Here is a 144,179-nt window from a genome sequence, read left to right as displayed (position 1 = left end):
AGCCTGCGCTACCTGCTCATGCAAAACGGCGGTCCCTTTTGGACCCGCTCGTGCCCTGTCCTGGACATACCATTTCCATTTTATAATGCTGGCTTCTTGCGCATGTCCAATTCTATGAGTTTTTGGGGAACTCATCACCCACTGCATGATGGGAATTTCAGGCCTTAAAATCACATTGTGTCCCAGTGTAATTTGCTCAGTATCAACCAGGGCCCAATAGCAGGCCAGCAGCTGCTTCTCAAAGGGAGTATACCGCTCTCCTGCCTCAGGTAACTTCTTTGTCCAAAATCCCAGGGGCACCCTCTTTCTTCCTTGTTTTTGCCATAAACTCCAATTGGCATACTGCCCCTGGACTGTCACATTCAACTCAATGTCTCCCTCTCGAATCGGCCACAAATCCAAAGCATGCTGTATGGCGTCTTTCGCCAATTTAAACGCGCGCTGCTCCTGCTCTCCCCATTCAAACGCATTTTTCTTTCGTGTAACTTTGTACAATGGGGCCAAAATCTGAGACAAATGGGGTATATGTTGTCTCCAATACCCGAATAGTCCAATAAAACTCTGGGCTTCCTTCCGATTTCGCGGTACTGCGAATTCCTTAATCTTTTGTTTCACTTTTGGCAACACTTCTCTGTGTCCCTGATTCCACTGAATGCCCAAAAATGTCACGCTCTGAGACGGTCCCTGCACTTTCTCGGGGTTAATCTCCCACCCTTGATTCTGCAAATGTTCCACCACCCTGTCTAGCTGAATTTGCACCTGTTCTTGCGTCTCTCCCTGCATCATCACGTCATCTATATAGTGGGAAATTTGCACTCCAGGAACCACTGGTACTTCATCCAAATGCTCTGCCACCAGCCGGTGGCAGATAGTGGGGCTATGTAAATACCCCATGGGTAATCTACAGAAGGTGTACTGACGCCCCGCCCATTGGAATGCCAGCTGAGGCTGGCTCTCAGTAGCTATTGGTATCGTAAAGAAGGCATTGGCAATGTCAATGGTTGCTTACCAAGTCCCACTGTGTTTCTGTATGTTCTCAATCAAGGTAATGGTGTCTGGGACCGCTGCAGTCAGAGGAGGTGTATGTTTATTCAATTGGCGATAATCAATGCAAATCCTCCAACTGTTATCACTTTTACGAACAGGCCAGAGGGCATTATTCCACGCAGTGGTGATGGGAACTATTACCCCGGCCTCTAGTAAATCATGTATAGTCTGGCTAATCTCCTCATGTCCTCCCGGTATTCTGTACTGTTTCATTTGAATCACCTTAGTAGCTTGGGGAAGTGTTACCGGAGGAATCTTCGACAGCCCCACCCTTGCGGCGGCTATTGATATAAATCTTTTGGAACCAAATTGATAACATCCATCTTCCAAATGTAGGGTCATCCCTTTTAAAATGTCAATTCCAATAATGTATTCGGGAATGGGCACAATCAGGACAGTGTATTCTTTCTTTGGAAGTGCCCCTATTTTCATGGGAACCACTATCTGCACTGCCGGGGTTTCTTTTCCGCCCAATCCCGTAATGGTGAAGTACTGTCCCCTGAATTTTCTTGGATTGCCATAAATCAAAGTGGCCTCCGCTCCGGTGTCAACGAGGGCTCGAACTTTTTGAACATTTCCACGTTTCCAATAAATTTCTACTTTGACATGAGGTCTGTTATCTTTGCGAGCCCATCCCTGCACCGGAGTTTGGCCTTTTTCCTAATCTATTTTCACTCTGCGCACATCAGAGTCTGCCCAAGTTAAATCTGGATACAGTTTGTGGTAATTCTCAGGGAACTCCTCCTCCCTGTCTCTGCTTCGCAACCTCTCTGAGCTTACCAGCTCCCTCTCCCACTCTCTTCCTCGAGTTTTCCCAGACCCTGTCAGTTCCCGGTCTCTCTCTCTGCTCCGGGTTCCCTCTGCGCTTCGGTGCTCTTCCTCCCAATTTCCGTCCTCTGGGGATCTCTCTCTACTATGGGGTTTTCTCCCTCTCTCCCCCTTTTCACTCTCACGCTCCTCCCCTCCTGCCTTTCTCTGGTTCACCACTTTGTTATCCTTCTTGTTCCCTTTCCTACTACCCTCCTTTTTATCCAAACCGCGTTTGCGGTACATTTCCCACATGTCCTTGGTGCTTATCCCATCAATTTCATTCCTGGTCACCCCATCTCGCATCAAGGCCTGAAACATGTCTCGCCTTGTCACCCTGTTGTTATCAGTACGATTCTCAGACCGTGAATTCCTCTCTGGCTTAGCCCATTCTCCTAAATCACTTAACTCACGCACCGCTTCTACCACCTGAGACAATGGGTTACCTGTCTGATTAATTAACAAAGTCATGATGACATGCTTATATGCAGGAGGAGCGGCCCTAATCAGCCGGTTTCGCACAGACACACTTAAAATTCCATTCATCAAATCATGGGCATTACCCATAAAGATAGCTGTTTTCATCCCTTCTTCCTTCAATCTCTGTACTGCATCTCTCAAAGTATACCAAGGTTTATCATTAGGCGGCCAGTCTGACTCTGTCGGATACTTCTGAGCACACCCTTGCGCAGCTAGCTCTAACAAATTGGTCATGGGACCATTCCCTGGATAGGTTCTAAACTCATTTTGAATAACCGGGTCTGTACTTAACATACAAAGCCTCGGGGCGTCGCCGTGATCCAATTGGACCCCCTGGCCCCCCATATCGTGCACCCGCACCAACCACGTAAGCAATGTTTCCCCAGACCTCTGTCGAAATCTGTCTATCACATCACTTAGTTCTTGCTGTGTATAATCCTCCAGGGCATCCAACATCACCCCTCCAGGATTAGCTGGGCTATGCTGTAACTTTCGCCGATATATGGGCTGCGCACGGACAACATTCCTGCGCTCTGTCTTCTCCTGTCTAACATCTTGGCAGTCATCGCCCCCGGACCCATCTGAAAAATCAGATGTATCCCAGATGTTTCCATCCCAAAATTCAGGGTCAAAGGCTAATCCTGCCTGAGAGATAGCTAAATGCACCTTCTTTTTATTAACTTTCCCTCTTCGTTTCTTGTGTTTATATTTAGCTACGCTAACAGCCGTTCTCTCTGCAACCAGTTGGTACATTTCCAACTTATCACTTAATAATTTATTTTGACAAGCTAGCATGGTAGAGGAATTTCGGGCTTCCACTAACTCCTTCTCCAGCTGCTCGTGGTCTTTTTGTAACTGTAAACATTTTTCATACAACTTTCGGTACGCAGAAAGCAAGATCCAGCCTCGCCTCCCCAACGCACAAACCTCCCTTCCCTTGTCAATTGAAACTTTCCGTAAACAAATAAGAAGATCTTCAGGTTCCACATTTAACATACACGCATTCCATTTTTCACACAAACCAGCACAACGTGACCATTCCTGAGCTAAAAGTTTATATGGGGCGGTTTCCCACCCCGGTATCTCTATGTCTGGATTTGCTACATGAGAACCTGCTTTTGAGCTCGCTTTGATCTTATTAAGCATTTTCCCTTTTGTTTTTTTTTTTCGAATCCTGCCGACTACGCCAATTTGTGCTGCTTTACTCTTCAGAATATCAAAACTATGCACTTCAGGATATTTTAAGGCACAATGTAAAGCAATCACTCTCAAACACCTTCGTAAGTAGAATAATCAAGTTTATTTAAGGGGCAAGTTCTCAGCTAGCAAAACTAAACCACACTAATATATATATATATACATCAGGAGAATAACATGAGAATAATGATAAAGATATAAGCACTCTGTGAATAATTGCAAGAGTAAGTGCATATAATACAAGCACACACAATATACCTCAATGCTCAATAGCATGAAAATAACTGCAAGAATAAGTGCATATTACGCGCGCACACACAATATACTTCAATGCTCAATAGCATGAAAATGACTGCAAGAATAACTACACATTATGCGCGCACACACAATACACTTAATAAATTGAAAAGCTTCACCGAAAAGAGCGTCTGCATCCCTCTGCCGTACACAAAGCTGGGGAACCCAAATCAGCTGACACAGGGAGCCTCTGTTCGGGACAATCAGTCCTCCTGGCGTTGCGTCCAACCCAGAAGAGAGTTCCTAAACCAGCCCATCCAGGCCCCCAACTTTTATAGTATTTACTAACGCCCAGGAGTCTTTTCTAGAAAAAGACCCCCTCCTTTACAAATTGTGCAATCGGCGGTACCTTGTTCACCCTTCGAGACGTCTCCTCAGAACGGGCCAAGTTCCCAGGAGAGGACTCCAAGGTGAAGCTTGCATTCCTCCTTGTGTACAGGCGCATCCCCCTGTTGTTCTAACTGATAGCTCGTGGAATGTAAATAGCGCCCTTCGTACCAGGCAGATGGAGCGAAGTTGAGCAGAAAAACACCCCACCCTTCAGCTTGCCGAAGCTTGTGGAAAAACACAGAACAGTGCCTTACGCACCGAACCAGACTCGACAAAATGGAGTCGTGAACCAAAATGGAAGCGAAGGCCAATGAAAGCAGAGGCCAATGGTCCACACTCTGCACCACTGTTTACCTTGCACGTAGTGCTGCCGCATGCACGTAGTGTATGTAGCAATACATTTCGTAGTGCTGCCGCATGCACGTAGTGTATGTAGCAATACACCCAGTGACCTGGGACACACCAGATTACAGTCCACAGCCAACATACTATCCTGTATTTTTACCAACCACAGAGGGTAACCCTAATTATCCCGAAGGGGTTTGGGTCTATCTAATTACAAAAAAAAGACAAAAAAAAACAACACCCTTCGGCAGAGAAACTACTATAAACCTCTTCAACATACACATCATTACCCTTCAATTATCTCAAACAACAATTTATTTAAATTCAATACATAAATATCATCATTTAAATACAATACATAGCCCCCCATCCTATCATAAAAAGAGAGAGAAAACCAGTGTAAAAGATTTAAGTGCTTGTGTGCTTACAGTAAAGAATAAGAAATTATCCCTCAAACCATTCCAAAGATAACTCTTAAGAATATACGCTTAAAAGAAAAAGCCTGTTGGTTCAACTTTTCACCACATTTAAATCATCATAAGTGATCTGATTTTGGTACAGACACTGTTGCCCTCATTTCGTGGGCCCACATGTTAGTAGGTGTCTTTTTCACGTTTGTCATATAATGTATACTGCTGCTTCCTACATGGTCTACCTGTCTTCACGTGATGATGTCTGATTCCATCACGTATGTGTGGTAGGAGTGGTACTCTCACTTTGAAGTTACCTAAATAAAAGTAATCAGGCTCTCTGGGGGGAATGGAGAACAGCTTTGAATACTGTAGCTTTGAATGCACAGCAAATGTGAGGAGATAAAACGTTTAGCCCTGTTTACAGAAACTGAAGTGGGAGCAGTGATGAGGGCGTTTAGTATAGCCTGATTTACAGACCTGTTTACTGAAACAGCATTGCAGCAAAGCTAAGCTGGGAGCAAGAATGCTCTGCACAAGAAAAGGGAAGCTTCGCCGAACCCAAGCAGGAAACCAAGAAAAGAAAAGTCCCCCAACGAACAGATAACATGACAAAGCATACATATACAGTAGTTATTCTCTGCTCCCAAAGAGAAAAAGGAGGAACAAAGATGCATGACTGAACACTAGCAAGCAAGGATTTTTAAATGACACTGAAACAAACAAATGAAATGGCTTTAAGCCAACAGAAGATGTATACTAAAGTATACAAGAGGTCGTACGCGTATGCTTGACCTAAAAGGGACAGTGATGTACTTTCCCATTAGGCAACATGCCTTCTACAGGTAATGGAGATTCCTTGAGCCTCTATGGACTACTGGCTTTTACTCATGCAATGTTGGAAGGGTGTTCTCAGCAGTACGAACCAGGACAGGTGATTTCCCTGGGGCTAGCAGATTCATTGTGCTATGGATATTTGTCAATAAGTCTACAATACATTTTGCAATACTGGTCTCCAGTGTACTTCTCTGTACAAGCAGTGTTATCTTTCAGAGCAACTTTGGTACAACTTCCATGAGACTATTTAGACAATGGTCATGTTTAGTAGTTTCCATTGTGATGTTTTGACAGTGTGACATGGATGTATCTATGCCACCTTCATATTTGTCCATCAACTCATCACAATGTGGTTTTGGGGATATGAAGTTTTACTGGGTGCATGACCTGGTTTGGGATGTGTGAAAATGAACTTGGCATTGCCATACTATTTGATGACAACGGGTTACTGAGAGGTGCAACAAGAGCCAAGCCATTCAGGGTGACAAGGTATCCTACTTGATCCATGGATTTGGTGATTGGGCAGCTACACTCATAACATTTTAGATGTCTGTGATTCTGATTCTCCTTTGGCAACAGTTTATAGTTCATTTAGCATGCATGCATTGGTGTTGAAAATGTTGCCACTGTGGTGGAGCTTGTGGCTGGAAGGTACTTTAAATTAAAGTACTGGTTGTTGACCACAGCTGTTGTTCAAGTGTGATCAGGCACATGGACTGACCTTATTTGTAATTTCAGCATCATCACAGCCAAGAGAGGAGATAGGGCAGAGACCAGTAGGGAAGCATCTGGCCACGGTACCTTCATCAAGATACATCCCACATGGAGGGACCCAGTGGCCCAGAGGGAGAGGGGAGTACCACGGAGGAGACAGGATCTACCTCTCCATCTTCAGATTCGCTCTCCAGTAGCCACTCCCTACTGGCGGTGGAAGAGTCAGGACCTGCAGCTGTACCATGCTTGCCTGCCACCCCCAAGTCCATCTTCACCCTCTCTGTTGCTCCCCACACAGTTGGTCGTGCCCACTTTACCCCTGCTGCCCTCAGTGAGGAGGCTATTAACCTCCTGAGAAGTATCTCTGTGGGTCACACTGTCATGCTGAATGGCATCCAGGTGCAGAGCAACCAACTTCAACAGATGGTTGTGTATCTGGAAGGCATTCGTAGTGCCATGTCTGGCCTACAGAGATCTCTTCAGGCTCTGGCCTCCACACTTATGGCAGCCTTCCACCCGCCACCTACCTACCCCCAACTACCTCCCTCTTCCCTTTCTAATTTACCTGTTCCCATAGTTCTTTCCAAGCACACAGACACATCTGCGTGCACCCACCTCAACAAACACAACAAGCACCTACAAACACAAATACCACAGAACACACCAGCATGCAAGCATTCAACAGCCACACCCAACATTCCACCAAACACCACCCGCACTGATGCAGACCCCCAAACACAACCCATACCCCCAGATACCACCCCAACAGACACATCCACCACAGACACCATCCCATCCCCTCAACTTCACTACCCCCCCCAAGAAACACAAACGCACACAATCACACACCCAGCAGACATCCCCCAAACTCAAACATACATCGGACATCCACACACCAGCACCATCAACAGACCCAGACACAGCCACTCTCTCAACCTCAACAACCTCTACCTCCTGCTGATGTCCCTACCCATTTTCCCGAAGAGAGAGTTTGCTGTTTTCCCTTGCCCTTACCCCCTGCAAAAACCACCTCCTCCTAAGACAAAGAACACCCCACACAAATCCCAAGCTATCCCTACCACCTCCAAGCCTTTCCGTCATTCCTGCCTCCACCACCCCTGAACTCAGCCATGCCCCACCCATACCCAAGAAGAAGCCCACTCCTCCTAAAGAGAAGACTATCCCTCTCCATTCTAACCCCCCCCCACCCATGCTGTTGCTGTTATATTTGCTTTCTTGACTTGCACTTCCACATTTGGCAGATGGACATGGCATTTGTTAGTACTATTGGTTATCCCTGAGATACATTAGGCTCCAGTACCAGTGCAAATAGTGTTTATGAGTCATGTGCATAGTGACATGTATCTCAGGGCAGCATCCTTCCTGGGTTTCCCCTGGTGCCACCATCTTTATTCTGCATGTCTTCACCAAATTGTGTGTTTTGGATATTGGTCTCACCAAAGATTGTGCAATTTATTTAGTTAAGATACTCCTGCAATGTGTGTGATACGTGTGACTCCATTAGAGGTATGTTTCAGAGAACGAGGTGTTTGGGTTTAATGACACATCCATACATACATATCTTCATTATCACAAGAGGCCATGCCATGTGATGACTGTGCGGGTGCCACTTTTTTTTGTATTTGTGATGTGAATTTGCTGTTGTGTGAGAGAATGTTATGTACCCATCACTGTCCCTGCAACTGGGATGTGCAGACATGTCTGGTTTTGACAAAGGTGCTGGTGCAGTTTGAGTGATGTGACCAAAGGGGTCGGTATGGGGCTGGGATTGTGTCATAGGGGGCGGGATAGGGCTGGAATTGTGTCATACGTTGTGTACACATCCGAGCCACGACACACATGATATACTTGGTCCATGGAGCACAGTCCCCAGAGCTTATGAATGATGGACCGGCAAATTTCTGTGGAGTTTGTGGTGACAGGTAGGTATGTTGTCTTACCGCTGGTTGTATCCACAGCAGCATGGATTTTGGGCACCATTGATAACCAAGAACAGCAGCAGGACATGAATGATCGGCTTCATGGCGGCACAGGATGTGCGAAGCTGCCTATGGGTGGAATCCGCCTTCATATCCCTCCCTTCCCGGGGGCTGAGACATGGGGCTGGGATGTGGTGGTTGGACAACCACAGACACATAAGCGGAAAGCATCATCGTAATCTGACCAACGGGGAATAGTAGATATGCATCCTCCAACATGCGCATTGTGCTATTCGGCCACCACGGTGGTCTGCCCTGCCTGGCGGTGCCAGCAGGACAGCAGCGGTCTTTGGTCTATGGAACCCCATGCATTGTAATACAGTGGTCCAACCGCCGCGCCACCATGGGGGTCCACAGACCATCAAAGTCGTAATCAGGCCCTTAATCTTTTCTTGCACCAGTTCTTTAAGCTTTTACACAGCTACAATGTCTGTAGCTTAAATGCCATCTAGGTTCCATATCAAAGATACATTTTTGGTTCACTGGTATTTGCATTTGTGGGTGCGTTTGTGGGACTGAAAGAATAGTTTTGAATCAATAATGTAGGAAATCTGCCTTTTCTGCCTAGTCACTCCAGTAACAAAGTCCCCGTTCTCCCCCTTTCAACATGGTTGAATTGGTATATTCCTAATTGGCATATCTAACTTGCTTATAGGTTCCTAATATATGGTAGAAAGTACACCCAGAGCCTGGAATTTAAATGCCAACAGTGGACTGCAGCACCTAGTGCAAATATGGCCTGAGGCCTCTCTTGTGTAGCCTGGTGCAGTAGCAGTGTAAAAACTGCAATTCAACCTGCCATAAGAAACCATTATGGATAGCTAACAAACCTCCCTTTTACACATTAATAAGTCACCTCTCTGTATGCCTTATGACCCACAAGGCAGGGTGCTTGCTATTTAATAGAAGACATATAGACATTCAAAACTTTACTTAGTCCTTACAGCATCTAGCATCCATAAGCTGTTTTTCACTGTAGCAGGCTTAGCTGTCCTATGCAGAAAACCAGAGTATAGATTAAAATCCTAATACTGTATCTCGGGACTAGGACTAGCTAGAAAAATAATTAAACAACTATTTGTATTAGTTATTAAAAAGCCAATTCAGTGGTGAAGCCAGGTTTTTAAAAAGCAGTAAGGAAAATAAACTTTTAGAAAGTTAAATTTTCCGTACCTGAGGTTCCTGGAAGCTAGTTTGCATTTGCTCCTCAACTTCTGCCAGACAGCAATTAGTATTTGAATAGACGTGAAAAAGATGAGAATTGCCTCCTAAGAGCATAAATGTGGCATTACCAGGCACACATTTAAGAACTTTCCTGCACCCGAGGAAGATCAGGCAAGGACTGGGCCTGCTGTCTGTGACCCGAGAAGAGAACTGAAAGAACTGGACCTTCTCTCTCATGTACCCAGGACAAAGAAATGGACTCAAAGGGTAAGACTGACCTTCAGTTAAAACTACTAGGGCACAACAAGCTACAAGAGACCTTTTCCTGCAACTATCTAGCTGACCAGGACCAACTAGCCCTATTATTTGGCCTTTTCCTGAGACTATGAGTCTGTAAGTGCCTCTCCTAAGATCCTGGGAGGTTCTAGAAGTGTACTCCTGTGAGAAGTGTACTCCTGTGGTGGATCTCAACTTAGAGGACTATAGTCAGAATGTAAAATCTTTGACCAAGATGAATCTGGTTGGTGTATCTGACCATGCTCCATCATGGTCAGCGTCAAATTGCACCTAGGTCCCAGTCTACAGTGACCATTAACTACCAGTTGCACTTTAAGCTTTTTGGCACTACTCCTACTCAAAACTTTAAAAATTCATGTCTCCAGTTTATTGGATTTTTGTAATTTTGGTGTAATGTGTTTATTAAATTTTACCCTATTTTTTGGGAGTTTTATTGTTTTGAATTTCAATGTTATTATTGTTTTGGTGATGCATAAATACTTTACACATTGCCTTAGTTAAGCTTGTCTGTTGTACGCCATAACTACCAGGGGATTGACAAGGGTTGTGATTATTCCTTAAGGTGGGTAGTCACCAAGCAAATTATTATTTAAAAAAAAAATCTTTTTATTGCAAACAGAGCTCAGCATACACGTGGAACCCGTATCAATTACATAGTAATAGTAGCTCAGACAAGGTACACAATATTATCCGGCAATCAACCAACATTACACAACCACTGTACCTAGACCATCTCTTATTCCCTGCCCTACCACTCCTGCCTCCCCTAATGGGGGTCCAAGTGATAACCACTCCTTCCAGGCTATTCTGTTGTGTCTCTGCATATAACCCATTTTGACCATATTTTGTTCAGATTTCTTCTCGCATCCCCTACTTTTGTATATTACTTGTTCCGCCCTTTTGCACCAATTTAAGTCCCTCTCCCACTCTTCGAGCGGCGGAGGGTCCCTCGCGCCCCATCCTCATGGAATATTTCACTTAGCCACGCCAGCTGCCAATTGTAACTAAATCTTCAAGTGTCTGGACCACCCCTCGTCTCCCATAATGCCATTTCCGAAATCCCTAGGGTTTCCCCACCTCCTGCAGCAGTGCAGTGGAACATAGTGGGGTTCTGTTGGTGAGTTTCCCTTCCCAACCCCAAAATCTATTGGCCGCTCTCCAAGCTCTAACCACCGATTGCGTATGGACAGGGAGACGACCCAACCGCCCGCCCCCATAGAGAACCATCTGAACGCCCTGGGGTCCCATTGCCTCTCTGTACAACCTAAATTCCGGGTCCTCTCCTGCCCCAAACACCCTGTCATTGAAAATGCACAATTTTGCCACCCAGTAGTATGTACATATGTCTGGGACCGCCAGTTCCCCCTCAAATACTCCCTTCTGGAATTTAGTCAGGGAGATGCGTGAGCTACCCCCATCCCAGATGACCTTCCTTAGTTCACTATTTATATTTTGAACCAAGCAAATTAATAATCCAATTTCTTACACTCTGCTTTTACAGACAAGCTGGGTGTGGATCACAAAGTGGGCACAGGTGCAGGGATCTGAAGGGTGAGCCTGCACATGGGGGAGTGAAAACACATGGACTCCCATGGAGTGCCAAGAGAAAAACAAAAAAGTAGCTCCCTGATGTGAGCTGTGAAAGGCTACAAGTCATCCAATCAAAAGGATGCTAAAGAAGATATGCTCTGTGGTGAACAAACACTAGAAGAGGAAGGAAAGCAATTGAATGCAAAACAGGGAAATGAGATTGACAAGAAAGACAAGCAGTGAAAAGCAATGTGCTGACCCAAAGCCCACTCTACTTTTTTGTATTGTCATTAATATGACAACTTCAACAAAAGGAGTGCTAAAAGCTGTCTGTTGGTGAGACCTAATTAATGAATTATTATCATTATTTCATGCCCAAACAACTTTTTTTAACTTGTTTAATTCTGACAACGACAAGAAACCTCTGCCTTCCAACATTCCATGCCTCAAAATGGAACCACTGTGACAACAGAAAGGAAAAAAGGTTCCAAGTTGAAGAGTTTTGTGCACTGTGGATTTTAACATAAAGAAAGAAATAACAAAGCTTGAAGCGCTCAAGGCTATGAGTGCTTTATACCTGTCTTGTCTCTATCGATAAACAGATTATTAAAGCAGTAAGTTTGCTAAAATGTGGTCTTTAGGGGTGAAAATAAGAGAGCTTTTTGTGTTGAGCGACTAACCAGAATTTTCTTTTACTACTTACAGACAATTTGTGAGGTTATGGTTTTCAAATTATTTTGGCTTTCATGGAAGCTGGACATTAAACGACTGTGGAAAGTGTAGGGCAGGTTGTATGGTACATTAAAAGTATAACGGGGACCTGAGATTTCATTATGCCACTGATACAGGGATATTTATTGAGTGCTGTTCTATCTTAATTTGAACTCTTCACAAAAAGAACAACATGGTGTGTTTCTTTGATTTTTGGATGTATGTAGTTAACGTTATAATAAATGATAGATAAATGTTTTTGTGTTCTTGTCTGTTTTGTGGTTGGATCACACCTATTTTGCCTAATGTGTATTCTCCTGTAAAATCAGACAGTTCTGCCATGTGATTTGCAAATATTGCAAGTCAGCATTATTGAACAGTAATAATTTACCTCTTGCAAAACAATTATATACAAATTAGTGGTTTATCCTATAAAACTACAGAAATAATGTGATAATATCTGTGCCTGAATTAGGGTTTCCACTTGGCTGACACAAATCCCATGTGCTCCCAGGCAAGCCATTTTATCTCACTTTGACTGATTTTCCTTAACTGCAAAATTTGGGAACATCCGGAGGTTCTCCACTTCAGTGTGCTATGTAGTACAAACCTGATCTAATACACCATATGTGGCTCCATATGTAAGAATATTAGGGATCATTTAGATAGTGCACGCTAAAACTAGAATTGTCTCTAGATCATTCTTGTAAACATTATCAGGTCATTCTGCATTCAATGTTTCTAGGTTTGTCTTTAGAAATTCTGAAGTTTAATAACTGTTTCTAAGTGATGCACTAAAAATTATATATAAATGCTTGTACTTCACCTCTTAGAGCCAAGCCAGATTCCTGGTTCAGCTCTGCTTTTCCTGTGATTTTATTAGCTCTTTCACTTATTACTGTAATGTATTTGAGGTGCGAGAGGTAAGCCATCTGACTCTCCACCTGTTCCAGCCTTTAAAGAGACCAAACAAGATTTGGCACATGTTAATCAATAATCTTGATGTCACAATGTGGAAACACTTAGAGGTATTTCAGTCCAGTTTACAATGTGTGCTTTAATGCTCCATGTAATATATTGAAGACTACAATCCCTGTCTAAAATCCCATCTATAATGTATTTTTTATAGTTGTGTTGTAAAATCTCTTGTGACCTTTAATAAAGAAATTATGTAGCTGCTCAACTTGTAATAAGTTATTACTGTTGAGTTATGACATCATAATTCATGATACCAGAGCCAGCAGCCAAGCTGAAACGCAGGTCTCGGAGGATAACCATAGCTGCAGACTAAGCCAAGAAAATGAGAACTTGCTCTTCATTCGTCTGACTTGTTTTCCTCAAATGAACAGTTATAAACACAAAGGCAATATTTATGGCAACATGTTTATATATTTCTACAGGTCATTACAGGAAAGGAAGAATCGCTCTGCATGTTTCTACACATTCTGAACAACTCCATTTTTTTTTAGATCTGACTTACATTTAACTGAATTTAATTTCTTTTTTGCAACAAACTTCTAAATGCTTTCTGCAGTGCTTAATTTTCCACAACATATTCTGCTTTTATTCTTCATGTCTGCAGCCATGCTGTCTCTTTCATGTGAAAAAGACACCAAGGCTTTAAGTGGTTTGTGAGGGTGATAGCATGACCATGTGTTGTAAAGAATACAATAGCTTCAACAGCTATTGCAAGTAACCTATACGTTCCATGACTTTATCAAAGAACTCATGCTTCAGCCTTGACTTACAATATCCTTGCAATATGCAGCAGGGGTACTTTATCCCATACATATTCCTCTATACATATTGCTACAAGTTCATTATAAGATGTTGTTATCTATGGTTAGGTATTTTCTGACTGAGAATACATTCTTAATTGACCACGTCTGAGATAGATAGCTGACCAGGACTGTGATGGGCAAATGCTTCACCCCCCCTTTTGTAAATTTGTTAATGGGCTGGTAGGAGGAGCAGGTGGTCTGGGCATATTGCAATGAGGAATACACCAAGCACATTATCACCTGGGCCAGATATTTTGAGGATTTGGTTCTGATTTGGGATGGGCACATAGAAAAGGTCACATTTTTTATTAAAATCATCAATCATAATCAATATAATCTGAGATTTTTCTCAAAGATTAGTTCAGCACAAATTGAGTTTCTGATGTGAGGATTATGATTGAGAGGAGCACTGCGGTCACTAGTCTCCACTGAAAGGAGATGGCAGGCAATAGCATGTTACACTTAAGCAGCCACCACCTTAGGAATCTGATTAACAGCACCTCTTATGGAGCAATGTTATGGGCCAAACCCATTTGCAACACTACTGCTATACATGACAAGGCAAGGTCACACACTGTGTGAAGATTGAAAAGGATAGGCCATTTCAACAAAGTTCTCAAGGTGGCAAGTTTGAAAGCAGCCACAGTAGTCAGGAATCTCTTACTGTTCCTCAACCAAAGAATGAATGACAGTAATGGGACCAGATAGAATAATGGCATAAGGCTAATTACTACTTTCAAAAAAGAATCTCCGAAGATCAGATCTCTATTGGACAAACTTTGAAATATTATTAGAAAGAATAATATTGTAGGGATTAAACCACCTATAGCATATAGGAAGTGGAGTTTATTAGAATACATTCTGATGCACATTTACTTTTCAATCAACTCAATCAGAACCGCCTCACCATGTTAAAGGGCTTCAACAAATGTGGGAGATTCAAGGCATGTAAACATCCCACCAATGTAAAGGAATATACTTTACCTACAGGTAGAAATAGGGTTATTGATACATTTCTTACCTGTATTACAGACTATTGTACCTATGTCATCCTTATTCCTTGTGAACTTAAATACGTGGATTGCCCCATCTTCCTGATCAAAAAATGTAGTTAGTAGCACTTAGGAGCCCTCACACATGCAGTGTTTACTTATCCTGTGGATAGACATTTTGCTCTCAGGATACCTTTAAGCTACGATTAAGTGGTATACTCCTAGCCGCAATTTAAAATCTGCATGCCTCCGGAGGGTGTTGGTATCCCGTTGCAAGAAAACTAGATGGGGCGACCGCCATCTCAGTGGCTGCGGCAAAGCTTTGGAATGCACTCCCAGGATACATTAGTGGTCTGGACGCTTCTGTACCTTTCTGTAAGCAACTTAAAACTTGTCTTTTTCACAGTAGCTTGCTGTATTGTCTTCCGCCCTCTACTTACACCACTTCTAGCACTTCAATGCCTATGGTCTGAATGCGCTTTATAAATATACCAAATTCAAAATAAAAAAATTCAAACATCAGAGGGATATTTCTAAACTAATATTCTTTCAAATTGACAGAGTCTGGAAGAACATATGGGGTGGTAGCTGATTAAGAACAATGCAACAACTGGAGTCAAAGTTCATTGTTTACTTACAGACCAAACATCCAACTTGCCTCAATAAGGATGAAGAGCTAGAAGTGCATGTAGGATGAACTGATGCGCTGGGTAAGTCATGTCACTAAACTCTGTCATTTGTTATATATGTCTGCTTAAATAATATGTGCATCTCATTTTGTTCCATAATCCAGTAATACTTGAGTTGCTTCAAGGATCCATTTGTTTTATGTAATGACTGAGTTCAAAAGGAATAAGAATTAGGAGCCAAGAGTACATTTAGGAAGATGTGACTAGATGGTGATGTCCTTTCACACAAATGAATTCTGTCACACATGTATATATATGTTAGCATAATTTATTATGTGTGCCCATCACCGTTCTAAAATAGTTGAATCTGTTTCATTAATGACTTGGCCTCATAAAACATAGTTGTTTCAATCAGACACATAGGGCCTCATTACGAGTCTGGAAGTCACTGGACCGCCAGACTCATGGATGTCAGTCAGACTGCAGCCAATGTGACTGTCCGACCGCTACATTACAAGACTGGCGGTCGGGCTTCCAGGGACCCGCCAGCTCTGGCAGGATTGGAGCGGTCTGGCGGCATCAGTGGTCCTAATCCACCAGTGCAGTGCTGCAAGCAGCGCTGGCCTGGGATTTACGACCCCCTTCTCCGCCAGCAGTTTCATGTCGGTACCACTGCCGATATACTGGTGAAGAACAGGTGCAGGGGGCCCCACGAGGGCCCCTGAAGTGCCCATGCATGGGCAGTGCAGGGCCCCCTCTAGCCAGCACCCTCGCAATGCTCACTGTCTGCTTTGCAGACAATAAACATTGCGAGGGTGCTGGTGCACCCTGCACTCTCCAGCATTGCCGCCTGCTCGATTACGACGTGGAGAAAATGCTGTAGGCTGTTTCCCACTAGGCCAGCGGACGGAAACTCAGGTTTCCGCACGCTGACCTAGCGGGAAACTCTTAATGGGGCCGGCGCGGAGGTAGCCACTATGGCGGCAACCTCCCTGTCAGAAGTTCGGAGGACGTTGAACTCATAATCAGCCCCATAGAGTCATAGTAATGCTAGTAGAATGGGCCCTGTTATTTAGGAGTTTCCCAATATTGTAAAAATTCACAATGTGACACATCTTTGGATGAACTGACTAGATGGTGATGACCTTTCACATGAATCAGTTCTGTCATTCTGTGTATTGAGTGTATGTTTACGTCAATTAGTTAGTGTGTCTATCGTTGTTCTAGAATATCTGAATCTGTTCTATGAATTCAACGGCCTCCTGAAACATAGTTGTTGTAATAAGACTTAGAGGGCTTGATTCACAAAAGTAAATGTCCACTTTTGTGTAGGATTACTCTTTTTTGGTATTCACAAACTACGATTTATTAGTAACTTACAACTACAAAGATTCTACAGACAGGGCGAAGAACTCCACACATCAAACGATAGGACAGGTCTGTCTTTTTATGTGCAGAGTTCTCTGCCCCGACTGCTGAGTATCTGCTGTCATAAAGTTACTATCAAATCATAGTTTGTGAATACTGAAAGAGAGTAAACTTACACAAAAGTGTAAGTTTACCATTGGGAATCAGGCCCATAGAGTATATCCTTGCTTTTACTTATATGTGACTCTGGCATAGCCCACTTGGGCTACTATATTTATAATTGCATATATTACCTTCCACGATGAGGTATCAAATTCATCGACATTCTTTCATTGGCTCAGCCACTGTGCTATATGGCTGAAAGTAAAGAAATAAGAGCTATGACACAGTAAACACTGGCCGCATTATAGTGCTTTTCTTTTTACTTACAGCTATATTGTACTGCAGCTGCTGTGCACCATGTCTCAAAGCTATTTTGAAAAAGCACTATGATTCATCCGCACTCCATGTCAGAGTGTTTTTTAACTTTCAATCATGTTGCAAAGCAGTTGCTGTACAACATGCCTGAAAGTTAAACAACTCACTATGACTCAGGCAGCTAGATCTCGTCATAACTCTTTTATTTTCTTTAATTTCAGCATGTTTCACAGTGGTGGCGCTGTTGTGCTGCATGGCTAAAAAAAACATTGAGAAAGCCAATAGATCTCTCTTAGGCGATACCTATTGGCTTTGTCGATATTTCGTTTTTTTTTTATTCCACTCATGTTACGTTAATTTTGAGCTACAGTGTTGAATCAATAATAGCAATAGAGCAATACATTAAATACATTAAACATTTGTATTTTCAATGTATAATGTCTAGCTATATTATAACTGCTTTTATTTTTCTAATAACATTTTTTAAAAATTAAAAAGGACTTTGTGTCAAGGCATTCACTACAAAACAGCATGTGCACAGCAACGTTTAGGTTTCAGGAGCATTTACAAGACCTTATCTGTTGCCCAGATAGAATGCAAGCCTTTCAGATTGCAAATTAAAGTGATCCTAGAGGTTCCAAGGAAAGCACGAAGGCGCTTAGTGGAGTGGTGTGCCATAGAGTTCATTCACCATCGACAGCTGCTGATGGTGCTTAATACTGAATGCAACTATTACCTTTGACATAACCTCTTAGTTCTAAAACAGGTTATCCCTAAAGCTCCACAAGTGCATGAAAGCCTACTGCTCCTGATGCATGGCTGAAACTTTGGGGAAAAAAAAGCAATATGACGCACCCATCGCTGCTCGCATCACAGCACTTTTGTTAGGGTCAACCACGCAAAGTTCTCTGTTCCTGGTGTAATCTCTCTGTGGGCTTTTAACCACACCCATGTCATGCCCATCAGTTTGGTCGGTTTGTGGGCTTGCCTTTTAAAATTTGCTTGTTTTAATTAGTGAAAGGCATGCGTACATCATGGCTTTTCTGGTGTTTAGGCCGCCTTGAGCGCACCGGCCAATTACTGAAAACATACAAGGCTCCATGTTTTCCGTATGGTTTCTGGACTACTTTTTCTCTTTATATGGTAGGCAGCACGATCTCGCTGGGCAGTAGTCGAGCGCTTTGCATGACATTGACTCTGTTACATGGATAATTGCGCTTTTGCTGATACGTTTCTGTAGCGATACTGGAGGGCATTAAGGACGCAGGAGTCGGTCATCAGGTATAAAAGTGGTATTTATTGGTTATAAATGGTAAGTATGCTCTTGTGGTTAGTGTGTTCTCCTCTTTGTTTCTTCTGGATTTTATTTGTTGGTGTTATGCAGGTTCCTGGACCTCACTCTTCTTCTTGTTCCCTCCGTCTCATAGGTTTCCCGGGAAGCACATGTGGAGAGAAACAGAGAGATATCAGTAAGTGATTTTTAATTCACTCGTTTTTTTATTTCCCTTTTCTATCTCCTCCTGACTTTCCTTCTTCTTGTTTCGTTCTTTTCTTTCCTGCTGTCTTTTCCTTTCTTTTCCTATGTTTTCCTTGGACTGCAGGGTTTTCTCTTTTCTTCCTTTTCTGCCAGCGAGTCTCGTCTTAGTCCTTTCCTGTCTTTACTCTTTCTTTTCTCTCATTTGCTTCTGCGCTATATCCTCTAAGGGTGTGCTTTCCCTATTGTTTTACTCGTGACCTTGTCACTTCTCTTTTACAATATAGGCTATTTCCTTATGCGGTGCCTTGTTACTTCTTTTGGGTAATGAGTGCTTTTCCTTACGCAGTGCCTTGTTATTGTGCAAATAAGTGCTCTTTCCCTTATGCCATCCCACCTCTCCCCGTGATGATATCGTGCCTCCCCTTTTATGTAGTCTTGCTCCCCCCGTCCTCCCGACCCTCAGGGCCGTTTCCCCACACACCTGGAAATGCCACGCTTCTTCAGAAGCGTGGCGGGATTCATCATTCCGTCTTCCCGGTCTACCGCGGTGTTGGACCTCCGTCAGCCGCAGGGTTGATCACTTCCCGTCGGTTGGGAAGGAACCACTCTCCCGGAATCCAACGTCTCTTGTCTCGATGGGTCTCCTCCTCCTCCGTCCGTTCGCCTTCTCGTACTTCATTCCACCAGTCTTCTCTTGCGCCGTCTTCCTCTCTCTCTGCCTCTGCTGACGCTGACCCCTTCAACCGTCCTCCTTCCCGCGGTGCGTCGAAAGCCGGTCGCTCATTGGTGGTAAGGCCGGGCTGTTCCGGTGCAGCCCCGGCAGTGTTAGCACAAGTCAGGCTCATGTGCGGGCTAGATATGGCCAGCCCGTCACATACACTTCCCCTGGAGAGCGGCTGTTCGAGATGCTCGGTCGCTGGATATTCTGACAGGAAATCTGTGTTCGTCATACGGGAACCCGGGGAGTGTTGAATCTGAAAGGAGAAAGTTTGTAAGAAAAGGAACCACCGCAGGATACGAGAATTGGTGTCCTTGTTGTGAGCGAGCCAGGTGAGGGGAGCATGATCGGTAACCAGAGTGAAGGACCTGCCGGAGAGATAGTAGCGGAGTGATTCTACAGCCCATTTTATCGCCAAGCATTCTTTCTCAATTGTGGGATAGTGTTTTTCCCTCGGTAGGAGCTTCCTGCTGATATAGAGGATGGGATGTTGTGATCCATCACCTTGTGTCTGGGAGAGTACCGCCCCAAGACCCACATCGGAGGCGTCTGTTTGCAGAATGAAGGGCTTCTGAAAATCTGTGCAACATAATACTGGCCCGAAGTTAGGGTGGCTTTCAGTTGGTCAAAGCTTTGTTGTTATGAATCAGTAGGAGGGGCGAGAGTGTTGGGACACGACTTCTGTAACAAGTTAGTAAGAGGTTCCGCTAAAGTGGAAAACTAGGGAATGAAACGTCTGTAATAGCCTACCAAACCCAAGAAGGCTCTAAAGTCTTTTTTTTTCCTGGGAAAAGGTATGTTCATGATGGCCTCTATTTTCTCTACTTGTGGTCTGACCTGGCCTTCTCCCAAGACATAGCCCAAATATTTGATACTGGTTTGTCCCAACCAACATTTCTCCGGATTAGCAGTTAACTGAACTGTTCTCAATGCCTGTAAAACGTTGTTTAAATGTTTCATATGGTCTCCCCATGTCCTACTGTAAATGACAATGTCATCATGATATGCTGCAGCATATTGATGATATGGTCGTAGGATTCTATCCATAAGTCTTTGGAAAGTGGCTGGTGCCCCATGAAGCCCAAAGGGAAGGACAGTGAATTGGTAGAGTCCTGAAGGGGTTGCAAAGGCAGTTTTTTCTTTGTCTTCTGGTTCCATGGGCATTTGCCAATACCCTTTTGTTAGGTCAAGGGTGGACAAATACTGGGCTTGGCCTAGTTTCTCAATCAGTTCATCAATACCTGGCATGGGGTATGCATCAAAGTGGTTCAATTCGTTAACCCGTCTGTAATCTACACAGAAACGGGTGCTTCCGTCCGGCTTGGGTACTAGTACAACTGGGGAACACCAGGGACTAGTTGACGGCTCAATAATGCCGGCCTCTAACATGGACTGGACTTCCTGTTCTATTATCACCTTCTTGGCTTCTGGGATACGATAAAGTCGCTGCCGGGATACTTTATCTGTCTTAAGCCAAATGGGGTGTTGCACTAGGACTGTTCTACCTGGACACTTAGAGAAGACGTCTGCGTTCTTATCTATCAGTTGTGTGAGTTGGCTACAACAGGATTCTGTGAGTATGGGGTTTATCCATGGGGCCTGAGTACCTTAGGTGTTTCTGGAGGGGAAGGAGGGATAGGGGATCTCCTCTGTGGTATCGTGCGTAATGTACCTGACGGGTTGTTCACACGAGGGCTCTTGCCATTTCTTAAGGAGATTAATATGGTAGATCTGCTCCCTTCCGGTTCCTTGTGGGATTGCTAGTTTATAGGTAGTGGGGTTGATTTGTTCAATCACCTCATAAGGCCCCTGCCACCTGGCCAACATTTTGTTTTCGCTATTAGGGAGTAGGACTAACGCCTCGTCTCCTACCTTTAAACTACGAAACACACTTTGAGCGTAGTACACCTGTTTCTGTTTTGTCTGGGTATCTCGTAACGTGGTGTGGGCTTCTTCCCACACCGTATGGAGGCTTTCTCTTAAGTCACGTGTATACGTTAAGAGGTCTTTTACTTCTTCTGTTTCTTCCGACTGTTCAGCCAACATTTCGAGCAGGGTACGGGGCTGTCTACCAAACAACAACTCAAAGGGAGTATGTCCCAGGGAGGTCTGAACATGGGTACGAATGGCGTATAATACAAGAGGTAGTTTTTTTCCCAATCTTTTCCCGCCTCGGAAATGCTTTTTCTGAGGAGGGGCTTAACTGTCCTATTGTACCTCTGCACTAACCCATCTGTTTGAGGGTGATAAACAGATGTTCTGATTTGTTTCACCCCGAGTGTTCTGCTCTCCTCTGTCATGAGTCTGGATATGAAGGGGGTCCCTTGGTCGGTAAGTATTTCTTTAGGAAACCCTACCCTGGAGAAGAATTCTATTGTCGCTTGTGCAATGGCTTTCGTGTGCATGCTGGGAATGGGGATAGCTTCTGGATACCGGTGGCATAGTCCACAAATACCAACACATATTCTTCACCTGATGGAAGGTGTGAGGGCCCGATAATATCCATCCCCACCCAGAAAAAAGGGATGTCTATGATAGGAAGGGGCTGAAGGGGAACTGGTCGGTGTGGAGATGGGTTATAGAGCTGGCATTTTGGACACTCTGAGCAATGCTTACGGATCTCCCCAAACACTCCCGGCCAGTAGAAGCGTCGTAGTACTGCTTCTTCCGTCTTCTCCCTGCCTAGATGCCCTTCCCTGTTATCCCCATGAGCCAGGTGTAACACCTGTTGTCAATGGCATCTGGGCACAACTATTTGTAAGTCTTTCCCTCCCGTGGTAGTGGGCCTCCTATACAGTAGGTTGTTTTGTATTAGGAACCTGGGACCTACCACCTGATCATCCGGAGATAATGCCTGCTGCCATGCATGTTTGAAGGAGGGATCTTCGCATTGATTCTGCTGAAAATCTCCTGTAATGATACAAACACTACTGGCTGTTTCGGGAATACCATGTTTCAGGGCTTTCTGTATATGATTGTGACGCTGTTCCCTTTTCTGTTTTCTACTGAGGATAACACTGGGTTCTTTATACTCCTCCACACCAGCTTCAATAGGTTCCTCCTCCCACCAGGTTCTAAGGATATGTTCCTGTCCTGCTTTGGTTAAGAGAGAGGGGAAATCTTCATAGTCCGTTCCGAGGATGATATCCTCGCCCAAATGGGAAAGTATACCCACCCGTATGGACTCATTCTTATTTCTCCAATTTAATCGTATGGTGGACACTGGATAATACCTTTGGTCTCCATGTACGCATGCTATTAAGACCTGGGCCTTTGGGTCCTCTTGACCTGGTAATACTAGCGTCTGTCTGATTACACTCTGACTACACCCTGAGTCTATTAAGGCTGTTCTTTCCACATCATTGATTAAGACAGACAGGGTGTACTTTAGTTTCTCCCCTCCGGACCAGAACACCCGCCCTCTTGTCAACCCAATCTCCATGGGTTCCTCAGTATCCCTTTTTTGTGGGCAGTGTCTAGCGATATAACCCCATTCCGAGCAGTGGTAGCACTGGGGACCTGTGACCGGATAGCTGGGAGTCGCCGTTGCTGCCGGTTGGGTACGTTCTGGGCCATGTATCAGCATAGGTCAATGGGTGGTGCTTTTTGCTATGGTAGGTCTGACAGGGGAGGGAAGTGGAGGTCTGCTAGCTGTAGTACGGATGTCTGGGCCTCTACGATATGCACATGCAAGGTCTACGGCTGTCTCGTCAGGCCTGGATGTTGTCGGACCCAGTTGCGTGTTGTGGAAGGCAAGGCATTCAGATACTGTTCAAGGACTATAGTATCAAACATTTCTTCCCTGTTTTTTTTTTGTCGGGTGTAGCCATCTCCCTGCTGCATGCTGGACTCTGTAGTATAAGGTGCAAGGGTTCTCCTGATGCTGCCACTTAACTTGGCGGAATCTAGTGCGGTAGCTTTCACTGTCCAGCCCGACATGTTCCAAGATGGTTTTCTTTATATCTCTGTAAGGTAGAGTGCTACTGGGGTTGATAGCTTGATAAGTGGCCTGTAAATGCCCTGTGAGTAGTGGCGCTATATACTGGCCCCACTTATCCTCTGGCCAATTGGCTGTGCTGGCAACTCTTTCAAAATTCGTGAAGAAAGAGTCCGGATCTTCTTGTTCCTGATATCGCTGTAGTACACTACTTAGTACATTTGGATGAACCTTTGTATGTGCGATGGTGTCTGGAAGCTTCCCCAGGGCTGTCTCGTGCACCAGCTGGTTATTTGCTATGATTGTCGCCTGACTTTTAAGTGCTGTCTGTAAAACCTCACGTTCTTCTGTGGCTTCTTTCATCTGTTGCTCCCATACAAGTTGTAGGTGATGCTGCCCCTCAGCCAACTGGGCTATTATATCTACCATGGTTGGTCTCTCCATTGTTTTGGCGTGTTCCTCTAGATCCCACTTCTGACACCACTTGTAGCGATACTGAAGGGCATTAAGCACGCAGGAGTCGGTCGTCAGGTATATAAGTGGTATTTATTGGTTATAAAAAGCATGCAGGAGTCGGTCGTCAGGTATATAAGTGGTATTTATTGGTTATAAATGGTAAATATGCTCTTGTGGTTAGTGTGTTCTCCTCTTTGTTTCTTCTGGATTTTATTTGTTGGTGTTATGCAGGTTCCTGGACCTCACTCATCTTCTTGTTCCCTCCGTCTTATAGGTTTCCCAGGAAGCACATGTGTAGAGAAACAGAGAGATATTGGTAAGTGATTTTTAATTCACTCGTTTTTTTATTTCCCTTTTCTATCTCCTCCTGACTTTCCTTCTTCTTGTTTCGTTCTTTTCTTTCCTGCTGTCTTTTCCTTTCTTTTCCTATGTTTTCCTTGGATTGCAGGGTTTTCTCTTTTCTTCCTTTTCTGCCAGCGAGTCTTGTCTTAGTCCTTTCCTGTCTTTACTCTTTCTTTTCTCTCTTTTGCTTCTGCGCTATATCCTCTAAGGGTGTGTTTTCCCTATTGTTTTGCTCGTGACCTTGTCACTTCCCTTTTACAATATAGGCTCTTTCCTTACGCGGTGCCTTATTACTTCTTTTGGGTAATGAGTGCTTTTCCTTATGCAGTGCCTTGTTATTGTGCAAATAAGTGCTCTTTTCCTTATGCCATCCCACCTCTCCCCGTGATAATATCGTGCCTCCCCTTTTATGTAGTCTTGCTCCCTCCCGTCCTCCCGACCCTCAGGGCCGTTTCCCCAAAACACCTGGAAATGCCACGCTTCTCCAGAAGCGTGGCGGGATTCAGCATTCCGTCTTCCCGGTCTACTGCGGTGTTGGACCTCCATCAGCCGCAGGGTTGATCACTTCCCGTCGGTTGGGAAGGAACCGCTCTCCCGGAATCCAACTTCTCTTGTCTCGATGGGTCTCCTCCTCCTCCGTCCGTTCGCCTTCTCGTACTTCGTTCCACCAGTCTTCTCTTGCACCGTCTTCCGACGCCGACCCCTTTAACTGTCCTCCTTCCCGCGATGCGTTGAAAGCCAGTCGCTCATTGGTGGTAAGGCTGGGCTGTTCCGGTGCAGCCCCGGCAGTGTCAGCAGAAGTCAGGCTCATGTGCGGGCGAAATATGGCCAGCCCTTCACAGTTTCACTGCAGGCAAACTTCTGTTTCCCTTTGTGTGTCTGCTTCGTGCTCATGGGGGCCGTTGGCTAGGAGTTTACAACGCTAACAGTGCTAACTCAAGCAAACGTGAGACCCATTGCATTGCAAATGCTTGTTTATTGCTGGCAGGATGACCAGGGTAACAGAGAGGAAGGGAGGGTGTGTGTAGAGGTGCAAATACTGACAAACAAGGAATGGGAAAGGAAGGGGAGCTAGAAGAGGAAGACAAAATAGTACCTCAATCATAGCGTGAACAGTGGGCAGCCACTAATTAGGATGACTTAATCTGTGCTTGGTCCATTCACCGCAAAAGGGAAAAGAAGTAACGCTTGCCTTGTGCTGGCCGATTAGGAGACACCAAAGAAGAGTGACAAAGGAGCCAACAAATGGGAATCAATGGGCAGGCTGCAACCCCCTTCATTGTACACAATAGTCTTGTTCTGTCGCAAACGAAACCTAAAAAAGGCCACAGACTGCTTCATCTTGAAAGGCAGTCAGAATGTTTTTTTTAAGAGCTGGGTCCTTAAATAGGTGATAGATGTCATCACCTCCAACTATGTCACAATGTGCTCCAACTTAACAAGCTGTCAAGGGAAACAAAGATACACACTGCCCAGAAGTTCCCAATAAAAGGGTCCAATTATTTTTAAAGAAGATGTGTTTAATTATATCAGAAGGAGGATAGAGAGCAACAACTGTTTGCTGCAAAATAGGTTGCATCTTGTTTTCAATAAAAGTATGGAAAAGAACATGTTCAACGCACAAGATATGTATAGCTCTGTATGTCATGTATATGCAGGTATTTGTGTGTAGTTATGCTAACAATTATCATTTATATAGTTCACAATATGTATGAAATTATTGTTGGTACTTCATTCATATTAATAACTACCCAGTTTAATGTATTAAGGTGGTCAATACAACCCTGGCAAACGGTGTTAAAGCGGCGGTAAAACCGCCAACAGGCCGGCGGTAAAAATAGTGCAATTACGACCGTGGCGGAAACCGCCAACAAAGACAGCCACTTTAACACTCCGATCGCCACGGCGGTACAAACAAACAGTGCGGCGGTCACCTCCAACAGACAGGCGGGAGACAATGTACCGCCCACACTATTATGACAGGCCAATCCGCCACCTTTTCCGGGGTGGATTCACCGCGGATAAAAACACGGCGGAAACAGGAATTTCGAAGGGAAAACGCTCACCTCTACACACCCCACGAGGAACGAGGACTCCATGGACCCGGAACTCCATATTCTCCCTGCGATAGTCTTCCTGCTCCTCTACCAGGAGCACGAACGCCGGCGGCGAAGACCACGGTGAGTACTGCACCTACGACACAGGGGAGGGGGGAGGGAAAAAACAGGGACGCACACACGCAACACCCCCACCCTCACCCACTACAACACACACAAATGCATATCAATACATCACAGTAAAACCCCCCGGAAGAATGCAAAGACAATAGAAAATTATTGTAACCATTGTAATATATTAAAAACAAGTAGGCAGAAATATATATATATATACACCATGTACAAAATAAATACCAAGCATAGTAGTCCAGGTAGTGCACTAAGATAGTCTGTGGAACACTGGGACCACACGGTATGGGCAAGGCCCACAGAAGATCCCCGACGATGACGGAGAGAACACTGCAGGGGCATCAGATACCAAGAAAACAGGCACCTCAGGGGGAGGGAAAGGGGAGGCACCTCAGCCGCTTGAGTGCACGACGCTAAATCCACGAGGGGGCCACATGCCCACTGTTACATCCTGGGGAGTGCAAAGCCACAGTCTCTCAAGTCTCTACAGTGGGTGGTCTGCCCACTGTTCAATCCTGGGGAGTGCAAAGCCATAGTCTCTCAAGTCTCTACAGTGGGTGGTCTGCCCACTGTTCAATCCTGGGGAGTGCAAAGCCACAGTCTCTCAAGTGGGTGTCAGTCTCCACTGGTTCTGGAGGGGGCATGGTGCCCAGAGTGCTTCATCCTGTTAAGGACAGAGGTAGTGGATGTCAGTCTCCACTGGTTCTGGAGGGGCCATGTTGCCCAGAGTGCTTCATCCTGTTAAGGACAGAGGTAGTGGATGACAGTCTCCACTGGTTCTGGAGGGGGCATGGTGCCCAGAGTGCATCATTCACCCCGTGACGGACTCAGTTGCGTCAGTGCCCCTGCCGCTCATGGGCTAGCGGTGCTTCAGATGGCAGTGCCCTCTTCAGCGGTGCTTCAGATGGCAGTGCCCTGTTCAGCGGTGCTTGAGATGGTGGTGCCCTGTTCAGCGGTGCTTCAGATGGCTGTCTCCATTGCAGGATCTCAGCTGCTGGCGGTCCTTCATGGCCCAACAGGCCTTTTGCTGGCGGTCCTTCATGGCCCAGTGGGCCTTTTGCTGGCGGTCCTTCATGGCCCAGCTGGGCTTGTGCTGGCGGTGGCCTCCTGGGCAGCTGGGCTTGTGCTGGCAGTGGCCTCCTGGGCAGCTGAGCTGGTGCTGGCGGTGGCTTCCTGGGCAGCTGGGCTTGTGCTGGCGGTGGCCTCCTGGGCAGCTGGGCTGGTGCTGTGCTGGTGTTTCCAGAGGGTGGAAGGTCTGTAGTGGCCTGTGACTGGGTGATGGGAACCGACTGTCCCAAGGTCCATGATGGGCTGGGATGGTCATCTAGATCCAGTTGGACAGGGGTGCTGTCATCACTGTGGGCCTCTTCTGTTGGTGGTGTGGACATGTGTGGACCCTCCTGTCCGGTGACGTTGGGTAGGGGTCCTGCAGGGGTATAAAATGATGGTTATTACCTCTGTGTGTGTCATGGTGTGCAATGGGTGGGTGACCGTGTACCCTAGTGCTTGCATTCCTGTGTGAGACCTTGTGTGAGGATGGTTTAGGGGGTTGTATGGGTATGTGCAGTGGCCATGTGTTAGAAATGGGGTTTTTGGTTGGCAGTCAGGTTACCCTCTGTCCAAGCAAGAACCCTCACTCTAGTCAGGGTAAGTCACACACAATCCAAAATTATCCTGTGCCCACCCTCTGGTAGCTTGGCACGAGCAGTCAGGCTTAACTTAGAATGCAATGTGTAAAGTATTTGTGCAATAAATCATACAATAACACAATATAGCACCACAAAAATACACCACACAGCGTTTAGAAAAATATGTAATATTTATCTGGATAATTGCAGGTCAAAATGAATAAAGATGCAATGTGAAATTGTAGAGATATCACTGAAAAGTGATATAAAGTTTCTTAAGTCTTTAAAAAGCAAACAAAGTCTCTTTTAAGCACAAAGTACCTGGTTTAAAGTGGAAAATCTCCACAAAGGGCCGCAGAAGAAGAGATACGTGGAAAAATGGTGTGTGTGTCGATTTCTCCCCTGCACACACGGACTTGCGTCGTTAGTGTTCACGCGGGGAAGTCGTGCGTCGTTTTCCGGCGCGCGGACAGTCACTTTCTGTGGTTCGCGGGATTACCAGATGTCCCGGGGTCTGTGCGTGGATTCTTCGGCTTGTTTTCCGGCTGCGCATCGTTCCGGGAGGCTGTGCGTGGAATTCTCGTTCTCACAGCAGGCGTCGCGGCGATTTCCCCTCTGGAAGTCGGGCGGCGTTGTCCTTGCGAGGCTGTACGTCGAAGTTCCGATCGCCCCGAAGGTGTCACGTCGATCAGCGTCGGTGTGCAGTGATTTTCTCGCCACAGAGCAAACTGTGCGTCAAACGTTTCGGCGCACGAAGAGACCAAATGAAAAAGAGAAGTATTTTTGGTCCTGAGACTTCAGGGAACAGGAGGTAAGCTCTATCCAAGCCCTTGGAGAGCACTTTTACAGCCAGACAAGAGTTCAGCAAGGCAGCAGGGCAACAGCAAGGCAGCAGTCCTTTGTAGAAAGCAGTCAGGTGAGTCCTTTAGGCAGCCAGGCACTTCTTCTTGGCAGGATGCAAGTTCTGGTTCAGGTTTCTTCTTGAGGCAAGTGTATGAGGTGGTAGGGCAGAGGCCCTGTTTTATACCCAAATGTGCCTTTGACGTGGGGGAGACTTCAAAGAGTTGCTTAGAAGTGCACCAGGTCCCCTTTCAGTACAATCCTATCTGCCAGGGTCCCAGTAGGGGATGTGGCAGTCCTTTGTGTGAGAGCAGGCCCTCCACCCTCCCAGCCCAGGAAGACCCATTCAAAATGCAGATGTATGCAAGTGAGGTTGAGTACCCTGTGTTTGGGGTGTGTCTGAGTGAATGCACAAGGAGCTGTCAACTAAACCTAGCCAGACATGGATTGTCAGGCACAGAAAGATTTAAGTGCAAAGAAATGCTCACTTTCTAAAAGTGGCATTTCTAGAATAGTAATATTAAATCCTACTTCACCAGTCAGCAGGATTTTGTATTACCATTCTGGCCATACTAAATATGACCTTGCTGCTCCTTTCATATCAGCAGCTGCCACTTCAACAATGTATGAGGGCAGCCCCAAAGTTAGCCTATGAAGGGAGCAGGCCTCACAGTAGTGTAAAAACGAATTTAGGAGTTTTACACTAACAGGACATATAAACTACACAGGTACATGTCCTGCCTTTTACCCACACAGCACCCTGCTCTAGGGGTTACCTAGGGCACACATTAGGGGTGACTTATATGTAGAAAAAGGGGAGTTTTAGGCTTGGCAAGTACTTTTAAATGCCAAGTCGAGGTGGCAGTGAAACTGCACACACAGGCCTTGCAATGGCACGCCTAAGACAAGGTTAAGGGGCTACTTAAGTGGGTGGCACAACCAGTGCTGCAGGCCCACTAGTAGCATTTAATCTACAGGCCCTAGGCACATACAGTGCACATTACTAGGGACTTAAAGGTAAATTAAATAGTCCAATTGGGTATGATCCAATGTTACCATGTTTAAAGGGAGAGAGCATGTGCACTTTAGCACTGGTTAGCGGTGGTAAAGTGCGTAGAGTCTAAAAACCAGCAAAAATGAGGTCAGAAAAAGAGAAGGAGGAAGGCAAAAAGTCTGGGGATAACCCTGCAGAAGGGCCATTTCCAACACCATGCTTTAGTGATGGGTGACAATGCTTTGTTGTTGCATGCAGGGCTTGGTGTTGGGATGGGTGGTTTGTGATATTGGGACATATGTGAGGAGCTGGGGTGCTGGGGGTGAGGGTGAGGGTGGGGGTATGTGATAGCATGCAGGTAGGGTAGGGGTTTTTAATAGTTAAGATTTGACTTACCAGAGTCCATTCCTCCACCTACTCCTGAAAGGCCCTCAGGATGCAGAATCTCCAAGACCTTCTCCTCCCATGTTGTTAGTTGTGGGGGAGGAGGTGAGGGTCCGCCGCCAGTCCGCTGAACCGCCAGGTGTTGTCTTGAGACCACAGAACGCACCTTCCCCCGTAGGTCGTTCCACCTCTTCCTGATGTCCTCCCGATTTCTTGGGTGCTGTCCCACTGCGTTGACCCTGTCCACTATTCTTCGCCATAGCTCCATCTTCCTTGCAATGGAGGTGTGCTGCACCTGTGATCCGAATAGCTGTGGCTCTACCCGGATGATTTCCTCCACCATGACCCTGAGCGCCTCCTCTGAGAACCTGGGGTGTCTTTGCCGTGCCATGGGGTGGTGTAGGTGATGTGTGGGGTGGAGTGTGTGGGGATATGTGTGCTGATATGTAGTGGTGTGTTGTGTGAGGTGCGTGGAAGTTCTGTGGGTGATGGTGTTGTGTGCCTGTGGTTGCTGTTGTTCTTGCTGGTGCTCTCTCTCTGGCCTTCTTTTGGAATTTTTTGTCTTGGGGGTTTGTGGGTGTTGTGGGTGTGTGTTTTATATTGTATTGGGTGTGTGGGAGTGGTGTGTGTATCAGGTGTGTGTATTTGGAATTCTCCAATGTGGTAGTGTTTTGTAAATGTGTGTGTATTTTGAGCGTGGCGGTTTGTACCGCCAATGGAATACCGCGGTTGAAAGACCGCCGCGTGGATTAGTGTGTCGTGATAGTGTGGGCGTATTTCTGTTGGCGTAACGGTGGAGGTTTTGTTTTCGCCAGTTTATCACTGACCTTTGGTGTGGCGGACTTGTGTGGGTGTCTGAATTTTGGCAGATTCCGAACTGTGGGTCGTAATAGCTGTGGCGGAATTCCGCGGTGGTGTGTTGGCGGTCTTCTGCACGGCGGTAAGCGGCTTTTACCGCCAATGTTGTAATGACCGCCTAAGTCATGTTATTGACCTCATAAGATTAAGGGCCTCATTACGAGTTTGGCGGGTGGCCTCTGCCCCCGCCAAACTCATTAGTTCGGAAGACTGCCAGTTTGGTTTCCCACCCGCTGCCCCTATTATAAGTTTCCCGCTGGCCCAGCGGGAAACTACCCATAAACTTTATGCCGGCTCGTAATTGAGCTGATGGCAATGTTGCGCCTTTCATTGCCTGTAATTCAGGCAGTGAAAAGCGCAACAGGGCTGCTCATGGGGCCCCTGGGGCCCCAGCACCCTGTCTTTGCCAGCCTTTGCATGGTGGTGGAACCGCCATGCAAAAGCTGGCAGACATGGGAGTTGTAATCCCCAGGGGATTAAGACTGCCAGCCATCAAAAATGTGGCAGTGCCGGTGGTTGGGCCATGGCACTTTCGCCACGGTCATAATGTGGCTGTTGGACCGCCGCATTGGTGGCAGTCCGACCGCCACCGCGAGTCTGGCAGTGCTAGGACCGCCAGACTCGTAATGAGGGCCTAAATGTGTGAGTTATCCCTCAAAAGATTTATACTATCACTTTTGTGATTAAATGCAGATGTGAGTACTAAGCGCACAGCATACAGAGCAATATACAGATTCCAGGCTACATCTCTATCGCTACAGCATGTCCCTTAATCCTAAAAGCCACTTTTCCAGCAGATAAATTTGGGCAGCAGATACAGTAGGTAATCTAGCTCTAGTCCACAATGCTTTTTAAGAGTGGTGAGACCTAAACATAAGGCCTACAGCTCTCCTGCACAGTACTATACAAAGTGCTCGGTAACCAATGGCAAGCCCCGGATCCCATTTACTGTGTCATTAACAGCGCAGTTATTCCAATCAAGTCCTGTGTGTTCAATCACACTGCAAGTGTGGTGCAGGGCCTGCTAATGAATGGGAGCGGACAGCTACATCTTGGGAGCCGGCCAAGATGGTAGTATAAAAGAAAATCTTGGATGCACAGTGTGTGTGCGTTTGCCTACAAATATGTAATTTGTGTGGGTTGTTTCTGTGAGGGTGAGGCACTCACTGCCAATATTTCATAAACTGCTCATAGAGTAAGGCTGGCAATATTTGGTATATTGTGCTGCAAAATGATAATCTTTGTTTTTGCAAATTCATATAACAGTTGTAAACCAAAAAAATCTTTTATAGTAAAGTTTTTGCAGTTTTATGCACTAAAAAGCGGATGGTATGAGGACAAAACAATTGCATTTACAAATATACATCTAAAACTAATATTTGAGAGCTAAGCAGTGTTATTATCTGAGACCCAGGGATGTATGATTGGTATAATCTGTATGCTCTCCAAACCTTTAAATCTGCATAACCTTATCAAAAACACTGATGTGTGAGCATGTAAAATATGTATAGTTTTGTTTCAAATGGCCTTAGGTTTGCGATTTTTCTACTCTGCTCTTCGTATGTGTTTCTCAGTGATAATAGGACTGAAAAATCTACTTCGAAGGTTTGCAAAAGATTGGAAAAATTAAAGAAAATAAAAATGAAGTGAAGACAGATGTTATGAGAATGATAGACTGTGTGAAATAGCACTTTCTGAAATACGTGAATCACTTACAAATATTTTGACATTTTGGGGATGGGTGGGTGAACACTGCTGGAAAATGCCCAAATGCCACCCTTTTCACAATGTGTTCTTCAGGCTGGTGAAATGTCATATTTTTTAAGGAGAATCTTTTTTCCCCTGACACACAGTCATGGAATATATTTTGTCAGAACCCCTTCAAATACTATGATCTTTTTGCAAATGTATGTGAAAATAGTCCTGTAAATGAATACCCCTCAAACCACATTATTTTGAGGATGGCTTACTCCTTGTTCTCGTCCAATCGATTTCAATAGGCTTGTCTGCCAAAGGCTCTTGCTGTCGCTCTCCTTAGAGGTGCAAATGGTTGAAGAATATTTGAATGTCCTTTTTAGCACCATAGTTCAGTTTATTTCTATCTTTTCAATATATTTTTTATCAGCCAGACCACTCTCCCCTTCTTCCACCTTGGGCCCCCTGCAGGAAATCAGACACGGTAGAGTTCAGGACACTGCTTTGAAAAATCACCAGCCAGTGCTGGCAACAAGAATGTTACAGATTTGAATTTTTCTGTAGGCAACTCTGTTTTTTCGGTCTTCATAGGTGTATAAAATAAGCACAACTCAACTACGTAATGGTACGTACTTTTCAATATTGCTACCATTGCTACAGAACTGCAGTACTTTGGTAGTAAGTGGCATGTAAGAAAACACAAAAGTATGTGAATGCGCCTACATTTGTTTAGAACAAGGCATTGGTAAAGGCAATAGTTCTGGGCTTAGCAAGCTAAAGCAATGGTTACTATTAATTTTTATTGCAAGCATATGCCTCAAAAACAAACCATAAGCGAGAAAACAAACATGCCTGAACATAGCCATGTGTCGCAATACAAATGTATTTGTTTTTTTTATTAACTTTTGCCTACAATTTTAAGTAACACTACAGGGCCTTCCTAGCAAATAGAAGTACCTAGAACAGGCAGAGAAACCCTTTTAGTTCTACTCCACATTACAGGAAAATATGATTCTTATTGGCACCAAAATGCTGCTATTGACTGCGAATTACTGCAACATGAAAATATAGCTTAACAATACAAGAAAGACAAAAACCTTAAAGAATAGAAAGAGAAAAGCAGTAGCAAAGGACAGAATTGCCCCAACTTCCCTAGCACTGAACTGCAATTCTTTTTAGGTGCACAAGTTTAGGTAAAAATCCTTCAGGCTGAAACAGACTGACCAACTACCCTGTGTTGTATGAGGTAAGCGCCTGATGCCTATTTTAACTTGCAGCTCAAATGGTCCATGGATGGTTTATACTAAGACAGGTAAATCAAAAAAAGCCAAACAATCAACAACTCCTATGAAAGACTGAGAGAACTCTCCAGAAAGTATATGGGTGATGACTCCATCAATGATGTGAAAGCCAAAATCACCTTTGGTTGCAGGTCAGCTGTACAGCGTCATTTAATATTCAGTGAGCTATGAATGATGCTTGACACTATTTGAAATGTTCCTTGAATATTTTCTGCATCTATTTCTCTAATTTTGTTAAGTCCTTCTATAGAAGTGTTATGTGTCATTGCCATAACATGAAGTGCAATCAGGTCATGTCATTCTTTTCTATTGTTTTAGACCTTTAAGAAGAGCATAAATATTTGCTTTGTCATGCAGTCTCTAATGAAAAAGTATTTACCCAGCCTTGATAGAGATTGCCTATACTGTAAGTGTGGATATGCACTGTGTTATCTAGGGGTTGCTCTATTTGCCAGTGCCCCTGCTATTCCTTTACCAAATCTCTTCTAACACTATTTTGTTTGAGAACTCCAAACACATGTTCTCCCAGATTTATAAGACCTATTTTTAAAGTACCATTAGCCAAATGTAATTTTATGTCAAGACCGGAGGCTCCTATTATGCGTTTCTTTTCTTACTTTATTTTATAGAAGCAGTCAAGAAAAACTAGAAATCCCATGAGGCTAACCATGAACAGCCAATGGGATTCAAAACATAGTTCCAAACATAACAACCAATAGGGGTACACATGTAGCATTATGATGTCACTTGACGGCGAGCAGCCTTCTTTTCTTGCTGCTGCAGTCAAGATAAATACCTATATAACGTTTCTCTTCACATTTTATTGATTATGTTATTGTTATGGTCATATACAGCTTGATATTAGCGTGTTTTCAGCCCATACTCACTTTATACAGTGCTCGTTTTTCCGTTTATTATCAGTCGGCAAGTTGCTGCATTCTTAAAATACCAGCGCTCTCCCTCGCGCGCTGTGCTACAACGTTCATTTTTTCCCACGCCTCAGACAGCAACCGTCATTTGCGTTGCGTCTGAGGCAAGGGAATCACCAAGGAGAACGCGCTCACCGTAAATTCTTCATTTCCTCGTCTTTTGTGCCTCACTCGATGACGACGCTTGGCCGGCTCCTTTCTTTGTGCCAGCACGGTGCTTCTCATTAAATCTCCGCCCAGGGGAGGAGTTTTGGTACTCTGTCCTTCCCCTCAGGGTTTTAACCCTTTGTTGCCTGGTTTTCAGGTTACAAAGCTTATAGCTTTGTTTTTTCATCTATAATTATGGAGACAGACGCCTCTTCAATGGAACAGGGTGTTCCTAGTGATTTGGAAGATATCAGACATGAGCTTTGCACATTTATTAGGAGTTCTGTGCATCAAGCCGTGTCTTCTTCTATTCAAAAGATATCAAAAAACCTAGAAACATCTTTTTCAAATCTTATATCCAGATCTTCGGCCCAAACTGCGGGGCAATGCAGTCAGCGCCTATCACCCAAAAAGTCCCTTAATTTGGCGCAAAAGGATAGTGAGCTTGCCTCACACATGACAGAGGACGCGGTTCCTCATAAGGCTTCTGCCAAGGAGTATAATAATATGAGTTCTTCCAAGCCATCTTTAAAGCGTAAGTCCAAGTCACATAATGTCATTCCGCCTGTCGCAGTCTCTTCCATCCCTGATACGGATGACGACATGCCTGATGTGGACTCAGATTGTTATTTTTCGGACAAGGATGATGGTGATTTGTTATCTGTCCCACCTGTAAAGAAACCCAAAGTTTCCTTTGTTGTTTCCCCCCTTTTTGATGTGGATGGTTTTCCCATGTTTGATCCTGGACATATTCTTCATACCAACTCAACTGAATGGTCCCCGCAGACCATGTGGGTCGATATGTGCCCGGCTCTTCCTCATAAGGCTACCATCACTCCCTCCAGTGATCAGCCTTTGTGGACTTTTTTCACTAAACTGGGCAAAGACCCTCATAAGGGGGTTGATAAGGCTTGGTCGTCCTGTCAGGACAAACTTTTGGATGTCATTGGTCTGCTCAAGCGGATTTTTAACCTGGTCGAGTCGGCCAGGTTAGAGGGTACTTTTATCGACCCGGAAGAATTGTCATTGTGGGTCCAACGCTGTTTTTGCCTCTTGGGGAATTCTAATTCTGCTCTCATTCATGAGCGAAGGAAAGGTCTCCTTCTCAAACTCGACCCGAAGTTAATCAACCTGGCAACCATTCACCCTCATACAAAAACTACTTTTTGGTGATTCTTTTAGTAAGGACTTAAGTAAATATGTTGCCTCATTCACTTCCTTGGACAAGGCTCAGCAGTCCATGAAGAAAATGTTTAGCTAACGTGTTTTTGCCAGGGCCAGTAGAGGCAGGGACCACTTTACCGGCCGCGGATTCGTTAGTCAAGGCTCCGGGGATACTACAACGCTTCCTACCAGGAATTCAGACCACAATTTTATCCCCAGCGGGGTAGAGGCACCCGCTCCAGGTCCTTCAGAAATTCAAGAACCTCCAATCCAACAGGTAAGCCCTCATGTCGGATCCTTTCCGATAGAAGGTCATATTTGCCATTTTCTTTCAAATTGGTTAGCAATTACCTCGGATCCTTGGGTTCTAGACACTGTTCAGGGCTACAGAATAGACCTCTACTCAACCCCTGTCCAAGTAGATACTCTTCCTTCCCCTCACTTTTCCTCAGAAATTATCCAGCTCATTTCTCCCAAAGTAAACTCTCTCATTCAAAAACAAGCGATATCGCTTACCCATCCTCATCCGTTAGGCTTTACCAGTCCAATTTTCTTAGTACAAAAGAAAAACAAAAAGATGAAACCAGTTATCAATCTCAAACACTTCAATCGGTTTGTGGTGTACTGCCATTTCAAAATGGAGACCATCCTTCACCTCAGGGATACCCTTCTCCAAGGCGACTGGATGGTCGGTCTGGATCTCCAAGATGCATATTTAGTGGTCCCAATCCATCCAAATTTCAGAAAATTTCTTCAGTTTTGATGGTTGGACCAAATATTTCACTTTACCTCTCTTCTCTTCGGACTATCATCAGCTCCTTGGTGCTTCACCAAGCTCATGAAACCAGTAGTAGCTTACATGAGAGCGCAAGGGATAAGACTTCTAATTTACCTAGACGATATCCTCATCTTAAGTCAGTCTTCTCAGAGTCTTCTCACACATTTAAAGATTACCTGTTCTCTTTTAGCAGACTTAAGTTTCATAGTAAACAGAGAAAAATCCCTTCTAATTCCCACTCAACTCATAGAATTCTTAGGATTCCAAATCAATTCTCTTTCGGCTACTCTTCTCCTCCCAGCTGCAAAGATCAAATCCATAAAGTCAGAAATTCTCCAAATCCTACGCAGCTCCCTCATATCTCTCAGGTCATTAGCTTGAATAGTAGGTCTTCTATCCTCCTCTATCTAAGCAATTTTTCCAGGTCCCCTTCATTATCGTTCTCTTCAAAGACTGAAGATTCAACACTTGAGAAAGGGGCTGTCGTATTCAGATACCATCCCTCTAGATCTTCAGTCTCGTACAGAGCTTCAATGGTGGATAGACCATTTAGATGCTTGGAACGGAAAAAGTATCTTTGCATCAGCCCCAGATCTTGTGTTAGAATCAGATGCAAGTCGTCTGGGCTGGGGGGCCCGTTGTGGTACCATCTCGACTGGAGGTACTTGGTCATCAGATTGCACATCAATTGTTTAGAGATGCTTGCCGGCTCCTTTGCAAACAGAAGCTTGGCAAAACACAAAGTTCACTGTGTGATCCTTCTCAGGATGGACAATATCTCAGCGGTCAGGTATATAAATCACCTTGGGGGCACAAAATCCAAACCCCTAGCGGATTTAGCCAAGAGCTTCTGGGAATTTTGCCTTTCAAACCATCTTTCGGTTCATGCAGAATATCTGCCAAGTGCTCTCAATTCAGTAGCGGATTGGCATTCCCGTCATCTTCGAGATGCCAGCGATTGGAAGCTCCATCCATCAATTTTTCAGAAAATTCTGTCTTTATGGGGTCCTCTTTCTATAGACCTGTTTGCATCCCGTCTAAACTCTCAACTTGCTCAATTTTACAGTTGGCGCCCAGATCCCTTAGCCTTGGCATCAGATGCCTTCTTACAGGATTGGTCTCTTTCCCTCAATTACGCCTTTCCTCCTTTCATCATGATCAGCAGGGTTCTAGCACAGCTCAGACGCCAACTTGCCACTATAATTCTGATAGCCCCCTTTTGGCAGTCCCAAATCTGGTTCCCTACTCTCTTGGAACCTTCTGTGGACTTTCCCCTGCTCCTTCCGTCCTTCCCAGATCTATTGTTGGACCCTCTTCAACGTCCCCACCCCCTTATTATGGACAACCTTCTCAACCTATCCACCTGGAAAATCTCAGGACTTCACAACCCGCCCCTCTCATTTCATCAGAAGCTTCACAATACATCTCAAATTCCTGGGCCCCTGGCACCAAGAAGGCTTACAAATCAGCCTGGTCTTTATGGCACAGCTGGTGTTTGGGAAAACATATCGATCCCTTTTCAGCAGACATGATATTTATAGTTAATTTTCTCACCGCAGAAGCCAGTAAAGGTAAGGCCTTCTGAACTATCAACCTTTACAGGTCATCCATATCCTCTAATCATATCCATGTCAATGGGAAACTGGTAGGAGAACATCCGTTAGTCTGCCGACTTTTGAAGGGAGTAAAATTTTCCAAACCTCCTTTACCTAAATACAGTCAGTTGTGGGACGTTAATGTTGTTTTGAAGTTCCTGGTGTCATTACCTGATAATTCTGTTCTATCCTTCAAAGTGTTATCTGCTAAATTAACAATGTTATTATGCCTGATCTCCATCAAACGACTGTCTGACGTCAAAGCTTTAGACATCTCCAACCGTCAATTCACTCCTTCGGGAGTGTTATTTTCTGTGGTACGACGAACTAAGACTAACCTAACGTCAGTTTTCTATCCCTATTTTCCACAACATCCAAAATTATGTGTGGGTCAATGTTTTAAGGTTTATGAACAAAAGACTGCAGATTTGAGAACATCCTCTGTTTCCCAACTCCTTATCTCCTTTAGGAAACCCTATAACCCTGTTTCTGCCACTACTTTAGCCCGCTGGGTTAGATGGATTATGTCCTTAGCGGGTATTGACACTTCCATGTTTGGAGCTCATTCTTCCAGAGGATCTATGGCTTCCAAAGCCTTTTGGGCTGGTTCCCGCCTGGAGGATATTCTGAAATCTGCAGATTGGTCTAATGATAATATATTTAAAGTTTTTTATTGCAAACCTGTTGATAGTGTTTCAGTCAAGGTAATTAATATGCTTTAAACTCGCATAATAGGAGCCTCCGGTCTTGACATAAAATGTAGATTTTCCTAGTCTATGACGGAAAGTCTTAATTTTATTAAAGACACAGAGGTGAGTATTATCCCACATCTGGTATAAATATTTTTTTCTCCCTCCCTTTCTTCCAGCGCCAGTTTCCACCAATCAACCGGCTTCCTAGCTGTCCGTCCTGCTCCAACGCTATATTTCAGCTGAACTCTTCGATCCCTTCAAGTTCTGGAATATCATCATCTGGATTTTCGGAGCATACTTACCTCAATGGATTTTTGGACTACTGTTCTAATGTGTTAGCCTTTGTTATGGCTCTGTTTATTCTTTGTTCCTCATTCCCTTTATTTACTTCTGATTGACTTATTTCGCAAGAAAAGAGGGCTGCTCGCAGTCAAGTGACATCATAATGCTACATGTGTAACCCTATTGGTTGTTATGTTTGGAACTACGTTTTGAATCCCATTGGCTGTTCATGGTTAGCCTCATGGGATTTGTAGTTTTTCTTGACTGCTGCTATCGAATAAAGTAAGAAAAGAAACGCATAATACTCACCTTCGTGTCTTTAAAAAATTAAGACTTTCCGTCATAGACTAGGAAAATCTACATTGCATTTCATTATTACTCAACACTTTCTTCAATTTCCATCTAGAAAGGTTAGAATAATTCTATTTCAGTACTAAATGTATTAGCACTTCATTAACAAAATGGGCACACTTTATTTGCTGAATTGTATCACTAATAAATTCAAAATATTGTTAAAAATCACAAGCAGTGAGTCTGGGAGAGATTTAAGGAGGGAGCCTGCCTATAGGCTGAGATCTCACACAAAATGACCCTCTTGAATATCTGGGGAGCGGGGAATCCTGGCAAGTACCCCAGGTTACTGACCATCCTTGGATGTGTAGTGGCTAAGCAAAATATTGTTCGCATGTGGGGGGAGGAGGGCTCTGATCCACCAAGCGTTGAGGGGTGGAAATCTGACATGGATTGGTGCAGGGCGGCAGAGCAACATGTCTATGAAGTTTGAGGGTGCCCCAGCAAGTGGGAGAAAGTATGGAGTCTTAGGGGTTCCTATTGGGACCTTTTGGATGGACCATTGGGACAGGAATAGTATCCCACTAGGGAAAGGGTTCATGTATGACAAGTGCCTTGCTGGTAGGAGGGGCTCAGGTTTGGAAGGGTCAATGCAGGGAAAGCAATTGAAAAATGTGATATGCTATCCTGCGAGATACTTTGTGCAGCCATGGGTGTTTTGGGTTGTGTTTTTGCTACCAAATAAAAATTGTTTTTTAGTAAAACAAATAACAAGATGTAAATGTTCAGTTCCAATTTTACTAGTATGGTCTTATTCTATATTGCATAACCTTTTTAGCATAGTCATCTAAAAAAATCACATTAACAGAACACTTTTTGCCTGGAAATAAACACACAACTGAGGTTTATTGCATTCTGGTTATAAGACTATGCTTCTGCATCATGTTCATATTTCAATGGAGACTTGAAATAAGGGAATTTAGTTTCAAATGTTGCATTTTTTGCAGTTCTTGAAACTGGCCAGTGTTTCCCTGTTGATGTCTATTTACTGTTCGAGACGCATCTGATATATGTAGATACAAGTCTGTATACAGGTTGTAGGACAATGTTTGTTCGTGGTTTCCTGCGGTGAAATGAGAGTCAGTCTTGTACACTGAAGAATAGACTTGTAATTGTATGAGCAAATTCTTCCCAGTAGTTCTGCCCCATTCACCTGTATGAGCTTTTGGAAGCATGATATCATATAAATCAAGTCGAAAAGTGTGTGGCACTTGTACATTCTCTGTTGGCCCTGGGGTTTTATTTTCTAATTCGTGTCAGTAGAATCCATCTTACTGTGGGGTGGCTGCTATTTTCTCTCAAGACATTTCTCTAGTACCTCCATACATTTAATTTTGCTTATTTAACTTTTTAAGTGTTGACACTGGATTTTCTATCTCTTGAACATATTATCCATGCATCATTCTTACAAGGACTACCAATATTATGAGGCAAATGGTCAGTAAAATTAATGTTAATGTGAGCCAGTCATAAGTCCAAGGTTGTTTAATATACTCTTTCATACTATCTATAACTTCCTTCCATTTCCTTCGCAAAGGATTTTCCTTATTGACTTGTTGTCTCTGACTAGAGAGACTATGCAGTATCAAAATATTTAATGGAAACATTTCAAATTACAACAAATCTCTTTTTTAACTGTGGAAGAGACGAACACTGGAATTCAGAATTTTCATCTGACTCACTTTCAAATTGGAGGGGTAGTGTAGTTGATAATATTATATATTATCAGCAGTTTCTTGGGGCTTTCCAATTGCTGATCTGTGCTTTGAATTGATTGCTCGCTATTGCTGTGAGGGAAATCAGATTGGAACACATGCTGCAACAGAGGGGTCAGTGGCTCTGTCAGCAGTAGTTTTTTGCACTGGGCTGCTGTACAGGATGGACCACGAGATATGATTTCGCTGTGTTTACTGAAACCAATTTCATCCTCTTCCTTTCGGTAAGAGTAGCAGTATCACTGTTCTTGTTCCTTTCATCCCAGTACAGCATATTAATAGGGAGGATTAAACTCTTCCTTCAATCCTAATACTTCTACGAAGAGCTCCCCAAACTTTGGTCACCAACCAGTCACTGGATATGGCATTGAAGTTGTAGTCTGGCGTGGACCATCCTGGGCATGCTGCAACTTGCTGCAAGAAAGTGAAGCATGATTGATCACTCTGATTTCGCCATCCTGGAAGGTCTGGTACAAACATTTTGACTCTGAAGTACATCTTAAACAGAGAACACTTAGATAGTAAGCATCTTGGCATGTTGTTTGAACCTCTCTGTGCACTAAGCAGGTTTTGAAACCAGGCTTGACATTATCTAGGACCCTTGCAATCAAGGTTTGTTTTAGCATGGAGTTTGCTCTCTCAATGACTCTATTTAAACTGGGCCTAAAGAGTATGAGACTTGAAGACTTACCACCATTTTATCAAGGGTTTCTGCAAATGCATATGAGGAAAAGGATAGCCGTTGGTCAGATAGAAATGTATGAACTCCACCCACTGCTATTAAGCCTAAGAATTATTTTATGTGCTATCTATGATCTGGCGCAGGGGCCACACCCACATAAATTGAATGCACGAGTCTATAGATCCTTAATAAAATTTGTATTTATCTATTGGCTTGAATGGACCGGCATGGTCTATGTAGACTATTCGGAAGGAATGACCTGCTGAAAATTGCAGGGAACTAATAATTATACAATATTGTATTTTGATTCACACTGTAATATGTATTGTTTAATTTATTTTGGCATTAATGGCCAACAGTGACATTTCTGTAGGAGGCGTAGCTTTAAAGACACCCCAGCATGCGCCAAGCCTATTTCTTAATGTGCAGCTTTTATTAGATTTAATCAGTTAGGCTCTTTTGGTATGTAGGTTTGCCCTATTTTAGGCATGCTAACTATAGAAAGACCATCTTGTTCCACAAGGTGATTTTACCCTGGAAAGCCAGGAGGTAGGACTTTTTATATATGATGATTCCACTGCTGAGTGTATATTTGAGTCAGTACTGGTTTACAACAGTGTTGTTGCCCGTTCTTGGCAGACTTTGCCGTCTAATCAGTTGTATAAATGCAGATCCACATCCCAGCCAACCAATCGCCCCCAAACCTGTGTCACAAGGACTACTCAATCAATTGTAGTACAGGGACCTGATTCAAACCTTGACACCCAAGACAATGATGGTCCTGCTACCACTGGCAGTGGGCACACCGTGCAAGGGGCACAGGCACCTAGGGGTAGGGTGCATGGGACAGAAGCAGTGGGACAGAGGATGGGGCCTCAAAGGGACTCCACTGACCAGGAAACCATCTCCCAAGTCCTTGGAGCATACCAATCTTCCCAGGACAGGAATGGACCAAATAATTACCATGCTGGGGGGAAATCAAAGCCTGCAGAGGGACTACCACCAAGGAGTCATGCAGCAGTGGCAGGCACATAATGCCCCCATGGCTTCCATTGCAGGGGTGCTGAGGGACATCAACACCACCCTCATTGGTATCTCCAGGCAGCATCATGCCCATACCACTAGCACCCTAACATCTGGCTCATCTAAGTCTGCGGCAGCTAGTGGCATGAAGGCCCTGCCAGGGGAACCACAGCCCTCAGACACCCCTCCCTCTGAAGAACCCCCCTTCAAACGTGGCCATCCATCCAGACATCCGGATGAGGCAGATGCCAGGACCAAACCCACTGCCAGGAATTGAACCTCTCCTGATTTTTCTCCCTTGTGTGCCACTGATACACCCTGTTGACTCTTCTGACTCATTACTCCATTTTTCCATGGACACTGGACCTGTGCAACCAACTGCTGTAGCATCTACTAATATGAATCCACCTACCAGGACCCCATTCATCACCTTTTTGTGAATCTATGCACCGCTAATTTGACTATCACTATTATTATATGCACAATAAATCACCATTGAACACAGATACTGTATATGTGTGTTTAATACATCACCAATTGTCATGCTTGCAAACTGTGGACTGGGCCTGGGCCCCTGCATCAAACAGCCAGTGTAATGGACATCAGAAGGAGACACACTCAGCAGGACACTCAGTACTACTGAAATGTCACATGTAAGCGAGTGTGAAATCCAACGTTAACACCGCGGTATAGTAAGCATTCCCATCTGCAAATAGAGCATGACAGAGAGTACCATCAGGATGGAAAGCATGGTGGCATACAAAGCACACTTACAGGTAAAAAAAAAAAGTAATGGCCATGGTTGACTATTTACCAAGCAGGATCCCCCTGATAGGAACTATACATCGCCAGGTACAGGATATTCACATTACCATACCACAGCTAAATATGCACTTAGCCCAAGGAACACACAAAGAACATAACTGAGGAACACAGTATTAAACCAATACACTAATATAGATCCCATAACTGTATGGTTTCACTCACCTTCGTCAGTATACAGTGACCTGCAACCTGGACAACATACGTCAGTATAGAAACACAGGTAGGTTCCAAAGTCATCACTAGGTACCCCACCCATTGTGAAGCCACAGGGCATGAGGCTAACAGCACACATGGGCCATTAGCTACAACTTACACATAATACACCAATGTACATCCCTCCGCCCCAACTGTTACTAGGAAGGGATGAACCAGTCACAACCACACTTGTATGAAGGAAGTACGAATAAGATACATCACACTGTACCTATTTGCATATTATGAGCTACCTGGCTGCTTCTACTCTCATGTCTGTCAGCAAATACCAGTTCCTATTGACAATGAATTAAATACTAGTGAGTGTATCGTGGGCAGTAGCGGGAAAGCCCCCCTGGGAATTATTGACGATCAGCATTATCACTTTTAATACACACCCAACAATGCAGTGTAGCTAGACTGAAAGTTTCCTATTATGCAGTTGTTGCCAACCTCTATCTGGGGAAAGGGAAAGTATACTGTATAGGATGTATATAATACTTAAACAAGCCTTTGACCCAATACTTATTAGCCAATGGTCTGTTGTTTATCATTCACGTTACTTCCACCCTAGATAATAGAGAATGAGACACTGCCCAGAAGTCCCTATTCAACAAAAGTGTGGTTTCTGGTACCAACATTCATGCTAAAGTGGCAGGTTTCTATGAAAACGACTCATACCAGTGTTCAAATCTTGATTAGTGTTTCCCAGTGTTTTAATTTTCAAATAAGTCCAGTAACATATCAACGTGTATTCAATACTGTTAATGTATTATACATACCAAATAACATAACCTATTTTGAACTGTAGTCATGTTACACGTCTATTTCCTTACTTAATATAATATTGTGTGACTTGTGTGCATAAAACTGACCCATTTTCCTCAATTTTTGTCCTGAATTTTGACTCTTTGTCCTGAATTTTTACACCCACTGCCCAGAATTTGCCTTCATAGCAGGTGGTCAGCCGACATACACTTCCAGTTGAAACAAACGCTACCTGGTGATACAATTGTCTGTAATACCTCACTGCCTGTAAGATCTGATGAAAGACGGACGGGCGCAGAGAAGAAACTTCTTTTGAGGAGTTTATTTTCTGAGAATTCAGGAGCCACGGAGAATCGCTGTTTACCAGGCGAAGTGCAGGAACTAACTGCCTTTACCTGGCAACCAGGATTCTACATGCGAACAATGCAAACATCACAGAGGCACGTAACATTCTATAAAATAGAAATGGAAAATGAAATACTAAAAGACAGAGTAGATCCTACACTGCCGCTCCGTTTCCACGTTTTGTTTTACGCAGACCCTTGAAAAATCCCCGATGAGTAAGAATAATATTTGCATTTGTATAGGGGTCATACACGATTGTACGGCGCCAAATCGTATAATCGAAGATATCTCATCATGTGAGAATGCTTACGGACTGGCGTCGTCCTTGCTGAGTGTAATGATACTTGTGTAAGAAGAGCGGCGCGGGTATTCAGCAGCTTGTGAAACGGCTAAAACAAAAAAATGAAACCGAAGCATTTTGCGTTGAACTTTGCACGTGAGCAGCAACGCTACTTTAACGTGTTTCCATCTAACGCAGGGCTTCCGAAGCTGAAACCACACGCTTAGGTATGGCCAGACCCATTTATGTTTTAGGCGAAAGCGGAAGTGACGCGCTGCGTCGTTGCTTGTTGTGTTTGTGCGTCTGTGATCACGTGATTATCCCCGTTGCTGCAAACTCCAGAAGCAAGATGTCTGCGTCCCTAGCTGCTGGTATCTCTCGTGGGTTTTTACGGAGGCTCTCAGCTCCAGACGTCTGGGTGCCGACCGCGGCTTACCACAAGAAGGTATTGCTGGGGTGGATTTACATTGTCTAGGGAAACGTAAAGGGGAGTTAGTTTCTCAGTCTCACGTTGCCCTTGACAGTAGGCTGTGGCGCAGGTCCAGCTCTGGAAACTCCCATCTGTGGCGCAGGATGCGTGTAAAGTTACAACACATCGGCGCTGACTCCCAATGGCCAACAAACGGATAGCATTCCGATTCGCCACCTGTCTGCTCGTTGTCTGTGAGCTGAGTAGCTTACGTTGCAGCCTGCAGGACCCGTAGATGTAAAGTGCGTATGCCGGGCGTTTAAAAGTTACTTACTACGAGGCCCGACGCTGTCGGTTATATCGTAGAGCTTCTTCTCGGGGTCGCCCACTTAAGCCTTTGCTTGCTATATATCATAGTTTTGTAGTCGTTTTTTGGTTCGTCGCGGTATGATATTCGTTTCACAAAAAGCATACTTTAAGACATTTTACAAAATTACACTTTGGGCACGTAAATTGTTCCATTTCATTGGCCAGCCGAGTCTGTATCTATTAACTTAAGGCTGAACTGTCTCGGCAGCAAACATTAGCGGTTCTGCTCTGAGTGTGAGTTATGATTCAGAATGTTAGTTTCTTGAACTTCCCATGTTTGGCCAACAGGAAGTCACTGAAATATTTGTTCTTTATCCATCTGTGCCATGTTTTATCCACTCTCCTGTGACTGCAAAGTATCTGTCGTTGTGTTCTGTAAGTTTGACAGACCGTTAACGTGATGGTGTGTGATACCACAAAACAAGGATTGCCACTGCCTAAACTGAGGTTTGTCAGTCGAATCCTTAACCACCAGTAAAACCAAAAGCAGTACGTACCGAAGCCTGTGCAAGCGTCCCCCCTCCTCTTACTTATAAACCAAGAACATCTTAAGTTATTGTTTTTTTCCCCACTTTTTTTTTTATGAACTCCTATATATACTTTCAGCATTCCCTACTTTTTTTTTAATCCCTAGCCAGCAGTTTACTGATACAAAGGTTATAACTTGAGCAGCCCAGAGAAGATTTGCTTAGCTACTGGCTTTACATAGGATACTGTTTGCGGTATTGTGACAATGATACACTTTTTTTTAAATAAAAGTTAAACGATGATTATTGTTCAATCAAAACTGACTATATGCAAGGCAAACAGTTACAACTTCGGTAACTGATATAGAAAGTAAAAGGTTATACTGGTACATTACAGCATACATTAACGTCCAAGAAACTGGAATAATTAATAGGCAGCGCTAAGAGTGACATATGTAACATTATCTGTTGACCGAATCATCTGTTATCTTAACCAGTTTAATAACTGTCTTAAAGTATTTCACTGCTCTTGTTGTGGAGAGGGAGTATTCAGACAGACGTTTACTTCTAATGATATTGTGTGGACCACCAAAGCCACACATTTAGCTTTCAGCAATTAACTCTAAGCAAGATGCGTCTTTACGTTAAAAAAGTTGGACACAAAGAAAGAAAATATGACAAGTCATCTTTGGGGCCTTTGCACGTATGGCAGTTGGCCACCGAGTTTTGTAACTAAATTCAAGTAGAGGTATAAACAAAATGCTGATGCAAAACATTTTAAGTTTTAGAAGAGGAGCTAATAAATAATTCCTAGATTTACAAACAGATCAACTCAGTCTTCTAAGGTGCACTTTCTAAGGTGTAGAATAATATTGATTTTCAAAAAGAATGCCATGGGAATGTGACAGTGCTCGTAAATGTTGCTTGACAGTAAATTTGAACACTGGATGGTTTTTCCCATTTAGCCTAATATTCTGCAAGTCCAGAGATTTTAGCAAGTTAGCTAAATGGGACCCCTATATGTTTGGACAATCCTGACTGATCGAATCCTGGATTGTTTTCCATACTAGACATGTGATAACTAGGGAATGGTCTTGCTCTAAAGCAAAATTTAAAGACCTGGGTCTTGTGGTCATTAGTTGACAAAGTGGTCTAAATTCTAATCGGAAATGACAATATTCAATAGAACTTGGAAGTAAAAGTATTGTTCTAAATAACAAGCACTGAAATATTCCAACCACTTAGCCAATCAATCACAAAATGTTTTTTTTTTTTTATGTTTCGCCTGCTTACGCGCATGCTTGCAAAATCTTTTGTTAGTGAAAAAACTTAAAAGGAGCTTGGAACCAGCCCTTTACTTACTTGAACTTACCATTGTCTTACTCCAGCGTCGCTCCTATTTACCTGCTTTGGGTTGGCCAGCATGTTGTCTTCACATCACATCCTTTCATCTTCTTGCCGTGGAGTTGCCTGTAGACCAAGTACTCCTTCCGGTCACTTCCTATTGGACACTGTGAGTGTCCTTCCTCTGGCTCTGATGCAGAAGTTACTTCTTTTTTCTTCCAGCATGCCATCTTTTTACTTTGCTGCCATCTTCTTTCTTCAATGCCTTTTTCTGTCTTCTTTCTTTGTTGCCGTCTGTCTTATTTTTAGGGTCGAGCCTGCGTTGCATGCGTATCGCAGCGAGACGCTTTAGTGTTTAGAAAAGGGCTCGGAGCCCTGTCGACGTCAAGTCAGTGTTTTTAATTGGTTTGTGGGCTTGCCTAATAAAATCTGCTTGCTTTCATTAGTCGAAGGCATGCATAAGTCATGCCTTTTCCGGTGGCTAGCCCTCCTCGAGCGCATCGACCAAGTACAGAAAACATGCGAGGCTCGCTGTTTTCTGTCCGGCTCCTGGACTACTTTTTTTCTCTAATTTACTAGCGCGATTTCGCTTCTTAAAATTTGTTGTGCCTCCGTGAGTGATCACCTCAAACCTATGCAAACGTTTTCAACAATTCCACCCCACCCCCCATCAGTGCTTTCCTGTAGCCCTCATTAGACCTCTCTCGCTTCGCCCTGACTCTCTGCAGCTGCACTCCCATGGGGGTAATTTCAAGCCGTGCAGCAGGGGTAGCAGCAGCACCAGGACACCGAGCACTGACCCTAATTAACGCTTCATTTTAAATTTTAAACAGGACCCACCGGGCCTAGTTAGGTTTGGTGATTTGGTGAAGTGGAAGAGAGTTGCTGGGACGGCTGCTCTTCTGTGGGTGTGCTGGTTCACCGGCGTCTTGACGGGTGGTTTACTTGCATTTTGACACACTGTGGCTTACACAGTCCTGGTGCTTATACACAAGGTAGAGACGTGTGGTGGTCTTTTCCCTAGAAGTCTAACCAAGGTGATACGTCCCCATCCTAGCGCCTAAGAGCAGCAGAAAGCTCTCGGAAGCAGACCTTAGCAGCTGCTTTGTACGAACAGCTGAGAGCAAGGCACCCCTCTCACGCCCGCAGGAGTCCTCAGTGGAACAAACCAACATTCGGAGTGCTTCTCATGGTACTGCTGTTTTGCCGCAAAAACATATTTTTATATTCTTTTTTCATCACTGTTACCTATGCTATCAATCCTTCATCAACAGGGTGTTTTCATAATTTACCATAAATATTTATTCATATTTTTACGTTTTACGTTTTCTTCTTAAAGCACCCTGCTAGTGTTTTTCTTTGTTTCTAAATTGTAACATAAGGTAAGTTACTGTTGGTATATATTGGTTTTGTTTGAGTTTCACGCACTGTCTAAATCTATTAAACAAAGCTGCCTCTGTTACAAAAGTTGTGAACACTCTTTCATATTGTGATTTAACACCTTCCATTCCAACCCTAAAGAACAAACAGATCCTGGTGTGCGTTTACATGCATCTTTTGTCACCTCAGAATTTACTTCAGCAGTTACCAATTCACGGTCAATGCACTTTAATATCTTAGCAAATGTTTGACATCTGTCTAGTTTCTGTCAAAGTCCATTCTAATTTTGCTTCTCCTCCAGGGCGTTTTATTCACCTCCCCGTTTGGAAGCACCCTTAACTCTCCATTTATTTCACATGATCATCACATTTCTCTTATACTCCAGCAATTGGTTGCAGGCACACTTGTATTTTCCATAGACATATTGCCTTTTTTTGTTAGTGATTTCCACTTTTTTTCTGTTCTGTGTGCACCTCTTATGTCACAATTGAATGAAGTTCTCGTTTCCTCAGAGGCAGTAAAATGGGATCCTGGTCACTTAAGTACTGTTTACCTTATGGTCCGCTGCTAAACCACAGCTCTATACTGAGGAGGGGGTTTGGCATAGCTGAGGCACTTTGTCATCTTTCAGGATTAAACTGACTCTTCGAAGATGAATCCCCGGTCAGTATTTCCATAATTATGATGTTAAGCTCCACATGGTTATCATGCATTGATACAGAGATATCATTGGAGAAATTTGGAAATGCTCTTTTACGTTCTGGTTCATTAGGGGGTTGCCAGCATAGAACTTGTTGGGTATTATCTGTACAGTAAGAAAAGCACAAGCTGTGAAGTCTAATAAGATTAATTAACGGGCTCAAATAGATATTAAAGAGATTGGAGACTTCAGCCCTAACTGGATGGAAGGATGAGTGAACAGTGGGGACAGGCAGAAAGTGTTCTTGATCAATAAGACAGGATCCATTCCTGCACTGCCTCGTTGCCCAATTCCATTTAAGCGAGCTAGAAGAATATGGCGAGAGATGGCAGGAAAATCTGCTGAGAGATCAAGGAGGATCAGAGCAGACTCGCTTCCCGAATCTGAACAAAAAGGGACAGATATTTCTGCAGAGCAGTTATTACAGATTCTGTCCCAAGACCAAAACAACAACTGGCTTCAAATGGCTTGAGGAGCAACTCCGATTTAAAAAAAAAAAAAAAAAAACACACAAAGACGACAGTTGTGTTCTAACGGCAGAGTCGGATTTTGGAGATAAGCAAAAAGATTGGTCAGTAGTTTTTAGGCTGGACCAAAGTCTTTTTCAGGAATTGAAGACCCTCACTGAGAGGAATGATGCTGTCACTGACCAGATTTGGGAATGTTTTTGGACAGTGAGCTAAAGGGGAGTCTTCTAAGCTTGAATGAAGTTTTAAATAGGAGACCTACTCCCTAAGTAAAGGGTGTGACAAGGTTTCTGTACTGGACATGGTGGAAGTGATCCGTAAAGACACACATTGGAGGGATTAAAAAATCATTGTTTATAAAATCAAACTTTGATGAATTCAGTGAAGGAAAAAAATGCCAATTTTGTTTACGTCAAGTCCTGGAGGTATAGGTTTGGAAATAAGCAGGCTTGAGAGTTCCTTTACTAGCTTCAGTACTTCTCCAGTGGAAGCAGAAAGAATGTGATTTTAAAGGAATTCAGAACACTGTTTAAAAATGTTAGTTTTATTGGTGTTATGCGTTTAAATGTAAATATGCCTTCAAATGGGGCTAGATTCTTTAGTCCTTCTGCTTGCCTGCATTTTAACTCTGCTGTAAGTCTGAGTTGAATCATTCAAGACGGGGACACATTTTTACTGAAGTAACTTTGCACAAAAGAATGATATACAATGCAGACGAAACTCAAATAGAGGATGGGTCTGCACTCTTAAGGTATGTTGTAGGAGGCTGATTGAAAGCTAACTTTAACTTCTTCTATTTCAGTTTAACGATAGAGCCATACAAGGTGGCTACTCTGCAGACTACCATCAAGGGAAACTAAAAGGCTAACATACAAAATCAAGACATTTTATTTAGCTGTGTGCGAGATATCCGCTGATGTACCTTGAGTTGGGCAAAGGTTTTGAGCAGGTTAGAAGTTTCCCGGAGAAGCCTGCTGAAGTGTTAGATTCCTGAGCAGAATAAATAAGAGGCTTTCAGAACAAAAGACACAAACTCTATTCACGCAAAGCCAAAATTAATAGAAAACTAGGAGGATGATAAAATAGACTAAAATGAATTGTTCAGAAGGATTTATCAGAGCCAGCCAATTTGCAGCATGAGAAGCAGAGAAGCAAATAGATGAGTATTTCTAAACATAGCAGCTCCTCCTTGGCAGAGGCTTGATCCACTGTGAAGATGTTGTATATCCTTCAGGATTTGTGCTAGCGCATTAGCAACAGTGGCATCCTATGGCCGGGACATCTGATGCTTGTTATAGAATAAGTTGAGAGGTTTTTGTGTTTAAGATTGTTCAAAAGACCACATCTAAAAGTAGTTTTTGACAGACTGGAGGAGTGCTTTTGAATTTGTGAGGAAGGTGAGATAGTAGTATAAGCAGGAAAGTCTAAATACCTACTGTGAGGTAACTTACCATAATGATTAGCCATGAGCTCAGAGTAGCAGATGCAGTGGAGTGGAAAAATGGTGTTGCTTGGACAGCATGGTATGCTTGGACAATGCACAGGTGGATCCAGACAGAATTGCGTTATTGTGTGCAGCCATGCCCCCAAATGTCTTGAGTAGACAGTTGAACTTAAAAGGAAGACTGCAGGGGTGGTCATTGCCATACAGCTACTCATAGAGGCAATACCTAACTGAAGATAAGCTTGGGATTGGGGGGGGGGGACTTTAAAAGTGGTAAAAGAAAATAAGTCTTCCCCATTGCTGCACCCATTGTGAAAGAAAGGAGGCGAACAAAACTAAAACACAAATCAGGAAAAAATAAAATTAAAATAAGCATGGGGTTGCCAGAATGAAAACCCCAAGTTAAAACAGGGTTTAGGAAGATGAGTCAGGCATTCATGTATTCAAGGAAAATAATTATAGGGCCAACAAAAATATAAAAGATATTACAAACTTAATGTGCGGCATCAAATTAAGCTCTTAACTGGCTTACCAGCTTGCCCTTTCTACTGGCCTAACAAAACCCGCAGAACAGATTCATTTTTATTACATTGTTTAAGTAGTATTGCAGACTTGAATCCTAGCCAAGTCTTTTTTTATTTTTTATTTTGCTGTTCTCATCAAAGCATATAAAGTCTGACAAGCTTCATGAGGAATTCACATGTGGCTCTTCAGGGTTGCCCCGTTCTGCCTTGACTGAACAGCTTATGTCCCACTGTGGCAACAATACAAATGGAGTGATTGCTAACCTTTTTCAGGTGGTATTTTATAAAGCACATAGAAACAACAAGCATTTGCAATGCAATAGGTGTCGCATTTGCTTGAGTTAGTTATTGGCATTGTAAATTCATAACTGGACTTTTCTTGCCACATTAATTGGCCAACCCTGCCTCATAATTTTGTCTTTTCATTCTATATAATTCGAGTGGCTTTGTATTTAACTAAAGCACTTCAGTTTACCTTTTTCCTCTGCCTACAGCAAAAAGTGAAAATGTTGCCATTTAGCATCCTAATTTAAATCTGCCATGCCAATTCCAATAGAATACCACTTTCACCGCCCACCACCAGAGCTGCTGGCTGGCTAACACAAGTCCCCCAAAAAAGACACAAGACAGCCACTTAAGAGTAACAAGAGAAATAAGCTAGAAGGGTCACCCAAGCATATCAAGAGTGTTCCAATAGTCATAGTGTAATAAGGATGTTAAGTTGGCCTGAATTATGGTCATAATTGTAATAAAGAGGAATTATGAAAACATATACAATTATCATACTTTTTCAGAAAAAACATTTGGCATTAGTCTGTAATGCTCCAAAACAGCCCCTAGAGGGCACCATAACAAAAATAACATTTGTAAGAAACATGGTCATGTAACCATATTCTTTGCCCCAAGAGGGGCTAACCCCATGAAAATATACAGGAGAAAGAAATGCAGTGTAACTACATACTTAGCTCTTGGAGGGCAGTTTTTGAAGTGGAAGCCATAAGAAAGCTTAAGACAGTGAATGGTGGGAGGGGCTGTTATTTTGGGGTCCCCACTAACCTAGTGCGAGGACCCAGAGATTATGTATACAAAAAGTGTTTTGAAGGTGGTGCCATTGGCCTAGGACCACCAACGTTTGAGTTATGAGCAAAAATGTTTTATTTTCAAGGCTAGCAGAACTGTTACAAAGATATTACAAACCAGGCCCGTAAAACATAACTTCTCTCAGCTGTAAAACAGTTATAGCCAAGAGATAATGTATGGTGGTAGGGGTTATTATTTTGTAGTCCCCACTAACATAGTGTGGGGACCCAGAGATGATTTAGGCAGAAAAAGCACATTGTGGTCAATGTTTAGGAGGTGGTCCTATTGTCTTGGTACCACCACAGGCTGAGTTATGAGCAGATGTGTTTTGTAAAAGTAATGCCCTGCAAAGCATTATGGGACATGTTTCCATGTCTTGATTTTTTAAAAATATGTGATATGACTGTAATGCGTGGAACAGCCCCTAGAGGGCCCCACAATGAAAATAGCATTTGTAAGAAACATGGGCAGGTAACTGTATAGTTCACCCCTAGAGAGCATAACCACACAAAAAATAGCAGAAATAGTGCATTACACATATTCCGGACTAACAGACTGTTAGCAATGATATCACAAAGAAGGTCTTTAAAAGAAAACCTACTCTCAGCTGTGAAACAAAAGTTCCAGCTATGAGAGAGGTTAAACAGAAGGGTTATTATTTTGGGGTCCCCACTAACCTAGTTTGGGAACCCATAGATGTAGACCGAGCACGTTGTTGTGAATGTTTTGGTGGTGGTCCAATTGTCCTAGAACGACCACAGGCTGAGTTACAAGCAAACATGTTTTGAAAACGAATGCTTGCAAAACATTCTGGGTCGAGTTTCCTGAGTGCAGTGAATATTGTGGTATCTGCTCTCCCGCTGTGTCGGGAGAGACGCTTTTTTGAGGATTTCTATTTTACCTGAAGCATTCACCAATTTCACATGTTTTAAGAGGAGATCCACAAGAAATTACTCTGATTAGGTAACCGTGTGGACAATGTGACTAGCGCTCCAGTACCGCAGATTGAGTTCATGCTGCTGTGTCATGTTCGCGCTGTGAGCGCCATGGCCGCCATGCAGCACAAAGGGGAGTGACAAAAGAAATAGTTCTTCCACGCTGAAGTATATCAGCAATCGTGCAATAATCAGACTGAAAGCTACAGTGAAGGAGGCGTGCCAATCCGCAAGGATCAGATTAAAGAAGAGAGGGTTTTTAGATAGTGATATTTAATTTAAAGCCTTCAGTGGATGACTTTGTTGTAGCAAAACTGTTGAAAAATATGTTGTCTTTATATGCCTGGCAGCTCACTCAGTTGCAGGGTGCCTCCTCCTTTTCATATTTGCCCTCCTTAAAGGCAACATGTCATCAGAGGGTCAATCTCTTTGCAACCCTGCATTACCCTTCTTAATGGTTTATCATTCTGTCTCTTTAATGGGCTTGCCTTTTAAATATCATACTTCACTCTTATTCATGAGCCAACAGGTTTACAGGTATTCTGTGAGAGGGGAAGCAGCCAGTTTAGTGGGGAACAATTCAAATATATCTTATGTCGTAGGCAGAACAATGTGGAGCCATAATGGTTCCAAGCTAAAATGTAGCATAACATCTGATTTGTTCGGGGAATGTTCTCAGACTTACCACTTCTACAATATTTTGCAATAAAGTCTGTTCTATGAAGAGATATAAGTGTTGTAACTCTGCTGATTATATGTTGTTAGCAAAGCATCAAGCCATGTAGATTTTGAGAAGTTGATTTCTTAGCTGGTTTACTCGATTTCAAGTTGCCTGCTCTGGATTTGAATGGGTAGAATATTTTTTGGTTCTTGGAAACACAGGCCCAACCTTTTCAAAATGCGTGTCTACTTTTGGAATCCATCTTTGCCACATTATTAGAGATTCAGCTTAGCAACTTAGAACTAAAATATTTTGTGTCCTACTTGAAAATTCTAGACTGATTAGTGAATGTTCTTACAACTGTCTACATATATGATTATGTATTTTACCAGTGAATCATTTTTATACAGTAGTAACAAGACTATTGCCTGATTTTAATGGTCTAACATACCCTGCCCTACATACTACGTCTTTAAGGAAAATGGCCGATACTGTGCAGATATTTGACCATAACACTCACATTCTTTCAAATTATTATGCATGCATTTTGTATCCACTGCAAGAACGTGAATGTTTAATTAGGTCTTTCATTTTTAGGTGGTGGATCATTATGAGAACCCGAGGAATGTTGGCTCTTTGGATAAGAATGCAAAGAACGTTGGGACCGGTTTAGTTGGAGCTCCAGCATGTGGTGATGTCATGAAATTACAGGTGAGTGTTTATTAGACCAAAAGGTTTTGTTCTTTTTAATGTTGTTACCTGATCAGAATTCTCTCAGTCTAGAGTTGGCTGCATTTGGTGTTTTTGACTGCAATTAATGTTTGTGCACTGGGACCTTTTTTCTTTATTTTTTTTAGAAGGAATTTTAGTAGGTGAGCCAACTGTTGCTTTTTTAAGGTGCGTTAGTTGGAAGGGTCTAGCTTATTTAGGAAAGAATATTCAACTACAAAACTGGACAATTAATGTTATGGGGCCACACATTTTCTGGGAAAGCCTCTTTTTGTACTGTTTGTTAAGACATTTGTCCAACTTATTGTTATGAAGCAGAAATATTGTCAGATGTTGAAGTTGTTTGGTTGTGTAAAATACCCACTTTCCACGTGTAAATCATAACATGGAATATAAAAATTATTCCTACATAATTTCCAACCTGCACTGCAGCAGTCCTCTGGCAGTTTGAAATGTTAGGTTGATTGGAATGATTCTGCTATATCCCTATCACCCTTTTTGATCCAAGACTTACCTATTTCTGGTTCTACTGTAGCCTAGCCAGTCTTCCAGAAGTGATACTGATGTATGAATAACTGTGCCCACCCTACTGTTTGTCACAGGACTGACAATTGAGTGATTCCAAGCCAGCTGTACCAGCTTTTAAGTAGCTGATCTATTGTGTGAATGTCTCTTGCTCTGCCCTAGTTGCCCTTTACATGTGATTCTGGTATATGATTGACTATTCCTCAATCTTACCAACCTTTCAGGGATTCTTTTGACAGTTGACCCTGACTCAAGTCTGCCCGTCTTTTAGAATTGATCCTAATGTCACTATGGTCTTCTACCCTTTTGCTCATAATGACACCTTTTAGAATTGATCCTAATGTCACTATGGTCTTCTACCCTTTTGCTCATAATGACACTTTCAGTCAGACTAATGTGCTTCTGGGACCTTGTAGTTAAGATTCAAAGTCCAAGCACATGAAATTCTCCTGTGTAATAAGCCATGACTGACTAATATAAATATATTTTTCCGGTTGGGATTTAACATGTTTTAGTCTTTTAAATTGTGACAAAAGTAAATTATCATTGTGAAAGCCATTATAATGTATTAAGTTGTTGAAATCCTTGTATTGTTTTGTAAATGTTAGTCTCTTGTATTACATTATCCTGGGTAGCTCCAACATTCCAAAAATTAGTTGTCATGTCTGTAAGCTTGTGGAAATATTTTATATGCTCTACAACTTCATTAAGTCGACCTGTGTTGTGTATCAATTCCTTTTCAAGTGCTCTCTACACAATGAATAAATCATCATTATTAAACAAATATATATTATCGCCAACCTTGCTGCAGTTGCTTGATGTTCAGTCTGGGATCTGTTAGAATTTCGCCATAACTGTTTTTGCCTACATGGCGCTGCCAGAGAAATCATGGTGGTCCTAGAATTTTGTAAATAAAAATAACAAAAGCATTTAAAATAATTATGCTGTAAGGAGTAGTAATTCAAGTAGGAACACTGAATTCACATCTTTAAATTCTGATTTTAAAATCAGCCATTCTCCTACAGAACTGTCTTCAGAATGGTAAATCAAAGCACGTAAGGCAGATGCATTGAGTGTGCCTAAAATAACTTCCTATTGGAATTATTTTATTCCAACTTGCGTAATAAATCGCTAGTATCTTGAATGTATGATTAACTTGCTTAATCTTGTTAAGTTCGTTTTAAAATAATATCTGCACATAATCTCATTAAGAACTACAGTTTCAGACAAGGTAATCTTTTTGTGATTTAGAAGCAATGAAGGTGGATCTTGGCCTATAGTCTGTCTACATATGCAGGGTGAAGTGGAACAAATGGCAGCTCTTTCTGTAGGATCAGATTTTCTGTCATCAGCAAAATTTGGATTTTCTTCACTAGACTCCTGAGCACAGTTTTTTTTAATATCTTGTGCTGCTTTTTAATTTTCTTTGTTTTTGTGGTCTTCCCCTAAAAAAAAAGAAAAAAAAGTAACATGTAGTTATCGACATTGATGGCATTGAATTAGTGCTGGGTGTGCCACTGCTCTGTTATTGCTCTGTTCTTTGACAAGCCTTGTGCACTACATAAGGAAATAATGTTTCTCGTTTGAATTTACAATTATTTCTTTCTTTATTTTCTCTTGTATATAACTCCATTTTCAAATTCCTATAAACCAAACTAGCTTGCCAGTCTTCTCCTTTGTTTGCGTTCTTAAGTGTCTTTTCAAACCTTGAATGTCCTTCTCGAAAGGCGATGAAACACAAGGTAGCTTATTTTTCATAGGTCTAATGAACATTTGTTCAAAATCTCACGTGAACATTCAGTTTATATTTTGTTGTGTTGTAAGGAATGTGTGAATTGAGTGTGTACGTAAATACTGTGTCATAAGAAAAAGTAATTTTTATTTGCCATTTAAAATAGTAAAGAAGCCAAACTACCTGACGGGCAGTATAGTTTAATTGCTAATGTAAACGTAAGAGATACGTTTCCAATACCTTTGCTAGAAATAAGTGATCATCTAGAAGCTCACAACCTTGTGAGTGTTCTTGTGCCTCTTGGAGGTTGAGTCCTACTCGGTAAAAAATTCACCAGTTTAATTTTGTCAAGGACAAGTGTTAACTACATTTGAAGGCTAGGGAGAGGAGTAAGCGTATTTTATGGCTGGAAAGAATGAGAGAGAGTATTCCTCTTGTTCAATGGGAGTGTTGTAAGGGTTGTCTCCTCAGATGAAGTAATTTGCCCCAGGGAAAAATATAGCTTATCATTCACATTCCGTATCCACATGTTGAATCTGCATGTACAAATGTTGCTTAGCTTCTCCTTTAGTTCTCCTAGGATCATATTTGAATCTAATGAAAACAGAAATGTTTTTCAAACAGCAGCGGCACCTTTTTTTGTTTTGTTTGAAAAGCCAAAGCTTTGTTAATTCTTTTTTTTTTTTCTTCATAGGTTTGTCTTAGTATATCTCACTCCCTGGAATTAGTTCCATTGTGTTTACTAATGAAATGCTCATAATACATACAGTACACAATAATGTCAAAAACTAAAGTACTCACCCTTTTGACCTTGTGTTTTGGCTTCAGTTTTATGAAGGAATGTATAATGGCGATTTTTGTATGCATCAGACTGAAGTCTGTTTCTTAAACAGGCAGTCGGCTTTGTTTTCCCTTGTTAGTCATTGTTGCCAGTTTGCTGTGCTCTTTACAAGAGTAGTCTGTCATTTGTTCTTAACCTTTGACTTTTATGTCCCCCTTCTGAATCACTGCTGGAAACCGGGACACCCGCCTAAGCAGTTCTAAAAGACTGAGCGTACCACTTTACCTTCTTTGCTTTTTATGCACTCTCATTTTGAGGCACATACAAGAACTTTAGTTGAGGCCATCAATCATCCATACTAGATTCCTTTTGCTGTACTTGTGTTTCTCTCACAAATCAAGATAAAGACACAAACTTAATTTTTTGTCTTTTAATTTCAAGTTCCTTCATATTTACAAAGTCTTTTACTTGTTCGAAATCTGCCCTTTCTGCAGGATCACCCCAATTGTTTTGGCCTTTTTTGCGGAAATCTGTCTTTGCTGGATATAGAACTGTGTGCACATGACCCCTGAAACTAGTAGTGAAGTACTTGTGATTCTCCTTTTAACCTGGTAAAATTAGTAGCCTCCTGGTTGGCACATTTTACGTACCTATAAGCCCTAAACTTATGGGACCCACATTGTACCGCAACTTTGTAAGTCAGATGTCACCAATGGACTGCAGCACACCTTATATCTGCCACTACAGTGACAGAATAAAGTATGCCTGTAGGTCTAATGATGTAGCATAGCTAACCGCAAATGCTACCTGTCAAAATATAAACTTTTATGACTGGCCTAAACTTTCCTTTTAAATAATAACTCTCCCCTAAAGTTAACTCCATTGCCTGCAGAGAGGGTGTATGGTATTTTAAAGTGCAAAATGTAAAAGTTTAATATTCCATATGTCCTTACAGTGAAATAGCTATTTTTACTGTACACGGGTGGCTGCTTCCATAGGGAAATGCTGGAGTACATAATATACCATATAATACTAATTTCAGATTGGCAACAGCTAGAGAATATTTCAAGTTTTTCTTTTTCTTTTCTTAATAGCTAAAATCCAGTATAATGTAAAATGTTGTCTGCTTTAGAACACTTATCTTTGCCTCCCTAAAGCCTCTGGAAACCTTTCTGTAAGTATTCAACTGTCACCACCTAGAAGCTTCATGGCTTCCTTGTGGTGAGGGTTCAAGTGCTTTCAAGACAGGTACAACGGGCTTGTGATGTGGGGAGGTGTTGGCCTCCCTTTGGCAGTATGGCCTGGGGGATGTGCCCAAACCTTTGGTGCATTTCAAAGGAGCCTCCCCTGTCTCATGCAGATGTAGCTCACATCTGAGCCTCCATCCCCTTTTGTCCTTCTAGTCATCCATGCACCAACCCCAGTGAGAGGGAGAGTTGCCTCGGAACTGATTTAGAGTGACCACCAAGGTGGGGCTGTGAGCGTTGTCTTTGACATTAGAGTTTTAAATCATGCTTAAGTGTAACATCTTGCTGAGTTTTTACATATAACATTTGGGACACACTCCAATGGAGGGAAACCAAATGCCAAAATTACTTTGTATATATCCACTGTTTGTTTGTTAAAAGTTAATCTTTAATTTTACTAGACTTTTGCCTCTGAGTTTGTTGGAAATACAGGGTTTGTCTAAAACTGGATTTTTTGTTTTAGATGTGGGAGGACACTAGGATTATCATAGTATAGCCTCCACACACATCCCCAGCCGTCCGAGCTCAAATTTAGCGTGGCTGAAGAAGTTGACCCTCTTGAAATTGCCCAAAGTGGGTAGGGTTAGCCCTGGGAAACCTTACCCCAATGGTCAGGACAATCCCTGGGGTCATTCTCACCCACTAGAACGTGCCATGCATAAATGTGGCATCTCCAGGCACTCACTTGAAATCATTCATGGACCTGTGGAAGTTAAGAAGAGAACTGAACCTCCTGTCTGAGGCCAGATGAGAGCCTGGAAGAGTGGACCTGCTCTTCCTCTTGCACCCAGGACCAAAAGTGGACTCTGGTGATCATAAGACTAACCTCCTGTTAAGGCCACAGGGACACAAGCAGGTACAAGAGGCCTTTTCCTGCAACTGCCCAGCTGCCAAGTGGCAACTAGACCTGCACTGAATCCAAACATCCTGTTGCCCTTATGGGTAAGTCCTTAAGTATTCGTATGGGTTTTTGCTTAATCTGAGAGAACAGGGCTGATTGCAGAGGCCCCCTAACTTTTTGCCCCCATTTTCCACTTTTTGCTGGTGTTTTCCTGACTCTGATGGTGCCCTGGGTACTGCTAACCAGTCCCAGGACCTGTGCTCTGTGTAAACTCAGTATGCAAATTAGGCTAATTATAATTGGCTAAGTCAACCTACCCATAGGTGCACTGCTAAGGTGCCCAGTGTCATTTTAAAGGCAGGCCTGCCTTGCTGGCTGATTTTAAATTAAAGTTACATGCAAATTTGACTTTGGAATTAAAAGTAGTTCCAAAGTCTTAAACTACCTTAACTATAAGCAGGGACCTTATAAAAATAGTTTTATAAGCCCTGGTGAGGTAAAACAGCCACATTTGTTTTTCCCCTCATTGTAGTGAATTACCTCTATAGGCTAGAATGGGGAGACTTTATTTTAATTTTAAAAGTCCCCTTAAGTAACAGATACCACAAGTTTGGTATCAAATTAATTGTTATAATAAATTCCACAACCAGTTGTTGGATTTAATATAACTTGTTCAGTTAAAGAGTTTTAAACTTTATCTGAAAAGTTGCCAACTTCAGCCTTGCAATGTTTTTGCTGCTGTGCTCTGATTGGCCAGCCTCTGGCAGCCTGGCCAGGCTGCCTTGACAAGGTGTGAAGTGGCCTGGCCCCACACAGAGATGTGCCTGGGGGAGGAGATCTCCCCTCAGCAGATTGTGAAGCAGGAATAGGGAGGGCTGCCAAACTGGCCTTCAAAGGCAGGGAAGGACATTTGAAGCTACCCAGCAAAACCCTCAAATCCTGCAAACCCAGGTGTAGGAAAGTACCATCTTGCCTGGCATGTTACCCCCATATTTCACTGTATATATGTTGTTTTAGTTGTATGTGTCACTGGGACCCTGCCAGCCAGGGCCCCAGTGCTCATAAGTGTGCCCTGTATGTGTTACCTGTGTTATGACTAACTGTCTCACTGAGGCTCTGCTAATCAGAACCTCAGTTCTCAGCTCTCTCATATCTTTCCAAATTGTCACTAACAGGCTAGTGACCAATTTTACCAATTTACATTGGCATACTAGAACACCCTTATAATTCCCTAGTATATGGTACTGAGGTACCCAGGGTATTGGGGTTCCAGGAGATCCCTATGGGATGCAGCATTTCTTTTGCCACCCATAGGTAGCTCTGACAATTCTTACACAGGCCTGCCACTGCAGCCTGAGTGAAATAACGTCCACGTTATTTCACAGCCATTTTACACTGCACTTAAGTAACTTATAAGTCACCTATATGTCTAACCTTTACCTGGTAAAGGTTGGGTGCTAAGTTACTTAGTGTGTGGGCACCCTGGCACTAGCCAAGGTGCCCCCACATTGTTCAGGGCCAATTCCCCGGACTTAGTGAGTGCGGGGACACCATTACACGCGTGCACTACACATAGGTCACTACCTATGTGTAGCTACACAATGGTAACTCCGAATATGGCCATGTAACATGTCTAAGATCATGGAATTGCCCCACCAATGCCATCCTGGTATTGGGGAGACAATCCCATGATTCCCCGGGTCTCTAGCACAGACCCAGGTACTGCCAAAACTGCTTTTCCCGGGGTTTCACTGCAGCTGCTGCTGCTGCCAACCCCTCAGACAGGTTTCTGTCCTCCTGGGGTCCAGCCAGGCTTGGCCCAGGAAGGCAGAACAAAGGACTTCCTCAGAGAGCGGGTGTTACACCCTCTTCCTTTGGAATAAGGTGTCATGGTTGGGGAGGAGTAGCCTCCCCCAGCCTCTGGAAATGCTTTGATGGGCACAGATGGTGCCCATCTCTGCATAAGCCAGTCTACACCGGTTCAGGGATCCCTCAGCCCTGCTCTGGCGCGAAACTGGACAAAGGAAAGGGGAGTGACCACTCCCCTGACCTGTACCTCCCCTGGGAGGTGCCCAGAGCTCCTCCAGTGTGCTCCAGACCTCTGCCATCTTGGAAACAGAGGTGCTGCTGGCACACTGGACTGCTCTGAGTGGCCAGTGCCAGCAGGTGACGTCAGAGACTCCTTCTGATAGGCTCCTTCAGGTGTTGCTAGCCTATCCTCTCTCCTAAGTAGCCAAACCTCCTTTTCTGGCTATTTAGGGTCTCTGCTTTGGGGAATTCCTTAGATAACGAATGCAAGAGCTCATCAGAGTTCCTCTGCATCTCTCTCTTCACCTTCTGCCAAGGAATCGACTGCTGACCGTGCTGGAAGCCTGCAAAACTGCAACAAAGTAGCAACGACGACTACTGCGACCTTGTAACGCTGATCCTGCCGCCTTCTCGACTGTTTTCCTGGTGGTGCATGCTGTGGGGGTAGTCTGCCTCCTCTCTACACTAGAAGCTCCGAAGAAATCTCCTGTGGGTCGACGGAATCTTCCCCCTGCAACCGAAGTCACCAAAGAACTGCATCACCAGTCCTCTGGGTCTCCTCTCAGCACGACGAGCGAGGTCCCTTGAACTCAGCAACTCTGTCCAAGTGACTCCCACAGTCCAGTGACTCTTCAGTCCAAGTTTGGTGGAGGTAAGTCCTTGCCTCCCCACGCCAGACTGCATTGCTGAGAACCGCGTCTTTTGCAGCTACTCCGGCTCCTGTGCACTCACCGAGGATTTCCTTTGTGCACAGCCAAGCCTGGGTCCCCGGCACTCTAACCTGCATTGCACGACCTCCTGAGTTGTCCTCCGGTGGCGTGGGACTCTCTTGTGCAACTTCGGGTGAGCACCGATTCACTCCACTTCGTAGTGCCTGTTCCGGCACTTCTGCGGGTGCTGCTTGCTTCTGAGTGGGCTCCTTCTCTTGCTGGGCGCCCCCTCTGTCTCCTCACGCAGTTGGCGACATCCTGGTCCCTCCTGGGCCACAGCAGCATCCAAAAACCCTAACCGCGACCCTTGCCGCTAGCAAGGCTTGTTTGCGGTCTTTCTGCGGGAAAACACTTCTGCACGACTCTTCACGACGTGGGACATCCATCCTCCAAAGTGGAACTTTCTAGCCCTTGTCGTTCGTGCAGAATCCTCTGCTTCTACCATCCGGTGGCAGCTTCTTTGCACCCACAGCTGGCATTTCCTGGGCATTTGCCCACTCTCGACTTGATCGTGACTTTTGGACTTGGTCCCCTTGTTCCACAGGTACTCTCGTCTGGAAATCCATCGTTGTTGCATTGCTGGTGTTGGTCTTTCCTGCAGAATTCCCCTATCACGACTTCTGTGCTCTTTGGGGAACTTAGGTGCACTTTGCACCCACTTTTCAGGGTCTTGGGGTGGGCTATTTTTCTAACCCTCACTGTTTTCTTACAGTCCCAGCGACCCTCTACAAGGTCACATAGGTTTGGGGTCCATTCGTGGTTCGCATTCCACTACTAGAGTATATGGTTTGTGTTGCCCCTATCCCTATGTGCCCCCATTGCATTCTATTGTGACTATACATTGTTTGCACTGTTTTCTATTGCTATTACTGCATATTTTGGTATTGTGTACATATATCTTGTGTATATTTGCTATCCTCATACTGAGGGTACTCACTGAGATACTTTGGCATATTGTCATAAAAAGAAAGTACCTTTATTTTTAGTATATCTGTGTATTGTGTTTTCTTATGATATTGTGCATATGATACTAGTGGTACTGTAGGAGCTTCACTCGTCTCCTAGTTCAGCCTAAGCTGCTCTGCTAAGCTACCTTTTCTATCAGCCTAAGCTGCTAGACACCCCTCTACACTAATAAGGGATACCTGGGCCTGGTGCAAGGTGTAAGTACCCCTTGGTACTCACTACAAGCCAGTCCAGCCTCCTACATTGGTTGTGCAGCGGTGGGATTAGTACTTTGCAACTACTTACCACTTTTGTCATTGCACTTTTCATACGAGAAAAATATACAAAAACAAGTTCAGTGTATGTACACCTAACCAAAAAGTTTTGCTTTTCTTCTCTCACTTCTTTACTAAGTGCTGAAAAGTACCTCTAAACTTTCAAAAAGTTCTTAAAGTTTAAAAAGTTTTTTTCCTGTTCTTTAAAAAGTTCTAAAAAACGTTTTCTTTCTTTTTCTATCCCTTAAAGACTTTCTATAATGTCTGGCACAGGCCAAACTGTTGATCTGTCCAAGACTGCTTATGGTCACCTTAGCTGGAAGGCAGCAAGGAGTCTCTGTGTAGAAAGAGGATTAGGGGTAGGGAAGAATCCCTCTAGAGAACTATTAGTTAACATGCTAGTTGAACAAGACAAGACTTTTGTTGGTACTTCTGGTGAGAAATTAGCTGATGGTTCCCACTCCGATTCTGGGGCACCCCTAGCAAAAGAGATGGGAGGGAATCTTTCCAACCTGCCCCTTAGCAAGCCACCTAGCATGGCTGGTACTGATGTGAATTCACATCACAGTAAGAGTGTTGTTTCTCATCACAGTAGAAGTATCACTTCTGTAGGCCAGAATGTTAGTGTGACATCTGTTAGGGCCAGGTCTCCTTCTGTTCATTCTCACCATTCTTCTGTTTCAAGACATGCCCCACCCCCCCCACCCTGGTGACAGAGTGTTAGAAAGGGAGCTCAATAGATTGAGAGTGGAACAATCCAGGCTGAAGCTCAAGAAGCAACAGCTGGATTTAGATAGGCAGTCCTTAGAGATAGAAAGAGAAAGACAGAAATTGGGTTTAGAAACCCATGGTGGCAGCAGCAGTATTCCAAAAAGTCATCCTGCAAAAGAGCATGATTCTAGGAATCTGCACAAGATAGTTCCCCCTTACAAGGAGGGGGATGACATTAACAAGTGGTTTGCTGCACTTGAGAGGGCCTGTGTTGTACAGGATGTCCCTCAAAGGCAGTGGGCTGCTATCCTATGGCTATCTTTCAGTGGAAAGGGTAGGGATAGGCTCCTTACTGTAAAAGAAAGGGAGGCCAATGATTTCAAAGTTCTTAAGAATGCACTCCTAGATGGTTATGGCTTAACCACTGAACAGTACAGGATGAAGTTCAGAGAAACAAAAAAGGAGTCTTCACAAGACTGGGTAGACTTTGTAGACCATTCAGTGAAGGCCTTGGAGGGGTGGTTACATGGCAGTAAAGTTTCTGACTATGAAAGCCTGTATAACTTAATCCTGAGAGAGCATATACTTAATAATTGTGTGTCTGATATGTTACACCAGTACCTGGTAGACTCTGATCTGACCTCTCCCCAAGAATTGGGAAAGAAGGCAGACAAATGGGTCAGAACAAGGGTGAACAGAAAAGTTCATACAGGGGGTGACAAAGATGGCAAGAAGAAGGATGGTAAGTCTTCTGACAAGGGTGGGGACAAATCTAAAAATGAGTCTTCATCAGGCCCACAAAAACACTCTGGTGGGGGTGGTGGGTCCAAATCCTCTTCAAATCAAATCAAAACAAAGAAAAGAAACCATGGTGCTATTTATGTAAAATAAAAGGCCATTGGACAACAGATCCCAGTTGTCCAAAGAAAAGCACCAAGCCTCCTACCACTGCAACCCCTGCTGCTACACCTAGTGCCCCTAGTAATAGCAGTGGTGGTGCGAGCAAACCTACAAATAGCCAATCCAAGGGAGTAGCTGGGCTCACTTTTGGTAACTTAGTTTGGGTTGGTCTTGTTAGGGAGACCACCGAGGTTGTGTTAGTCTCTGAGGGGGCTATTGATTTAGCCACCTTGGTTGCTTGTCCCCTTAACATGGATAAGTACAAGCAACTACCCCTAATAAATGGTGTTGAGGTTCAGGCCTACAGGGACACAGGTGCCAGTGTTACCATGGTAATAGAGAAGCTGGTCCACCCTGAACAACACCTACTTGGTCACCAGTACCAATTAACCGATGCTCATAACAACACACTTAGCCACACCATGGCTGTTGTAAATCTCAACTAAGGGGGGGTGGGGGGGTTACTAGTCCAAAGAAAGTTGTGGTTGCCTCAGATTTACCTGTAGACTGTCTACTAGGAAATTATTTAGAGACATCAGCTTGGTCAGATGTGTAGTTGGAGGCTCATGCAGCAATGCTGGGCATTCCAGGGCATATTTTTGCTTTAACCAGGGCTCAGGCCAAAAAGCAAAAAGGACAGGGTGAATTGGATCCTGGAAGAATGGACCAAGTGCTCCCTAAAGCTAGGGTTAGTAGAAGTAAATCACTACCTACTATCCCTCCCTCTACAGTAGATTCTACTTCTGAGGAAGAAGAATTTCCACCCTGTGCAGAACCTACACCAGAGGAGCTGGAAGCAGGCACTGCTGAGCTTTTGGGTGAAGGGGGGCCTGCCAGGGAGGAGCTGAGTGTGGCACAGCATACCTGTCCCACACTAGAGGGTCTAAGGCAGCAAGCTGTCAAACAAGCAAATGGGGATGTCAGTGACTCTCACAGAGTTTACTGGGAGGACAACCTCTTGTACACTGAAGCAAGGGATCCAAAACCTGGAGCTGCCAGGAGATTGGTGATTCCTCAGGAGTACAGAAAGTTCCTCCTAACTCTAGCCCACGACATTCCCTTAGCTGGACTTTTGGGGGCTATGCCAGATGTAACCTCCAAAAATCACTTTCAGCCATGATGGATTTTTGAGGAATGTTGCTCCCTGGGATTGATTTTTGCCACACTTCCCAAGAAGTGGTCATCACAGGGGAAAGGACCCTGCACCTGATTGGAGAACCAGGACCCACCCGGTTTTTCAACCAGGAGCAGTGATAAAACTGGCAGACCTGCACCCACACCTCAGATCCCTATCGGATTCCAATAAGGAAGAACTACAGGAGGAGGAGGACTGCCCTGCTGGACCCCTGACCTGCACCTGGACACTGCACCTGGACACTGCACTCTGGAGGACTGTACCAGCTGCACACTTGGGCTTCACCACTAAAAGGACTTTACCCGTCTTCTACTGCTTCAAGAAGGGACTCCCTGTTTGCTACAGGTACAAAGGAGCTGCCCAGAGTCCCCTGCATCAAGTCCTGCAAGCAGAGCCCAGCTGACCAGTGGCCATTTGAGGATTCTGACCAGGTGCATTCTGGGAATTTTAGCCCCAAGGAGCAACTCGGAGCTTCTGGACCCTTGGATTAAGTTGTGGACACTTCAAGGACACAAAAAGGACCTCTGGAAGAAGATCCAGAAGTTTGGAGCAACTCCATAAGTTGAAGAGGTGCATTGTGGGAGTTGTAGTCCCAGACCCCAAGAGGCACACCAAAGCCTCCGAACCCTTGGCTGGTGCTGTGGACCACTTTCCTGAATCAAACACTTCTGAAAGTAAGTGTGACAGTGTTACCTCGCGGGTGGCCTGAACTCTGGACTTTGTTCCTTTCCAGTGTGACCTTTTTTAACCCTTTGAGCGCTAGTTGCTTCTATGCGCTAGAAAGCATCAATTCTTTAGAAATTCATATCTCCGGTTCCCCTTATCCGATTTTATTCGTTTTGATGTCATTTGAAAGATAAAAATATAATCTATTTTTATAAATTGATTTTGGATTTTTCAATTGATTCCTGTGTTTTATTTAATTACTGTTTTGTGATATTTGAATGCTTTACACTTTGTCTCCTAAGTTAAGCCTTGTTGCTCGTTGCCAAGCTACCAAGGGTTGAGCTAGGTTTAATTTACTGAGACCTAACTGGAGGTTAGTGGAACTCTGTTTGTGCCCTCTCACCCAGCAGGAAACTCTTAATAGCCCTTGGCAGGTCATTGCACTGGTGGTTTTCTGACCGCATGGCTTCGGTGTACGGGCGTTTCCATCTGCCGAAGTTGTAATGAGGGCCTAACTCTTTATTGAGTCATCCACTGGGAACCTTTTTTTTTTTTAAATCTGTAAGTGTGGAGGTAGCTCAGTTTTCCTACTTCACCAGACAGGCAGCTCTACCTCCTTTAGAGTAGTTTATCTTTGTTTAAACCTGGAAGTTTGTGCTGCACCAATCAAGGATGTGCACAACATTAGCCAGCTATAAAGTGATAAAGCCACTTGATTGCAAAAATACGTTTTCATAGACTCACAGAGTGGATCAAACTTCAAAATACCAGTAATATCAGTCTGTCACACAGTTTGAGTTTAATCAGATTTTTTTTATTTGATAATTCAAAGTGTTTAATATTTACGTTTGGCCTTGGAAACGCATTTCACAGAATTTGAAATTGGTTTCTCGGGGCAAATATCATACCATTTAGTTTATAAACAAAGGCACTACATACTTCAACTAGGTCTTTCATAGTTTATTCACTTTCATATCATAAAATACATTTTAACGTAATTCATCTTAGTCATGATTATAATCTGTACTCAAAGATGGAAAATCTCTCTTGGTAATGCCAGTTTACTGTATAAGCAGGGGGAATTACCATTTCACGTTTTCAAGCATTTTGTGGGAGGATACATAATATTTACATGGACGGATGTATTACCTCGCTTGAACTAGCAAACTTAAATTGTGCGAGTGATTGGTATTTTGAAATTTACTACCTCCTGATACATATTAAAAGAAATGGGCGTCCCACGAATGTGTGAATACATTTTCAATTGTGTGTGGAGTTGGACAGTGCTCCAAACTAATAAATGAGAGCACTACACACCAGTGATTCAGTGTTAAGCACATTTTACATCACAATTAATACTTGGGATACATCGGTATTCACTGTTCTGCATAATTTAAAATGTGCCTAGAGTAAGTTGGTCATCAGGTGCATCCATAGCTAATAAACCTGTTTTGTTTCCTTTTGTGGTGCTTCTACCCATTTAGATTGAAGTGAACAACGATGGGAAAATTGTTGATGCCAAGTTTAAAACGTTTGGGTGTGGATCTGCAATTGCTTCAAGCTCATTGGCTACAGAGTGGGTGAAAGGAAAAACGGTATGGTTGGTTTTACCTCCTTTCGAAGAAAACATTTTGTCTGTGAACCTCTAAAACGTTGTAGGTCTGTGAGTCTTATCTTTGGTAACAAAGGCCGATTTCAAGATTTAACGTGTTCAAGCATGTGATTTGTACATTGATTGCTGTGCACTCAAAGCTTGTAAACCAGATGCTGGGGTGTTAACAAGCAGCTAACCTGTGTTTTTTAGCAACCTGTGGTATGGAGGTTGAAACTCGTGGTTGTGTAAGTACTCCATACTTAACCAGTATATAGTTTTTTTTTTTTTTTTAAGATGGGGGACTTGTTAAAAAAGGCCCTCCCTTTTTTTTTTTTTTGTCTCGACTCTTGCTGTCTTTACCAAGGAGTATATTAACACAAAGGTGTAATGTGTTTTCCGAGCCACCGTGACTGTTTAAGGCTTGCATTGCAGTTCCTGCAAAAGACAAACATTGGGCCTTTCACTTGATGGTATCATCCGAACATGACACCTTTAGCTGTCAAAGTAAAGTGGCTAACTTGTGCCCTCTCTCATTCATGTGTTTCTCCTCCTTTTATTGCTTCACTGCTCCGTCCCCCAGGTTGCATCACCCCTTCACCCCGCAACCCACTGATTTCATTAAGAAAAAAATAGCTAGCAAATCCTTTTGTAGGTGTGCATATTGAATGCGTATGCATGCCTACAAATGTCATGGCAGCCGTGTTAGAGTTGTTGTTTTTTTTTTGTTGTTTTTTTTTTCGTAATTTAATTTAATAGCCATGATGCCCAACTGCCATGGTGCTATACAGCAGGGCTTAAAAAACATTGGCAAATCCTATACTTACTTAAAGTTGCGACCTATTGGCTTTGCCAATGCTTGTTGCAAGAGCCCCCTCTAATGCTGCAGCTAGCTACAAAATTATTACAAACCCAAGCACAGTGCAGAGGAGGTTTGTTTGTGCTCTATAGGATTCCACATACATCAAATCCCATGTGTATGAAACTCTAAAAGTGGCCACGTTTATAAGTATGACTGGGTGAAATCGCATAAAATTTTTCTCACCACATTTTTAAATTTTTGAAATTCCCTGAGAATTGTATTACATTTTACATTTGTGTAAAATGTAATTAGAATGTCCACCTTTTTTAACATTTTACACGCGCCTTGCGTGAAAAATACCAAAGGGTGACTAATTCTGGAGTAGATGTCTCTGGTTAGAGATTGTGTGGATGAACCGGTCTTCCTCTTGTATCTTTATAGCATGAGATGCACATTTGAGTAAAGTTATGTGAAATTACAGTGTATGACTTCAATAAATTTCACAAATTTTACATCTTGTGAAATTGAGGAATTCCCAAACTTTGCCACGGTCTACTTAAAAGACCAGCCAACCTTTGTGTAACCTGTAGCATGATATGTAGAGGAAGAAAGTGAAGGCTGCATCTGGCAAATTATAAATTCCGCCACACTCCTAAAGTGATGGCAACCAGAAGTAGGAAGAAACTAGCTTTAAGTAAAGCTTTCAGATAATTAGATCCTGCACCTTGATGGATACTTCTGACTAACCCCCCCCAACTCTTTTATAACCAGCCTTACCAATGAATTATTACACCAAGGTGCACTGCAATGCTCTTTCGATCATGCGACTACACCGTCCCTACTTAAAATTCCTATTTGTGCACCTTGAAGCCAAGCAGCTATAGAACGATCTTTGTATTCATACTTGTGGGAAAACTCACTGTGAAAAAGGTTGCATCACCGCTGTAATAATACACTGACTCAAACTGTGTGTTGACCTCTTTACTGAACTTTACAAACAACATCCAGCAAATTACAGACCAAGGACACGTAGGCATTCTTGCCTGTAGCATTTGACATATTCAACCACCTTGTTGTGCTGGCTAGGTTTACGCAGCAGAATAAGAAGCCAATGAAATAAAGTTGTTTAAATGATTTTTGACTAATTGATGCACAGTCATTAAAATAGGCCCCTCTCTTTTGCTGCCCTTCATACTTTATGTCCACACCCTCTTGATGTATTGCTACAGTAGCTACATACATGCCATTTTCTTTCACCAACTGAACATAGGATTGCAGTGTCACAAACTATACAGATAACACCCATATCCTTGTTGCTCAAGATAGATCAGATGAACCCTTTTAATACTACCTTAAAGACATCTTGGTTCAGGAAAACCTACTGCAATGTAAGTAAGAAAACCGAAAATTCCTATTCCATGCCCTCTAAATCGTGGCAATGTCCAAGCCAGAATTTATTATGTGAGTGGATGTATTTTGTCTGGCTCTCACAGCTTCCTGAAAATGGGCTCTCATGCTCTCCAGGGAGCAGAGGATGACCAGCTGAGCCATGTCCCATAAGACCTGGGTATATTTGTCTAGGAGAGAAGTTGCCTTGAGGGACTTGAGCACCATGCTGCCCGCTGCTAGACATTGTGACTCCCTGTCTGAAGGAACAAAAGAGAAGGTGCAGGTCAATTGTCCAGTGGAGCAGGATGCGTACATGACCAGGCTTTCTGGCAACTGGTGTGCAGAAAGAAACAGAGGATCTGGTGCATTGCAGTCGCGCCTTGCCACCAGCCTTTTAAGCGCTGGAGCTGACGTGGGCTCTCAGGCTGCCATGATACAGCAAAGCCTTGTTGAAGGGCAAAAAAGGGTTCTGACGTACATGTGGATGGGAAGACTACTTCGGTGAGGGCATTTGTCTTTATGTCCATCTTTGGAAGTTGCAGCTCCAGCACCACAGGAGATTTTTTTTTTTTTTAACCACTGAATGGAAGGACATCACTTCAGTGGTAGGATACCCTGTTGAAAAGTGAGGAGGTGCCCAATCCACTGGCCGATGACAGACCTGCAAGCTCATAAAATTGTTGATAGTCCTCCCAGCTCATAAGATTGTTCTCCTCCACCATCATCACTGTAGGCATAAAGATACAGAGGATCAGAGCCCGATCCAAAAAGGTCAGGTATTTCCTGCCTGTATTCTTCTTCTGAGCCTCTGGGCCTCTCTTGCTGACCGATTATGGGGTACTGATTCTGGGAAAGGAGGAGAGGCGGCACGGATGAATCAGTGTCCAGTGCTGGAGAGGTGACCGTGGGTTGTTTGGTGTCACTGGTGGGGTCGGGGTGGCGCCAGCAACAATGTGGATGGCTGTGGTGTTATGTGGGGGATAGAGGAACCAGCACTGTTTTGATAGGAACATAGCTGCATGGCATCGGTGTTGGGTGATCAATACATAATCATACAAAGGTCGTAAGGCACCATGGGCGTGTCAGAGGCTGCTTTGGCTCAAGCAAAGATGTTATACATGGCATTCAGGAATGGTGCTGGGTCTGAGCCTGGCACCAGGAACTCTGGGTAGGAAGTTGCCAGTGCCAGGAATTCTGGGAATAATGAAACTGGTGCTGGAGGACTAAGGAACACTAGTGGCGGTGTAGAGAGCAATCGAGGTGGCTCTGGGGCTGAGTCCTTTTGAGGCACAGACTGCTCAAAGGAGGGTCTACCGGCTCCTAAACAACTAACTTTTATTCTGAGGATGAAGATCTTGTGGGAGACTGAGGGCCTTTGGGAGACCAAACTTTACCGTGCCTCTTGTGTTTTGTGCTTACTCTGCTTGCTTGATGAATATGAGGATGGAGACCTGGAGTGTGGCCTGCAACGACAACAGCTGCGCATGTCATTGTGAGTCCAGGCCACGAATATGTTGGCCGCACTTGCCTGGATGGCTTTCATATGCATGCTGAGGCAGGATTATCTGCAACAGGAGTCATGGTCTGAACCTTGACTCCAAAAGGAAGATGTAATGGGTATTAGCAATTGACATCTGACTTTTGCAGTCCCTACATGGCTTGAGTGCTTTTGGGGGGGGTTGGGCATTTGTACTGCACTGAACAGAAATTTCTGGGAGGAAAACTCACGATCCTCAGGAGAGAGCAAACACTGGATCCACGTGGAAAAAACAGAACTGAGGTGGAAGCTGTGTGGCTTTGGTGATGTTATCCGATGTAATTCTCGACACCAGTGCCCCTACTGGCGACTTGAGAGCTGTGACGTTTTTGTATCCAGTCTGAGTCCTGTTATTCTTCTACAGGTGAGGAATCTGGAAGTAGCAGTATCTGTCAGAAGTATGTGACAGGAATATAATGCAAATTTTATCTTCTTGATATATGTTGTCTCAGTGAACTATTGTTGCTTTTATATGACTCATTGTTACGTTCAAAAGTCCTCAAACAACTCAATACTGCAGCAGTGGTCAAGAGGTTATTCACAGTGGATTAGATGGTAAAGGCCGTTATGCAAGCGGCTTCCCCCAGTCAGAGAAATTTGCGTAACCTGGAAGTGCACATGCTCCACGTGATACTCCTTTCAAACTGGTGAGATTAGAATAAGTCACTGTGTTCCTCACACTTTTATAAACATGTTCCTCTCCGTGTGTGTCTCTCTCTCTACAGAAAATACAAGCCAGGAACAAGGTGCACAATAAGACACTCCATTTAAACAGTATGGATTATGAAGTCTTAAGCTTTGTGTATTGTTAACTTTCTCAAAGTTGCATGAATGGTGAGGTCGCTAACAACACATTACAATTTGGCAAGGATAAAAAGTTTAGTTGCCCGATATCTTCAAAGGCAGACAGGACATTCCACAGCCCATGTAAAGCACTTAAAAAAAAAAAAAAAAAAAAAAGTGTTACACCTGATCAATGCAACTTATTTACCAGTGTATTCCGGCTTGGCTTTATCAGCTGAAGGCCATGGAATGCAGTCTCTTAAGGATGCTAGTCGTACATCCTTTTCTGGAGATGTTCAGACCTCATTTTAATAGCTTAAGTACTAGCTTGATTGCACCTCCATTTGAGCCAATGCGTTTTGAAATGAAATAAAATAGATCTTAAGTGTACTGCTACCCCGAAGGGTGTCCTGACATTGGCCAAAAAAAAAAAAAAAAAAAGACTGTACAGAACCCTAACTCGGACATTAAAGCACCAGATGGAAAGGGAAATAGAAGTCAGAGATCGCTACAAAAGACTGGCTACTAGAAGAGGCTAATCTTTTCCAAGCATGGGCACATGCAGCAAGTTGGTATTAGTGGATCTTAGGGTTCTATCTGAGTGGCATAGTGGGTAACTGTGTCCGAGAGATATTTGGGGTCAGTATGATGGACGGCTCTAAGTGCTGTAACCAGGGATTTAACCAAAATATTTCTGCACAAGCAATCAGTGCAGTTGTCTCAGGTGGTCAGAGAGGGTCACTACCCGATAACTTAATCACCAGTCTTACTGCTGCATTTTGCACTACCTGCAGCTTAATTAGGTATTTTGGTAACCTGAAATAAAGACTGTTTTCGTAATTCAGCCTAGAATGTATTAGTGCATGGGCCACTTTCTTACAAGTCTCCAAAGCCAAAATAAAATAAAAAATCCAAGCATTTCTTCAGTGAGTTTATAAGGGAGACACTGATACCCACCACTGCCAGGATTTGAGGAAAGAAGATGATGTCTTAGTCGAAATGACAACTAAATTCCTTGCTAGAGAGGTGGGGGCACAAGAGGTTTAGTAAGTCCATCAAACTACCAGTCTACAGCAGAAAAGATGTTTTTGCTTAACAGAAAAAAATCCATTTTATCAATGTTGCATTTTAAGTGTTTGGTTTTCATCTAGGCAATGATTTTTGTGAGAAACGTTTTGAAATTTAGTTCCAACCATAGAGAATTTTTCTCTAAGGATAATATCAACTGGGTGCCATCTGTGTAAGAAATGACTGTGATCCCGAAAAATTCAATAAGGGACACCAACAGGGTCACATAAATATTGAACAAGGTAAGGCTCCGAGAAGAGCCCCGAGGGAACACATTTAAGTATTCCTTCTCCTGAAGTGTCTAAGAGTGAATGGATGCTTCCTACTAGAGAGGAAAGATTGGAAACATCATAGAATGCGGCCGTAAATTCCCAGCTCTGCACTGTATGCACCGGCTTGTGGGACACCGTCTCAGACGCCACTATCCGGACCAGCAAGATCACGACAGCATTCAAACTCTTGCCTAACATTATTTGAATATATTCAGAAACTTCCAGATGGGCTGACTCCGTGTAGCACCTAGGTCTGAAGCCTGACTTCGAGGCGTTGAAAAGGCTGAACTGATCAAGATATGCCATAAGTTGTACTTTCACTAATTCTTTGTAAGATTAAAGAAAGTAAAGAAATAGGTCTAAAATTAGCTAGGTTCTTAGAATCAGTGAAAGATTTCTTCAACAATGACTTTACTGTAGCCTGCTTCCATATTTCCGGGATCCAAGCCCTAGTCAGGGAAGAGTTAAAATGTAACTTAAAAATAGGATTAATTATCTGAGCAGATTTATCCAGGAATGCTGTCACCAAGTATCCAAAGGGAACCCAGATATAAAGCTCTTAATGGCTAGTTCCAATTCCTGTAAAATAATGCATTTGTATGTGGCAAATGGGCTGTTAATTCTTGAAGAGGTTAATACTGGTAGACCATTTTTCTTAGGCTTCTTCCTCTTCTAAGCTCTTGACTTGGCTTTCAGTGCGTTGCCATTGCTGATGATGTACAGGAACATAGTTCTTATCGTGCACTCAAACAATCTGTACTCCAAAGGTGTTCCTTTTTAGGTTGAGCCTAGGAAGCGTGCATGTGATCTCTCTCAACATGCTATCTACTTCTTTGGGCTTTCACCAAGCCCACCATACACCAGTCACTTTCATTCATTCCTTGGCCTTTCAAAATTCCCTTGATATCCTAGGTAAATGGTTTACGTTTGCCCTGCCTTGAGGCTGTTTTGTTACCGCTTTAGAGATTGACCCTGTTGCATGGATTATTGCATGATCGGCCATATACCCTAGTGTGGCGCACTACTTTTTTCTTTTGCCTCAAAACTTGGCGCTCCGTGGCCGTATGTTGCTTCTTCCTCTTCTTTGTTTTTGGACATGCCGCTGTTTCTTTGTGGTATCTGCGCCCAAAGGGTGCAAGCTGGAGGTGTTCTTTTTTTTAATTTTTTATTATTTGGTTACTTTTTTTTTTTTTAGTTTCATATAGCACAAACTCGATTGGAGGAGCTCTTTAAATGAGTACCACTTAAAGTACAAGTTTAGCAGTTGAAAAATATACAAATTGTCACATTTTAAACAGAAATCCTCAACGGGGCTGTCCCGGCACAGTGGGTGAGGCGAGATTACAATAGCTACTGCCCTTGTGCATACACGCCCCATAATGCTTTGCGGGACATTTCTTGTACAAACCACTTTTGCCCATAACTCAGCCTGTGGTGGTCCTATGACAATGAGACCGCCACCAAAATGTTCAGCATGGCATGCTGTTTCTGTCTAGGCCATCTCTGGATCACCACACTAGATTGGGGGTGGGGGGCAAAATAATAACCCCTCCCACCATTCAGTGTCTTTTTAAGCTCTCTCATGGGAGGGGGGGAATTAGGTGGGGGCAGGAGGTTGGGGGGGGGGGGGTCAAAATAGTAACCTCTCCCACCATTGTGTCTTTTTAGGCTCTCTCATGACTGGAACTTTTCTTTTATGAATGGGAGTTTTTAAGGGCCTTGTTTTTAATATTATTGCAGTAGGTCTGCTAAGCTTGAAAATGTGTAAGGCACTACGCCCTCTAGGGGCTAAATGTTATGCTGCATTACTTTCTGCCCCCTAGGGGCTGAATATATCGTTACATGACCTTGTTTCTTAGAAATGCTATTTTTATTGTAGTGTGCTTGAAGGGTTGTTCTGAGCAGTACAGTCAAGATACTACAATATTCGCTGCACTCGGAAACTCTCCCCATAATGCTATGCAGGGCATAATGCTTTGTGGGGCATTCCTCTTACAAAACATTTTCACCATATCTCACCATGTAGTGACCCTAGGACAATAGGGTCCCAATCAAAATGTTCAGTACGATGCACTTCTTCTGTCTAGGTCATCTCTGGGCCCCCCCACTAAGTTGTGGAGACCCCAAAATAATAACCCCTCCCACCCTTTTGTGTCTTTTTAAGTTTTCTCATGGCTGGAGCTTTTGTTTTACAGCTGGGAGTAGTTTGTGTTTTAAGGGCCTTGTTTGTGATATTATTCTTGTAGGCCTGCTATGCCTGGAAATGTGTAATGCACTACGCCCTCTAGGGGGTAAAGTATGGTTAAACTGCATTACGTTCCGCCATTCTGTTTTCATGTGGTTATGCTCTCTAGGGGCTGACTATATGGTTACCTGACTCATTTCTTAAAATAAAAAAATGTCTTTTAATTGTTGTGCCCCTCTAGGGGCTGTCCTGAGCATTACAGTCCAGATACAGTATTCACTCTGAAACTTGCCCATAATGTTTTGCGAGGCATTCCTTTTACAAGACATTTTTGTCCATAACTCACTGTGTGGTGGTCACACCGTCAAAACGTTAAGCACAACATGCTCTTTCTGTCCAGGTCACCTCTGGATCCCAACGCCAGGTTGGGGAGGACCCCAAAATAATAATATAAATATAATAAATAATGGCAATATTTTCATTTTTTGCTGCATGTAGAGGAAGAAGGTAAATAGAGGTGTTTTAGTTATATACAGGGCCGCTGGAATTATGTGGCAGAGAGGTCCAGATAATGTGGCAGGGTTGACCAATTTATGTGGCAAGAAAAGTCCAGTTATGCATTTGCAACGCTAATAGCTCTAACTCAAGCAAATGTGAGACCTTTTGAATTGCAAAAGCTTGTTTTTATTATGCTGTGCAAGCTATTGGTTTGCTTTTTTTTCACTAGGCCCTAAAAAGTTCGGCGAAGAAAGAGTGGCCTACCCATTATGTGCAAAGAGATGTTATCAAGACAGGACACGAGACATGGAGATTGAATAGCTTTTGGTCCTGCATGTGGCACAAAGTATAGACAACCTGTTAACACATCTCCTATGGCAGATAGGAGTGTGTAGTACACTTACGTGTTGCAATCTCTACTCACTAGACTAAGGACACATTCTGCTAGAAAGAAAGCAGCATCTGTAGTTTTCATTGCATGTCTTGAGGACATCGGCGAGGCTTTAACTTGCTCCTCTATTGGTGTGGCTTGCTACAACTTGCACGTACCGACAACCATTACAAATGGGACTCTGCATTCTGACTTAAACATCTTACACAAGGACAGGCAAACTGCAATCTAAAACGATGTCTGCATTGTGGTTTTTAGATCAACCTCCTCAATGTGTTTTTCTGAGCCCAGGAAAATGCGTGTGATACTAGAGTATCCTCAAGCTCAAAACTGTTGTTACTCTGCGTTAAGTTTTCCTCAGTCTAACTGGCTTTGTGGTGAGCTCCAGTTGTAATAGAGATTGTATATACATTGAAAAACTACTTACATTTTAGTAGGGTTCTTCATTAAGACTGCGTTGCGCACAGTATGTTTCCACCTAATTGTTTTTTTTAATGGTCGCACATATGTCACAATTGTTTGCTGTTTTGTTACTGTAGAAGAAAACTTCACAGTCGGTTTTTGGCCCCTTTTATTTCCTATCCACATGAAAATCTTATAGTTGTATCATCTTAATGAAAGCCGTTCTGTTTATTTTGTAGAAAACATAATAGGTAATTAAAGTACTTGATAGAATTTTGTGTGCATTTCTGCTCCAAGTTTGAGAAAATACATGTTTTCTTACCATCTTTAATTTCTATACTAAAGCTGAGCCAACAAACATTTTTTTTTATTAATATGCCACATTTTGAAATATCTAGGTTGACGAGGCCATGACCATCAAGAACACAGATATTGCCAAAGAACTCAGCCTGCCTCCTGTTAAACTCCACTGCTCTAGTAAGTTCTTGATGTTGAAATAATGCATAAATATAACATTTTTATTTCTTCTCCAGTGAAGTCTCCCCATGCATAACGTGTATTTTTTCACATTTTTAACAGTTTTCTAAAAATGTGATCACCTAGAAACAACACAAAATTAAGCCTGCTGAATGGGAACCTTCGCTTTGTTTTTTATTTTATTTTTAATAGAGTGGACCTACTTAGCATCATGTGTGGAGCATCGCTCAGGCAATCAATTTGTATGTTAACCCAATAATACTTTTCGTGTTTTTATTTTTCAGAGTTATACTTCCTGCCATTGCCCTTTGCTTCTCCCCCCATCTCCACCTCACCACCCGTCCCACTGTCTACTTTAGGATTTGTATATGTTTAGCACCAATCTCCTAGCCTTCGTTTGAGAATCAAGGGCTTGTTCAAGCACTGTAGTACTGTAATAACAAAGAGTATGGTATGGATGGGCCATTGTAGATAACTGTACTATATGCTGGCTCACCATAGCATTTTGACCTTGAGACATCGCTTGAAAATGAGGGCCAGGACGATTGGGTAGAAGCAGTTGAAGCTTTGCCTTGTCCAGCAGTATTGGTCTGACAAGCCTTGACCTTTTAGGAATGGTTGTAGACCTTGGAGATATTCTCCCCCTTGAAGGTGCTGAGAAAGGACAATTTTTTTTTCTCCTCCTCCGTAGGTGCAGCCTCTTCATATCTCAGCAGCATGCCTTTTTTGCCTTTCCTCCTTCCAGGTTCTTTTGCCTTATATTGTCTTGACACAGAGGATCATTCTCTGTGTGGGCAAGTTCAGCACAATGGAATGCTTAATCTTTGCGATTTATCTGCTGCGAGACAGGAGTTTTTTTTCCAGAATTATTACTAGCAACTAGCTCAATGAAATGAAAATGAGTCCGTATATATTTTTTTCTATCCGGGACTTATCCCCTACCTGCTCTAGATGAGAGCAGAATCCCAACATAGGGATCTTCGGAGTTCATTCACAGCGCGTATGGCAGGCTGGGCGCCAGCTTTTCTTAGTTGATGCTCTTGGTACAGGAGGTTATGGCTTCAAGTTCATTCAGTTTCTTAGGGGAACTGAATGAACTAAACAACTGAATGAGTAGAGCAACATCAAGGGAGGCATTGGTTTTGTTCAGGGAAACATCCTGGTGTTCTCAAAGAGGACACATTTCTCCCTTTCGCTAAGAATGCTGATGCTTTTGAAGAAGCAAATTTTAAAATAAATGGGGCAAACCTAATGATGTTGGAGAGTGTCAAAGCTATCGAGGTCAGCGTACAAGTAGGCTGTCCTTTAATTATGCAGACAAAAATAGTTCTCATTTTTCTAGAACACAAAGTAATTGAAAAAACTGTGGAAGGATTGGGTTATATTGCAGCTATTCATTTTTTCAAACCTATTCAAATTCTGTAAAATGGAGAAGTGCTTCCTGTCAGGAGGTGCCATAATGTACTTCTCTGTTTGACTATTGCCAGTATGAAATATTTGTATAGCCCAGAGTTCATGCTAATGTTAGTGTTGCGCACAGCGTTTTATCTTGCCAAGGGCACTCCTGTAGTAACTCAACAGGAGTACTTCTTGATATTTCAAAGTTCTGTGCCCGCTGTTGTCTCCAAATAATCATGTGTTGCTGGACTTTGATATTTGCCTGTTAAGTACTGCTGTGCAGAATTCACATATGTTCAGGTTAACAAACACATTACCCAGAGTGATAAAAACAGTAGTTCCCAACAGTGTGACACAGTGGAACACACAAAGATCAGTTGTTTGGGCATGTTGAAAAACTGGTGTGGCAATGTGTTTTTGAACAGGGCAAACCTGAAACTCTAGCACTACATGGTGATCGTTCTGGGCAGTGTGTTAAAGCACACATGAATTTGGCATGAGGAACTCAAATTTCCACGCACATTTTTCCTCAAGCAACTTGTCGGCTGCCTGAAAGAAGCAGCCACCAGATGTATTTTGTCATCTTGCGCCTGTCACGTCAGTTCGGAAATAGAGCAGCAGAAGTATTACTGCTTCTTTTTAATAGGTGCTTTTGGAGTAGTTACTGCAATTTGATCTACGATTCACCAGCTTCACTAACCTGATAGATGATTTTTATCTGGCAGACTACTTTGGCTTCAAATCTGTTATTGTTCCTGTTGTATTTACAGTGACTTGAAATCTGCTGTTGGGCTTGTTGTGTCTACAGGTATGTTGCCTCTGGCATCAATATTAGTTTCCTCTTTCACCAGTTGTTAGTCTAACTGTCGAAATGTTGATTCTAATGTCTTACCAGCTCAGACCTCTAACTTTTTAATTCCTGCTTCCATCCCAGATTATTCTTTCCCATTCATCTTCCCTTTAACCTGCCCATCAGCACAGAAACTGTTGCCCTCCCCAGCTCCTCTGGTTGCTGCTGCCTTGGGAATGAACTGAGAACCTGCCTGACTCTCAGTTCGGTGCCCTTCTCCCCCTGCAGGCTCCTGCCTGCACCTTATCCCTGGTAGCCTAGTGGTCATCTACAAGTATCTCTGTATCTCTCCTTTACTCCTGCTTTTATACTTCTGCCTTTTTTCACTTTGTTCTTTTTACTTTTTCTTTTGTTTCTCCATTTTCTATCTCTTCCTTGACCCTCTCCCTCCTGCGCCGCTGCTGCCCCTGTGCCCTCCACCCCACGCTGTGAGAGGGCAACTCCACTGACCGCCTGGTCAGCGTCTGTTGCCCTCCCCAGCACCTCTGGCTGCTGCTGCCTCTGCCTTGCCTTGGGAACAAACTGAGTCTGCCTGACTCTGTTTGAGGCCCTTCTCCCCCTGCATGCTCCTGCCTGCGCCTCATCCCTGGTGGCCTAGTGGCCACGTACAAATATCTCTCTCTGTTTCTCCTTTACTCCTGCTTTATACTTCTGCCTATTTTCCAATTCGTTTTTTCTTTTTTCTTTTTCTATTGTTTCTGTTCCTTCCTCAGGCTCAGCCACAACAAACAACCGGAACACCCCAAACCTGAAACCACTGACGCCTGTCACGAACGCATTAACTGCTTTCTTCTAAATATACGCTCCCTCCATAACCACACCACAGAACTTTAGGACCTGATCGACCCCACCCGTATGGACATCACATTCATAACCGAGACCTGGACCAACCCTATCTGCGGACCAGACATCGCCTTCGCTATTCCAGATGGATACAACATCCTTAGGAAGGACCAGCCCTCACGTCCGAGCGGAGGACTGGCCATCGTGCACAAGTCCTCACTCCGCATCATGGTCAACACGGAAGAACACTGCACCACAATGGAACACCTACACTTTCTGATCCACACCACTCAAAACTCTTTCCTCTACGGCACCCTGGTCTACAGACTGCCCGGCCCCTGCCCAGCCTTCGACGCCATTGTAGGCATAGCCACCCTCACGCCCTGGTGCCCACCAACTGCCTCCTCCTCAGCAACTTTAATTTCCACCTCGAGGACTGCAGCAACCAAAACACCATTTCCCTACTCGACATTCTTGCCACCCTCGGACTCCCAACAACTAATCACCGTACCCATGAATGCCGCAGGACACACACTAGACCCCATTTTCACCTCAAGCAACTGGATTACCATCAAGAATATCCCCATCCTGGACTGGACCGACCATCACTGCCTACACTTTGCCATCACCGCATCCAACAGCCGCCTCTATGTCCCCAGAGCCCCTTACAGGAAACGGAACGAAATTACAGACGGGCAACTCATCATGACCCTTGCCAAATCACCCCCACCCCCCACTGACGACGCCAACACTACAGCACGCAACCTCAACGCCTGGATCACCAAATGCACCAACTCCTTAGCCCCCCTCCGATCAACTTCTGTCAAGCACATCTCAAATGGAGCCAGCTGGTTCACCACCTAATCCAAGCACACTTGCAGGTGCCTAGAGATGAAATGGAGAAACAGCAAAACCAGTGAAGACCTTGCCTCCTTCACAGCCGACACTGCCACCCATCACCGACTCCTGAAGAACGCAAAATAAGCCATAGTCTGGAAACGCATCAACACCTCCCCGCACAACACAAAAGAACTCTTCATGGTAATCAATGAATTCACCAATCCTCCCTCGGAAGCCCCCAACTCCCCCCCCCCCCCCCCCCCCCCCCCCCCCCCCCCCATCGCAAGACCTCTGTGACAAACTGGCCACCTTCTTCCACCGCAAGATTAAGGACAACTATGACAGTTTACTCCTGTAAGGAAATGCCTCCTTGGCATGGTTGCCCCCTGACTTTTTGCCTTTGCTGATGCTATGTTTACAATTGAAAGTGTGCTGAGGCCTGCTAACCAGGCCCCAGCACCAGTGTTCTTTCCCTAACCTGTACTTTTGTATCCACAATTGGCAGACCCTGGCATCCAGATAAGTCCCTTGTAACTGGTACTTCTAGTACCAAGGGCCCTGATGCCAAGGAATGTCTCTAAGGGCTGCAGCATGTCTTATGCCACCCTGGAGACCTCTCACTCAGCACAGACACACTGCTTGCCAGCTTGTGTGTGCTAGTGAGAACAAAACGAGTAAGTCGACATGGCACTCCCCTCAGGGTGCCATGCCAGCCTCTCACTGCCTATGCAAGTATAGGTCAGCCACCCCTCTAGCAGGCCTTACAGCCCTAAGGCAGGGTGCACTATACCATAGGTGAGGGTACCAGTGCATGAGCATGGTACCCCTACAGTGTCTAAACAAAACCTTAGACATTGTAAGTGCAGGGTAGCCATAAGAGTATATGGTCTGGGAGTTTGTCAAACACGAACTCCACAGCACCATAATGGCTACACTGAAAACTGGGAAGTTTGGTATCAAACTTCTCAGCACAATAAATGCACACTGATGCCAGTGTACATTTTATTGCAAAATACACCCCAGAGGGCACCTTAGAGGTGCCCCCTGAAACTTAACCGACTGTCTGTGTAGGCTGACTAGTTCCAGCAGCCTGCCACACTAGAGACATGTTGCTGGCCCCATGGGGAGAGTGCCTTTGTCACTCTGAGGCCAGTAACAAAGCCTGCACTGGGTGGAGATGCTAACACCTCCCCCAGGCAGGAGCTGTAACACCTGGCGGTGAGCCTCAAAGGCTCACCCCTTTGTCACAGCACCGCAGGACACTCCAGCTAGTGGAGTTGCCCGCCCCCTCCGGCCCCAGCCCCCACTTTTGGCGGCAAGGCCGGAGAAAATAATGAGAATAACAAGGAGGAGTCACTGGCCAGTCAGGACAGCCCCTAAGGTGTACTGAGCTGAGGTGACTCTAACTTTTAGAAATCCTCCATCTTGCAGATGGAGGATTCCCCCAATAGGGTTAGGATTGTGACCCCCTCCCCTTGGGAGGAGGCACAAAGAGGGTGTACCCACCCTCAGGGCTAGTAGCCATTGGCTACTAACCCCCCAGACCTAAACACGCCCTTAAATTTAGTATTTAAGGGCTACCCTGAACCCTAGAAAATTAGATTCCTGCAACAACAAGAAGAAGGACTGCCTAGCTGAAAACCCCTGCAGAGGAAGACCAGAAGACAACAACTGCCTTGGCTCCAGAAACTCACCGGCCTGTCTCCTGCCTTCCAAAGAACTCTGCTCCAGCGACGCCTTCCAAAGGGACCACCGACCTCTGAATCCTCTGAGGACTGCCCTGCTTCGACGACGACAAGAAACTCCCGAGGACAGCGGACCTGCTCCAAAAAGACTGCAACTTTATCCAAAGGAGCAGCTTTAAAGAACCCTGCAATCTCCCCGCAAGAAGCGTGAGACTTGCAACACTGCACCCGGCGACCCCGACTCGGCTGGTGGAGAACCAACACCTCAGGGAGGACCCCCGGACTACTCTACGACTGTGAGTACCAAAACCTGAGCCCCCACAGCGCCGCCTGCAGAGGGAATCCCGAGGCTTCCCCTGACTGCGACTCTCTGAAACCTAAGTCCCGACGCCTGGAAAAGACCCTGCACCCGCAGCCCCCAGGACCTGAAGGACCGGACTTTCACTGCAGAAGTGACCCCCAGGAGTCCCTCTCCCTTGCCCAAGTGGAGGTTTCCCCGAGGAAGCCCCCCCTTGCCTGCCTGCAGCGCTGAAGAGATCCCTTGATCTCTCATTGACTTCCATTGCGAACCCGACGCTTGTTCTAACACTGCACCCGGCCGCCCCCGCGCCGCTGAGGGTGAAATTTCTGTGTGGGCTTGTGTCCCCCCCCAGTGCCCTACAAAACCCCCCTGGTCTGCCCTCCGAAGACGCGGGTACTTACCTGCTGGCAGACTGGAACCGGGGCACCCCCTTCTCTCCATTGAAGCCTATGCGTTTTGGGCACCACTTTGAACTCTGCACCTGACCGGCCCTGAGCTGCTGGTGTGGTAACTTTGGGGTTGCTCTGAACCCCCAACGGTGGGCTACCTTGGACCAAGAACTGAACCCTGTAAGTGTCTTACTTACCTGGTAAAACTAACAAAAACTTACCTCCCCCAGGAACTGTAAAAATTGCACTGTGTCCACTTTTGAAATAGCTATTTGTGAATAACTTAAAAAGTATACATGCAATTGAAATGATTCAAAGTTCCTAATGTACTTACCTGCAATACCTTTCAAACAAGATAATACATGTTAAATTTGAACCTGTGGTTCTTAAAATAAACTAAGAAAAGATATTTTTCTATAAAAAACCTATTGGCTGGATTTGTCTCCGAGTGTGTGTACCTCATTTATTGTCTATGTGTATGTACAACAAATGCTTAACACTACTCCTTGGATAAGCCTACTGCTCGACCACACTACCACAAAATAGAGCATTAGTATTATCTCTTTTTACCACTATTTTACCTCTAAGGGGAACCCTTGGACTCTGTGCATGCTATTCCTTACTTTGAAATAGCACATACAGAGCCAACTTCCTACATTGGTGGATCAGCGGTGGGGTACAAGACTTTGCATTTGCTGGACTACTCAGCCAATACCTGATCACACGACAAATTCCAAAATTGTCATTAGAAATTGATTTTTTGCAATTTGAAAAGTTTTCTAAATTCTTTAAAGTCCTGCTAGGGCCTTGTGTTAGTCCCTGTTAGCATTTCTTTTAGAGTTTAAAAGTTTGTTAAAAGTTTGAATTGGATTCTAGAACCAGTTTTAGTTTCTTAAAAAGTATTCCAACTTTTAGAAGCATAATGTCTAGTGCAGAGATGAATGTGGTGGAACTCGACACCACACCTTACCCTCCATCTTAAGATGAGGGAGCTAAGGTCACTCTGTAAAATTAAGAAAATAGTAATGGGCCCCAGACCTTCCAAACTACAGCTCCAGGAGCTGTTGGCAGAGTTTGAAAAGGCCAACCCCTCTGAGGATGGCAACACAGAGGATGAAGATAGTGACTTGGAGGAAAATTCCCCCCTACCAGTCCTATTTAGGGAGAACAGGGCCTCTCAAGCCCTGACTCCACAAATAATAGTCAGAGATGCTGGTTCCCTCACAGGAGGGGCCAACAACTCTGAGATCACTGAGGATAACTCCAGTGAAGAGGACATCCAGCTAGCCAGGATGGCCAAAAGATTGGCTTTGGAAAGACAGATCCTAGCCATAGAAAGGGAAAGGCAAGAGATGGGCCTAGGACCCATCAATGGTGGCAGCAACATAAATAGGGTCAGAGATTCTCCTGACATGTTGAAAATCCCTAAAGGGATTGTAACTAAATATGAAGATGGTGATGACATCACCAAATGGTTCACAGCTTTTGAGAGGGCTTGTGTAACCAGAAAAGTGAACAGATCTCACTGGGGTGCTCTCCTTTGGGAAATGTTCACAGGAAAGTGTAGGGATAGACTCCTCACACTCTCTGGAAAAGATGCAGAATCTTATGACCTCATGAAGGGTACCCTGATTGAGGGCTTTGGATTCTCCACTGAGGAGTATAGGATTAGATTCAGGGGGGCTCAAAAATCCTCGAGCCAGACCTGGGTTGACTTTGTAGACTACTCAGTAAAAACACTAGATGGTTGGATTCAAGGCAGTGGTGTAAGTAATTATGATGGGCTGTACAATTTATTTGTGAAAGAACACCTGTTAAGTAATTGTTTCAATGATAAACTGCATCAGCATCTGGTAGACCTAGGACCAATTTCTCCCCAAGAATTGGGAAAGAAGGCGGACCATTGGGTCAAGACTAGGGTGTCCAAAACTTCCACAGGGGGTGACCAAAAGAAAGGGGTCACAAAACCTCCCCAGGGGAAAGGTGGTGAGACAGCCAAAAATAAAAATAGTAAAGAGTCTTCTACAGGCCCCCAAAAACCTGCACAGGAGGGTGGGCCGAGAGCCTCTTCACAAAACAATCCTGGGTACAAGGGTAAAAACTTTGATCCCAAAAAGGCCTGGTGTCGTAGCTGTAATCAGCCTGGACACCAAACTGGAGACAAGGCCTGTCCCAAGAAAGGTTTCTCTCCAAACTCCAATCCAGGTAACACTGGAATGGCTAGTCTCCAAGTGGGATCAACAGTGTGCCCAGAGCAAATCAGGGTCCACACTGAAGCTACTCTAGTCTCTGAGGGTGGGGTGGATTTAGCCACACTAGCTGCCTGGCCGCCTAACATGCAAAAATACAGGCAGCAGCTCTTTATTAATGGGACAAGTGTAGAGGGCCTGAGGGATACAGGTGCCAGTGTCACCATGGTGACAGAGAAACTGGTTTCCCCTGGCCAATACCTGACTGGAAAAACCTATACAGTCACCCACGCTGACAATCAGACTAAAGCACATCCCATGGCAATGGTAACTTTAGAATGGGGAGGGGTCAATGGCCTGAAACAGGTGGTGGTCTCCTCAAACATCCCAGTAGACTGTCTGCTTGGAAATGACCTGGAGTCCTCAGCATGGGCTGAGGTAGAACTAAAAACCCATGCAGCCATGCTGGGTATCCCTGAACTGGTGTGTGTAAAAACAAGAGCACAATGCAAGGCACAGGGTGAAAAAGTAGAGCTGGAGTTTGGAAGAAAGGCCCAGCCTACCAAGAGAAAAGGAAAGTCAGTTGGGAAACCAACTGCAACACAGTCAGAAAAAGATAACCTCTCTTCTCAGGAAGAAGTGCTGCCCTCTGAGGGAACTGAGCCTTTGGAGCTTGAACCTTATCAGGTTGAGCTCTTAGGCCCAGGGGGACCCTCAAGGGAGGAGCTGTGTAAGGGACAAGAAACCTGTCCCTCTCTTGAAGGCCTTAGGCAGTAAGCTGCTGAAGAGTCCAAGGGCAAGAAAAATGGAACACATAGGGTCTATTGGGAAGATGGACTCCTGTACACTGAGGCCAGAGACCCCAAACCTGGTGCCACTAGGAGAGTGGTAGTGCCTCAGTCGTTCAGAGAGTTTATTCTGACCTTAGCCCATGATATTCCCCTTGCTGGGCATTTGGGACAAACCAAGACGTGGGAGAGGTTAGTCAACCACTTCTACTGGCCTAATATGTCCCACAAGGTTAAGGAGTTTTGCCTCTCCTGCCCCACCTGTCAAGCCAGTGGTAAGACAGGTGGGCATCCAAAGGCCCCCCTCATTCCACTTCCAGTGGTGGGGGTCCCCTTTGAAAGAGTGGGTGTGGACATAGTTGGTCCACTAGAACCTCCCACAGCCTCAGGAAATATGTATATCCTAGTAGTAGTGGATCATGCTACTAGGTATCCTGAAGCTATTCCCCTTAGGTCAACTACTGCCCCTGCAGTAGCCAAGGCCCTCATTGGTATCTTTACCAGAGTGGGTTTCCCTAAGGAGGTGGTGTCTGACAGAGGTACCAACTTCATGTCAGCATACCTAAAACACATGTGGAATGAGTGTGGGGTGACTTACAAATTCACTACACCATACCATCCACAAACTAATGGCTTAGTTGAGAGATTCAACAAGACATTAAAAGGCATGATCATGGGGCTCCCAGAAAAGCTCAAAAGGAGATGGGATGTCCTCTTGCCATGTCTGCTTTTCGCTTACAGAGAGGTGCCACAGAAGGGAGTAGGATTCTCACCCTTTGAACTTCTGTTTGGTCACCCTGTAAGGGGACCACTTGCTCTTGTTAAAGAAGGCTGGGAGAGACCTCTTCATGAGCATAAACAAGACATAGTGGACTATGTACTTGGCCTTCGGTCAAGAATGGCAGAGTACATGGAAAAGGCAAGCAAAAACCTTGAGGCCAGCCAACAGCTCCAGAAGTTTTGGTATGACCAAAAGGCTGCAATGGTTGAGTTCCAACCAGGGCAGCAAGTCTGGGTTCTGGAGCCTGTGGCTCCCAGGGCACTTCAGGACAAATGGAGTGGCCCTTACCCAGTGCTAGAAAGGAAGAGTCAGGTCACCTACCTGGTGGACCTGGGCACAAGCAGGAGCCCCAAGAGGGTGATCCATGTGAACCGCCTTAAGCTCTTCCATGACAGGGCTGATGTAAATCTGTTGATGGTAACAGATGAGGATCAGGAGGCAGAGAGTGAACCTCTCCCTGATCTTCTGTCATCAGACCCAAAAGATGGCTCAGTAGATGGAGTGATCTACTCAGACACCCTCTCTGGCCAACAGCAAGCTGATTGTAGGAGAGTCCTACAACAGTTTCCTGAACTCTTCTCCCTAACCCCTGGTCAGACACACCTGTGTACCCATGATGTGGACACAGGAGACAGCATGCCTGTCAAAAACAAAATTTTTAGACAGTCTGACCATGTTAAGGAAAGCATCAAGGTGGAAGTCCACAAGATGCTGGAATTGGGAGTAATTGAGCGCTCTGACAGCCCCTGGGCTAGCCCAGTGGTCTTAGTCCCCAAACCTCACACCAAAGATGGAAAGAAAGAGATGAGGTTTTGTGTGGACTACAGAGGGCTCAACTCTGTCACCAAGACAGACGCCCATCCAATTCCTAGAGCTGATGAGCTCATAGACAAATTAGGTGCTGCCAAATTCTTAAGTACCTTTGACTTGACAGCAGGGTACTGGCAAATAAAAATGGCACCTGGAGCAAAAGAGAAAACGGCATTCTCCACACCTGATGGGCATTATCAGTTTACTGTTATGCCCTTTGGTTTAAAGAATGCCCCTGCCACCTTCCAAAGGTTGGTGAATCAAGTCCTTGCTGGTTTGGAGTCCTTTAGCACAGCTTATCTTGATGATATTGCTGTCTTTAGCTCCACCTGGCAGGATCACCTGGTCCACCTGAAGAAGGTTTTGAAGGCTCTGCAATCTGCAGGCCTCTCTATCAAGGCATCCAAATGCCAGATAGGGCAGGGAACTGTGGTTTACTTGGGCCATCTTGTAGGTGGAGGCCAAGTTCAGCCACTCCAACCCAAGATCCAGACTATTCTGGACTGGGTAGCTCCAAAAACCCAGACTCAAGTCAGGGCATTCCTTGGCTTGACTGGGTATTACAGGAGGTTTGTGAAGGGATATGGATCCATTGTGACAGCCCTCACTGAACTCACCTCCAAGAAAATGCCCAAGAAAGTGAACTGGACTGTAGAATGCCAACAGGCCTTTGACACCCTGAAACAAGCAATGTGCTCAGCACCAGTTCTAAAAGCTCCAGATTATTCTAAGCAGTTCATTGTGCAGACAGATGCCTCTGAACATGGGATAGGGGCAGTTTTGTCCCAAACAAATGATGATGGCCTTGACCAGCCTGTTGCTTTCATTAGCAGGAGGTTACTCCCCAGGGAGCAGCGTTGGAGTGCCATTGAGAGGGAGGCCTTTGCTGTGGTTTGGTCCCTGAAGAAGCTGAGACCATACCTCTTTGGGACTCACTTCCTAGTTCAAACTGACCACAGACCTCTCAAATGGCTGATGCAAATGAAAGGTGAAAATCCAAAACTGTTGAGGTGGTCCATCTCCCTACAGGGAATGGACTTTATAGTGGAACACAGACCTGGGACTGCCCATGCCAATGCAGATGGCCTTTCCAGGTTCTTCCACTTAGAAAATGAAGACTCTCTTGGGAAAGGTTAGTCTCATCCTCTTTCGTTTGGGGGGGGGGGGGTTGTGTAAGGAAATGCCTCCTTGGCATGGTTGCCCCCTGACTTTTTGCCTTTGCTGATGCTATGTTTACAATTGAAAGTGTGCTGAGGCCTGCTAACCAGGCCCCAGCACCAGTGTTCTTTCCCTAACCTGTACTTTTGTATCCACAATTGGCAGACCCTGGCATCCAGATAAGTCCCTTGTAACTGGTACTTCTAGTACCAAGGGCCCTGATGCCAAGGAATGTCTCTAAGGGCTGCAGCATGTCTTATGCCACCCTGGAGACCTCTCACTCAGCACAGACACACTGCTTGCCAGCTTGTGTGTGCTAGTGAGAACAAAACGAGTAAGTCGACATGGCACTCCCCTCAGGGTGCCATGCCAGCCTCTCACTGCCTATGCAAGTATAGGTCAGCCACCCCTCTAGCAGGCCTTACAGCCCTAAGGCAGGGTGCACTATACCATAGGTGAGGGTACCAGTGCATGAGCATGGTACCCCTACAGTGTCTAAACAAAACCTTAGACATTGTAAGTGCAGGGTAGCCATAAGAGTATATGGTCTGGGAGTTTGTCAAACACGAACTCCACAGCACCATAATGGCTACACTGAAAACTGGGAAGTTTGGTATCAAACTTCTCAGCACAATAAATGCACACTGATGCCAGTGTACATTTTATTGCAAAATACACCCCAGAGGGCACCTTAGAGGTGCCCCCTGAAACTTAACCGACTGTGTGTAGGCTGACTAGTTCCAGCAGCCTGCCACACTAGAGACATGTTGCTGGCCCCATGGGGAGAGTGCCTTTGTCACTCTGAGGCCAGTAACAAAGCCTGCACTGGGTGGAGATGCTAACACCTCCCCCAGGCAGGAGCTGTAACACCTGGCGGTGAGCCTCAAAGACTCACCCCTTTGTCACAGCACCGCAGGACACTCCAGCTTAGTGGAGTTGCCCGCCCCCTCCGGCCCCGGCCCCCACTTTTGGCGGCAAGGCCGGAGAAAATAATGAGAATAACAAGGAGTCGTCACTGGCCAGTCAGGACAGCCCCTAAGGTGTCCTGAGCTGAGGTGACTCTAACTTTTAGAAATCCTCCATCTTGCAGATGGAGGATTCCCCCAGTAGGGTTAGGATTGTGACCCCCTCCCCTTGGGAGGAGGCACAAAGAGGGTGTACCCACCCTCAGGGCTAGTAGCCATTGGCTACTAACCCCCCAGACCTAAACACGCCCTTAAATTTAGTATTTAAGGGCTACCCTGAACCCTAGAAAATTAGATTCCTGCAACAACAAGAAGGACTGCCTAGCTGAAAACCCCTGCAGAGGAAGACCAGAAGACAACAACTGCCTTGGCTCCAGAAACTCACCGGCCTGTCTCCTGCCTTCCAAAGAACTCTGCTCCAGCGACGCCTTCCAAAGGGACCACCGACCTCTGAATCCTCTGAGGACTGCCCTGCTTCGACGACGACAAGAAACTCCCGAGGACAGCGGACCTGCTCCAAAAAGACTGCAACTTTATCCAAAGGAGCAGCTTTAAAGAACCCTGCAATCTCCCCGCAAGAAGCGTGAGACTTGCAACACTGCACCCGGCGACCCCGACTCGGCTGGTGGAGAACCAACACCTCAGGGAGGACCCCCGGACTACTCTACGACTGTGAGTACCAAAATCTGTCCCCCCTGAGCCCCCACAGCGCCGCCTGCAGAGGGAATCCCGAGGCTTCCCCTGACCGCGACTCTCTGAAACCTAAGTCCCGACGCCTGGAAAAGACCCTGCACCAGCAGCCCCCAGGACCTGAAGGACCGGACTTTCACTGCAGAAGTGACCCCCAGGAGTCCCTCTCCCTTGCCCAAGTGGAGGTTTCCCCGAGGAAGCCCCCCCTTGCCTGCCTGCAGCGCTGAAGAGATCCCTTGATCTCTCATTGACTTCCATTGCGAACCCGACGCTTGTTCTAACACTGCACCCGGCCGCCCCCGCGCCGCTGAGGGTGAAATTTCTGTGTGGGCTTGTGTCCCCCCCCGGTGCCCTACAAAACCCCCCTGGTCTGCCCTCCGAAGACGCGGGTACTTTCCTGCTGGCAGACTGGAACCGGGGCACCCCCTTCTCTCCATTGAAGCCTATGCGTTTTGGGCACCACTTTGAACTCTGCACCTGACCGGCCCTGAGCTGCTGGTGTGGTAACTTTGGGGTTGCTCTGAACCCCCAACGGTGGGCTACCTTGGACCAAGAACTGAACCCTGTAAGTGTCTTACTTACCTGGTAAAACTAACAAAAACTTATCTCCCCCAGGAACTGTAAAAATTGCACTAAGTGTCCACTTTTGAAATAGCTATTTGTGAATAACTTAAAAAGTATACATGCAATTGAAATGATTCAAAGTTCCTAATGTACTTACCTGCAATACCTTTCAAACAAGATATTACATGTTAAATTTGAACCTGTGGTTCTTAAAATAAACTAAGAAAATATATTTTTCTATAACAAAACCTATTGGCTGGATTTGTCTCTGAGTGTGTGTACCTCATTTATTGTCTATGTGTATGTACAACAAATGCTTAACACTACTCCTTGGATAAGCCTACTGCTCGACCACACTACCACAAAATAGAGCATTAGTATTATCTCTTTTTACCACTATTTTACCTCTAAGGGGAACCCTTGGACTCTGTGCATGCTATTCCTTACTTTGAAATAGCACATACAGAGCCAACTTCCTACAACTCCCGCAGAACCCGCCCAGCATCAGAACCTATGACAGACCCAGTCCCCCAGAACCCACCCAAACTGTTCACAGCTGGTCCACTCTTAACACAGAAGACTGAAATCATCATGAACAGCATTCACTCTGGAGCTCCCACAGACCCCTCTCCTCACCACATTTACAACAGAGCCAGTGCATCCATCGCTCCTGAACTATGCAAGACACTGAACTGCTCTATCAAAACAACAACCTTCCCCTGTGATTGAAACATGCCAAAGTCCATCCTCTCCTGAAGAGGCCCACAGCTGACCCATCAGAGCTAAAGAATTTCAAGCCCATATCGCTACTACCCTACCCGGCCAAAGTCCTGGAAAAAGCCATAAACTCAAAGCTACGACAATTCCTCAGACAACAACTCTCTGGATAGCTCCCAGTCTGGCTTCCGCAGCATGGAGACAGCTCTTCTTGCAGCCAGCGATGACATCCACAGGCTCCTCTACCGAGGACACACCGCAGCACTCCTACTCCTTGAGCTCTCAGCTGCCTTCAACACAGTCTCCCACAGCACCTTATGCACCAGACTCTACGACGTAGGAATCCCCGTAAAAGCCTTGCAATAGATTCACTCCTTCTTCACCCGAAGAACACAGTCAAGCTCCCAACCCTTCATATCCAAACCAACAGAAGTCAGCTGTGGAGTCTCTCAGGGATCCTCCCTGAGGCAATGCTCTTCAACATCTACATAGCACGCTTGCAGCCATCATCTGAGGCCACGGAATTAACATTGTGTCATATGCCGATGACACAACTCATTGTTTTCCTCACTGAAGACCCGGACAAAGCCAAGAGGAACTTTAACACCGGAATGAAAGCCGTCGCTGTCTGGATGAGGGAGAGCTACCTCAAGCTCAACTCAGACCAGACCGAGCTCATCCTCTTCGGAAACTCCACTTCAGGAATGACATCTGGTGACCCACATAGCTCAGCGTCCCACCTACTCCGACTGACGCAACCTGGGAATCATCCTCAACTCCTTCCTAACAATGACCCGACAGGCAAATGGGGTCACCTCTTCCTGCTGGCACACCCTCCGCCAACTTAGCAAAATCTTCAAGTGGATCCCGGACGACTGCCATAAGATAGTCACCCATGCCCTAGGCACAATCCAGCTCAACTACGGCAACGCACTCTATGCCGGCACCACGACAAAGAACATCAGGAAACTACAACTCATCCAGCATGCCGCCGCCAGACTCGTCCTGAACTCCCGCAGGAACACATCTTCCAACACCTGAGACTCCTCCATTGGCTCCTGGCGGACAAGTGAATCAACGTCAAACTACTCACCCACGCCTACAAGGCCCTTCACAAAATCGGACCGGCCTACCTGAATCATCGCATCTCTTTCCATAACCCTGTTAGACCCCTTTGAACTACCCAGAAGGCACTAGCCACCATTCCACGCATCTGGAAAACCACTGTCGAAGGAAGATCTTTCACCTACTTCGCAGCCAAGAGCTGGAACAACCTACCCAAGCACCTCAGACAAAGCCCATCACTCACCATCTTCAGGAAGAACCTCAAGACATGGCTTGTCGAATGAGGCGGAAGACCCTACACCAGCACCTTGAGACCCTCACAGGTGAGTAGGTGCGCTTTATAAAAACTGATTGATTGATTGATAGAGGGTCACACAACCCAACTGCTCAGGGGCACACAACCCAGCTTCTCAGAGGAACATAACCAGCTGCAAAGACGCACCCCCAGCAAACATTTCCTTTCACACAACCCCACTGTACTATTGCATAACCATACTGTAGACACATAACCATACATCACATATCAACGCACTCCAGCAAATAAAGTAAATGGACATGAGAAAGGGTCCCTCTACCAGTGTTGACTGACCATTAACTCAGCCCAGCTAATGCTGAAAAGGTCGGGCTTCACTCAAGTACTTTGTGTAGGTTTTCTGCTGGCTGATAGTTGACACCTTGCTGGTGAAGGGTTGCTATACTCTAGGTGTTTGCATTTCTCCTTTTTAGCATCTCTAAAGGTATTGAGCAGCAAAGCTTTTGTTCTTCAGCTTCTTCCTCCCATGTGCCGTTAAACTCACAGCCCCTTAGAGATACCTTTGCACAGTTTGTGCACTTTTGTGAGGGAGATTTCCCCCAAGCCTACTTTGATGTATTACAGTTTGCTCTGGCCAATTCCTGGCGCTTTTTTTAAACCAAAGTAGCTGGAGATCGCGTGGCTTACAAATTATGCGATTTGCTGACAGGCTAGTGCTCACGGACTGCAAAATGGGAAAAGTCATTCATGCATCCGGACGAGCCTAAAATCCGCCAACAGTGAAAGATTTACTTACCGCATGCTTAACCCTTTATTGACTGGAGCAAAGAGGTGAGCTGCCATGGTGCTGCAACTGTTCAAACCGATGAAAGCTCCACTGGTTCGCAATTTTTTTCACTTTCTGTAAAAACGAGGCTCTCAGAACAAGGTGCTCAATTCTGGAGAAGTTTTCCAGAATTGAGCACCTTGTTCTGAGAGCCTCGTTTTTACAGAAAGTGAAAAAAATTGCGAACCAGTGGAGCTTTCATCGGTTTAAACAGTTGCAGCACCAGGGCAGCTCAGCAGCAGAAGGCACACTTTTAAAGTGAAAGGTGAAAATCATTTGACAGCATATTCCAACTCGGCTGTCCGAATTTAGCATAGACTTAATCTAAACTCAGAAGCTGCGTTGCAGGCTTTGTCCTCCTGCTAGTTTATGGCCACAGTGTGATTCCAGAAGAGTTTTAGAGCGATTTATCGTACAGCAGCGGCTCCCTCCCAATCGCCTTATAAACAAACGATAATTTCCGCCACGCACTTCAGCACTATAACTAAAGCCCGAATCATTTAAAGTAATACAGTAGAAGAGTGTTAAGGAAGAGCAGGGGCCTGAGTGCACCCACGCAGCAGACTTTAAAGTCCCTTTTGTGGACAAATGCCTCCTGATCGGCAGGTGTGAAAGCAATAGCATCGCTCTTGGGGAAAGGACAACTGGGGTGGCTACGCAGGACAGTCATTTGAAGACCAAAGGAGCAAACACATCGAGGCAGGGGCCAGATGGTTCAGAGAGCAAAGGGGAGAGTTAATATAAGGGCAGAGTTGAAAGGCCTGGGTCAAAGCAGAGAGGTTAGGCCATGGACTAGAGGAGTAGGAATTTTAGAATCCCGTTTTAGTTCCCTAGACTCTTACAGGTATGATGGACGAGTGTAGTTTGCCTTCTTCCCTCCTGCAGCTACTCTGAGCTGAATTCCTCAGCCCTGCTTCTGACAAAGTAAATCTTCGTGGGTGAGGAAGCTCTCTCTTCAATTTTTAGGTGTGATGTAGAGACAATACATGTTTTCTCAGCCTCATTAGTCAAACGAATTCATAAATAAAAAATACATATACACTAGCATAAAAGGGCGTTGGGTCAGCTCCTGAACCATTGGTTTTTGTCATCAGTCATTCACATTTTGCTTCCATAAACCACAGCATAGAGCAAGATGCAACGGGTCAGCCCACTCCAGCCACTCACTTTCTCTCTTGCCCTTTGAGTGAGTTAATCTTGCCTGATCACGTGCACATCAGCTTAAAAAGAAGTGCATTTCGGAGCCAAGACAGGTGACGCAATAATTTTCTTTGGTGTCCTTCCGCCCGCCACCTGGTCCTTTTCTTTTCTAACACCCTTGAGTGTTTCTCTAAACAGTACGTTAATACAAACCCAGTATAACCTTTTCTTGTTATATTTGAATCCTAATCCTATTTTTCTGTGATGTGCATTAAAGCTGTAAAGGATTATTGTACTTGTTCCAAGTACATTTGCCAAGCACTCTGTACTCTTCTGTTAAAATTATATTTTAATAGCAGTTAAAAAAAAAAAAAAAAATATGCATGTGGCCGCCACATTTAGACAACAGCATGTTTTACTTTTTTTCCTGTTTTATATTAATGTGACATGCTTTTAATTGAAAATAAAATAAAAACAAGCTATTGACCTTGCCAGTGTTTTTTGGTTCAACTTTTTCTCATTGTCTTCTGTAGCAGTGAGCAAGCCATGACCGCAGTTAAGCTTGTTTAAGGTAGTGAGGAAGGGGCGAACAACATCCTGTGTTAGAAAATGAAAAGCAGGCAGGTCACAAGTCTGGTGTCCACGCGTGTTTAATGCGCCCACCCACTATTTTCACAGGGAGGACGCTGTCCACCCAGCCAAGAAGTTTGGCCCATAAAAATGTGCTGATTCGTCCCAGGACACTTTCAGTAGTGCCTGCACGTTGTTTGCTTTCTGAGCAGGAACATGCAGACAGGAACAGAGGCTTTCTTATTTAGAATTCTATCTAGCCCAAAACAGAGGCTGAAGTTAAGGGGCCATCAGGCCTCTTTGTTTTTGTATCCTAACTGGGAGCTATCTGAAGCCTTACACCTAAATGCAATGGAGGGGAAACCAAGGCGCACAGTGTGCCAGTTCACATGTACTTCAGAGGCATGTTTCTGACTTTTAGTTCCTGTATATATATGAGATATATATGAGATATGTATGAATTGTAAAAATGTCAATTGTTGGTCTGCCCCAGTATTTACAACCAGTAACAATTTTTAAATACTATTTTGTTTTATTTCTTTTATAGCTCTAATTATCCTAATGCAGGATGTCAGAGCGCTTTACCTCATGTATATTGACAATACATCATGTGTTTATCAATCAGTGTGCTGGATGTGTTATGTAAGACAGTTGGGGCTACAGCTGTCCTTCATAGCTCACTGTGCTATATTAAGAATCACATGCCCTTCGTAGCTTAATGTGCTATATTAGGATTAGCAATTTATGAACTGCAAGTAACAAAATGATCTATCCGTCGAAAGCAGTAACTCACCTGGGTGCATAAAATAAAAATCTGCATGATACGTGATGTGCTTGCAGGAGACAGATCAATATTCAATGCTAATTTGATACAAAACTGGGGCTAGACAAAACACATCTCTCCAGCAAATGCATTAACCTCCAGAGGTGTCTTACCATTCTTACTATTCTCTGAGATGTATTAGGCACACAAAGATATCGGCAGCAGGTTCCTTAGCCCCATAAAATAAAGTAAAATGCAAACTTGCTTACGGTTAAGCAGAACAGATTTACTGCCACATTTCTCCTTGCTGCCAATTTCTTTGTGGCTGAGTTTAAAAAAATGTAAATGTGCAAATTGAGGCCCAGATTTTGTTCCAGGGTTGCGTCACTTTTTGTCATAATCCTGATGCAAAATCTCACTCAGAAGTACCTGTGAGAGAACTGCTAAACATATGCCTCAGGTGTTAAGAGCTGATGTCACTTCTTGTGATATCACTTCCTGTGAGGTTATTGGTTGTGATGCCATTTCTGTGATGCCACATGTGATGTTGTGCGCCGCAATGTCATAAGCCACGATGTCACACTACATACTGCCTAACTTGATTAGTTTCCCTTCTTCTTCTTTTTACAGGATGTGTGACCTGAAAGTTTTTTTTGTGTAATGAGAGGCAAAAACTGTAAATGTGCTTGCTTACAATGTGTAGGAAGCTGGCCCGGTGTGCAGTGGGTACCTATGGTATTTGGACCTTATACCAGGTCCAGGTATCCCCTCCTAGAGGTAGCTGTGGATGATCAGCCAAGGCTTATCTAGGAGACATGCAATACCACTGAAGTCAGGCAGCACTTACACACATGAAAGAAAACACGCAGTTGTACAAAAATAAAGGTACTTTATTTTTGGAACAAATTGCCACAAAATACTAGAAGGGTAACCCACCATTAGGAGGTAAGTAAAACCCTAAATATATACACTAGTCATCAGAAATAGGCATAGAAAATGTTAGAAAACAGTGCAAATACCAATAACCAATAGTGACCCTAGGGGGAGCACAAACCATATACTAAAAAATATGGAATGCGAATAAGGTACCCCCACCTAGGTAAGTAAAATGTGTAGAGGGGAGCTGGGAGTACTGGAAAACTACAGAGGTAAGTAAGACAGTACAACCCCCCCCTCTACCCCCCCCTGGTTTCGGAATGCTGGAGTAAATCAACAGATTTTCCCCAAACCACCCCAAAGGAGGAAAAAAAAGAAAACACCCAGAGAAGACTTCCAGAAAAGCAGTGGTGGATTCCTGCTGAAGAAAGAAGACCTGTGGAGAGAGGGGCCAAGCCAAGAGTCACAGTGGGGTCCAGGAGGAGTAGGAGCTATGACCCACCCAGCTGCACTTGCCGAAGTTGGTCGAATATGATGAAGAACAGGTCAGCACTGCAGCCCTGAAGCCAGAGAAGATGTCCCACGCTGGAAGGATGATTGCAGACTGGTTTTGGTGCGGTAATTCCACAAACAAGCCTTAGCAAAGGCAAAGTTGCAGTTAGTGGAAAAGTGGTGCTGCCGGGGACCAGCAAGGCCTGGGAGGACTTACCCCCCCAAGAGGAAGAGTCACAGGGGACCCTCCACATTGCAGAGAGTCCACAGCAGCAGAGGCAGCACCCACAGGATGGGGATACAGGAGTCACAGAAAAGGCCCACACAGTACTACGGAAGATGATCCCACGCTGCCAGAGAACCACTCAGGAGGCTGTGCTTTGCAGGATGGAGTGCTGGGGGCTGGAGCTACACGTCGCCTAAAGATCCCTTGGAGAAGATGCAAACAGGCCTTGGCAGCTGCAAGAGATGCAGTGCACGGGGGTACTGTCCTGCATGGGGAAGCAAGGGCTTACCTCCACTAAAGTTGGACAGCCGGCAGAGAGGACCAAGAGGACTACTCTGGACCACCACCCGTGATGCAGGATCCACGCAGCTGGTCATCGCTTGCTGTATTTGCCTGTTGCTGCAGGGGAGTGGCTCATTTACTCAAAGGGAGATTTTTTCTTCTTGTGCAGGCTTTAGAGTTGCTGTCTTCTTAGACAGGGAAATGTTGCAAAACTGTCAGGAGACGTGGAAACAAAGTTGCGAAAGAGTCTTCGCTGTTGCAGCATTGTCAGTTCCTGGAGGGTCCAGTCACGGTTCCAGTGACCATAAATAGAAGCAGAGGAATCCTGCTGGAATCTTGCAAGCCAAATCTAAGGACCCACCTCAGAGGAAGACCCTATATAGTCTTGAAAGGGGGATTGGTCACCTAACCAGGTAAGCACCTATCAGGAGGGGCCTCTGACGTTACCTGCCTGGCGTGGCCACTCATATGCTCCCAGAGTTCCCTGCCAACTTTGGAATCAAGATGGCAGAACCCAGGGATCCTCCGGAGGAGCTCTGGGCACCACCCCTGGGGTGGTGATGGACAGGTGTGGTCACTCCCCTTTCCATGGTCCAGTTTTGCGCCAGAGGATGGACTGTGGGGGACCCTGAACCCGTGTGGACTGGTTTATGCATGGAGGGCACCAAATGTGCCCTTCAAAGCAAACTAGTGGTTTGGGGAGGCTACCCCTCTCAAGCCAGTCACACCTATTTCCAAAGAGAGAGGGTGTTACCACCCTCTCCCAAAGGAAATCCTTTGTTCTGCCTTCTTGGTCTTGATGAAATCAAGCAGCAGGAGGCCAGAAACCTGTCTGAGGGGTGGCAGCAGCTGGGCTGCCTGGAAAACACTGTTAGACTGATGGTAGCAATTCTGGGGTCCTCTATAGAGCCTCCAGAGTGCATGGAATCATACTTTCAATACTTGCAACAGTATTGGGTGTATGATTTTGACATGTTTGATACCAAACATGCCCGGGTTCGGAGTTATCATTATGTAGCTGGACATAGGTAGAGACTTATGTCCAGTACCTGTGTAAAATGGCATCCTTGCACTCACTAAGTCCAGGAGAAATGGATCTGGAGTTTGTGGGGGCACATCTGCTAGGCGGGTGCCCTCACACACTGGTACCTGCACCCTGCCCTCGGGGCTGAGAGGGCCTACCGTAAGGGTGACTTACAGTGACCTGGTGTAGTGAAAACGGGTGCATGCACCAGTTTCACGTAGGCTGCAATGGCAGGCCTACAGAACCCTTTGCATGGATTCCCTCTGGGTGACAAAATAACTGCTGCAGGCCATAGGGATCCCCTGGAACCCCAGTGCCCCTGGGTACCTAGTTACCATAAACTAGAGACTTACATAGGGGGGTGGGCAGTATGCCAATTGTGGGAAGAAAAAGGTACAGTTACCAAGTTAGAAGGGAGAGAGCATAATCACTGGGGTCCTGATTAGCAGGATCCCAGTGTACACAGTCAAACACACTGACAAACAGGCCAAAGAGTGGGGGTAGCCATGCTAGAAAGAGGCTACTTTCCTACACAATGCTTTTCACTTTCCATACTAGAATTCCAGATATTCTTGATGCAACCACTTGCACATCGAACATACTGAAACGTTTTTCTGTTCCTACCCATGTCTGCTTCATCAATAAAACTTTAACTCTCCTGATTTAGAAATAGGACTTTTTTTTACGCAGTTTTTATTTTCACGATCATTATAACATTCAACAAATGATGTTATGAGCGTTACAACCTTGATCTGTCAGCAAGACTAAAAGCAATTAGTAATTAACAAAATTAGGCAATAAAAGCGTCAAGGTCCCCTTTCCCATATTGCATTCATGTGTCCTATGCGTGGAAACTGAAGGCACAGGGGTCGAAATCGCGCACAAAATTATCGGATGAACATCTTTCCAGGAGTAGTTCACAATCTAAAAGCCATGTATTTCAGTCTGATATGTTTATTGTAATGCAGTATGCCCTTGTGCGTAGAAGCGATGCCGTTATCCATACATTCATGGCCAGAGGGTGACAGTGGAGATGAGAGCGGTGCCATACTGTATGGAATGATTTCTGTCACAATATATAGTAAATTCAAACCATTCAGTAAACAAGGAGTAGCGTTACCTGGAAATCTATACCACAATCGGCCAGAACATACCCATCCATCGCATCCCAGGGAAGGTGTGGCATTGCAGCTTCAAAACATTATGGCAAAGTCTGTATAGGGTAGACATATGTTTTCACTCCCGTGGGCACTAGCGTAGAGGAGAGTCGCTTTACTTCTCAATGATCTTCACTATATTAGTTTTAAGAAGTGCATTTTATGTGGCAGTACAGTGAAAGTAGTTGTGCTAGAAAACCGAAGGGATTTCGTGATTATGTGTATTGTTTATTTTTGGTAAATGAGGCGAAACAGTTTTCAGTTTTTTAGACTTTAATGCTGTCTTGTATTAGAATATGGAGCATAGAACATAATACTCACTTGTTTATTTTAACTTTGGCCGTAATTGAACGTTTAAAAAACTGAAAACGGTATCGTTTATTTCACTACAATTCAGCAGTACGGACTAGGACCAAAGAAACACTTAAATGTTTCATGATGCATCTATTTGGTTTGCACCAAGCACACCGTTTTGTAACAGTCCCAGAAAATCCTGGTCTATGGCGGTTTCACAACTTGCATAAAAAGCTCAGGTCCGTGATTGTCGATTAAAATTGCACTATGCTGCTGCCTTAGGGGGTAAAACGTTTCTACATAAATAGGGGTGATTCGAGTGTTAAAGTTGTGGAGATAGATTGTGAAGAAGAAAACCTTTCGGTATTCACGTATTAGTCCAAACCTGGAAGCTCATCACTTCTATTTCTGAACTCCTGCGGGCTTTGTACTAGCTGCTTTGGCGCAAACGGGTTTATTTAAAGGCCTCTGCATTTGCTTTAAAGCCCTTCAAAAGAAACACACCTTTTTTTAATCTGGACCTGTTTTCTTGATTTACTCCTTCACTCCACTGCTCCCTTCTTGAACGTACAGAAAATGGTAAGTCGTATCAAGGTAGCAGGTTCTTCGCCTATCAGGAAGTGCCAGTATGGAATTACCTGCTTTGCGAGTTGATAGTTATAACAAACTACCTAGAATTTAGGAAATTAAAAACGCTACTTTTTTTAAGCTTTAACTGGTATGCTCTAAACAAGGCTCAATATTTAGTGTAATGCCAGAAGACATATGTTATTGTATTAATCAAAAAATAGCTACATAAAACATTCACAACTGTAGTATGGCAAATGAAATTGGAAAATATTGCATTTCACTCGCCCCGATTTACATCACACGTTTTTGATTTCTTAACACACGAGGTTGCTCTGAGCAAATGAGTATTGGCAGGAATCCTAGATGTGGCTTTAGTTTGCATGGTATTTCAATCTAGCCCTATTGGATTGTTCACCAGTCTTATAATGTGTCTTGTTTTTTTCGCAGTGTTGGCTGAAGATGCAATAAGAGCTGCATTGGCAGATTACAGAATAAAACAGGACCAGGAGAAGGCTGCAGCAAATGTCTGAACACGCTGAATTTAAGCATTTAAAACATGCTCCCATTCCACTCTATGCATGTTAGTGTTCATTTTCTGTTCGCATAAGGACATATGTCCCTGTAGTACTAGACAATAAAAAGCTGTCATACGCACAATATAGCAGCATAGCTGTTCTGCTGGGCTAAAGCAAGCTTGGTGATGTTGAACTTCACTAGCTGGGCTTAAGTCTTGAGATTTCTTACGTTAAAAATCGAAAATGCTCTCTTTTAAATAACGCTGAAGAAGCACCCTTGTGACGCCAGGGAAATACTGGGTTTGGTAAGGAAAGGGCTAATGCGAAGAAACTACGCTCAGATGTCTTCTTGTAAAGGATATCGTGACAAATATATTTGTATCTGGCCTTATTGTTGTGTTTATATTTTGTTAAGATAACTGGTTTGATGTATATTTAATCTATATTAAGAATAAAAGAAACAAAGTGAATGTGTGATGTCTCTTTTGGTGTATTTCATGTTTGTTTTGACAGTTGACGCCTACAGTGAAGTACATCACTAAATGTTGCAGCTTCTGTATTATGGTTTTCATCATCAGCATCCCAAAATAATCTTTTATTTGCAGTCTGGAGTGAAAGGCCTTCATGTCAAGAGTGGCAGTCTTTAGGTTGAGCGTAGCAGTGCGCAAGCGCTGCTTTTCTGACATGTTAGTATCTATGTGGGCTTTTAACTACGCCCACCTCATGCCCATCACTTTCACTCGTTCATGGGCCTGCCATTCAAAAATCCTTTATCATTGGTAAATGCTTTACGTTTGTCCCTCCTTGGGGCAGTTTTGTTATTGCCTTGGCTTTCGACCCTGTTACACGGATAATTGCAGGATTGCAGATGTTTGACTGCAAGCAAATTTCTTTTTCCTTTATTGTGTCTCCTTCTCGCTCATGCCTGCTGTAGCGCTTTGAATCGGCTCGCTTATGTCAAATGTTTTATTTTTCGTTTTCAATTCAAGTTGCAAGAAAAGTCTCATTAGGAATTTACAATGCTAATAGCTCTAACTCGCCCAAACGCGAGACCCATTACATTCCAAATGCTTGTTTTGAATAGCAAGAATTAGAAGTACCTCCATCTCACAGTTCAATTCAGGTTGCAAAGCTTTTATTTCAGAGGTCTCTAATTCAACCTAAGTTTGCTGTAGCTAAGGCTAGAACTACCTCCAAGCACAAAAAAAGAGCACCCACCTTAAATCTTTGTGTGTGCTTCCGCACTGTCAATTCCACTAGGTCTGACTTAGTGCTCATCTTTGTCGTACTGAATGTGGATTTGCGTCCGATGCATCTGTGTGTCTGGCTGGATTGATCCTTGTGAAGGGGAGGATGAATTAATATGTAGAGATGTTTGAGAAGTTGGATGGATGCTTGGACAGAGTACAATGGCTGGTGGGATGCATGGAATTTTGGTGGATGGATGTGTGCAAACATTGTGTAAAAAAAAAAAAAAAAAAGGCACGTTTGTGTTTTAGGTTCTATTTCCATGTATTACTCAAGGCCAGTGTGGGCTTTCGCTGTTGTCTGTTGAGCTATGTTGGGTTGTTGAAGAGCCTGCTGTCATGGTCTTGACTGCCTGTGCAGAAGACGGGCACTACTGGTAGAACTCATGCAATTCTCAATCCTCTAAAGGAGTGGTTTCATGATAGCAAACAGCAGTACACTGTCCTTAGACACATCCCACCCCCACCCCCTCCACCTTCCACGTGCATTCATCAAGTACGTTTTATATCTGCAAACACTCGATCATCTGAGAAAAGAAGACTCGTTTAAAGAAAAAAAAAAAAAATTATATGATAAAGGGCGGGTATTCTGGAACCCTTCATTTCCCAGCAGGTGGGGGTTGATGTAGAGACACCAGTAGATGGAGAAGAGCTGTCTCACCATGAAGAACAACAGTGTCACCCTGGACCTGTAGCAGGAGTACTGTCTCGGGGACCACGGGTGCCTGTGGTACTTCTGCTTGCTATGCTTGGTATGCCTCCGAGTTGTCATGTTGTGAAGGTACCTAGAGGCAGTCACAGAGCAAAAGGGTTTTCGCAAAGCAATAGAAACCTACTGGTACAACTACCTTATTGATAAATCCCTTCCAGATAAACCTTTCCATGTTCAGACCCTGCTTTCCCATTGCGCGTGCCTGACCTCCGAGCAGAGCGCTGTCTGACTTTGTCATTCCAAAGTCCCATCCTTTCCATCTCCATCCACCAAAACTGAATTCCAGTTTTCACCATGGGTGGTCAGTGGTAATTGTAGAACGGGGGTAGGTAAGGTAACAAGATCACAAATCAAGTTGGAATGAGATTACAAGTTGAAGCAACCCCTAAAGCCTGAAGGCCTGAAGGTGAAGGATGTGCATTGACATCCCAGCGGGGCTGCCTGTATTTCAGGGCTGATTGGTGTCAGGGAACTTCGAAAAACAAATGCCTATGACAGGCCAATAGGAAGACTGAAAGCCTTTGGAGGGTCCCTTGGAGAGCGGACACAGTCTAGTCTCTCCGCAGGATCATTTCGGAGGTGGAAATGACAAAACATGGACAGGTTAGTGGAAGGGTGCGTGGTGGGGGTGATAACAGGAGGGGTTATATAGGGTGGGGAAGGGAGGGACCAGCCTCTTCTGCACCAGCCTGTGTCTGCTGTGCAAGTTTTTGCTGTGGGCAGAGGATGTGGAGCATCCACACGCCCACCCCCCGGCGAGTACTGCTACCGTTGGGCCCCGCGGGGCCTCTATCAACATGTGTTGAGGGGGGAGGGGTGGCTCCATTTGGGGATTCCGTTACAGCTGGTTTCGAGCCTGCCGAACAGGAGCAAGGGCAGGCTCCTGTGTGTGAGGCAGGCTTGGGGGCTGGCCCTAGTGGTGTGGGTAGCCTCCCACCTGCAGACTGCGGGGCATTGTCAGGTGGCCCCACACAGGGGGGGGCAAGTGGGTTCCCTGCTAAAAAGAAGGGGACTGGAAGGGGCAGGCAGGCCCCATAGGGTACTACCAGACACAGAGTTAGGTGGGGTGCCTGGAAAGGGGGATCTGGGGTGGACTGGGCCCCTGGGGGCCCAATCAGTATCCTGGGGCTGCGGCAGGCCCAGAAACGCATCCTGATTGTTCCTCTGTAGATATTGAGGCAAGGATTTGAGAACAAGGGAAGGCTGTGGCGGAGACTGGAGAGGGGTGGGCCCAGGGACAGGGAAGTGGTCTTGGAGATGGGGCGGAAGCCAAAGAGAAAGGTGGGCAGACAAGGGACTGCAGCTAGCACATCACCTCGGGAGGGTCCAAGGGTCTGGGTCCCAAGCAAAACGGGGTAGGCAAGAGGCTCATGCGGCCGAGGGGTCCACCAGTGTAATGGACACGAGTGGTTTACACGCCCATGAGAGGCGCAGAGAGTACAAGCCAGCGAAAGAGGCTGGCAGCAGGAAGGTGACACCAACGGGGCCCAACATGGCCTCCGGACGTTGGTCGGAAGCACTAGAGGGGTCTTCGGCTGCCTTCTCTACAACACAGGAACATGTCGGCTGAAAAGGTGGTAGGTGCCACACAGGGCGTGAGCAGGATGAATGGAGTGAGGTAATGGATGAGAGAGGTGCCGACAAAGAGTGTGCAATGGACGAGGAGGTAGTTGTGGAACTGGATTACGAGGAGGAATCTAATGAATGGGAAGAGGTGAGATTCGAGGAGGTGAGCAGGGAAAAAGGGAGGGAAAAGGGCGCATGAGTGGCGCAACCCCCTCTTCCATTTCTGTCTGACAGCGACAACAGATAAGGGAGCATCGCAGGCGGTGACATGCAAAGAGGAGTGAGGTCGGCAGGTGCCGTTGGCACACAGGGCAGTGCCCAGAGTTCAAGGTAAGGGTGAATGGAGCTCCGTATGGGGTAGTGGTCATGGTACGGCTGTGTCAGAAACGCACAAGTCCATTAGGGTAGGTGATCATTTCATTCACGAAGCACGCAACACGGGTAGGGGTCGGTAAGCTGCTGACAATACAGGACGCTGCTGGGACTGGGGAAAGCGTGAACGCGGCGCCGAAGGACAAAGGGGGAGGACAAGGCTGGCGATGGGCATAGGAAGAGGCTTCTGTACATGGGTTTGGTGATGCCTTTTGGGTTCGCACGTTGCGAACAAAAATGTAAGCAAGGACTTGGAACCATGAGTATGTCAATGTTTTTAAATTGTTGCATAAGGACATACAAGCGAAAGAAGGTTCGAAAGAGGAGGAATGGGAGTTAGCTAGACGGAACGGTGCCATTTACCATGGATAATTGGACGTCTGCTTTCCTGATATATGCTAGTATGCATTGTGAGAAGTTTCCTGACAGGGCCATTGTGCTTTTTAAATATATGGACATCATAAGGAAAGCACAAATGCATTTTGGGGGCTTTGCCTGGCTCAGCTATGATGAGGAGTTTAGGGTGAGTGCGAATCTGGATAAACCTTGGGGGGGACGTAGATTCCGAGCTTTGGATGCAGTGGATGGCTTCCTCGCATTTGGCAGCCTCAACATAATACCGCTAGTGGTGTCCCAGTAATCTATGAGCCTTTTCAGTCCCGTTCCGCGGGGATGGGACAGCGTCCCCAGATTTCTACGTCGGAGGCATGTTGGAACTTCAATAAGGGTTTCTGCTCCAGACATCAGTGTAAGTTCAAACATGAGTGGTCTAAATGTGGGGGTAAGCACGCGGTCACCCAATGTTTCTCACTCAATAGCCCAGCGGAACAGTGGAGAGCGGCCAGGGGTAGAGGGATGCAAGGCGCTCCTGTGCCAAATGGTGCCTACGCCAGTTAGACTTGCGGTATTGCTGCCATGGCTGCGCATGTACCCAGATAGGGACATGGCTAACAAGTTTGAATGGGGTTTTCAAGAAGGGTTTCGAATAGGTTACCAGGGGCCAAGAGAAAGGAGATGGGCAGACAATTTGTGGTCTGTCCAAGACATACCTCAAGTGGTAGCAGACAAATTGAAAAGAAGTTGCTGAAGGAAGAATTGCGGGTCCCTTTTTCGAGTGGCCTACGGCTGACTTGATGATCTCACCTTTGGGTGTGGTCCCCAAAAAAGCAGCAGGGGAGTTTCGGCTCCTCCATCATTTGTCGTGGCCAGAGGGCGCATCAGTGGATGATTTTATTTCACCGGAAGACACACTGGTGGTTTATGCATCTGTTGATGACGCCATTCGTCTTGTTCGGGGGTGTGATAAGGGGTCTCAGTTAACAAAATGCGACATCAAGGCAGCTTTCAGGCTTTTACCTATTCATCCGGAGGATTTCAGCTTATTGGTGATGCAGATGGATAGGCGATTTTTGTGGACAGAGTCCTCCCGATGGCTTGCGCCATCTCATGTGCACTTTTTGAGACGTTCAGCACATTCTTAGAGTGGGTTTTTGTGAAAGCATGTGATCATCGGGAGGTGACTCATTATCTGGATGATTTTTTGTTTGTGGGTAAGGCTGGTTCTTACTCTTGTGGACAGGCGTTGGCAGGTTTTGAGAGACTGGTGGGGGAAATGGGTGTTCCATTGACTCCCGAGAAGACGGAGGGTCCCAGTTGCGTATTGACTTTTTTGGGAATTGAGCTGGACACGGTTAGCCTTGTAGCCCGTGTGCCACACGGGAAGGTTGCAGAGATTTTGGAATTTTTGAGACTGGTTCGATCCTTACATAAGATTGAATTGCACAGGGCACAGCAGCTGTTGGGTTTCCTTAATTTTGCATGCAGGGTCGTAAAAGGGGGTAGGGCTTTTTGCAGGCAACTTCGGCTTGCCATGTCAGGTGCTTCCCTTCCGCATCACAGGATTCGAGTGTCAGTGGGTTTCCAAGAAGATGTCCGAGTGTGGGAAACTTTTTTTGACTCCGTTCATTGGGGTCTCCATGATGTTTCATGAGAAGGATACGGTCTGGCAGGTACAAATATTTTCGGATGCTGCGGAGGCTGCTGATTTCGGTCTTTTGGGATGGGAGGTGGTGTGCAGAACAGTGGCCGGCACGTTGGTTGCAACAAGGTAGGAGTATTGCTTTTGTGGAGTTTTTTCCGCTGTTGAGGCTTTGTCGGTTTTTTGGGGGGAGGGAGAGGGATGTGAGGGTGTTGCGCTTATTGAGATGTTTCATGCTTAGATGTTTGTCGCTGAATGATATCTTTAAGCAGTGCACATTCCGAGGGTAAAAAATGCTATTGCAGATTCCCTGTCTTGTTCACAGTGGCACCGTTTTCGCAGCTTGGCAACAGAAGCAGTGCGGCCCATGACAGCGGTCCCGGACGAAATTTGGGAGATGGGGGGTGTGATGATCATTGAGCTAGTAGAGATGTTTCTAGTGGAATCCACTCGGAAAAATTACCTCCTTGCATCGTTGGAATTCCAGAATTTTGAAGGGAATTTTTGGGTACAGAATGAGTCAGTGCTGCAGTCTATTACTCTGCGTTTTGTGTTGTTCTTAATCAAGAAATGTTTGTTGCCCGCCACGATTGGGGGCAAGTTGGCAGGTGTTTCTTTTTATGGACAACTGTTTCTTTTTATGGACAACTGTTTTTTGGTTGGGACCCAGCTAAAGATGATATTCTGGGGAGAATGTTGAAAGGGGGGGTAGGAGTAGGGGGAGTTTGGGGAAGGAAGTGGGGGAACCCATCACTTTTGAACTGTTGCTGGAGCTGTTGCATGTGTTGCCGCTTTGTTGTTTGGATGCGCGTGAGCTGGCTTTGTTTCGTTCGTGCATGGTATGGATGTTTTCTGGGGCTTTTCATGTGTTGGAGCTTTTGGGAGTGAGGAAAAAGGTAGGAGTGAGAGCGGCTGATGTTTGCTTGAGTGGAGAACGTTTAGACATATGGCTGCGGAAGTATAAGACGGATTAAATGAGACTGGGGAAGTGGGTTTGGTTGGAGAAAGTGGGTAATGCAGTGGCTTGTCCAGTAATGGAGCGGTGTGCTTTTCAGGCACAGGTGCATACTAGTGAATATGGAGTTTTTAAGCATGCCAATGGCACGAAGGGAACGACTTTTCAATTGTTGGCAGTGTTGCGGACTGCACTGAGACGCAAACAGAGAAGGGCACAGTGCTATGGGACACATTCTTTCAGAATAGGTGCAGCTACCGCAGCAGCACAGTTGGAATGGTATTAGGCTCAGATAAAACGGATTGGTAGGTGGAGATCTAGCTGCTGTGAGCAATATGTGCAACCTTAGTTGGTGGGGGGCTTGGAGGGTTGGGGTAAGGGAACGATGATGTATTTCAAGTGCTTGTCTGGCAAACTTGTTGACATTTATTCTTCTTGAAGGTTGCATAGAGGGCCCCAGGAGTAGAAAAATGGTCACTTGGATGGTGGGCCATTCATTGAAACATTGGGCAGCGAAGTATACCGAACGGCAGAACTATGGATGATCTTTGGGACTGCCAAGTTGGCGGCACAAAGTTGTATGGTGGGGAAAAAGCGGCATGAGATGGGGTAACCTGCTTCCTTTTTTAACATCCATGATGCCAAACTGGGGTTGCCCGGATCTATTGATATTGCACCTGGGGGAAAATGATCTGGTATGGCTTTCCGGGCTCACCTTACTGCAACATATGCAACAGGATCTGGAGTTGCTTTGCCAAAAGATGCACGGTACTTTCATAGTCTGGCTTGAGTTTGTGCCCAGTCGGTAGTGGAGAGGGGCTGTAAAGCATGGGGCTATTGAAAGGGCTCGGAGGAAGCTCAACAGGGCAATGAGGGTTTTTTGCTGGGCACACTGTATTAAAGTTTTGAAACATGAAGACATTACAGAAGGGGAAGCAGGCCTGTTTTGGGCCGATGGTGTACATCTGTCGGAATTGGGTAATGCATATTATCTGACGGAGCTTCGCTTGATCGGGCGGATTTGTTGGGTGAAAGGATGTGGCTCAAAGAAGTGGTATAAGGTTCCAATGTTGCAGTTTATTTCGCTGATGGGGCAGCAAAAAGCCTAACTGGTTTGTGCTGAGTGGCAGTAGATGGAGGAGAGTGGAGAGTCAGATGTGGGCCTGGCCACCCTTCCAGGGGAAAGAAAGAAGCAGGTGAAGGATGATAGCGTGGAGGATGCCCGAACCAAGCAGGGGATGAAAGGAAAAGGGGGAATGTGTAGGTGAATTGAAGTGGAAGATGAGTGAACGGAGGCAAAGTGAAAGAATGAAGGGAAAAGAGGAATGGGGAGAAGTTCAAAGGGTGGGGGGGTTTTAAAGTTAGGAGTTTGAAGTTCAGTATATACAATGTTTGTTTAACATGCAATCCTGTCCTAAATAAATGGCCTTTTACACTAAGTGAATCAGTGTGTCAGTGACTGTATCTCGAATGTGACGTATTCGCGAAAGCAACAATGACGTGTCTTCCACGATTATGTTTGATGCATAACATAGCAGCATAAAAGAATATTGTTTAACTGATGGCCTTGCTAAAGCTCTACAGTGAAATGGCCAGAGTGGAACACCTGCCAGCTGTTTAATGAATTACAAGTGGAATTATCAATGAATCTTTTACCACAGTGGTTTATAAATACTAATCAAAGCATTCATTTACAATAATTTAGTCAGTGCACTTTGGGAAGTGTGCACAAATTCCATTTCCTGAGCACAAGGTTGCCTGCAGGTGGCTAGTGTTAGAGGGAGAGGTTGGAAAGCGATCAGGTGGTAGTTTCTCCAGCTTTGTTACTTAGGTGGGAGAAACACTGGGCTGACTGGACGCTATTGCAGAGTAATGCTCGTGCACTGGTCTGTACTTACACACTATTGATCGAGTGGCTCAGAGCTGATTGGCATTGGGCACCTGGGGATACCTCTTCGCATTGCAATCACACAACTCTGGACCTTCAATGTTTACATGTACTAAAATGTGTCCTTTTTCGAATGACCCAAGCAGAACTAGAAACAGTTCTGTAAGTCCTTATTAAAATCCAAGGCGTTTGGGCGCGATGCTACAGCGAACATTAACCTTAAAATGTTGACCTAAACCTGCTTAACCCACCCATGACAACTGCCCCCGAAATAATACTGGCACTGGAGAACTGGCTGACCATTCATACTGGGTGTGGATATGCTATACCAGAAGATCCACCCACTAAACTCCTACCTGACTGTCATTAGTAAGCAATTATGGGGTTCTCTGAACTTCCAGCTGCAAAGATCAAACCCACAGTAGAAACATCTTGTAATTTTAATAATGGTTTGAATCACGAGGCTTGCCTCTCTATAACATAATTCCTCGCTATTTGAGTCAAACGTCCACATAGTACTTGTACTGTTGGACATCTACAGTAGTTATGCTTAATTAACAATGGAAAATCTTTTTTTTAAACCACATTTTGTTTAACAATCCAGATTTCCATCACTTTGGGGATCCCCATAATTGTATTACCGTTGATCAATCTGCACACATCTGCAGACCAGTTTTGGTAGGACGAATGTTTTTTTCACATAAGTTCCTGTAGATTCCCTAATACAGAAAATGTATTAGTGATTAAAAACCGTTATTTTGCTTGGTGTAGTACACAGTAAAAGGCTATGTAACATGCTTACTTTTTTTTGTTGTTTTTAGTTTTTTAGAATGCCGTTTTTTGAATCATTTGATGATTCCATATAAAACTTTCTAAAAAAATAAATCTGTCAATTTTGGGCTATCATGACAAGTTTCCTACAGATTGCTCAAGGAAGGTATTCCAAAAGTTACTTTTCTGACCTCAAATCCCAGAGGGGTCTTTTCACCAAGGCAATAAAAACAAGCATTTACAAAGCAATGGGTCTCGCGTTTGCTCAAGTTAGAGCTATTAGCGTTTAAAACTACTAACTGGACTTTTCTTGCCACATAAACTAAAAAGTAAAACATTTTAACGTAAGCGAGCCGACTGCACCATGAGGTCGAAGAAGACACACAAAAGGAAAGAGAAGTTTGCTCACAGTGAAACGTATCGGCAAAGGTGCAATTATCCATGTAACTGGCAAAACTGCAATTATCCATGTAACAGAGTCGATGTCATTCAAAGAGCTCGATGACCACCCAGCGAGATCGCCTTGCCTACTAAATGAAAAGAAAAAGTAGTCCAGAAAACATGAAGCCTTGTATGTTTTCAGTAGTTGGCCGGTGCGCTCGAGGAGGGCTAAACACTGGAAAAGGCATGACAGTTGCATGCCTTTCACTATTGAAATCAAGCGAATTTTAAAAGGCAAGCCCACGAACCAACCAAACTTATGGGTGTGGTTAAAAGCCCATAGAGAGATTACACCAGGGACACAGCGCTGTGCGTACTCGACTCTAAAAACTGTGGAACACCAAAGAGTCAGACAGAAAGCGAGCATTGTCTCTACTGGTTTTTTTTTTTTTTCCTTTTCCAATTTGATGTATATTCATATAGTAATTGCCTAAAAGTAAATAATTAGAGAGACCGAATCATTGTGTTTGGGGTTAATACAATGAAGGTATCTCATAGTAGGGTATGATTCTCAAAGTCCCATTGCTATTTTTTATCCCTGTTCTTTCAGATATCTGGGGTCAACATGCCTGCACTTACCCCAAGAGACAGGTGTCGTGAAAACGGGACGATATGGTATGCTTTGAAACCACTGTCCCAGATAGGTAAGATGCTAGTGTTGAAGAGTGAGCTGCCTGTGCAAAAGTTAGGGGACCAGAATGGTAACTTCATCTGATGAGCCAGATTTGTTTCCAGTGTTCTTTCGCAAGGCCAAACGGGATGCTGGTAAACTGCTGTATGCTCCGTCACAGTGTAAACCATGGGTGAGCAAGCCACTGGTGATGCCATGGCTTTGGGGAGCCATTGGTAGGGTCTGCTCAGCTATACAATCCCAACATTTACTGAAGTGGCAAAATTGGCCACAGCCGTGCTGAGATGGAAACCATGGAGCGGAAGGTTCAGCAATATCTTTAACCCGTTGAATGCGGGCGTCGGCCACTGGCCGACGCCCACACACCCTCCCTGGTGCGGGTCACGACCAGTGGCCGACACCAGGAAGGGTATCAATAAATCCTCGGGTGCGTCGCACCGGAGGATTTATTATTTTTTTTAAACCCCCCCCGGGAGACACGGAAACTTCTGTGTCTCCCCCCACCCGCCCCTTTCTCCCCTTTCTTACGAGGCCTTCTCAAAGTGTTTCCTGGCCCCCGATCGCAGCACAGCTGCGATCGGGGGCCAGGAAACACCACTAGACGCCAGGGATTTCACTTTGGGGGGGCGGCCCCCTCGGAAAACGGGCTGCCCCCCCCCGGGGGCATAATTAATTTTTTTAAAAAAGGTAGGTGCCCCCTGGGGGGGGGGGGGGGGGTGCGATTGCGCCCCCCCCCCCCCCAAGGGGATTGTTTAAAAAAAAAAAATAAAAAAAAAATGACAGGGGGTCGCCCGTGGGCAGGGTGACCCCCTGTGGGGGCAATTTTTTTTTTTTAGATGTTGTAGGGTTTCCCTGGGGGCCATTTTGGCCCCCAAGGAAACCATACAACAACTAAAAAAAATAGATCTATATATAGATCTATATTTATATATCTATGTAGATAGCATTTGATATGTACATAGATATATATATATAGAGGTAGATCTATATATACCAAAGAGATTTATAAAGTGTGCTACTCACCTGTGAGGGTCTCAAGGCGCTTGGGGGGGAGGGTGGGGGGAGGGAAAGGGGCTGGGAGGTTCACTGTTCGAAAAGCCAGGTTTTGAGGCCCTTCCTGAAAAGAAGTAGGTTTTGGGTCTTGCGAAGGTGGGTTGTGAGGGCGTTCTAGGTTTTGGGTGCAAGGTAGGAGAAGGATCTGCCCCCGGTGGTGGTGTGTTTGATGCGGGGGACAGAGGCGAGAGAGAGGTCAGCTGAGCGGACGTTTCGTGTGGGGGTGTGGAAGGTGACTCTCGTTGAGGTAGGCAGGGCCTGTGTTGTGGAGTGATTTGTGTGCGAGGATGAGGATCTTGAAGGTGATCCTTTTGTCAATGGGGAGCCAGTGGAGGGATTTGAGGTGTGGAGAGATGTGTTCGTGTCGGCGGAGGTCGAGGATGAGTCATGCTGCTGAGTTCTAGATGCGTGTAGTTTGCGCTTGAGTTTTAGAGTGGTGCCGGCATAGAGGGCGTTTCCGTAATCAAGCCTGCTGCTGATGTGTGCGTGAGTGACGGCTTTTCTGGTCTCTGTAGGGATCCATTTGAATGTTTTTCAGTATACGGAGTGTGTTGAAGCATGAGGAGGTGAGAGCGTTGATTTGTTGGGTCATCGAGACGGAGGAGTCTAGGATGATGCTGAGGTTGCGTGCGTGGTTGGCGGGGGTGGGTGCAGGGCCTAGCGTGGTGGGCCACCATGAGGGGTCCCAGGTGTTTTTGTGTGGGCCAAAGAGGATTATTTCGGTTTTGCTTGAGTTGAGTTTCAGGTGATTGGCTGTCATATATATATCACTTTTGTCAATATGTGTGTGGTTTCCCTGGGGGGAAAAGGGTCCGACTTGTCTAGTGGCAGTTTTAGTGCCATAAAGAAGCGCAGAAGGTTTATATGCCTACTGCAAAGAGCAAATCTGTATTTTATGTAAATAGCTGAGTACATTAGCAAAGTCTATGGAGAGATGAAGGGCATTTTTGCTGGGTGGTAATGAGGGAATCCGAGGAGGGAGTGGGAGCACCAATAATGATTGTTGGACTGGGCGCAGGAGGTGCTAAAGACTGTGACGAATGGTATGTGACAAGGTGTTTTTTGAGTGTCTTGAAAGTACGTGCTGATTGAGGGAAGAAGCGCAGGTAAGGTGGCCTCTACTGTTGCACGTATCTCACACACCATCGATTTTGTGACTGTCTACGTAGGCTAGTGTTTTAGAGCAACAGTTTAGCCAATAGCAGAGATGGCATCTTGATGGATGACTGCTGCCTGCACTCGGGTTATAGAGGACCGCTCTGACATAGGATCAGAGACTGAGACATCAGATACTGAGACAGCATCTGAGGGATAGGACAATGGCGCAGACTCTGGGAGTGATTTTTCAGTCAGAGGAGTCCCATTCGATAACTCCTCTTCCAGTACATTATGAGGGAGGTGATGAGGACAGTCCTGCTGTCCCTTCGCAAGCTGTTTGTGCAACTGGGTAATAGTGGGTTAGGCCAACCCAGAGAGCAGGTGAATGCGGCGGCAAGCAGAGAGAGAGTGCTCTCTTGGGAGCTCCCCAATTTAGTTCAGCCCCAAATTCCACCACCCAAATCATATTGTGGAGACATCAAAATTATCCATGGCAAAACAAACTGGTTTTTTAAGGCAGGCACCTGTGTTTTTGGTCCTGGATTCGGCGGCCATATAGAGAAACACACTAAACCCAAACACTTCTGGAAACTAGACATTCGGGGGAGTCCACAGAGGTGTGACTTGTGTGGCTTCCCCAAAGTTTTCTTACCCAGAATACCCTGCAAAGCTGAAATGTTGAAAGAAAACTCAATTTTTCTCGCATTTCTGTCACACAAACTACAGGAATATGCTGGGATCCACAATATTCCTACCACCCAGTGACTCCTCACCTGTCCTGATAAAAACACTACCCCACTTGAGTGCCTACACCTAGTGTCTGTGTCAGGAATGGATCACCCCAGGGTCAACAGCTGCCTCACGTAAGGACCAACATTGACCGTTGTGTGATCTATTCCTGTCGCAGGCACCAGGCCTAACCACACAAGTGAGGTATCATTTTTATCGGGAGGCTTGGGGGAACGCTGGGTGGAAGGAAATTTGTGGCTCCTCTCAGATTCCAGAACTTTCTGTCACCGAAATGTGAGGAAAACTTGTTTTTTTAGCCACTTTTTGAGGTTTGCAAAGGATTCTGGGTAACAGAACCTGGTCCGAGCCCCGCAAGTCACCCCTCCTTGGATTCCCCTAGGTCTCTAGTTTTCAGAAATGCACAGGTTTGGTAGGTTTCCCTAGGTGCCGGCTGAGCTAGAGGCCAAAATCTACAGGTAGGCACTTTGCAAAAAACAGCTCTGTTTTCTGTGATGTGTCCAGGTTGTGTTTTGGGGCATTTCCTGTCGCGGGCTCTAGGCCTACCCACACAAGTGAGGTATCATTTTTATCGGGAGACTTGGGGGGGACGCTGGGTGGAAGGAAATTTGAGGCTCCTCTCCGATTCCAGAACTTTCTGTCACCGAAATGTGAGGAAAACTTGTTTTTTTAGCCACTTTTTGAGGTTTGCAAAGGATTCTGGGTAACAGAACCTGGTCAGAGCCCCGCGAGTCACCCCATCTTGGATTCCCCTAGGTCTCTAGTTTTCAAAAATGTACAGGTTTGGTAGGTTTCCCTAGGTGCCGGCTGAGCTAGAGGCCATAATCTACAGGTAGGCACTTTGCAAAAAAACAGCTCTGTATTTTGTGAAAAAATGGGATGTGTCCACGTTGTGTTTTGGGGCATTTCCTGTCGCGGGCGCTAGGCCTACCCACACAAGTGAGGTATCATTTTTATCGGGAGACTTGGGGGAACATAGAATAGCAAAACAAGTGTTATTGCCCCTTATCTTTCTCTACATTTTTTCCTTCCAAATATAAGAGCGTGTGTAAAAAAGACGTCTATTTGAGAAATGCCCTGCAATTCACATGCTAGTATGGGCACCTCGGAATTCAAAGATGTGCAAATAACCACTGCTCCTCAAAACCTTATCTTGATCCCATTTTGGAAATGCAAAGGTTTTCTTGATACCTCTTTTTCACTCCTCATATTTCAGCAAATGAATTGCTGTATACCCAGTATAGAATGAAAACCAACTGCAGGGTGCACCTCATTTATTGGCTCTGGGTACCTAGGGTTCTTGATGAACCTATAAGCCCTTTATATCCCCGCAACCAGAAGAGTCCAGCAGACAAAACGGTATATTGCTTTCAGAAATCTGACATCGCAGGAAAAAGTTACAGAGTAAAACATAAAGAAAAATGGCTGTTGTTTTCAGCTCAATTTCAATATTTTTTTATTTCAGCTGTTATTTTCTGTAGGAAAACCTTGTAGGATCTACACAAATGACCCCTTGCTGAATTCAGAATTTTGTCTAGTTTTCAGAAATGTTTAGCTTTCCGGGATCCAGCATTGGTTTCACACCCATTCCTGTCACTAACTGGAAGGAGGTTGAAAGCACCAAAAATAGTAAAAATGGGGTATGTCCCAGTAAAATGCCAAATTTGTGTTGGAAAATGTGGTTTTCCGATTCAAGTCTGCCCGTTCCTGAAAGGTGGGAAGATAGTGATTTCAGCACCAGAAACCCTTTGTTGATGGCATTTTCAGGGAAAAAACCACAAGCCTTCTTCGGCGGCCCTTTTTTCCCATTTTTTTGGAAAAAACTAAATTTTCACTGTATTTTGGCTATTTTCTTGGTCTCCTCCAGGGGAAACCACAAACTCTGGGTACCATTAGAATCCCTAGGATGTTGGAAAAAAAGGACGCAAATTTGGCGTGGTTAGCTTATGTGGACAAAAAGTTATGAAGCCCTAAGCGCGAACTACCCCAAATAGCCAAAAAAGGGCTCAGCACCGGGGGGGAAAAGGCCCAGCAGCTAAGAGGTTAATCATGAAGGGAAGCATACAGTGGAGTTAAAGGGACGTCGGACGAAATACATAATCTGCAGGACACCTGTTGTAGTTTTAGAAACTCGTTTTAACCCACAAATGAACTCTTTTGAAAGGTTTATCTTTAAGGTAGCCAGGACAAAAGCAGGCTGACTTGTTTGATAATTTTCATACATGGTTAAGAGAACTAGCAAGTACCTACAACAGCGATAGTTAAACATTTGAGGCACACGTGCTGTTTAGCAAAGGATGCAAATCATCCATCCAACAGCAGCATATATTATGTGAATCACTGACATTGGGTCCATCTGATTACCTTCTCCTTGCATCAAAATCCAAAATAGAATCTACGATGGCTCACATGATATCAGGCAAGGACCTGCTGATGCTGGGAGTGAGATGGCAGAAAAGATTCAAAGGATCGCTCACTGACCCCTGCAAGATGTAGGAGTATGCATGTGGGGGCATGGAGCAGTCCAAAAAGGGCATTGTGGAAGTTGAGGTCATTAAATACACACCAATGGGCCATGCCCAGCATGTGGTAAAACGTGTCATGTGGACTTATCAGCCATTTTTCATACTTGTGCTGGAAACAGCAGACCACAGCAGGGCAAAGGGCGACTGTCGAAATAAATTCTCATTTTATTTCTCAAGCGATTGTCAAAACCAACTGAAATGTAAAATACCACTGAGCGAGTGGACATTGATCTGGTTGACACAAGAGCATCGGTCAACATCTTGGATCAGAACAGATCTCACAGTTAGAGCCATTTTCCAGACTCTCAGTCACTGGGCCAGATTACATGCAGAGAGAGTCCTGGAATGGCTGCTGCTTGCAGAACCCTCTAAACAATTGATACCATGATGATGAAATTCTTTGTCACCAAGTGCAGCAAAGGCACTCTCATTAGCTGTCAGATGGATTAAATGTGCGCAAGTGCGAACAAGATCTACCAAAAGAATTTGAACTTCAGTTTGCTAGCCCAGAAAAGCTATGCACAAAGAATGTTATGCTGCATATTGGCAGCCATCAAGCTGGTAGCTCTTGGGGCCAGATGTAGAAAGCTTTTTTCTGTTCTCAAACAGCCCGATTCGCAAACTCTGGCTGTTTTGTGAACAAAAAAACGCATTTTTGAATTTACAAAACCCTATTTTGCGATTTGGTAATCTACACTGAATCTCAAAATGGGTAGTGATTCAGTATTAGGAAGGGCCTGCCATTGGCATCCCTTCTTAATAGCAAGCCTCACTGGTTTGTAGGAATGTTTTGCAAACAGGACTACAATAGCAAAACATTTGCAATAACCACCAACTTCAAGTTGGTGATAAGCCATTTGCAAACAGGAAGGGACCCCTTCCTCTTTGCGAATAAGGAGGCAAACATTTTTTTTTAAAAGCAGACTGGTCCCACGAACCACTGCCTACTCTTAAAAATGAAAATACATTTCATTTTTCTTTTTGTGATGCATCTTGTTTTCCTTTAAGGAAAACGGACTGCATTACCAAAAACAAATTGCTTTATAGAAAAAGCAATCACAGACATGGTGGTCTGCTGAGCTCAGCAGGCCACCATCCCTGTGATTGCAGCCATTCACAATGGATTACAAATTGCCACCTGCTGCATGAATATTGACAAGGTAGGTGCATTTGCGACCCACTGTGAATCACTAAGTGTCAAACACTGTTGTACATCGCAGTTTGCGATTTCCTAATTGCTAAATTCTGCCTTTAGAAAATCTCAAACAGATGATTTCGTACATCTGGCCCTTAGTCATCAGAAGATTCAGTTTCTCATATGCAGTCAGATGGAGGTGGAACCTATGAGTCTAGAAGAATTTAATGTCACTTTCTGGCCTTTTGGGTCTTGCCAATAGCGGTGATGACAAAACCTAAACAGTCAAGGTAGGCATGCATTTGCATGGGACCCAAAGCCATAAAAAGAGAACAACATCCACAATAGGTAGACACTGCAGCTTATCTCTGGGTGCAATTTTCTTGTTTTTTTTAATGACATAAATGCAGGATAGCATCAATGTGAGATAGGCGAACGCAGTTGATACATTACCAAATTCTCAACTCATCAGAATATTTAAGCAGCTGAGAGTTGGTGATTCCTTGGCTGCAAAGAGATTCCAACAAGCTGCTTGTGAGATATCTTGACTGTCAGTGACATTTTGAACTATGCAGCTACCATACAAAAATATCACGAGAGATGTTTTATAGCATTTAAAAGACTAAAAGGGTGTGGTGCTCACAGTATATTCAGTGCTTAATTTGTAAAAAAATAAAAATAAAAAAAATAAAAAGTGCAGTGCCCTCGTCAGGAAGCCACTTTAGCTCGCAGCTCCTATTGTCCCTGCCTGTGCTGCCAATGACAATACAAACATAGCTACTAACCCATCACACTTCTAGAAGTGTAACAATTCAGACTATTCTACGTTAACAAAGCTATAAGAATGGCTTGGGTGGCAGGTTTTAGTCATTTTTTAATGTATATTGGATTAATAAACAACTGTTGATGTGCTCATTTCTAATTAAGACAACCAGCGATACCACGTGTTAGACTGTCGTAGGTGGTAGTGTTTATAATTAAGTGCCGAGCACTGGAAACCATAGGCTCAAATTAAGCACGGTTATCACAACTTGCGAGAGACAAACTAGAATTCTTTGATTCATATTCTCAGGAGACTGGGTGCGAGTCGATCTGAGAAAAGTACTGGCCAACAAAGCTGCAAAGTGTCTCTGGAATGTCAAGCCTGTACACAGATTGTTGGGAATGGCAACATTCCATTTTAGCAGGAATATAGCCCTGTCACAAAGCCTTTGACAGAGTTGACCAAGGCTAATAAGCAGTGGGCCTGCACTAAGAAACATGACTAGGCTTTTCTGAAGGCAAAACATGCAATGCATTATTGTATGGAACCACAATGCAGTATTTCGACCCTCACACAAACAGCAAACTGATATTTCATGCAAATACCTATGTACTAGCAGCTGTGTTTCTTTCAGAACAACACCAAAATGAATAGGCAGCAATTGCTTTTGCAAACAAGGCAGTCATGGACGCGTAAATAAAATACTAGAAATCGAACCAATAAAATGAGGGTGCCTGAGCTTTCTCCTGAATCTCTTTGGTCACCCTTTCCATGAGCTAAAAGACCAAAAACATTTTATTCCATTGTTTCATGGCACTGTTTGACTCACTCACCAGAACTGAGAAGTTTGCACTGCAGTTGCAACTTGTATTGTATTGAGGTTCAATAGTGGCCAAGCAGAACAACCCACCACACTATCTGTCTCGCCAACCTGATGATGTCCATTTTGTGCCACTGGTGGGATGTACTAATGCATTTTACCTTTTTGGGGTTCACGATCACTCCCCCCTAGGGGTTAAAAAAATAATTAAAAAATACATATTAAAAAAAAAAAAAAAGGGTGTGTGCAGTCCCCCTGTGGGGGAATTTTTTTTAATAGCTGTATGGTTTCCCTGGGGGCCAATATGGGGTCTGCAATAGGCCCCTACGAAATCCACATATAAAAGTCATCTCTTTATATATATATATTCGTAACCAGTTCTCTTGCAGCTTGCGTCTTCAAAGCAATGCACATACTTCAACTGTCACGTTTCAACTGTAGCTTTTAGGCAGCAATAAAAAAGTCAAGTAACTCGTGATTATGTTTTCTGCTAGAAAAGGATCTGACTTTTGTCTAGTAGCAGTTTTGATGCCATAAAGTAGCACAGAAGGTTTATATGCCTGCTGCAAAGATCAAAACTGTATTATATGTGAATAGCTGAGTGGATTAGTAAAGTCAGCCATTTCCTGCGCTATAATACAAATGAAATGTATGTGCGAGGGGGGGATATGGAGAGATGAAGGGCACTTTTACTGGATGCTAGTGATGGAATCTGAGGAGGAGGTCATGGGAGTGGGAGCACCAATAATGACTAGGACTTGGACTTGGAGCCAAAGGCGCTAAACACTGTGACGATTGGCATGTGACAAGGTGAAGTAATAGTGTGTCTTTTTTGTTATTTTTGAGTGTCTTGAGAGAACATGCTGAATGAGGGAAGAAGCGAGGGTAAGGTGACCTTTACTGTTGCACGCATCACACACACACACCAGCAATTTGGTGACTGTCTACGTAGGCTAGTGTTTTAGAGTGACAGTTTAGCCAGTAGCAGAGATGGCATCTCGTTGGATGACTGCTGCTCAAGCCCTAACTCTGGTATAAAGGACAGCTCTGACGTAGGATCAGAGACCGAGACAGCAGATACTGAGACAGCATCTGAGGGATAGGACAATGACGCAGACTCTGGGAGTAATTTTTCAGTCTGAGTCATCCCACCCGATAACTCCTCTTCCAGAGATTCTGAGGGAGGTGATGAGGACAGTCCTGCTGTCCCTTCGCAAGCACAGTCTGTACAGCGGGACAGTAGCGGGTTAGCCCAACCCAGACAGCAGGTGCATGCGGCAAGCACAGAGAGAGTCCTCTCTTAGGAGCTTCCCAATTTAGTTCAGCCCCAAATTCCACCGCCCAAGTTGTATTGTGGAGACATCAAAATGATCTATCACAGAACAACCTGGTTTTGTAAGGCGGGCAGCTGCGTTTTTGGTCCTGGGCTGCATGGCCATATAGGGAAACCTACCAAACCCAGACATTTCTGGAAACTAGACACCCGGGGGGTCCACAGAAGTGTGGCTTGTGTGGATTCCGCAAAGTTTCTTACCCAGAATACCATGCAAAGGTGAAATGTTGAATAAAAACTTTATTTTTTTCTTGCATTTCTGTCACACAAACTACAAAATTCCTACAACCCAGTGTTTCCCCACCTGTGCTGATAAAAACACTAACCCACTTGAGTGCCTATACCTAGTGCCTGTGTCAGGAATGGATCACCCCAGGGTCAACACTTGCCCTCACATAAGGACTAACATTGACCGTTGTGTGATCTATTCCTGACACGAGCACTAGGCCTACCCACACAAGTGAGGTACCATTTTTATCGGGAGACTTGGGGGAATGCTGGGCGGAAGGAAATGTGTGGCTCCTCTCAGATTCCAGAACTTTCTATCACCGAAATATGAGGAAAAAGTGTTTGTTTTGCTGGCCAAATATTGAGGTTTGCAAAGGATTCTGGGTAACAGATCCTGGTTAGAGCAGTTAACCCATCATGGGTTCCTCTAGGTGTCTAGTTTTCAGAAATGCCCAGGTTTGCTAGGTTTTCATATGTGCTGTCTGAGCTAGAGGCCAAAATCCACAGCTAGGCACCTTGCAAAAAACAGGTCTGTATTCTGAGATTTGTCCATGTTGTGTTTTCGCAGGCACTAGGCCTACCAACACAAGTGAGGTACCATTTTTAACCGGAGACGAGGGAGGGGAGCTGGGTGGAAGGACATTTTTGGCTCCTCTCAGATTCCAGAACTTCCCAGCACCGAAATGTGAGGGAAAAGTGTTTTTTTTGCAAAATTTTGAGGTTTGCAAAGGATTCTGGGTAACAGAACCTGGTGAGAGCCTCATAGGTCACCCTATCCTGGATTCCCCTAGGTGTCTAGTTTTAAAAAATGCACAGGTTTTTGTAGGTTTTCCTGTGTGCCGGCTGAGCTAGAGGCCAAAATCCATAGCAAGGCACTTTCCAAAAAACACCTTGGATTTCAATGTAAAAATGTGATGTGTCCATGTTGTATTTCCTGTTGCAGGCATTAGGCCCATCCACACAGTTGAGGTATAATTTTTATCAGGAGACTTGGGGAAACACAGAATAGAAGAACAAGTGCTATTGCCCCTTGTCTTTCGCAACATTTTTTCCTTCCAAATGTAAGACAGTGTGTAAAAAAGAAGTCTATTTGAGAAATGACCTGTAATTCACATGCTAGTTTGGGGACCCTGGATTTCAAAGATGTGCAAACAACCACTGCTTCTCAACACCTTCTCTTGAGCTCATTTTGGAAATACAAAGATTTCCTTGATATCTATTTTTTTACTCTTTATATTTCACCAAATGAATTGCTGTATCCCCGGTATACGATGAAAACACATTGCAAGGTGCAGCTCATTTTTTTGGCTCTGGGTACCTAGGGTTCTTACTGAACCTACAATCCCTATATATCCCCACAACCAGAAGAGTCCAGCAGCTGTAACGGTATATTGCTTTAAAAAAATATGCCATAGCTGGAAAAAGTTATAGCAGAAAACGTGGACAGAAATAAAAATAAATATATTTTTTTTGTATCTCAATTTCAATTTTTTTTTTTTGTAGGAAAACCTTGAAGGGTCTACACAAATGACCCCTGGATAAATTCAGAATGTTGTCTACTTTTCAGAAATGTTTAGCTGTCCGGGATCCAGCATTGGTTTCACACCCATTTCTGTCACTAACTGGAAGGAGGCTGAAAGCACAAAAAAATAGTAAAAATGGGGTATGTCCCAGTAAAATGCCAAAATTGTGTTGAAAAATGTGGTTTTCTGATTCAGGTCTACCTGTTCCTTAAAGATGGTGATTTTTGCACTGCAAACCCTTTATTGATGCCATTTTCAGGGGAAAAACACATGCTTTCTTCTGCAGCCCTTTTTTCTGAAAAGTAAATCAAAATTGTAGCTGTATTTTGGCTAATTTCTTGGTCTCCTCCAGAGGAAACCACAAACTCTGGGTAAATTTAGAATCCACATGATTTTGCAAAAATAGGACGCAAATTTGGCGTGGATAGCTTAAGTGGACAAACGTTATGAAGGCCTAAGCCTGAACTACCCCAAATAGCAAAGAAAGGGCTTAGCACTGGGTGGGGGATGCTGAGGCCCAGCAGCTAAGGGGTTAACAGAAGAAGGGTCTCTCACAATGAAGCATGTTCAGTTTTGAGTTTTGGTGGACACATGATGACTAACTTCTGTTGATGCTTATGAATAGTTGCACAGGGGTTGCGGTGTAGTAATCATTCTATCAACATCATTTAACAATGTGGTACTGAACCCAAAAAAAAGAATAGTGGCCACTCACTGATTAATGCATCAAGTGAATGTGCTTCTGTTTCAGGGTGACAAAGTTACTGCATCTTTCCAATCTCAATATCATACAATGCAAAATTACTTTGTGCTGACCTCAGGCTATGATTTATTTTATTTTGTAGTTTAATAGACCACACAGTAATTTAACAGAAGGTGTCCTGGCGCTACTGACATGATGGAGGACAGCAGGCCATTCAGGGAATGCAGGGAACAAGAACGTTTTCATAGTGTTCCTGAATTGTAAGCGATCAGAAATTAATCTGAGGTTAGCCTTTCTACCATGTCTCAGCAACACAATTGGAAAAAGTAAGGCCGCCAAGCGACATGTAGTCGGTTTAGGGCTCTTCAAGGAGTACGATTATGGGGAATCAAAGGATGAACTCTAACAAAATATGTCTGTATGACATACACAGCGGCTTTTAGAAAATTATGAGGAGGAAAGATCTATGCAAACTTTAAAAAAGGCTACGGAAATCACTGTTTCAGTGTGGATGCTTTTACCTTTGATATGTGCTTTTATGTTGTTTATATCCGTTTGGCTTATTTAACTTTCCACTAAGGCCATGATAAGTTGATGCAGAAAATCCACCAGTGATGTGGAAGTTAAATGTCATATGTGAGCTCAGTGTGTATTTACATCATCCACGTGTGACTAAAGTGTATGGTTCCAGAGAACACCACTATACATGGGCTAGCTGCAGTTTAAAACCACTGAAGTGATATGTGCCAAAGAAGAGTGTTTTGCCATGTCACGGGCCTACCTTTATACCTTAGTTTTGTCAACCCTAATTAGGCCTTGCAAGCGAGATGCTTCGTGAATAAAACTGTGACATAGTAAATATTAGGGAAAAGTATTCCCACAGTGAACAGTTGACAAACATATTTTGATGTGTAGAGCAAACTATATTTCCCACGGACAGTCCCGGTTGTGAATAAAAATTGATTTTCTGAATTTAGTCTGAGGAAGTGGTAGAAAAAGAATTCAAAGTTCCTTCTCACTTGTTAAAATTCTACTTGCAATTTGTGACCTGCCTAATGGATGTTAGAGCTAAGTCGGTCGACCCACTGCAATTCGTTAATTTGTGTACCGACCTACTTGTATGTGTAGGCTGGTTCACAACATACATTTCTAGTAGTTGTTTGTGACCAGAACTAGTACATCAGACCCTAACATCTATCTATATCTATATATATATATATATATATATATATATATATATATATGCACACACACATATATACTGTATATAGTTCCCCGTATCTGATATTAATTATTTGTGTGTCCTTTTGCTTATGAAATGTTTATTGAATTTTAGGTCTGGATTGACATTGCAGCTACCAGCGAGACGTGTTGTTACCAGTTCTTTACAATATACATAGAGTGGATTTTGGCACCTACTTTACTACCTCCACCACTACCATTACCACCACTATAATTACCAAAACCATTATCACAACCACTTCCACACGACTATGACCACCATCACCACTGCCAGTACTATGCAGTACTCACAAACCAGTACATAGCAAAGGAACACAGTTCATTCAGTCAAAAATTACCAAACACTTCCAATTTATGAATTTATGTTTCAGACTGGCACCACATCTATTAATTCTGGATTATGGGAATAACACCTTGGATAGCACTACTTTCTCAGTCCATGCCACCATATTTTCGAATTCCCATCCTCCAGAGTTTAGGGCCGCTGAAGTCACTTAGAGATGGTTGTGCTCAACCTGATCCATCAGACAATATGTATGATCTTGTTCATAAAAGACGAGTGCCAATGCAAATGCTGGCCTCGCTGTTTATAAATAGACGCCCTACACTATCCACTAATGATCAAGGGAGAACTAGATCAGCCCAAACTACTTACAAACATCCGAAGCCTTTGGTGCAGGGTAGACATTTGAATTTTACATATTATGATATAGCATGCCATACTGAAACTCTCACGTTATTTTTAGGTATGCAAACAGGAAGCCCCCGATGCAGGATCATGATCTCACATAACATTATGCATGGCATCACAAATGTCGTCATCAACGGCATCACTGGTGGTATGCCATAAAACATTACAAGTGTAAAACGTGGATTATATCACTGATGTGCAATCACGTGATGAGATAGAGACATGGTAGAGAAAGTTTGCAGTTCATCTGAGAGTCTACAGACGTCCTCACAAAAATGATGGGCAGATCACAAGACATCCGTGGCATACCAGAATAAGAAGGCATTTACAAGAGAGATGCATGTAATGCAAGACATCTTATGGCCTAACTACACTGTTTAATGTCTATGTGGACTTCTGTTAGCTGTTAAGGGAGCCGCACCCTTTGAACGTCATGTAATTATGACAAGGAATCTGTTCGTTGTCTGTAGAGCTGTAACTTTTTAAATAGCACATAATGGCTTAAATGAAAATAAGGGTATATTAATGATTTTTGTGATCTCACCAGTCATCATTGATGGTATCATTTATTCTGTCGTATGTGATGCTATTTGTGAGGTAATGAGCTGTTCATGCTAACCACGGTAACATTCATGCTAACCAGGGTAACAACGTTATCCTTCGTCCCCTTAACAAAGTTCTATGTGTGTATTTTTTCTAATTGGGGAATACGAGAGAGAGAAATTTGTGATGGTAACCCTGAGACTATACCAATGTTATTTACAGGTATTCATGCTGTTTAATCTTGAACCTACTACAAATTACAAAACCCTGGAGAAAGTTTTGTTACATTTGCGTAATTTCACGCATTCATGTTACACTTGTTATGCAAAATTCCCCAAATTACATCATTAAACCGCGCCACATAATTTTAAGTGTGTTGTCGTTCATGGTATTTGTGTTTTTCTCGCGTCTAAAAAGGATGCATTTCACACTAAACTATAACGCTGAAAGCCAGGCTTGCATTTTGTGTAATTTCACATAATTTTTCCATAATTTTGTGTGATTACGAAAGGAAATTAGGCGAATTTCGCACATACCTAGAAATTACTATCTTCAGATATGAACTGCTTTTTAAATGTACAGTACCATACCCTAACATTTATGTGCCCCGGGTACTATAAACGTATGTAAATAAGAATTATAGTTTCAGATATTTATCATTAATACGTTTGATAAAAAGATGTCTGACGCGTCGGATAAATGTGTAACCGAGAGGGTAGTTTCAAATCAGTATGAAAACTACTGTTCGGTTGCAATCCACGAGGGGGCAGTGGAGGCTAATAGACAGAACACAAAACTTGATTCTGGGATCTGTTCGGAGGGCACCCTTAACCGAATCTGATCGCAGTACATGATGATTGATTAATTTTACAAAAAATAGGACTTGTCAACAAAGGGAAAAAATCTGAAAGGGATATTGCATGTGCAACGAGGTCGTTCTATGGACACAAAATATCCTCACTTTTTGCTACTCACAAAAATACGTTTGCAACCGTCAGTGAGTGTGTGCATACGGCCACACTTCGTACACATGTCCAAATAATGCGTGCATTGGTATATGCGTGGAAGTATGAATCTATAGTTACTACAGGGCCGTGTGCAACAGAGTTTTTAGGCACCCCCCAATGACCACTTCCGTCACAGGTTTTATCACCACCTCACTTTAACAGTGCCTCTCCAGTCTCCATAACCACTCTCTCTCAGATGCCTCTAATTAGTTTTGTAGCGCCACTCATCAGAGCACTTTACATTGAACACACATTACACTGAGACAATCATCATACGTATGGAAATCAGTGTATAGGAAATCGTTCATAAGACCGAGGACTGTAAGGTATAGGAGTCACATGTCATCCATACTGGTAGGCTGTATAGTTTGAGTGCTTGGTCTGAGAGGAAGACACTCAGACCAAGCTCTGGTTGAGCCATGGTTAGGAATTCTCCTTAATAATAAGAATTGATTTCTACCCAATTGAACTCTTTATACAACATTGGCACAATAAAAGAGTTGGGAAAAATAATAACGCTATAATCTATGCCTCGCAGTATGCATGCAGTTAGGTCTTTGATGACAGTTAATAGTTTACTATTCTATATTAGGATTTTAACTCATAAACTGCAAGTAACAAAAGGACCTCTCTGACAAAAGCAGTAACCCACTGACCTATTTACGTTATATACACTGTATGAACTGCATAGTACAACCTCCTGCACTATCTTAAAACTTCCACTAGAGAAAACTTTCTCCAGGCAGAATATGAATCTCCAGAGTTATCTTGACATTTTTATTACTGCCTGAAAATCGCTGGAGGCAAGGAACGCTGCAGCAGGTGCTTTTAAAACTATGATATACGTGCAAACAGGGCGCACCCTCTTAAAGTCTGCACCCGGTGCGGTGGCACCGGTCGCACCACCCTAGGGCCGGCCCTGAGTAGTACATATGTATCGCTGTTCGTGGTTGTTGTGAATGCATACAACGTTGTGAGCGCGGACTGAAGGAGATCTGGGGAGTGGAAATATATTCCAAACTTTTTTTTTTTAATGGAGTGGAATGGAAAGCTACCTACACCAGACTACAATCTAACACTCCAGGCGGAATAACAACATGAAGCACATAAATATAGGAACCTCACGGAGCCCTGTCCTCTTCTCTGGCTCACGCCAGTGTTGATTCATTCAGTCTTCTGGATTACTTGTGAAGAAGCAGACCACCTTACTCAAGAGGGAGAGGAACTTCACTGAAAAGTCACACATAGCGGCATACTTTGTGGTAGACTGCCATGGAGAACATCATGCCCTCCCCCCACACACCATTAGAGAAGCAATCCAGGACATCTCCTATAGGGTGAATGTTATGAGGGTGAGATAAGCGGAATGGGAGGAATCATGTGACGGATGAGCTTGCCAGGATACAGGTGGAAGATGTGCTCTTTGGTAGTGCACCCCAAAGATGTCTGAAGCTCTTCCTCCGGTAGAAGCATGTCCCCACCAGTTAGTGGCCTGAATGAACCGGAATCAGCAGTTAGCAGGCCAGGGGTTAAGAAATTCATATACTAACATATGTATGATCCTGGCAATGTTCCTACAACTAACGCGTGCAAGCATGGCAGTCATTCGCACAGAGCACAATGCCACACATACAACACAACAGACATGTTAAAAGAAAAGCTTCTCCAAACGTTTAGGTGAAGTCACGTGCACACAGAGGTACCTACAGATGATGCCACCAGTATTTCTTATTTGTCTTCTCAGGGCTATTGTCTTATTATCTCTGGCTTGAAGCGTACAAAGGCACAGCACTGACACATATCTTAGTGGAAATGGGTATGTGACGAGAATTGAAACTCAAGTATCAGAAATATTGTTTGCTAAGTATTATTTACAAAATAGAATCTTTTGGTAATAATAGAAATTATGCATCCAATGGGACAATATTTTTGCAAACGATATTTTGGACACAATATTTCTGTAAGACAATAATTTTACTAACGATATTTTGACATTCAATTGTGGCAAGGGCTCAACTAGGACTGTCACAACAGTGCATCCTGTTGTGGTGTGCAAGTAATGTTAGCCCCACTCAAACACTACTAATGTTTCACAGTTCCGTCCTCTTGTGTACCTCACCTCTCCCCATGTCCTCTGTATATACTCGGACTTACCACCACTCTATCCTCTTTGTGCACGTCATATGCTGTCTCTTTATGGGAAACTGTACACAAAACATGCTGTGGCTCATTCACCTGTTTTATCACAATTGGAGGACCTTAACAAGCTGCCATTGTCTCGATTGGTCTTGTCCTTCTTTCGGTGTCATGGGCGACAGTCTGGTAATTGTGGTCCATTATGTTTGAAACTGTTGAACTGCATTGCCCGGTACACTACACTGGCCCCTAGATGTTTCTCACAATGTTTCTTACAAATATACCATCATGTGCACCCCCTGTCTCATGCAACCATGTGGTAGGTATCCCACAAGTCTCATGAGAAGAGTGCTTAGACACATCCAACACCTGTTTGGTGCACACAACTGCTAACAGTAATACCTAAGAAATTGTTTCTGATGGATTCAACTACCTGTGGATTCCTCACCTAAAGAATTTTCCCCTATGCGCCAGCATCCGACGGAATTTTTTCTTCTAGTTCTGCACATCAACGATGATGTCACAATTGCTCGACTCCCACGCGACGCCGTATGACATCATCCAGGCAATAAGAGGTCCTCGTAGGGGTGCAGACGTGAGTTCCCTTTTTTCCTTGCCTTCGAGTAACGTTTTTTTCTTCGAGGCTACCAGGGAGCTACTGTTTCACTTCGAGTGTTACAATGTGTCAGCCACGAAAATCAGGTTTTAAACCCTGTAGGGAGTGTGGTGGCTGAATGTCGGTGACAGACCCACACGAAAATTGTTTGTGGTGTCTGAGCTCTGACCATGAAGTCGAGGCGTGCGGTTCATGCCAGCGCATGAATCCGAAAGCACTCTAGGAGCGGGAGGCCAAGTTATTCTTGTCGAAATCGAAGAAGAAGGAAAGACATCACCATCGTAGGTCTTCTTCTAAATCTTCGAAATCGCACAGGCGTCATTGAGACTTCCGGCGCCGGCATGGATCACAACGTCTTTCGAGTAAGGACAGATCCCACTCAAGGTCGCCATCAGCTCGACGCTGAAAGACATGGGAGGTTAGTCCAATGGTAACACCTCCGCCTCGGACGACTCCTACTTCTCCGACGTCTCCGCTGTCTGTCTTTGAGGTCGATCCTGATCAGGATCCAGCGGTCTCACCGGTGCAGACAGAGATGCCCGAACCGACACCGGCATCGCCTCAGGCGCCGACTCCGTAGGGATATCCGGCGTTCCCGGCACCAGGCACAGACCCTGCTGCATTTCTTAATGCAATATTTAACATCTTCGCCACCATGGCTCCGGGAGGTGGCCAGTCTGGACCTTCAGGTCCTTTGGCGTATGACATGGGTGTTCCGGCTCCGTACAGGCCGACGCCCTTCATGCCTTTCCTTCCTACAGGAGGTGCTGGTTCGGTGCCTATACCAATGGCATCCCCTAGAAGGCCTGTGACGCTGATGAGTTCGCCACAACCTCCATCGACGCTGAAGAAGCCCACGGCGCCGATGGATCCGGTGTCGGATGAATCTGAGGGTCAACGCCGTCCAAGGTCTTCGGCGTCGACAGACGCCTTATCCACGCTCAGAATAGAGGCCAGGCTCTGCTCCAGGAGATTGGCTCTGAGGCTGCTTGAGGAGCAGGAATATGAGAAACAGCTCTTGGAAGAGGGTGAGATTGTAGAGCCCGTGGGAGACCTGCAGGGCTTGGGCATTGCCAGTGGGTTGGACAGTTCCCCGGAGTGGGACTTAGCATCCCCGGGGGAATACACCGAAGAAGCTGCTTCTTTCCATTTGGTGGTGAGGAAGGCGGCGGATTTTCTGGACCTTCCTCTTCCAGCTGCTGACATAAAGACTAACATTCTTACGGAAGTGTTGCACCCTTCTTCAGCAGTGGTGGAGCCACTTCTTCCATTTAATGAGGCCCTCGTAGACCCGATAATGGAGGTGGGGAAGAAGCCTGTGACTTCGACAGCAGTAAATAGGTCTGTTGCAAGGAGGTATCGGGTGGTTCCTGGAGATCTAGCTTTCTTGTCAAGACATCCTACTCCAGAGAGCTTGGTGGTGCAGGCCTCATGCTCCAGGATCTTTTCCAGGGGTTCCTTTGGACAAGTAATCCAAGAGAATGGACCAATCTGCAAAAAAGGCGTTCTCTTCATGCAGCATGTCCCTTAAGTCAGCAAATGCTACCTGTATCTTGGGCAGGTACATCTATGCCCTGATGGACGAGACTAAGACACACTCTGGATTGCCTCAGGAGGTTCTGAACCTTTTGGCGGACGCTCAGGCAGCTGCGACCCAGGTTATCCAATCTGGACTTGACACATCTGACTCCGTGGCCAGAGCTATGGGCACTTCCATAGCAACAAGACGGCATGCCTGGCTACGATCTTCAGGATTCTCTCCCTATGTGCAGTCAACCCTACTTGATTTACCCTTTGATGGAGATAAACTTTTTGGGACAAAAGCTCACTCTGCCTTGGAGCGGTTCAAGGAGAGTAGGGCCACGGCAAGATCCTTGGGCTTGCAAGCTTCAACCTCTACTTCTTTGAGATCATTTAGGAGGTTCAGGGGGTTTGGGCGTGGCTCTTCCTTTCGGGGGAGATTCCAGTCAGCAGGACAGCAACCTACTACAGCTCACCCCTATAGATCACATAGGGGAAGGGGTAGGGTTCGTACCAGAGGGGCCACCCAGCAGCACTCTGCCTCTTCCTCTTCCTCCGGAGGGGTGCAGCAGGGAAAGCAGCCTTAGTCCTCCATCACTCCCTTTGCATGCATCTCCTGTAGGGGGGAGATTGTCTCAGTTTCCCCACATGTGGGAGTCAATAACATTGGACTCCTGGGTCACCGATATTGTGGGGAAAGGTTATACTCTTCCCTTTTGGGAGTTTCCCCCTCCTACCCCTCACCATCCATCCTTCTGTTCGGAAGACCATCTTCTTTTTTTACAACAGGAAGTTCTAGTCCTTTAGTCGAAAGGTGCAGTAGAGTTGGTTCCAGAGCAGGAGAGGGGTCAGGGCTGCTATTCAAGATATTTCCTGATCCCCAAAAAGGATGGTCGGTTGAGGCCAATCCTGGACCTGAGGATTTTGAATTGGTTCCTCAAGCAGGAAAAGTTCAAAATGCTGACCCTATCACAGGTTCTTTTGGTGTTGAACGAAGGGGATTGGATGGTGTCTGTCGACTTGCAGGATGCTTACTTTCATATCCTGATCCTCAAGTCGCACAGGAAGTATCTCCGGTTTGTGGTGGGGTCGCAACACTATAAGTTTGCGGTCCTTCCGTTTGGTCTTACTTCAGCACCTCAAGTCTTTACGAAGGTGATTGCAGTGGTTGCAGCAAAGCTCAGAGGGTGGGGGATAGCAGTATTCCTTTATCTGGACGATTGGTTGATCAAAGCATAGTCTCCGGAGCTCCTGCGGCGTCACCTGCAGTCGACAACCCAGTTGTTGTTCGATCTGGGCTTTTCGGTGAACATGCCCAAATCTCACCTGGAGCCCTCTCAACGCCTCCTGTTCATAGGGGCAGTACTAGACACAACATTGAATCGGTCCTTTTCTCTGCCGCAGCGGAATCAGGACATTCAGGCGCTGATTCCAATGTTCCAGAATGGAGCGGTCGTTCCAGTCCTCAAGGTCCTTCGTCTGCTCGGTCTGTTTGCTTCTTGCAGGCTGGCCCATGAGGGCTCTTCATTGGTGCCTCCGCAGGCAGTGGTTTCAACACAAAGGGGGTCTCGAGGAATCAATAAGGATCTCCAGAGATGTTGCAGCGGATCTTTGATGGTGGGCTGCAGTCGGCAACCTTTCTCAAGGAAAGCCGTTCTCGCTGCCACCTCCAGTGGCCACAGTGATAACGGATGCCTCCACTCTAGGGTGGGGAGCTCATCTGGGGGACCTGGAGGTCAAAGGTCATTGGTCTCCAGTGGAACAGAGGTTTCACATCAATCTGTTGGAATTGCGGGCGATATGTCTGTCTCTCAAGGCCTTCCTCCCTTCCCTTCGCGGTCGGTCGGTTCAAGTCCTGACGGACAACGCTACCGCAATGTGGTATATGAACAAACAGGGAGGAGTGGGGTCGTACCTTCTCTGCAGAGAAGCTCTGTGACTCTGGTCCTGGGCACAGGACCATCGGATTTGCTTGGTAGCAAACCATTTGGCCGGAGTTTTGAACGTACGTGCGGACAGTCTAAGTCGCACATCTCGACCGATCATGAGTGGTGTCTTCATCCAGGCCTGGTCCTTTGCATCTTCTGGATGTGGGGGTTTCCTCAGGTAGATTTGTTTGCCACTCGGGAGAACGCGCACTGCCTGTCGTTCTGCAGCCTCCAGTATCCGGTGCAAGGAGCGTTGGGGGACGCGTTTCAGATGTCCTGGAACGGTCAGTTGCTTTACGCATTTCCCCCCATACCCTTGATTCCTCGGGTTCTGTGGAAGATCCGTAAAGACTGGGCCCAAGTCATCTTAATAGATCCAGATTGGCCAAGAAGGGTCTGGTATTCAGACCTTCTCCAACTCTCTCTGTGCCCTCCGTCTCCCTCATAGGGCAGACCACCTCTCGCAGTCGCAGGGGCAGGTTCTACACCCCCCTCCAGAGCCTGCACCTACATGCCTGGAGATTGAATGGGGCAACCTGAGTACTTTTTCTCTCCCACCTGAAGTGGCGGACGTTATATTATCAGCCAGGTGACACTCCACCAAATCTATCTATGCGATCAGGTGGGCTAAGTTTGTGACTTGGTGTGGAGAGAATCAGATTGATCCCGTACATGCCCACTTATCTGACATTTTGTCATTTGCGTTATCCTTTGCGCAGAGGGATTGTGCAGTTGCGACTGTTAAGGGTTATTTGTCTGGGCTGTCAGCCTTTCTGTGCCTTCCAGACCAACCCTCCTTGTTTAAGTCCCCAATAGTTTTGAGGTTCATTAAAGGTCTCACTAACAAATTTCCACCCACTCCATTCGTTATGCCGCAGTGGGATTTCAACTAAGTGTTAGCTTTATTGATGGGTGGTTGTTCCTTGAGGTTTTTAGTTTTAAAAACTGTTTTCCTGGTGGCCATTACGTCAGCTAGGAGGGTGAGTGAGCTCCAGGCTCTTAGTGTGGCATCCTCACATGTTGGGTTTCTTTGCTTATATTTGCACCTGCGCCAAAGCCTAAAACACGGGGACGGCGATCAATAACTGACTCTTACAACACTTGCGTACGTTTAATGCCTGCAGGCGCTAAACCTGCCAGCCTCTTTATTACCTCATCCTCTGACGTCAGGACAAAACCACCTATGCAAATGTAGCAGAGGGTTTCCCGCTATTATAGTCATAGCAGTAACTAAACACCCCTCTGTTTATGGCATGCCCCAATATCAACATAACATTCCTCCTCAACTTGAACTAAAAAATAAAATTGTGTACAGAATGAGAGAACCAAAAACATCATAACGAAAACACATTAGATTTCTACTCTGAAGACACCCGAGATCATTATATCACCCCATGTCCCGAAATCTGTACTTCTTCACCCCAACATGTTCAGCTATGAACACACATAGGGCCAGATGTAGGGACAGAAAAGTTTGCGAGTTGCAAATTGCGAGTCATACCGACTCGCAATTTGCAACTCACAAAATTGTATGCAGAAAGGTGTCTCAGACACTTTCTGCGACTCGCTATGGGGTAGCAAAGACCCATCTCATGAATATTAATGAGGTGGGTCGCAATTTGCGACCCCATAGTGAGTCCCTGCACTCACAGGGATGGTGGCCTGCTGGAGACAGCAGATCTCCATGTCTGTGACTGCTTTTTTAATAAAGCAGGTTTTTTTTTTTTAATTGCAGCCCGTTTTCCTTAAAGGAAAACGAGTTGCAATTCAAAAAAATAATGAAACCATTTGGTTTCATTTTTTCAGAGTAGGCAGTGGTCCATTGGACCACTGCCTGCTCTGAAAAGATTTTTTCAGCGACATTCACAAAGGGGTCGGGACCCCTTCCCGTTTGCGAATAAGTTACGTCCCACTTCAAGTGGGTGTTAACTGCGAATTGCTTTGCGACCGCTTTCGCGGTCCGAAAGCAATTCTACATCGCGGTGTGAGTCGCAAATAGGAAGGGAACACCCCTTCCTATCTGCGAGTCGGATTCACATTTTGCGAGTCGGTACCGACTCGCAAAATGTGAATCAGCATCGCGATGGCCGTTTTGCATGTTGCAAACTGCGTTTTTCGCAGTTTGCGACATGCAAACCGGTTCCTACATCTGCCCATAATCTTTTAGCTTCATAGGTGCTGAGATTCGGGGTCGCAAATCATATCTGTCCCCACCTTTTCTCGGGGTAACGTCAGGCACCAAGACCTCAGATAACTTTTCAGGGCACCCTTCTCCGCCCCTCCTATCACACTCATCATTCCTGGCAGTCTCCAGGACATCCCGCGCATCTCTGATCTGACGAGGACTCGCAGGGGAACACAACTCTCCGCCCAAGGAAGGCATACTGACCTCATCTCTCTCTCTCTGACCACTTTCCTTGGTACGACTCACTTCAGGTGCTTGTCTATCATAGTGGTATTGTTTGAAACATGAAAAGTCCCTGGTGACTGTCTCGTCGTTTCTCTTGACGGTCACTAAGGTCCCCTTCACTCCAGCAACCGTCCATGGGTTTGGCTCAAATGTTGTCTTGAAGTTCCCTCCAGGACGTCGATTCTTTATGAGCACCAGATCTCCAACTAGCAGATCTCTTACCCGTGCTCGCCTTTTCTTCGACATCCGGTCATTGTGGATTTGTCTGCTCCTTAGTCACATTTCCACTTGATCTTGGATTGGCGTGGGGACAACGACTTGAGGAATTGTCTCTCTTACGTCCCTCCTCATGCAGACTGAACTTGGGCACACTCCAGTCGTGCTATGGGGTGTCAAACGATATTCTCTCAGGAATTAAAAAAATTGCACAGTCCAGATTCCTTCCTTGCGCTACTGCAATGCGCAACACCTTGTTGAGAGTCCTCATGAACCTTTCCACTTCCCCGTTAGCTTGAGGCCAACGGGGAGTGATCTTGCGGTGATGGATAGAATGCGACGCCAAATAAGAAGAAAATTCATGGCTTGAGAATGGGGGACCACCATACCATGGTGTGCGGTATGAGCTAGATCAATTGTTCTTTGTCTCAAGCTTTCTGGAATGACGAGACGACTGCCTCGAAGAAGCCAGTCTTCTGAGGAGACTGACAGCTCTTGTTGAACGCGGAATAGGGCTTGCAATACTGTGCTTGCCTCTGTCGTTCTAAGAGCTAGATTCTGTTTCAGATGATGCCACTTCCCATCTTGAACACATGACATCGCTAGCTGTAGAACTCCATCCTTCTGGGTAGCCTCCCGTATCTCTCTCAGTGACATGGGCAGTGGCCTCGACCTCTCCACCACTAGTCTAACATACTCTTCAATCTCTTCTACTTTACCTTCCTCTTTTGCAGAAACCGGGCGGGCATGGCGTGAGAGGTAATCGGCTGGATTCTGTGTGCCCGGGTGATATACCACTGACAACTGGTATCCTTGTAGCTGAAGAATCCATTTCTCAATTCTCGGAGGAGGCTGTGACGCTGCTTTGTTGAATAATGATATGTGTGGTTTGTGATCAGTGTATATAGTGAACGGATGACCATAGAGGTATAAGTGGTAGTGGTGACATCCCCAGTTTACTGCTAACTCCTCTTTTTCAATGTGGTAATATCTTTGTTCCGTCAAGGTCAATGCTCTGCTGGCATACGCTACGGGTGCCCACTCACCATCTTTTCCTCTTTGGGACAGCACAGCCCGAGACCAACTGGGCTTGCATCCACCGATAGTTCTCTGTCTCTCGCAGGGTCGAAATATACTAGAGTGGTCTCTGCAGACAGTGCTCGTTTAGATGCTTGAAATGCCGCTTCCTGTGTCTGATCCCATTCCCATGGAGAGTTGGCCTTTGTGAGTTCTCGCAATGGGGCTGTCAGTGAAGTCAGGTTTGGGATAAATCTCCCACAGTAGGTCACCAATCCCAAAAAACATCTAACACTGGTGACGGATGTGGGGGCGGGCGCAGATTTTATGTCCGCCACCTTCTCCGGATCCGGCCGAACACCCTGTTCAGAAAAGTGATAGCCAAAAAATGCAATGTCTTGTCTCAAAAATTCACACTTTTCTCGGTTTAGGGTCAGCCCATTTGAGTGTAGTCGTTAGAAAAGAGCCCTGATTCTTTTTAGATGTATTTCTACGGTGGGAGCATGCACCAAAATATCATCACTCACATTGATGACTCCTTCCAATCCAGCCAGTACTCCTCGTATCGTGTCCTGAAATACTTCTGGCGCGCTGGCAATCCCGAAGCTCAGGCGTTTATATCTCCTCAGCCCTTCATGGGTAGAGAATGTCGTTATTGCTCGATACTCCGGGGCTAGCATTAGTTGATGATACCCTGCACGTAAGTCCATTTTGGAGAACCACTTCGAGCCACTGACCTCAGCCACTATATATTCCACTGTGGGTGTGAGATGGCGTTCTCTCCTGATGGCTACGTTGGGAAGGCGCATGTCCACGCATATGCGCACCTCTCCTGGCTGTTTTGGTTTTCTGGTGACTACAATTGGTGACACCCATGGTGTTGGTCCTTCCACTTTTTCGATAATGTCAGCTTCCTCTAGCTTCCTTAGCTCAGCCTCCACCCGCGGTCTGAGGTGAAAAGCTATGCTTCTGTGTTTAAGAGCCACCGGCTCTATGGACTTATCGATGTGCAGCTTCACCTGACTGTCTTTTAGGCAGCCAGTCCCTTTGAATAGATCCACAAACTCTTCCTGCAGATTTTCCAACGTCCCTAGGTGGATGCTGAATGCGAATGTTACCAACTTTAGTTTTTCAGCAGTGCGGCAGCTGAGTAGCATGCCAGTTCCTACTTTTGCGACGTATACCTTGGCTTGTACATTTGTACCTTCATGATTGATATCTGCCTGACTATGCGGTGTTGTGGATCCAAATGCAAACACTTGCACTGCGGTGTGTCGAAGTGGTGGTGGATGTGTTAGTTGGTTAAATGCCGTTTGGGCCAGGATATTGATTGACGCCCCAGTATCAACCAGTGCAGTCACTTGATGGCCTGCCACCTTTACTTTGCATTTGGGAATCTTCTTCCCGTTCTGGCTGCCTGGTTCTGTAGCATGTATGACGTATACTGTCCCTTTCGGTTTGTCATCATCATCCATGTCAGGAATGATGTCAGGTTTTTGAATGGCCTTTGCAGCCTGGTTCCTTCTCTGCTTCTCTCCTTTGGGCTTTGGTGTGGAGCGACACACCTTGGCAAAGTGATTTAGTCTTTGACAGTTCGTGCATTGTTTCCCTAGGGCAGGACATTTCCCTTGATGCGGGAAGATTCCTCCGCACATGTAACAGGATCGTTGAGTATTTGTCGATTTTTGCTTGTCTTTTCTTTTTGTTATGGTCCCTGAATTGATAGCATTTACCGGTTCTGTTTTGATGGCATGTGTGAGTGCCGATTCCATGTGTTCCGCCCTTACTTTGGAGAGTTCTTTTGATCTGCCCATTGTCAGCATGTCTGCCATCGCCATGCCAGGGATTTGTAAGATGTGCTCCCTTAGTTTTGTGGAGTGATATCCTTGGATGAATTGGGCTCTTATTTCATCCTCCGGATCTGGTAATGTACGTGTGCTGTCCAATTCTCTGAGCCTTGCGTAGTATGTGTCTACAGACTCCTCGGGTTGTTGCCTGGCTTGTCGAAGAAGAAATCGCTCATAGTCTGGGTTTGCCATTGGTTCAAAATATGCTGTGATAGCCCTTTTGAGAGTTCGGTAAGTAAATGGAGGTACCTCCTCTGCTACTGTTTTGCTAATCCTGTGTATCATTGCTCCACCCATGTGCAGGAGCAATGGTCGCTGCCTATCCAGGTCTAGCGCCATAGCTGCAAAATAGTTCTCTAGGCGCTCTATCCGTGACTTCCATTTTGTTGCTTGAGCTGATGGAGGTCCTTCCATTACAAAGGGCTCTATTGCTGGGAATGTGGCCATTGCGTCGTACTTCTTGTGTGTTCTTTTATGCTTTTATTATTTTTTCCTTTTCCATTTTTTTTTTTTTGTACTCTGTTTCACCTGGCTCTTTTTTTTGTTTTAATTCATTTTAATTCAAAAAAACAACTAGCACAATATTTGAAAATGACACGTATGTTGTGCTCTCACCCCTTAATTTGCCTTTAGCTGCATGTTCTCTTCTTATTTCAGTTCCGCAGCCAGCACTGCTGAACAGATCACAGCCTCTAGGGGGCAGGGCAGCAGCCTTCTTTGTGTTTCCGTGGCTCTTACTTTGTTGGACGTGTGCCACTTTCCACAGAATAAATGGGCACCACACGCTTCCAAATGGCAATATGCTGAAAGGTTTCTTTCAGCCACTCCCCTCCTGTTCGCTCCGTCCATGCGCTGCCGCGCTCACGGTTCCGGTAAGGGTTCTTCTTCTTTTTTTTTTTTTCATGCCGGTCGGAGGGTTTTCTTTCTCGCGCACCACCTCCACCGGCAACACCGCTGATGCCGCCGCTGTTATCCTCGGGCCACAGGAGTACTACGGGGCCGCTACGCTGTGCGCGCCCGACGCTCTTCGTACAGCATACACCTGTGTCGAGCGTCCGCTCCACGCAGCCGGTCTTCTCCTCCTCCGTTTCTGGCTTCGATCCGGGTGATGTTTGGCTTTCCGCCTCGTCGCCAATTTGTTGGGTTTCTTTGCTTATAATTGCACCTGCGCCAAAGGCCTAAAACACGGGGCGGCGATCAATAACTGACTCTTACAAC

The 144,179-nt window shown here is 44.7% G+C and overlaps 1 protein-coding gene across 1 annotated transcript; it reads left to right on the top strand.

Annotated features, from left to right (window-relative positions):
* Positions 1–46,152: 46,152 nt before the first annotated feature.
* On the top strand, positions 46,153–105,772 carry ISCU (iron-sulfur cluster assembly enzyme). Its single transcript, XM_069214785.1, has 5 exons — positions 46,153–46,382; positions 56,315–56,428; positions 70,427–70,537; positions 80,259–80,337; positions 105,231–105,772. Exons 1-5 carry the CDS (start codon positions 46,167–46,169, stop codon positions 105,311–105,313), a joined length of 603 nt encoding a protein of 200 aa, XP_069070886.1. The 5' UTR covers positions 46,153–46,166; the 3' UTR covers positions 105,314–105,772.
* Positions 105,773–144,179: the final 38,407 nt, after the last annotated feature.

Source organism: Pleurodeles waltl, chromosome 11, assembly GCF_031143425.1.
Source record: "Pleurodeles waltl isolate 20211129_DDA chromosome 11, aPleWal1.hap1.20221129, whole genome shotgun sequence".
Taxonomy (NCBI): Eukaryota; Metazoa; Chordata; class Amphibia; order Caudata; family Salamandridae; genus Pleurodeles; species Pleurodeles waltl.
This window is presented reverse-complemented; position numbering and strand designations above follow the sequence as displayed.

Bases quoted from the DNA above. Each gene is read 5' to 3' on its own strand.
- ISCU (XM_069214785.1), top strand. From the start codon at position 46,167: ATGGCCAGACCCATTTATGTTTTAGGCGAAAGCGGAAGTGACGCGCTG. The intron at 56,429-70,426 runs GTGAGTGTTTAT...CTACCCATTTAG, and splicing joins GTGATGTCATGAAATTACAG to ATTGAAGTGAACAACGATGG. The intron at 80,338-105,230 runs GTAAGTTCTTGA...TTTTTTTCGCAG, and splicing joins TGTTAAACTCCACTGCTCTA to TGTTGGCTGAAGATGCAATA.